This window comes from Oncorhynchus clarkii, chromosome 23 (genome assembly GCF_045791955.1).
Source record: "Oncorhynchus clarkii lewisi isolate Uvic-CL-2024 chromosome 23, UVic_Ocla_1.0, whole genome shotgun sequence".
Lineage (NCBI taxonomy): Eukaryota > Metazoa > Chordata > Actinopteri > Salmoniformes > Salmonidae > Oncorhynchus > Oncorhynchus clarkii.
The window spans coordinates 16,779,691-16,923,869 of NC_092169.1; the positions used below are offsets into that span (position 1 = coordinate 16,779,691).

General features: G+C 42.5%; 4 protein-coding genes and 1 pseudogene across 26 annotated transcripts; 3 read left to right on the plus strand and 2 right to left on the minus strand.

The window, feature by feature from the left end:
- Positions 1–4,588: 4,588 nt before the first annotated feature.
- On the minus strand, positions 4,589–18,267 carry LOC139381179 (protein FAM149B1-like). 8 transcript variants are annotated; one of them, XR_011628532.1, is made up of 17 exons: positions 17,765–18,223; positions 17,195–17,311; positions 16,819–16,966; positions 14,555–14,697; positions 14,017–14,175; positions 11,741–11,899; positions 11,334–11,515; positions 11,005–11,147; positions 10,463–10,585; positions 9,927–10,054; positions 9,437–9,664; positions 8,923–9,046; positions 8,695–8,820; positions 8,478–8,559; positions 8,246–8,383; positions 6,340–7,429; positions 4,599–5,960 (listed from the first exon to the last, which is right to left on the minus strand). XR_011628532.1 is itself a non-coding variant. In XM_071124593.1 (16 exons), exons 1-16 carry the CDS (start codon positions 17,866–17,868, stop codon positions 7,347–7,349), a joined length of 2,172 nt encoding a protein of 723 aa, XP_070980694.1. In that variant the 5' UTR covers positions 17,869–18,223; the 3' UTR covers positions 4,589–7,346. The 8 variants fall into 8 exon arrangements, 6 of the variants coding, with proteins under 6 accessions (XP_070980694.1, XP_070980693.1, XP_070980697.1 ...); XM_071124593.1 differs by having other exon boundaries at positions 4,589–7,429; positions 9,942–10,054; XM_071124592.1 differs by having other exon boundaries at positions 4,589–7,429.
- Positions 18,268–18,559: 292 nt separating this feature from the next.
- Positions 18,560–29,485, plus strand: LOC139381466 (ecdysoneless homolog (Drosophila)). 6 transcript variants are annotated; one of them, XM_071125030.1, is made up of 14 exons: positions 18,560–18,700; positions 21,766–21,991; positions 22,108–22,225; positions 22,327–22,414; positions 22,593–22,771; positions 22,928–23,120; positions 23,457–23,585; positions 23,689–23,814; positions 24,310–24,395; positions 24,881–24,990; positions 25,303–25,531; positions 25,707–25,774; positions 28,614–28,807; positions 28,948–29,485. In XM_071125030.1, the coding sequence occupies exons 2-14, from the start codon at positions 21,787–21,789 to the stop codon at positions 29,143–29,145; spliced, it is 1,923 nt and encodes a 640-aa protein (XP_070981131.1). In that variant the 5' UTR covers positions 18,560–18,700; positions 21,766–21,786; the 3' UTR covers positions 29,146–29,485. The 6 variants fall into 6 exon arrangements, with proteins under 6 accessions (XP_070981131.1, XP_070981128.1, XP_070981127.1 ...); XM_071125027.1 differs by having other exon boundaries at positions 18,569–18,700; positions 28,945–29,485; XM_071125026.1 differs by having other exon boundaries at positions 18,582–19,561.
- A 3,542-nt stretch (positions 29,486–33,027) lies between these two features.
- LOC139381467 (solute carrier family 35 member D3) lies at positions 33,028–36,173 on the minus strand. The gene is made up of 5 exons (XM_071125032.1): positions 35,899–36,173; positions 35,301–35,432; positions 34,913–35,123; positions 33,803–34,100; positions 33,028–33,658 (listed from the first exon to the last, which is right to left on the minus strand). The coding sequence occupies exons 2-5, from the start codon at positions 35,357–35,359 to the stop codon at positions 33,255–33,257; spliced, it is 972 nt and encodes a 323-aa protein (XP_070981133.1). The 5' UTR covers positions 35,360–35,432; positions 35,899–36,173; the 3' UTR covers positions 33,028–33,254.
- Positions 36,174–56,442: 20,269 nt separating this feature from the next.
- On the plus strand, positions 56,443–62,967 carry LOC139381521 (prolyl 4-hydroxylase subunit alpha-1-like; annotated as a pseudogene).
- Positions 62,968–64,782: 1,815 nt separating this feature from the next.
- LOC139382021 (alpha-actinin-2) lies at positions 64,783–81,809 on the plus strand. Of its 11 annotated transcripts, XM_071125941.1 has the most exons (22): positions 64,861–65,153; positions 65,361–65,586; positions 68,330–68,444; positions 68,531–68,650; positions 68,859–68,945; positions 69,138–69,225; positions 69,562–69,640; positions 73,797–73,878; positions 74,414–74,499; positions 74,942–75,034; positions 75,223–75,453; positions 75,681–75,828; positions 76,174–76,324; positions 77,106–77,214; positions 77,897–78,037; positions 78,161–78,343; positions 78,470–78,604; positions 78,699–78,878; positions 79,074–79,220; positions 80,063–80,128; positions 80,279–80,437; positions 80,623–81,210. In XM_071125941.1, the coding sequence occupies exons 2-22, from the start codon at positions 65,521–65,523 to the stop codon at positions 80,779–80,781; spliced, it is 2,625 nt and encodes an 874-aa protein (XP_070982042.1). In that variant the 5' UTR covers positions 64,861–65,153; positions 65,361–65,520; the 3' UTR covers positions 80,782–81,210. The 11 variants fall into 11 exon arrangements, 7 of the variants coding, with proteins under 7 accessions (XP_070982040.1, XP_070982042.1, XP_070982043.1 ...); XM_071125939.1 differs by lacking the exon at positions 65,361–65,586 and having other exon boundaries at positions 64,783–65,153; positions 80,623–81,809; XR_011628609.1 differs by lacking the exons at positions 65,361–65,586; positions 80,063–80,128; positions 80,623–81,210 and adding exons at positions 79,355–79,375; positions 79,618–79,690 and having other exon boundaries at positions 64,839–65,153; positions 80,279–80,358.
- The last annotated feature ends 62,370 nt before the right edge of the window (positions 81,810–144,179 follow it).

A 144,179-nucleotide genomic window follows, 5' to 3' on the forward strand; every position in this document is an offset into this window, starting at 1 on the left:
AAGAGGGAAGCACTGACTGTCAATATTTTACCTTTATTTAACTAGACAAGTTAGCTAAGAACAAATTCTTATTTTCAATGACAGCCTAGGAACTGAGCTAATCAGTGGGTTAACTGCTTTGTTCAGGGGCAGAACAACAGATTTAACCTTGTTGGCTCGGAGATTCGATCCTGCAACCTTTCGGTTACTTGTCCAACGCTCTAACCACTAGGCTACCATCACCAGGACCACAGACATTACTTCCACTCACTTGCCATCAACGGAAATGTCACTATAGCTTGATTAGCTCAGACTCGCTAACCATAATAGTTGTTGCCAATGTAGGCCTATTTGATACTTTTAAATCATTATTTATTGACATTCTTGTCTCTCATTATCATTAAATCTATACTAGGTAGCTAAATGGAAATGATTTGTTTAGCATAGCAATGAAGAAAATGATTAGGATTAACGACTTGGTCAAAACATGAGAAAATAACTAATGACCAGCGGCTTGGGTAGCATTTTAAGAATGCAAAAACGTATATTTACTCATTAAAATAATGTTTTTATAAATATTTTGGCAACCATTATATAAAAGCAGCAAGGCCCTCGATCCCAGGGATTATTGTGTGATAACTCCCTCCTAAGGACTGTTCCGCTTAACTATTTAACTAGTTTCAGGAAGTCTTATGGCTATGTTGTTGCTACGGTAGCGCAAGAAGGAAAGCAAACAGTAATATTGCCGCTTTTAAAAAAAATGTTAGGGAGTATGCAAGCGCAGAAGTTTGCTTCTCCTAGCTGATTTCTGCTATGAACAAACCAAACCTATGTATGCTGACCCTTAACCTACACTCTGTGGACAGGACAGAGCACCACATTTTGTAAACAAAGCAAGTGAAGTTCTTAGCCAGCTAGCTACTTCGACAGTTTTGATAAAGAAGACTAGTAGGTTTTGATACGTTATTGTAATTAACTTTTACAGCCAATATCTGTTTTGAATTACTTTGAACTACTTTGTGGCGCCCAACAACTAAGAAAATAGTACTTCTGTAGTACTCAACTATGTGTTAGCTAGCAAGTATGGTAACTTTACTTATCAATTTGTTGGCCACTGTCAGCTATCAACCTAACTAGCTAGATAGGTGAGTTGTGTGCTTACTTTTATACCTCAGTCAATGAATGGTTGTGTGCTGTATGCGAGGTAGGAGACAATTTAAGGTTAAAGGGGTAATCTGCAGTTCAAACAAATATTCCAAAAAGAATCTCAAATATAAAATATATTTGTTGAACACTTTTTTTGTTACTACATGATTCCATATGTGTTATTTCATATTTTTGATGTATTCACTATTATACTACAACATACAAAAATATTAAAATAAAGAAAAACCCATGAATTAGTAGGTGTGTCCAAACTTTTGACTGGTACTGTATATATATATATATGCATCCACACGTTGGAGGTGGCTTATGGTAGAGAAATGATCATTCAATTCTCTGGCAACAGCTCTGGTGGACATTCCTGCAGTCAGAATGCCAATTGCACACTCCCTCATACTTGAGACGTGTGGCATTGTGTTGTGTGACAAAACTGCACATTTTAGAGTGGCCTTTTATTGTCCCCAGCAAAGGTGACCTATGTAATGAGCATGCTGTTTAATCAGTTTATTGATATGCCACACCTGTCAGGTGGATGGATTATCTTGGCAAAGGAGAAATACTCACTAACAGGTAGGTAAACAAATTTGTGCACAAAATTGGAGAGCAATAAGCTTTTTGTGCTTATAGAACATTTCTGGGAACTTTTATTTCAGCTCATGAAATATGGGACAAACACTTTACATGTTGTGTTTATATTTTTGTTTAGTGTTGCAAGTAATTTTAGATTGATGTTGGCAGCAACTTGTGTATTCCATATGCATCCACACCAAATGTTACTTAGTTGTTAGTTAGTGCAATTTTATCCTGTTATAATTTAAGTCGAATTTATAGTATCTTTATACACTAGTACTTTATAACTATCACATGTCAAACATAGCATTTTGTATTTGAGGTGTTTTATGTTACGGTGAATAATCCAAGAGCCTTGAGAGGCAATTCAATAATTATATTTATTTGAATACACATCTTTATTATTCTATATAAGATTCTGGGATAAACTTCAAAAGGAATCCATACAGAACTATGATGCATTTCAAGCTTTATTAATGTGAAGTTCTTAGCCAGCTAGCTACTTCGACAGTTTTGATAAAGAAGACTAGTAGGTTTTGATACGTTATTGTAATTAACTTTTACAGCCAATATCTGTTTTGAATTACTTTGAACTACTTTGTGGCGCCCAACAACTAAGAAAATAGTACTTCTGTAGTACTCAACTATGTGTTAGCTAGCAAGTATGGTAACTTTACTTATCAATTTGTTGGCCACTGTCAGCTATCAACCTAACTAGCTAGCTAGGTGAGCTATTTCTGCAGTTCAAACAAATATTCCAAAAAGGGAGGAATGCCCAAACAGGAGGGAAAGGAAAAAAGTGAAGTCTTCAAACCCTTTAAAATAAAGGACACTATATATATATACAGTACCAGTCAAAAGTTTGGACACACCTACTAATTCATGGGTTTTTCTTTATTTTAATATTTTTGTATGTTGTAGTATAATAGTGAATACATCAAAAATATGAAATAACACATATGGAATCATGTAGTAACAAAAAAAGTGTTCAACAAATATATTTTATATTTGAGATTCTTCAAAGAAGCCACTTTGCCTTGATGACAGCTTTGCACACTCTTGGCATCCTCTAAACCAGCTTCATGTAGTCGTCACCTGAAATGCATTTCAATTAACAGGTGTGCCTTGTTAAAAGTTAATTTGTGGAATTTCTTTCCTTCTTAATGCATTTGAGCCAATCAGTTGTGTTGTGACGAGGTAGGGGTGGTATACAGAAGATAACCTTATTTGATAAATACCAAGTCTATATTATGGCAAGATGAGCTCAAATAAGCAAAGAGAAACAACATTCCATCATTACTTTGAGACATGAAGGTCAGTCAATTCAGAAAATGTCAAGAACTTTGAACGTATCTTCAAGTGCAGTCGCAAAAACCATCAAGGACTATGATGAAACTGGCTCTCATGAGGACCACCACAGGAAAGTAAGACTCAGAGTTACCTCTGCTGCAGAGGTTAAGTTCATTAGAGTTAACTGCACCTCAGAAATTGCAGCCCAAATAGCTTAAGTAACAGACACATCTCTACATCAACTGTTCAGAGGAGACTGCATGAATCAGGCCTTCATGGTCTAATTGCTGCAAAGAAACCAGTACTAAAGGACGCCAACAAGAAAAAAAGAATTGCTTGGGCCAAGAAACACGAGAAATAGACATTAGACCGGTGGAAAGCTGTCCTTTGGACTGATGAGTCCAAATTTTGGTTCCAACCGTGTCTTTGAGAGACACAAAGTAGGTGAACGGATGATCTCCGCACCTGTGGTGTGAACTGGAACACGCTGTCGTAGGCATCGATCAAGAGAATCCCAAACATCCTCCGTGGATGACATGTCTGGTGAGTATGCAGGCCATGGAAGAACTGAGACATTTTCAGCATCCAAGAATTGCGTACAGATCCTTGCAACATGGGGACGAGCATTATCATGCTGAAAGATGAGGTGATGTATGGCGGATGAATGGCACGACAAAGGACTTCAGGATCTCGTCACATTATCTCTGTGCATGCCATCGATAAAATGCAATTGTGTTTGTTGTCCGTAGCTTATGCCTGCTTCCCTGAGATAACTTCTGTACAAACTGTCAGAAACTCTTTGATTGTACAAACCCACACATTCATCAGCTGTTCAGGGTCTGGTCTCAGACGATCCCGCAGGTCAAGAAGCCGGATGTGGGCTGGCGTGGTTACACGTGGTCCGTGGTTGTGAGGCCGGTTGGACGTACTGCCAAATTCTCCAAAATGACGTTGGAGGTGGCTTATGGTAGAGAAATGATCATTCAATTCTCTGGCAACAGCTCTGGTGGACATTCCTGCAGTCAGAATGCCAATTGCACACTCCCTCATACTTGAGACGTGTGGCATTGTGTTGTGTGACAAAACTGCACATTTTAGAGTGGCCTTTTATTGTCCCCAGCAAAGGTGACCTATGTAATGAGCATGCTGTTTAATCAGTTTATTGATATGCCACACCTGTCAGGTGGATGGATTATCTTGGCAAAGGAGAAATGCTCACTAACAGGTAGGTAAACAAATTTGTGCACAAAATTGGAGAGCAATAAGCTTTTTGTGCTTATAGAACATTTCTGGGAACTTTTATTTCAGCTCATGAAATACGGGACAAACACTTTACATGTTGTGTTTATATTTTTGTTTAGTGTTGCAAGTAATTTTAGATTGATGTTGGCAGCAACTTGTGTATTCCATATGCATCCACACCAAATGTTACTTAGTTGTTAGTTAGTGCAATTTTATCCTGTTATAATGTAAGTCGAATTTATAGTTATAAAGTACTAGTGTATAAAGATACTATCACATGTCAAACATAGCATTTTGTATTTGAGGTGTTTTATGTTACGGTGAATAATCCAAGAGCCTTGAGAGGCAATTCAATAATTATATTTATTTGAATACACATCTTTATTATTCTATATAAGATTCTGGGATAAACTTCAAAAGGAATCCATACAGAACTATGCTGCATTTCAAGCTTTATTAATGCCATCTACAAGGGAGACCATCCAGTGCAACCTAACTCTATAAAGAAGTCAAATACCTCCATGTTAGTTGGTGCTCCTGACTGTTGTTGAAGCCATAGAAATAGAAGGGGACCTGCAGTTCTGTTTTGGAAAATATACATAAAAACCTTCCATCTCAGTCATAATTAGGAAATGCAAAGGAGCGCCAATATATCTTGTGTTAAGCACAAGGGACTAGAAACATAAATGTGCTTATAAAACCCTATTACATTTAGCAGAAATCTTACACGTTTCCCTGCACAAAACCTTGAAGTTAAGACAAGGTAGAAGGTCAAATTAGGATTAAAACTTGTTACCTGCATGCCCTCTAGTCACACATCTTTCACGTATTTATATAAAAATTGCCTGACTGATCTAGGCTCAGCTAGTCCCTCTGCTGAAAACAACATATGGCTTCTACTGCAGTGAGGTCCCAGTACTAATACAGCCCCTCTATTCCCTCACATGTCTCCTGTGGCTTACACTAAGCCCTCATCACAAAAAGGCTTGTGAGGAAAACACCAAATACCTACCCATTTAGTTAGCGTCTAAAGCTTGTCTTGTCTCCTCCTGTTAAGGTATGCTATGTGAAACCCAGAGGTTTTGTGCTCGTCTTTTTATACATGGGAAAATAAAAAATCATGTCCTTAGAAAAGTACAAAGCAGCCTGACGAAGTGTGTCAGTGTGCAAAATGCTTTTGACTTCCCATTACCTGCATAGAATCACTTAAGAGTATAGAGATAGATCAGAGAAAAGAACAGACAATATACATTCACACATATACATCCAAACCATAGGTACAGTACACAGTACACACAATACCGTTCAAAAGTTTGGGGTCACTTAGAAATGTCCTTGTTTTCCATTAAAACATACATGAATAGGAAATAGTCAAGACGATGACAAGTTATAAATAATGATTTCTAATTGAAATAGTAATTGTGTCCTTCAAACTTTGCTTTCGTCATAGAATCCTCCATTTTCAGCAATTACAGTCTTGTAGACCTTTGGCATTCTTGTCAATTTGTTGAGGTAATCTGAAGAGATTTTACCCCATGCTTCCTGAAGCACCTCCCACAAATTGGATTGGCTTGATGGACACTTCTTACGTACGGTCAAGCTGCTCCCAGAACAGCTCAATAGGGTTGAGATCCGGTGACTGTGCTGGCCACTCCATTATAGACAGAATACCAGCTGACTGCTTCTTCCCTAAATCTTTTTTGCAAAGTTTGGAGCTGTGCTTCGGGTCATTGTCCTGTTGTAGGAGGAAATTGGCTCAAATTAAGAGCCGTCCACAGGGTATGGCATGGCATTGCAAAATGGAGTGATAGCCTTCCTTCTTCAAGATCCCTTTCACCCTGTACAAATCTCCAACTTTACCACCACAAAAGCACCCAGACCATCACATTGCATCCACCATGCTTGACAGATGGTGTCAAGCACTCCTCCAGCATCTTTCCATTTTTTTGTGCGTTTCACAAATGTTCTTCTTTGTGATCCGAACAGCTCAAACTTAGATTCGTTTGTCTATAACACTTTTATCCAATCTTCCTCTGTCCAGTGTCTGTGTTCTTTTGCCCATCTTCATCTTTTATTTTTATTGGCCAGTCTGACATATGGCTTTTTCTTTGCAACTCTGCCTAGAAGGCCAGCATCCCGGAGTCGCCACTTCACTGTTGACGTTGAGACTGGTGTTATGCGGGTACAATTTAATGAAGCTGCCAGTTGAAGACTTGAAGCATCTGTTTCTCAAACTAGACACTCTAATGTACTTGTCCTCTTGGTCAGTTGTGCACCGGGGCCTCCCACTCCTCTTTCTATTCTGGTTAGAGCCAGTTGGCGCTGTTCTGTGAAGGGAGTAGTACAGTTTCTTGGTAATTTCTTGCATGGAATAGCCTTCATTTCTCAGAACAAGAATAGACTAGTTTCAGAAGTTGGCCATTTTGGGCCTGTAATTGAACCCACAAATGCTGATGCTCCAGATACTCAACTAGTCTAAAGAAGGTCAGTTTTATTGCTTCTTTAATCAGAACAACAGTTTTCGGCTATGCTAGCATAATTGCAAAATGGTATTCTAATGTTCAATTAGCCTTTTAAAATTATAAACTTGGATTAGCTAACACAACGTGCCATTGGAACACAGGAGTGATGGTTGCTGATAATGGGCCTCTGTACACCTATGTAGATATTTCATAAAAATATCTGCAGTTTCCAATTACAATAGTTATTTACAACATTAACTATGTCTACACTGTATTTATGATCAATTCAATGTTATTTTAATGGACAAGAAATGTGCTTTTATTTAAAAAAACAAGGACATTTCTAAGTGACCCCAAACTTTTGAACGGTAGAGTACATACCGACATACAGGTGGTAAATGAGACAGTTTACTATCTTTGGCAGCCAGGTAAGCTGAGAGTTCCAAAATACAAAAATAAGGCTCTCGAAAAACAAAAAGCATCAATAAATAAAATCACCAAACAGTACATTGTACAAAAGATCTGCTTCTGTATAAAGTGTCGTTTGAGGGCACCGTTGGGATTGGAAGCAGGGCTTGCACCCTGCTGTGCTGAGGAGAGTGTGGTTAGAGAAGGTGGAGGTGGGTGAGGTCAAAGCAGCTACAACCCAGGTCTGCTACTGCGGGACATGAAGCCACCCCGGTTGTGGGAGCTTGCTGGGACTGAAACAGGCACCAGTAGAGCTGAGAAGAGAGGAGATCAGGACAAAGAAGACAAGTGTTAATGAGCATTGATAGTTAATACTCAAATTCGTCTCTATTTGAAGATAACTACTTTCCTCGTAACCGGAGGCTACGACCGAACTCTCTCATAAACATACTTAATTACCAAACACAACCCAGCGACATGTTTTATTAACGGAGTGGCCGCAGATCTTTTTTTCACGGATTAAAGGTCCCGAAGCGTCGGGGCATGTGCGGATCACCGTCCGTTCTGCGTATGTGCTTCTTTACCTCTACTTTATGAGCACATTTTTGAGGTCTCCTTCCCTTCACATTTCCCAATCAATCGTGAATGATCATTTCAAGTTTTACCAACCATTTTATCTCAATCAGTTTCATGGGGATATGCATTTAGATCATCTTGAGTTGTTCAGTGGTGTTTTGAATGATGTTCAGTGAGCACATTTTTGAGCAAATGGTGCAAACTGTAGCATAGCCTACCTGTGTATTTTGCCTAGTGGCGCACCCTGTTGAGTTTTGGCCACATGAAAGAAAAATGCAGTGGTGATTTTGTCTTACAGTAATGTTATACTATGACTTTTTATTATGTGATCTTGCAGACATTGATTCAGCTTTGATATAACTTTATTAAATGAGACCTGTTCGCCAGAGTAGACTGTTCTTTACAAGTAGAACAGAGAAAGCATAAAGTAGTGAATAAACACAAGCGTAGAAGCTTCGGGATCTGTAGTCTGGGTAAATAAAGGTCCGTGAGAAGTCAGATCCGCAGCCACAGCCTTTTAGAAATGATGAGGACCACTGGAGATGCCTACTGACCTGGGGGAGGGGCTTGTGTATCAGGCTCCTCCTCATCTTCAATGGGGGAGTGGCCCAGGGGGTGGTGGGCAAAGGAGTCCAGGAAGGAGGAGCTGCTGATTCCCAAACTGATGCCCGTCACTCCGATGCACAGAGAGTCTGCCAGGATACCAGACAGAGACTCAATCAGTCGGTCACAAAAATAAATGTGTAGAAACTGTGTACAGTATGCAATGTAAAACGAGGTGCCCACCTGTACCCACAGATGCCCTGCCAGGACGTCCCTGTCCAATGTTGTCCAGAACCGTGAAGGAGCGGCGGTAAGGGGTGTCTGACTGCAACAGAACCCAGAGTTAAATCTCACTGACTGGGATGCAGGCAAACATATTCCACATTCATCCTACAAAATATACCAAAATCATGCTGTAGTGGTAATAATGTGTGACTACCATGTGTGACTATAGCCATACCCTGTAGGTGTGGGTGGTGTTGGGACGGGAGAATACATCCAATTGATGAAGCCGATCCCGAGGAAACAAACTACCTGCTTCATCTGTAACAGCACTGTGGGCACGACTGGACGAGTCTCTATGCCGCTACACAAAATAAAATTGCGTTATTAGCAGGTGATAGTATTAAGTGTTTTATCAAGTCAGTTCAAGATGTACAACTAGTATGCAGTTTTACTCGTCCCATACCTGAGTAGGTCTGAAGTGCTGTCCAGAGTGCCTGGGCTCAGCGTCCCCAGTGCCGATGGGAGGAAGGAGTGTGTTCCTGCTCAGAGGCATCGGAGGAGAGGCCAGGCGGTCACTGGCTGTGGGTCTGGAGAGAGTAATAACTCTGTTCACCTTCCACGCTTTCTATAAAGTTACACAAGTCCCTTTAACATGGAGCAGACTGAAATCTCACTCCACACAAGGGTAAATTATATGCTCCACACAGATATTGTTCCACTCAAGGTTCATGACAAGTTCATCTGTTAGGGTGCTTAGCTAGTCACACACACACACAATTCCTCACATCCCTTCCCTCCATTCTGCTGAACAGAACGCCACAAGGCACAAGTTAAAAGGCAAACCGCTTTCAAAGTAATCTCTCTGCACAGACGGTTCTCCAGCTTCAGAGCGATAGAAGAAGAGCGAGGAAGGAGGGGTGTACATGGAGGAGGACAGGGACCAGATGGAGATTGGGTAACCCTCTAAGTTAACTCACAGGCGCGTTCCACGGATGACCTCATCCATGGAGCCAGCGGCACTGGACTGCGTCAGGCTGGGAACCAAGGGCAAAAGGGTGCGTGGAGGCGGTTTACGGCGTCTCGCCGACTGGGCAGGGCGGGACAGGGAGGAGGAGCTCTGCTCTAGCACCCGGCGAGGACGTAGCTTGCTAGACGGAATCACGGTGGACCCTGGCCTATGGGTCATCACCCTCTCCTCAGGGTCCCTAAGAAGGAAAAGGAAGCAATTAACCTTTACTCAAAGTAAGATATGCATACACACCTACATATCCATAGCTAATAACAGTCTCTTCAACTCTTATTTAATAAGGTAATCAGTAATAATAGTGGTTGACCCCTAGAGTTAGCTCCTAATGCTACACTCTACTAATAAAGATTCTTATTCTAAATAATAATACAAAAGATTCTTATACTAAATAATAATACTAATAAAGATTATTATAGTATCAGCAGGAGTATGATCAGTACTTATGGTCTCCATACTGGGCTCTCTCCATCACTCCCAGGTTCCTCTGCTGCAGGGGGATGCCGTGGATGACTATGAGTTCGTTGAGGTTGTGATGTGTCACCGCCGCCTCTACTGGGACCCGACTGAACTGTAGGAGGGAGGGTGGCAGAAGCCGATACAGAGTAAGAGTCATTCACCTAAAGTGGTCATTCACCTAAAAAAGACTACAGCCACCTCATTATCACTATGGACACTTGCACGTCACCTTAGCCCCAACTCAGCGTTTCTACATGCAACCAAGTGGAGAGGACCTACAACCACCCACTTGAGACCAAACAAACAATTAGACAAAAAAGTAAATTAAAGCAAGAATTAAGTAAGTAAAAGCATTCCAAAATTGTCATTGATACATTTTTAAAAATGACAGAGACGGGTGTACATTTTTTTTCAGACACTCAACAGTTGGTTAAGAAGTAAGAAAGTGACTAAAATTGGTATGGTTTGAGTTATTAAACAGGCACAAGCACATTCAGTCTAAGAATGAATAAAAACATGCCGCTGTGGATGGCGTCGATCGGCAACATTTTGCCTCTGGGTGAGAGTTGCATATGGTAGATGATTTTTTCTGCTTTTTGGATTTCCGTCTGGGCTTGTGCTTTGAGCCCCTTGATTTTGTGGTCTTTGGGGGGAAAAACGGATGACCAAATGAGAGAGTGAGAGAGAGAAAAGGAGGTAGTAAGGAAGGACAGATTGGTGGTTAAAAGGGTGTGGAACAGACCAAGGAACAAGAAAGAGTAGGGGGCAAAAAGAAGGAAAGAAAAAATGATTCAAGTTAATGAACTATCTGATAGCCTTAAAACAGAATGAGAAAAAGTCCTGACAGCAGGGGAAAAAATTCAGCATCAGTGTGTGACTGTGTTTCCAGTTTTGAAAACTAAGCCTAAACTCTCAAACTAATCTGAAAGTTATTATAGTCCATTCACAGTGCTTAGTAATATATCCTATTGATCTAAATCCTACATCCTAACAGTAGGATTTTCCACTCTGCGGAGAGGTAAACCCATTGGTGGTCCTTCTCGCCCCTCTCAGGGCACTGACCTGGGGTTGCGGTGTTCCTGTTAGCTGGGGCACCCTGCTCTGGCTCAGCCTGGGGAGCAGAGTGGGCAGTGTGGACAGGAGCAGGAAAGGGTTCTGAGCATCTGACTGGGATGGGCTGAAGTTCACTGCATTTTTCTCATCATCTGTCAAAAAGAGGATGCAAAATACTGTCAACACAGGCTCAAGCAACAGATTATGCTGTGGGTATGGCATCATTTGGCAATGATGGATTTCTTGGTTTAAAAGTAAATTGCAAGTCTCTTTGTTGAGTAACAGAACACTAATGTATGACCCAGCGTTGCCTATAAGACATTGCCCTGTGGTTCTACCTGACACACAGCCCTCCCAGTGCCTGCGGACCAGCTCCTCCATCCAGCCAAACAGCTCTCGCCACACATCGTCAAACAGCAGGTCGAGGACTGCCTGTCTGCGACAGCGGTAGGGAGACACCGGAGGCAGGCCGTACCACCGCCGACCAGCCCCCATGCACCCCCGCTCCCACTTGTCATCCCTGTAAAGGTCAAACCATAGATTAAACCATCAACACAACAGACCTGGGCAAAGTTATGTAAAATACTGTCAAATACAGAGCTTGGTTTAAGATTACTTGGTACCCTTAGGGTAATCCCAAAAGTAGGCAACAAGCTCAATCAACTGCACCATACTGTAAAGTGTTTGAAATGCCCCTATAGATATACTGGAGGGTACTAAACAGGAGAGCCGGGAGGTGACCCACAAATCCCTGCAGTCAAAGGCCAGGTACTCCTCCATCAGGCCTTCCGCCTCGATCACCCTGGGCCTGTCATGACCTCTGGATCCACTAGGAGTACCAGGGGGGTGGTCAACATCCTCACTGGGCCTGGACAGCACAGCCGTCCTACCTTGCACACACAGACTGGACACACAAACAACACGGTTCCTAAAAAGCATCAGTCCTAATTTGTTGGCTAGCCAAAGTAGCCTAGCCAGTACATGTACGCCTTGCAAAAAAAATTAAAAAATAATACATATTATTTTATATATTTTGGGGGGGATGCCTGTTTTGCATGTTATTTTGGCATTAATAAGTGTCACATGAGTTTGCAAGCAATGTAAAAATGTTTATTTTTTTTTATTTTTAATGAGTTAATAATCAAGCCACATACAAACTTCTCTTTTTCGGTTTCTTGAGTAAGGCCTGGCTCAATGCTTTCTGTGGTGGTGGGGCAGCCAGCGGAAAATATGGAGCGTAGGTGTTGGTAACGTTCTCTAGTTGAGCCGTGATTGGCTCAGTGTTCTGTCACTCATTGGGACACTACGTCACCGCCAAATCTAAGGGTAGAGCTCGAAAATGCAAGCCCTTTGGGTGCTGCAATTAGAGTTACATTAGAAGTGCCCATCCAAGAAGGCTCAAGGTCATTGCCCACAGATAAAATGATATCAAACCACATTATATCTACAGCAGCTTTGATTGGACTGATCATGTCAACATCATACTTTTAAAATATTGAATCAAGTCGACAATCTACTTAATCCAGTAGTTTTAATCCTTGTCATATGAAGAGAAATAATGAAGTGAAATTATAGATAAAATGTATTGGACATTGGACATAAACATTACATAACAAGTTGGACATTGCAAACTCAACAATGAGTGGTTTGGAAGGAATCAGTGGCTAACTGCAAGCATTTCAAAGCAATCACTAGCCTGCTAGTCAGTGGAGTGGGTGTGTGGTCCCAATTCTGGGTTTAAGGGTCTCTTTTCCAAGCTTAAAATGATAAACATTCAACATTGTCCATGCTGTCAATCCAGCATGATTTCTGCCTCGCTTTAAACAACTGTTAACTTGGAACTGGGAAATCTGACTTCAGTTAGTTCAAGACAACTGGGAACTCTGAAAAGAACTAGCTAAAAAAGATAAGTTTGGAATGTTCATCTAACTCGGAATTGCAAGTCTGGAATTCGGGCGTCTTTCTAGAGCTCCGACCTGAAGATCACTGATGTCATCATGATCCCCCCCCCCCCCCCGAGTTCCCAGTTGTCTTGAAGAAAGAACCATAAATCCAGAGAATGCCAGACTTCGATGTTTGATGACAGAATTTGCCCACGATGGACCGCTGCACCACCTTCTTGTTCAAGTGAGCACAACAAGGTGAGTCAAAAAATGTATTGTATGCTGCTGCATAAATTATGTAATATGCCTGGGAGATATGTATACTGTAGCTGAGAAAGTAATACTAAGTGTATGTTGTGTAATAAGCTGTTAGTAGCCCATGTGCCTCACCTTAATAATTTGGTCCTGACTCCCCTCCTAATTTCACCTACTTTTCTGACTTGGTGGTGCACATGTAGCCTGTAGCCGGTTTTAGAGGATGTAATCATTGAATATTGTAAGAGCTTTCATTGTCTGCTTATATGCCCCCTTTATTTAACCTACGGTTCTGACTTGGTGTACAGGGAGAACACTGTAAGAACGGCCGTGATCTCAATTCTGTCGCTGTACATTTCAAAAGTGCTGTCCTAGCTCGCTCATTAATGTCTTAATCGAAATGAAGGATTGCCTCTTATCCGCTCGCAAAACCCTTATGCCTTTGTTGGTACATCTCAATTGTTAGTAGAAACCACATTTGCTTAAGCAAGTCAGCCATATCAGCTGTGTTTTTTTAAGGCATTAAATGAGGCTGAATGAACTGTTTCGCTGCCAGACAAGCTCCACTGATAGCCAGGTGTAGCAGTGGTAAGGTGTTGGGACAGCTTTATGTAGGCCCTAAGTGTGTCAGTTATATTGCAATTAATATATTGATAAGTGTTGTGTTGTGGGTTTGCTGGCATGCATCTAAAAAAACGTGGGGGGATTTGTCCCACCAAGATTTACATGCTAAAATCGCAACTGACGCATTGTAACTTACACACGCTGACTTACTTAAGTTGACTTGCTGTTTGACAAGCCACACAGTATGTAGGTCACAAAACCACAAAGCAAACGGACATCCATAATTGATGGGTTAACAGCATCAGTAGTCAGTGCTCACTCTGTGCAGGGGCCAGGCTTGTCCTTGTCCTGGGGCTTGCTACTGATGCTGTCCTTTTGTCCAGCTCCACTGCTGCTGGCTGTCCCGGTCCCCTCCCCTGAAGTGGCGTACCACTGGAAGCCCTCGTCATTGGGACACACCAGCTGACTACCCAGAATCCTGTGGGTTCACATAGCAGGGTGGAGGGGGTCAAACAGTGATTACAACCTAAATGAATCAAACCGATAGGAAAATGTATTAACCCCCCCAAACACACACTGAGCCAATGGTTTATGATATCTTATTGGGAATGGGGCCCAAGGGCTTTGAGCCTATAATTATGTGGCAAGTAGTTTCTTCTCAGGTTTGAAAACAAATCTAAATCAGATTCATCTTAGGTACCTTCAAGTTGGACTGTTCTTTTAAGGGGTATACCTTTATTGAACCCTAAGTACTTTCAGTGATACATTTGCAGGCGAATAGTGTAGGAACAAGGCTAGAGTGGCAGTAATGTGTGACAGTGTGTGAGAGGTGAGGGGGGAGTAGGGTGAGTACCCACCGTAGGTGAGGGAACCTGAAGGCCCACTGATGGCACTCATCTTGCAGCCCCCGTAGATGTGCCCCACCCCGCCCCTCATAAAGCTCCTCGTCAATCTCCTCAAACATCTGCTGCACCTGTCGCGACGCCACCTTGTCAAATTCCTGAGGGATGGAGGGAGGGAGAGAGGTAGAGAGAGAGGAGGCCCTGCAGAGGAACACTATGACAGAAGGCAGTTGCTTTTCAAGCTAATCAAATATTAGCAGCACATCGCTGAGAGTCGTTTATGTCACAGCAGGCGATGGGCTCCTAGAGCTCCCAGGGAACTGTGTGTGTGGCAGTGTATGAGTGATCGTGCTGGAGTAATTGGTATCATGTGCATATGTTTGTGAGAGACAGAGAGTGTGTGCCTGCACAGGCAGGTTGTGTTTACTGTAGAATATAAATTAGGATTATAGAAGTATGACTCCTATGAGGAATTCTGAGGACATGGCTGTGTGTAAATACATAATGGAGTTTTTATAAAGTTTCTGAGGGCAAGCTCTAGAAAGCTAAAAATCACCATGAAGTGAAACCATGAGGGAACTGACCTCTGCAGACAGAGTAGACTGTAAGTCATTACAATACAATATGATAAGGCTAATTTAATTGAAAACTGTATAAAAGACTGTTGTAGCATTCAGCATGGCTAGGCCTAGCTAGTGCCTTCAGAAAGTATTCACACCCCTTGACTTTTTCCAAATTTTGTTGTGTTACAGCTTGAATTTAAAATGGATTAAACTGAGATCGTGTCACTGGCATACACACAATACCCCATAATGTAAAAGTTTGTTTTATTTTTTACAAATTAAATACAAATGTAAAGCTGAAATGTCTCGAGTCGATAAGTATTAAACCCCTTTGTTATGGTAAGCCTATAATTGTTCAACAGTAAAAATGTGTGCAATAATAGTGTTTAACATGATTTTTGAATGACTACCTCATCTCTGTATCCCACACAAGTCAGTTAAAAACAAATTCTTAATTACAATGACAGCCTACCGGGGAACAGTGTGTTAACTGCCTTGTTCAGGGGCAGAACAGATTTTTACCTTGTCAGCTCGGGATTCGATCCTTAGATATAAATATATGTAAGGTCCCTCAGTTGAGCAGCGAATTTCAAACACAGGTTCAACCACCAAGACCAGGGAGGTTTTCTAATGCCTCGCAAAGAAGGGCACCTTTTGGTAGATGGGTAAAAAAGCAGACACTGAACATTCCTTTGAGCATGGTGAAGTTATTAATACCACTTTGGATGGTGTATCAATACACCCAGTCACTACAAATATACAGGCGTCCTTCCTAACTCGGTTGCCGGAGAGGAAGGAAACTCTCAGGGATTTCACCATGAGGCCAACAGTGATTTTAAAACAGTTACAGGGTTTAGTGGCTGTGACAGGAGAAAACTAAGGATGGATCAACGACATTGTAGTTGCTCCACAATACTAACCTAAATGACAGAGTTAAAAGGAAGACTGTACAGAATAAAACTATTCCAAAACATGCACCCTGTTTGCAATAAGGCACTAAAGTAAAACTGCAAAACATGAGGCAAAGAAATTCACTTTATGCCCTGAATATAAAGCATTATGAATACACAACACACCATTGACTAGTACTCTTCATATTTTCAAGCATGGCGGTGGCTGCATCATGTTATGTTATGGGCAAGGATAAGGGAGTTTTTATGATAAAAATAAACTGAGAGCTAAGCACAGGCAAAATGCTACAGGAAAACCTGGTTCAGTCTGCTTTCCAACAGACACTGGGAGACAAATTCACCTTTTAGCAGGACAATAACCTAAAACACAAGGCCAAATATACACTGGAGATGCTTACCAAGATGATATTGAATGTCCCTGAGTGGCCTAGTTACAGTTTTGACTTCAATTGCCTTGAAAATCTATGGCAAGACCTGGCTGTCAAACAAAGGTCAACAACCAACTTGACATGAATAATGTGCAAATATTCTGCAATCCAGGTGTGCAAAGCTCTTAGAGACATACCCATAAAGACTCACAGCTGTAATCACAGCCTGTTTTCACTTTGTCATTATGGGGTATTGTGTGTAGATGGGTGAGAACAAACATATATATAATCCATTTTGAATTCAGGCTGTAACACAACAAAATGTGGAATAAATCAAGGGGTATGAATACGTTCTGAAGGCAACATAAGCGCTTGATACTCAGAACATAGGGCAATTGAATGGTAAGATCCAGCTGAGAAGGTGAGGCGAGACTCACATCATAGCCCCAGGAGAAGACAGAGCTCCTCTCTGTAGAGATACCCGTCTCTGTGTAGCTGTGGATCCCAGACCAGGACCGCGTCGTGTCTCCAGTAGTGGCCGTTGGACAGTCTGACCGGCGAGAGGCTGCAGATGTCATCTCCGAGCTGCAGAAGAGGACAGACATTGTTTACATGTTGCTGTACATTACAGTGTTGTGTGTTGTCGAGTGTGTGAGGGAATAATTTAGACCAGATTATGTAACTAACTGGCTACCTCCCTCTTTATTGTCTCCTTGCCTTCACGCATCTAAACGGGATATGTGAAAGCAAAATTGTTGCTCCCTACAAGTGTACTTGGTATCGCCCGGCCGATTCTTTGAGAACAGGTCATACCTGTTGTAAGTGGAGACAGCTTCCTGAAGGTCATGGAGGAGGCAATGGGGGAGGAAGTCATTGTCTACCTCCTCTGGGAGAGGGTGATGGTCAAGGCTACTTCGGGATATGCCCCGACTGCAGAGAAAGGAAAACACAGATTTATTAAACATGAGTAAGCAATAGCATCGATAGATACATAGATATTTCATTCTAATACTATAGTAGGTTGATATGTATTGTTGTAAAAAATACACTAATCCCAAACAAACAAGGAGTGAAGCATGAGGTGGGACTTTACATAATCAATTTAAAGCATTAAACATTATCCTATCCCATCCCTTTGTGGAGGCAACTGACCTTGGTGTGACAGATGGGCTGTCAAAAATGTGATCTGATCAATACATTCTCCTTTACATTGTCATACGATCATGGACTGTGCATTAGCTAACGTTAGCTATTACTTACCAACAATGTAGCGTTAGTCAATCTAGGTTAGCTAGCTACCAAATCAGAATCTCGTATGACAGAAATGACTGTTAGCAAAGAATGATACGCTTGGTCATTAGTAAACAAGCTTGCTTTACTTACACCTCAAGATTGTGCGATACTGTTCTCCTGCTGTATCGCGAAATCATTCTCCTTTTTCTGTTTATCGGCTCATGCCCTCCTGTGTGTCCTCTCTCGTCGTGCATCCCTCTGATTCCTGTCCCCACTTTGTCTTTTGGAAGAGGTTTGCCATTTTTCCCCGACCGCAGGTCAATACGTACACACTTGCAAGTTAGCTAGCTGCTGTAACGTTAGCTATCTGGCCTCGTTGCTACTGAACTTATTGAGGCTAACAGTAATTGCAGCTAACTTGCTAGCTAGCTAAAGTAGTTACTCTAGATAACTGAGAAAGAGATGTATTGATCTACAATATAATATTTCAAACAAACCGTGGCCTACAAATGTGTTTTTATGTTTCAGCGCAAGTGTAATAATATATAACAATATTACAGCATCCATTACTACTAAAGAGGATTATTGCCACAACAACAAGGATGTTATGGACACCCAATCCATAGGCCTGATGGGAAATACATTTCTATCTCGTCTCATATGAGCTTTCTCCTTAATATAAAAGACTACAAATCCATATGCTCTGTGCGATTTTCCTATCGCGCTCCTAAATTCTATCCGTCTCTCACGGGGGAATTTTGACCACACATATTTATTTTGATATTTTTGTTGTAATTCCACATTTTATGTACATTTTACAAATGTTCTATTGATTCATTATATGTTTGGTCAATATTTTAACATTTAAAGCACATTGTCATAGCAGTAAATCATTATTTCTGAGATAAATCCGTTTCATATAGGAACCATAGTAAAACTAGTTTTATAGCCGAGATGTATTAATGGTAGGACAAAAACTGTCTTAAAAACAGCATGAGAACGACAGAGCTTTACGACTAGTTGTAATTTTATTGGACTCCGTCTTGAAGACCAACGTTATATCAGATACACAATAAACAAGGCAAGGTAATACCGCTCTCAGAACTGTCACTAACGTGAATTTATCATGGTAAAGACACTTTGACTAGTATGGTATCGCGTTAGCTAGCTAGCTATCAGTCCAGTTTGCTTACTTTTATTGTCATGACTTCATTTCTAAATATCCTGTAATTTGTAGTTTAGGCCTATACATTGAAGACTTCGAGCGATCAAGATAGCATGTGCTTTTTGAGCGATCAAGATAGCATGTGCTCAATTGCAGTTACATAAACAAACATTTAGCTAGCTGGCCTAATTACATCATTCCACGATAGCAAGGTCCAAACATGTCCAAACTAGAACCCTAGAGTTTACTTTAACAGTTAGCTAACGTTAGCAAATCATTACATTAATCGATATAGGACGAGCTAAATAGTTTATTTTCCTATAATTCAATTAGTTATCATTCAAATGTCATTGTACATACAGTGCACTCAAAAGTATTCATACCACTTGACTTTTTCCACATGTTACGTTACAGCTTTATTCTAAAATGGATGCAATTGTTTTTTTCTTAATCTACACTACCTCATAATGAAAAAGCAAAACCTTTTTCTTAAAAAAAAATGTTTGCACAAAAATAATCTGCTCACGTTCACATAATTATTCAGACCCTTTACTCAGTACTTTGTTGAAGCACGTTTGGCAGCGATTACAGCCTTGAGTCTTCTTGGGAATTACGCTATAAACTTGGCACACCTGTATTCGGGGAGTTTCTTCGCTGAAGATTCTGTCAGGTTGGATGGGAAGCTTTGCTGCACAGGGGGTTCAAGTCGGTACTGGAGTGCCATGTCTAGGACAAAAAGGCCTCAACAGTTTTTACCCCCAAGCCATAAGACACCTGAACAGGTAATCAAATGGCTACCCAGACTATTTGCATTGTGTGCCACCCCAACCCCTCTCTTACGCTACTGCTACTCTGTTCATCATATGCATAGTCATTTTAACCATATGTACATACTACCTCAATCAGCCTGACTAACCGGTGTCTGTATGTAGCCTCACTACTGTTATTTTTCACTGTCTTTTTACTGTTGTATTCTTTACTTCCCTATTGTCCACCTAATACCTTTTTTTTCACTATTGGTTGGAGCCTATAAGTAAGCATTTCACTAACACCTGTTGTATTCGGTGCACGTGACAAACTTTGATTTGATTTGTGCTCTCGCTGGGCCAGGTCTTGAGTGCACTTTTCATCAAGGATCTCTCTTTACTTTGCATCCCCACAGCATGAGGCTGCCACAACCATGCTTCATGATGGTGCCAGGTCTCCTCAAGACTTGATTATGGCATTCTGGCGGATGAGTTAAATCTTGGTTTCATTAGACCATAATTTCTTGTTTTATGGTTTGAGAGTCTTATAGGTTCCTTTTTGCAAACTCCAAATGGGCTGTCGTGCCTTTTCCTGATGAGTGGCTTCTGTCTGGCCACTCTACCATCAGGCCTGATTGGTGGAGTGCTGTAGATGGGAGAACCTTCCAGAAGGACAAATCAAATCAAATGTATTTATATAGCCCTTCGTACATCAGCTGATATCTCAAAGTGCTGTACAGAAACCCAGCCTAAAACCCCAAACAGCAAGCAATGCAGGTGTAGAAGCACGGTGGCTAGGAAAAACTCCCTAGAAAGGCCAAAACCTAGGAAGAAACCTAGAGAGGAACCAGGCTATGTGGGGTGGCCAGTCCTCTTCTGGCTGTCCCGGGTGGAGATTATAACAGAACATGGTCAAGATGTTCAAATGTTCATAAATGACCAGCATGGTATTATTATTATTATTATTATTATTATTATTATTAATATTATTATTATAAGGCAGAACAGTTGAAACTGGAGCAGCAGCACGGTCAGGTGGACTGGGGACAGCAAGGAGTCATCATGTCAGGTAGTCCTGGGGCATGGTCCTAGGGCTCAGGTCCTCCGGGAGAAAGAAAGAGCGAAGGAGAGAATTAGAGAACACACTTAGATTCACACAGGACACCGATTTAGGACAGGAGAAGTACTCCAGATATAACAAACTGACCCTAGCCCCCCGACACACAAACTACTGCAGCATAAATACTGGAGGCTGAGACAGGAGGGGTCAGGAGACACAACTACTTCCACAGAGGAGCTCTGTCAGGTTCTTGGTCACCTACATGACCAAGACCCTTTTCCCCCTGATTGCTCAGTTTGGCCAAGGGTCTTGGTGGTTGTAAACTACTTCCATTTAAGAATGGATGCCACTGTGTTCTTGGGGACCTTAAATACTGTAGATATTTTTTGGAACCCTTCTCTAGATCTGTGCCTCGACACAATCTTATCTCGGAGCTCTACGGACAATTACTTCAACCTCATGGCTTGGTTTTTGCTGTGACATGCAGTGTCAACTGTGGGACCTTGTATAGACAGGTGTGTTTGTGCCTTTGCAAATCATGTCCAATCAACTAAATTTACCACAGGTAGACTCCCGAGTGACGCAGTGGTCTAAGGCACTTCGTCGCAGTGGTCTAAGGCACTGCGTCTCAGTGCGTCGCTGCAGTCCCTAGTTCGAATCCAGGCTGTATCTCATCTGGCTGTGATTGGGAGTCCCATAGGGCGGCGCACAATTTACCCAGCGCCGTCCGGGTTTGGCCGGGGTAGGCAGTCATTGTAAATAAGAATTTGTTCTTAATTGACTTGCCTACTTAAATAAAGGTTCATTATTGTCATTTTTTATTATGAAGTTGTATAGAACATCTCAAGGATGGTCAATGGAAAAATGATCCACCTAAAGCTAAATTTCAAGTCTCATAGCAAAGGGCCTGAATACTTATGCAAATAAGGTATTTCAGTTTTTTATACATTTGCAAAAATTGTAAACCTGTTTACTCTTTGTCATTATGGGATATTGTGTAGATGAGGGGAAAATGTATTTTATACATTTTAGAATAAGGCTAATGTAACAATGTGGAGAAAGTCAAGGGGTCTGATTACTTTCTGAATGCACTGTATGTCACAATGTCCTGACCTACAACAGTCTCTGCTGATATCAAAGTCAAGAAACATCACTTCTCTTGTTATTGCTCATATCATAGGTTCATCAAACCATCCCCACTATGGACCTACTTAGGAGAACAGCCATGCAAGAGGACATGGTCCAGTACGATCTTTTCTTGGTTCAGCCAAACCTCTCAGACACACAGGCTGACGAACTATGTCTGCAACACCTAGTGGAGGAGATTTTGGCCAAGGTTGCACCTCTCCTCATGCGGCATATCTGGCAACAGCAGCCATTCAACCTCAAGTACCACACTGAGAAAGGTACAGTACTTGTCCTGATCTGGATACAAATGTTCTTCAAGGTTTTAAGTATTTGTTATATAAATTAATTTCAACCTTTGACTGATTGAATGGTGGTGTCTTGATTGTACCTGCAGGGGGAGTTCCTGCACACATTGGAGGTAGCACTGTGTTTGGGGACAGTGTGGAGGATGAGTGGTTCATCGTATACCTCCTCCTCCAAATCACACAAGCCTTCCCTGAACTTGCTGCCAGGTAGAGTGGAACACAGTCTGCAAAGCCCTGTAATACTTCCAGTTGGTTTCAATTCTTCTTTTGTGTTCTTTCCTACTGATATTTACTTTAACTTGATACAGGTTAGAGGACAATGATGGGGAGTTCCTTCTGATTGAAGCAGCAGACTATCTTCCAAAGTGGTTGAATCCAGAGAGCAGTGAAAACAGAGTAAGATCTCTACGTGTGATGACTACGATCTGTTTATCACTCTCTGTACATCGCTTCACATACCTGACTATCCCTTTGTTTGTTGTCTCTGGAGGTGCATATCAGATCTCGCTCACTCTGCTCTCACTCTCTGTAGGTCTCTCTCAATCTGTGTGTTTCTCTGGTTCTGCTCTGCTAGGTGTTCCTCCACAGAGGTGAGCTGTACATCCTGCCTTGTCCCTCCCGCTCTGGTGATGTTGGCCTGCCCAGAGATGCAGTGCCCAGTGTGACCCAGGCTTTGGCACTGCTGTCATCCCACACACAGGCCTGTCTCGCAAGCCCCAAGATCCGCACTGCCCTGGGGAAAAGACTGGCGGGGTGAGTGAAGCAGCAGAAACAACGCTATGACTTGAAGGGATTGTAAGGTATCTGTTTGACGGTAGTTTTGGGCGTTATGATTACTCAGAAATGCATATTTAAGGGTATATAGATTTGTGTATGTCTAGCCACACATTCAAGTTTCTGGCTTCACAGATATCCAGAGAAGATCCAGGCAAACCTTCACCGTGCTCACTGCTTCCTGCCTGCGGGCATCGCTACAGTGTTGGCACAGCGACCAGACCTGGTTGCCTCGGCAGTGTCAGCTTTCTACCTGAGAGATCCAGTAGATCTACAGGCCTGTCGGACGTTCCGGACCTTTCCCGCCGACACACGAGTCCTAACCTCGGTACACATAAGTTGCCTTTTTACTTGTTGACGGGTGTATGCATTTTAGTGTTGTCACGATACCAATATTGAGATACCAGATTTTCCTTGGCAAAAAAAGACCACTACACAACCAAAACTCTATGGTCCTTTAAAACCTGCTTTTGTAAAATATGATGTGCCATTGCTTGCGAAATATACAAATGTGACTCTGGTTGGAAACACAAGGCTGTTTTTGTTCCTTTACTTCCTGGTATCGCGGTACTGGTATCATTACAACACGACTGCATTGTGTGTTATGCAGTGTAGTTTTGGTATATTAGTGCTGTATTTAGATGGTGCCTATGTGTCTTTCCAGGTGACATTCACCCGTTGCCTGTACGCCCAAATGCAGCAGCAGCATTTCACCCCCGACCGGAGGAGTGGGTTCACCCTGCCTGCCCGGTCCCACCCCCAGTACCGTGCCCACGAGCTGGGCATGAAACTGGTGAGTTCACCCCCACCCACTAACAATATTGACATTTCTTAGACTACTTGGGGAAATTATTTATTGTGTAGTTCTTAGTTATTCTTGTCTCTGACCTTCCCAGGCCCATGGCTTTGAAATCCTCTGCTCCAAATGCAGACAGCCATCATCGGTCCCTGATGCTCCCATCAGCTGTAACCCCTTGTGGAAAGGATTTCTGAACAGTCTGAAGAAGAAGGGTTATTTCAGAGTGAGTCATTACTCTGCCTCTGACAGAAAGGGTGATTGGCTCAAGGCTTGCATATAATTGGTGTATGTATGTGTCACATTTTTATGTAATATTTATTTTATATGATATAACATTTAGCAGACACTAGCTCATCGGTTTTGTATCAATGAACTTGAGTTACTGCTTCAACTGATAGTTAACCCAGCGAACTGATTACACATGTTCAAGAGTTTCGATTTTTCTATTATTGGTTAGTAAGAGACAAAAAAAGATTACCAATCTTGCAAACAAAAGTAAATCATTATTTCAGAATTGTTTAGATTGTGAGACTGCTAATCTCTGTTGCTAGTTAACCAGTAAGAGGGGTGGAGGGGTGGGGGGGGGGGGGGGGGGGGGGAGCTCTTGAATCCTCTATTTCGTGTTTCAGTGAGGATAGCAGTGTTGTACTGTTAGCATTGCAATTGTCAGTGATTCATAGTGTTATACCTTTTGGTGACATATTATTGTCTGTGGCAGGGGGAGCTGGAGGGCTCTGCACATTACAGAAAACTGATGACCTCAGCAGAGAACTTCTTTAAGCAGTCAATAACCCCAACACACAGGTGAGTGCTCTCAGCTTGTGTGTGTGTGTGTAGGTACACGTGTGGTATTTTCAATGCCGTGGTTTTATAGGCCCTCTTAGCTGCAGAGACAAATGTAACTGTTAAAGCTAATTTCCTGCAATTTTACCATGGGGCAGAGAGAAAAAAAGTTTGCGGTTTCAAACACAAATTCTTGCAATTCTACATTTCGTCATGGGGCTGAGAATTTTCAGTTGTAAAGCTAAGCATTTTGACATGGCATAAGCCATCTGAGTGACTCAAACATGACAAAATCAATATGGACTCCATGACATTTTGGGAATTTCATATTCTCCCTGACTGTCTAGTTTTTATTTTGGTGATTCATTCTTATAGAAAAGCTAATGGAGCAATATTTTTCAATCTGGTTTTAGTCATTTAAGTTTACACTGAAAATGCTTTAGCAGTGCATCACTGCTAAATGCATATAGGAAAAACACTGAATACACTATCCTGTGTGTTTGTAGCTCAGGTGGCAAGGCCCCAGCTGAGGAGGTTCTTCAGCTATTACAGAGCTGTGCTCCCTACAACCTGGATGAGCTGAGTAAACTGGAGGCCCATCTACCCCCAGAGGATAGTGAGTACAACACCTCACTTTACTATAGTACAACAGTCAGTCTTGTACCAGCTCAGGCGCATTGAGTGAAGTTACTTTTATTATATCTCACTCACTGAACTGTATGTATGTTCACACCACAAAGTAGCATGCTTCATGTTAGATAAAAATCAGTCATTGGGACTGCTGATTAGGGGAAGGGATCAGCCTGTAGTGAACATACCCCTGAACAAAGAAGCTGTTTCCATAAAGATAAGCTAGAATGAGCTCAAGGTTGATGACAACACAGATTTTTTTTCTCTTATTCCCCCCCCCCCCCCCCCCCATGTCCAGGTGAAGGTTGGCTGGATATTTCAGCCCAGGAGCTGGAGCATCTGTTGGAGGGAAGAGAGGGGAGTGGAGTGGGGTTGGGTGGCTCAGAGCCCAGCCTGACCAAACATACGCAGGGGGGAAGGAGTGAGAAAGGGGAGGAGGAGGGCAGCTACAGCCTGGTGGCTGTAACTCAGGGCATGAAGAACTTCATCAACGCCATGTCTTCACACGAGGGGGCCGAACTACCCTGGTTAGACTGACTGAGTGGCTGATTCACTGTCTGTCCACACTGTTCTACTTAGCAGTTAGCTTCCCACGTAAAGGGCTATGCAATAATACGGTATAGAACGTTAATGTACGCTAGCTGACTGTAATGGGTATTCAGGTGTGCGTGTATATGTGTAATTTGACTTTGTTTATTATAGGTCCCATTCAAATGAGCTGTTCAGGTTTGATCCAGAATCCATGGCTGGTGCACTGGACAGACTACTGGGTATGTAGTTGAATAAGGGCTACTTTTTTATGAACTCCCATATGTCACAGTAGAACTAGCTTGAAGATGGTGGCCTGCGTTAGAGTCCTGCGCAGGTATGAGCTGGCTTTAAACACCGATGTCTTGCTCCCGGACAAGCTTAACTCCTTCACCCGCTTTGAGGATAACAGTGCCACCAACGCGGCCCGCTCCCAAGGACTGTGGGCTCTTGTGCCCTGTGGCCAATGTGAGTAAGACTAGCGTGGTAAGTGCCACTGCAAGGCTACGGGCCCAGACGGCATCCCCAGCTGCGTCCTCGGCGCACACCAGCTGGCTGGAGTGTTTAAGGATCTCTCCCAATCTCTCCCTCTCCCTATCCCAGTCTGCTGTTCCCACTCGCTTCAAGCTGTCCAGCATTGTTCCTTTACACAAGAAAGCAAAGGTAACTGAACTAAATTACCCTGGGGTGGCAGGGTAGCCTAGTGGTTAGAGCGTTGGACTAGTAACCGGAAGGTTGCAAGTTCAAATCCCCTAGCTGACAAGGTACAAATCTGTCGTTCTGCCCCTGAACAGGCCGTCATTGAAAATAAGAATTAGTTCTTAATTGACTTGCCTAGTTAAAAGTCATTTTATTTATTTATTTTACCATCACCCTGTAGCACTCACTTCTGTGATCATGTAGTCCTTTGAGGCTAGTTAAGGATCATATCCCTTCCACCTTACCTGACACCCTAAACCCACTTCAATTTGCTTACCGCCCCTATAGATTCACAGACGATGCAATCACATTGCTCTCATCTGGACAAGAGGAATATCTACGTAAGAATGCTGTTCATTGACTATAGCTCAGCCTTCAACACCATAGTACCCTCCAAGATCACTATTAAGCTTGGAGCCCTGGGTCTGAATCCCGCACTGCAACTAGGTCCTGGACTTCCTGACGGGCCGCCCCCAGGTGTTGAAGGTAGGAAACGACACCTCCACTTCGCTGATCCTCAACACACAGGCCCCACAAGGGTGTGTGTGCTTAGCCCCCTTCTGTACTCCTTGTTCACCCGTTAACTGCATGGCCATGCACGCCTCCAACTCAATCAAGTTTGCAGACGACACAACAGTAGTAGGCCTGATTACCAGCAATGGACGAGGCCACCTCAATGTCAACAAAACGAAGGAGCTGATCGTGGACTTCAGGAAACAGCAGAGGGAGCAAGCCCCTATCCACGTCGCAGCAGCGCTTCTTCAATCTCAGGGGCCCAACCAATTTTCTATAGCCTCCTAAGACGCTCAACTTTTACAGATGCACAGTTGAGTGACTCCCTAGTGGCGCAGCAGTCTAAGGCACTGCATCAGTGCTTGAGGCGTCACTACAGATCCGGGGCTTTGTCGCAGCTGGCCGCTAAGCAGGGTTGGTCCTGGTCAGTCCCTGGATGGGAGACCAGATGCTGCTGGAAGTGGTGTTGGAGTGCCAGTAGGAGGCACTCTTTCCTCTGGTCTAAAAAAAATATCCCACTGCCCCAGGGTAGTGATTTGGGACACTGCCCTGTGTAGGGTGCTGTCTTTCGGATGGGATGTTAAACAGGTGTCCTGAGGTCCATTAAAGATCCCATGGCACTTATCGTAAGAGTAGGGGTGTTAACCTCGGTGTCCTGGCTAAATTCCCACTCTGAAATGGCCCTCAAAACATCATGGTCACCTAATAATTCCCAGTTTACGATTGGCTCATTCATCCCCCTCTACCCTGTAACTATTCCCCAGGTCGTTGCTGGAAATGAGAACATGTTCTCAGTCAACTTACCTGGTAAAATAACGGATAAATAAATAGACCCATGAGGCGGCGCACAATTGGCCCAACATCATCCGGGTTAGGGAAGGGTTTGTCCTTGTCCCATCATGCTCGATCCTGGGCTGTATTACAACCTGGTATGGCAACTGCACTTCCCGCAATCGTGTTGTCTACCAAACGCATCACCGTGGGCACACTTCATGCCCTCCAGGCCACGTACAGCACCCGATGTCACAGGAAGGTCAAAAAGATCAAGTACATCAACCATCCGAGCCACGGCCTGTTCACCTCGCAGTCAGTACAGTTTAAGATAAAATATATATATTAAACTTTAACTAGGTAAGTCGGTAAGGAAACAAATTCTTATTTACAATGACGGCCTAGGAACTGTTGGTTAACTGCCTTGTTCAGGGGCAGAACGACAGATTTTTACCTTGTCAGCTCGGTGATTCGATCCAGCAACCTTTCGGTTACTGGCTCTAACCACTAGGCTACCTGCCGCCCCAGATGCATCAAGCTGGGACCAAGAGACTGAGAAACAGCTTCTATCAAGGCCTTCAAACTGTTAAATTGGTGTCAGAAGCCGCTACTCAACCCTGCACTTTAGGGGTTGCTGCCATTTATACAAAGACATGGAATCACTGTCAATTTTAATAATGTTTACTTACTGCTTTACTCATCTCATATGTGTATGTACTGTATTTTAGTCAAAGCCACTCTGAAATTGCTCGTCCTAAAATTTGTTTCTTAATTCCATTATTTTATATTTGTGTGAATTGTTAGATGCTACTGCACTGTTGCAGCTAGGAACAGAAGCATTTCGCTACATCCTCAATAACGGCTAAATATGTGGTGACCAATAACATTTTATTTGATATGCTTATACTGCACAGCAGAGTATATGCGCAAATGGCTCCGCTTCAAAATGTTAGTGATACCCGAGCCCTGCCCTTACCCTAGTTATGGATTAAAAAAAGACAGGCCCGGCCCTTACCCTAGTTATTGATTAACCTGCTGCATAATGCCGGGACCTGTCTAGTCTGTACTTTTCAACTATATGCTATGTAAATATTTCAGGGGCTAAGGATGAGGAGTTGGACTCAGACGACCTAGATGATGACGATGATGATGATGATGATGATGATAGAGTGAAGGGTCCTACTGGACCGCTAGGAGTAGGACCAGAAGCTTTGGAAAATCTTAGGAAGTACATGGATGAGATGGACCATGAGCTTATGGGCACAAACATCGGACAGAGCTTCAACCAGCAGGCAAGTCCGAGTTGTGGATATTTATTACTTCTTGTGGCTGTGTGCAAATTCTGTAAAGAGTTATTTGAGAGAGGCTGCATAAGTTGAATTAGTTGCATAGAAATATGTTAAATAACAATTTTATTCTATGGTTCAAGCAGGACACCAGTAAAGCAGGCCCTGGCCAGGAGGATCTACTGGGTGAGGTTGAGGAGGAGATCCAGCCCCTGAACATAGACCTTAACCTGGTCACTAACCTCCTGGAGTCTCTGAGCTCCCAGGCTGGGCTGGCTGGGCCTGCCTCTAACCTGCTGCACAGTCTTGGCATCCATCTGCCTCCCAATACTGACCGTTCATGAACACCTGCCCCCCCCCCCCCCCTCCAAAAAAACTGACCTTTCATTATGACCTAGTGTCCATATCTTACTGTCTGCACAGGACTTTAAACTCCTGGCTCAGAGTACACTGGGCAGAATCAATATTTATCATCAGGATAGGGTTTTGACAATCATCATGTTTGCATTCAGAATGGCAGGATCTAAAAGTTAACTGTAACCCTAAAACTTTGATTCTAACAGACACTTGTATCCCTGTTGGATATATTAATCTGATTCTGACTATCTTAAATGTTTGTTTTTTTCCGCACTTATAATACATGAAATAGTCAAATAATAAAGCCACTACTTTTTTGGGACAAAATGTGTGTAACTATTTTCTAAGTTAAGTGTGGTTTCAAGGCAGTGAAAATATTTTTTCTTCACTTACCCTGTGCCTTTATTGGAATTACATTGTTATTAAATATGAACCAAAATGCACATGTCAGATAAAAAATGTCAGGACAGATCTGATGGAAAAAGCAAATTTGTCAGTAAACTTTCCAAATGTCAACAAAATATTCTAGACAAGGTGAGATTTGTCAGTAACATGAATTATGTGGAAAATGGTGATGGAAACACCTTTATGCACAAATAATGATTTAATAACGTAAACCTGGAGTCACACGAAGATATGTTGTGTGGTTGTCTCACTACGACTTGGGGAAACTTAGCATTTTATTAGGTTATAAAAATCACAGGGTGGTGAAAGTGCACGGTGATGAGTTTGCTGCGGCTTTCCAATAGATATTCTATTTGACAAATAAAAATTCTCGCTATTATCCATAATAACCCCCCCCCCCCCCCCCCCCCCCCCCCCCACTGTATATGTGAACTATTAGCAGGTGTATTATTATAACTGTTGCTATTTAATGCAACAGTTTTTGTGACCATGGGTAGAGTAGAAAATGCACATTGAACTGATTTTTATTCGGTACATCTACATGAATTTACAAAAGTCCTATCAACTGATTTCAGCCTGTGTATTGTATGTCTGTGGATTGACTTGAATATTGGTATTTGGAAAAATGCATGGAATCATTCCTCTACATTTGGATGGCTAGCTAACAAACACATTCTTCAAATGCATTATTTTACACTATCTTATAGCACTGGCGAACCATGGTTGACCAACTCCCAGACCAAAATGGCTGACATTTACCTTATAAAGTTGAAGATTATTCTAGTAATTTGATGGTCATGTGCTTGCTTTTTATCATTTGTCTTTTGTAGCTCAGTTGGTGGTGCTTGTAACGCCAGGGTAGTGAGTTCGATTCCCGCGACCATCCATATGTAAAACCTATACACGCATGACTAAGTTGCTTCGGATAAAAGTGTCTGCTAAATGGCGTATGTTACATTATCCCCAACAAGTTGTTTCTTTATGCATATATTCACATGATTGGATGGAAACCTAGCTACTGTTAACTTTTATTGTTGCATGTGGGGATTTGAAAAACCTTGAGGTAGACAGTATCTTTACACTTGAACTGTAATGCTTATTTCATTTATTAATTACACCACTCTAAAGTAGCAGCCTTATGACACATTCCCAGTCACATTCTGAGCATTTCTGTATGGTTGATAATCCAGTGCAAATATTTTATCCAGTCTCCCTACATATTGAGTGCCTTTTCAAACCATTTTGTATAGGTTCAGTAGTAAGTATGATATACAGGATAAGAAGGAACACAAGCGCTGGTAATTAAAGTGCTGCACCTAGGGAGGTGAAGACTTTGTACCACAGAGAGTGAATAATACTGCTCTGTAGTACAACTATCCTTCTACTGGTAGAAGTTGACCATATAGACAGATCTAGGAAAAGATTATCCTTACCATATCCTCCCTTTAACCATTAACTTTTACAGATCCACAATTTCACCGCCTGGTACAGCAACTGCTCCACCCTCAACTGCAAGGCTCTACAGAGGGTGGTGTGGTCTGCACAACGCATCACCGGGGGCAAACTACCTGCCCTCCATGACAACTATAGCACCCGATGTCACAGGAAGGCAAAAAAGGACAATAACCACCCGAGCCACTGTCTGTTCACACCACTACCATCCAGAAGGCGAGGTCAGTACAGGTGCATCAAAGCTGGGACTGAGAGACTGAAAAACAGCTTCTGTCTCAAGGCCATCAGACTGCTTAACAGCAATTACTAACTCTGAGAGGCTGCTGCCTACATGGAGACCCAATCACTGGCCACTTTTACAAATGGATCACTAGTCACGTTAATATACTGTATTTTATACCATCTATTGCACCTTGCCTATGCCGCTCGGCCATCGCTCATCCATATGTACAGTGCCTTGCGAAAGTATTCGGCCCCCTTGAACTTTGCGACCTTTTGCCACATTTTTTTGTGAAGAATCAACAACAAGTGGGACACAATCATGAAGTGGAAAGACATTTATTGGATATTTCAAACTTTTTTAACAAATCAAAAACTGAAAAATTGGGCGTGCAAAATTATTCAGCCCCCTTAAGTTAATACTTTGTAGCGCCACCTTTTGCTGCGATTACAGCTGTAAGTCGCTTGGGGTATGTCTCTCAGTTTTGCACATCGAGAGATGTGATGAGAACCTTGCAAAACAGCTCGAGCTCAGTGAGGTTGGATGGAGAGCATTTGTGAACAGCAGTTTTTAGTTCTTTCCACAGATTCTCAATTGGATTCAAGTCTGGACTTTGACTTGGCCATTCTAACACCTGGATATGTTTATTTTTGAACCATTCCATTGTAGATTTTGCTTTATGTTTTGGATCATTGTCTTGTTGGAAGACAAATCTCCGTCCCAGTCTCAGGTCTTTTGCAGACTCCATCAGGTTTTCTTCCAGAATGGTCCTGTATTTGGCTCCATCCATCTTCCCATCAATTTTAACCATCTTCCCTGTCCCTGCTGAAGAAAAGCAGGCCCAAACCATGATGCTGCCACCACCATGTTTGACAGTGGGGATGGTGTGTTCAGCTGTGTTGCTTTTACGCCAAACATAACGTTTTGCATTGTTGCCAAAAAGTTCAATTTTGGTTTCATCTGACCAGAGCACCTTCTTCCACATGTTTGGTGTGTCTCCCAGGTGGCTTGTGGCAAACTTTAAACGACACTTTTTATGGATATCTTTAAGAAATGGCTTTCTTCTTGCCACTCTTCCATAAAGGCCAGATTTGTGCAATATACGACTGATTGTTGTCCTATGGACAGAGTCTCCCACCTCAGCTGTAGATCTCTGCAGTTCATCCAGAGTGATCATGGGCCTCTTGGCTGCATCTCTGATCAGTCTTCTCCTTGTATGAGCTGAAAGTTTAGAGGGACGGCCAGGTCTTGGTAGATTTGCAGTGGTCTGATACTCCTTCCATTTCAATATTATCGCTTGCACAGTGCTCCTTGGGATGTTTAAAGCTTGGGAAATCTTTTTGTATCCAAATCCGGCTTTAAACTTCTTCACAACAGTATCTCGGACCTGCCTGGTGTGTTCCTTGTTCTTCATGATGCTCTCTGCGCTTTTAACGGACCTCTGAGACTATCACAGTGCAGGTGCATTTATGCGGAGACTTGATTACACACAGGTGGATTGTATTTATCATCATTAGTCATTTAGGTCAACATTGGATCCTCACTGAACTTCTGGAGAGAGTTTGCTGCACTGAAAGTAAAGGGGCTGAATAATTTTGCACGCCCAATTTTTCAGTTTTTGATTTGTTAAAGAGGTTTGAAATATTAATAAATGTCGTTCCACTTCATGATTGTGTCCCACTTGTTGTTGATTCTTCACAAAAAAAATACAGTTTTATATCTTTATGTTTGAAGTCTGAAATGTGGCAAAAGGTCGCAAAGTTCAAGGGGGCCGAATACTTTCGCAAGGCACTGTACATATTCTCATTCAACCCTTTTTAGATTTGTGTGTATTAGGTAGATGTTGGGGAATTGTTAGATATTACTGCGCTGTCGGAACCAGAAGCACAAGCATTTTGCTACACTCGCATTAACATCTGCTAACCATGTGTATGTGACAAATGCAATTTGATTTGAGGGAGGCAACTGACTTCTGACTAGTCTCTAGAGTCAACTTCATCCTCCTCCATGTTGGATCATCTACAACAGGCTGTACAACGGTCTTGTTAATCCGTGTGCCGTGTGGAGTAGCGCTGCAGCCAGCGGTGAGAAGGTCAGAGCGGCCATGTCCACCAAGAGGTGCTGTAGAGCTCCCAGCAGCAGTATCGCCAGCAGGTAGCCCATGAAGAGCAGGCTGTGCCAGCTACCCTCGCCCAGTGCCCGGGGGCCCTCTGGGTGCAGCAGGCACAGGAAGCCAAGCACCAGGCTCTGGTTCACCATCAGGGTGAAGTACAGGTCAAAAGGTGAGATGTGGGAGCTGCTGTGGTGCCGGTGCTCGGTCTCAGCCACCTTGGCCAGCCAGGTCAGAGAAAGGCTGTGTAGAAGGAGGGCCAGCGGGGCGTAGAGACACTCCAGAACCTCCACTGACGGGAGACCCTGAGACGCTGCAAGGAGAAGGGGTAAGTTAGTGTACTGACACAACTGATGATTGACACACCAACACATTCAATTTTATGAGACTATTAAGATTTCCCACAAACCTCCCCCACTGACTTTCCCCTCAATCTAATCACTGTAAATGCATTTACCTGTGATAGTGACGGAGGTAAAAGTGATGACCGTGATAAGGCCTGTTAGGTGGACTGATGGCGGTACTGCCAGCCGCAGGCCGTGACTCCAGCCCACACAGAGCAGGGGCAGCAGGCGCATGGTGAGGGCGTACATGCCGGAGTGGGCACTGGCCTCTGCCCACACACCCAGCACAGTTTGGGCGCTGCCACAGACAGAAGGCACCAGCAGGCGTTCACCCAGAGACAAAGAGTAGGGCTTCAGTGGTGCCAGGCCCATGGCATGGAGGAGCAGCAAGTATAGCAGAGTCACCAGCACCTGGGAAAGACATGCCATAAACACAGGCAAACTTTAGCCATTTTAAAGAGCAACTGCCCCTAAAAACCAACTTCTCCTTTTGAAAATGGCCTATTTGGCATCGATAAGTCAAACATTTATTCTAGTGTCAAAATTGACTATGAATTGTAAATAAGTGGTCATAGTCCGTCTCATCCAAAACTGAGATTTGCGAGATGATCATATGTCACATAATGAGGGTTCCATAACAGTTTTCCTTGGGTTGGGTTTATTTCAGTCATGCCCACAGCTGGCAGCACCCAAGCAATCCTCAATTGGGAACACAGCTGCATGCGACCAGATTGACAATGGGCATTACAATTTGGTTTGACATTTGATATCCCTATGTGGCTAGTTAGGGACCATCAGTAAATTACACAATGTATGTGGAACAATATCTTAAAATGTCAATAGCTCCCAACTTCATATATTAATCTCAAACCAACTACAGATTGTAGAAATTCCTTTACAAATATTGAAAGCATTTAATGAGACAACTAAAATGTCTGCAACATGAAAATATTTTCGCATTTACATTGTGTCATTTATTGACGGTCCCTAACTAGCCCCGTAGATAGGCTATCCAAAGTCAAACCAACTTTGTTACAGTCGCACACCAGCCGGCTGAAGATAATTTTACAATAATTCTGATCATTATTATTTCTAAAAGTTACCACTTAGCAAAGGCCTAATGATGATTAGAAACATTGATGGCTCATGCAAAATCCAAACACCACAACTCAAAGCCCGACACAGATTATTCTTATAGTAACCCTGAGCAAACCGTGCCCTACCTGGACAAATGTGATTGGTACAGAAAACTGGTAGTGGTACTGGGGAATGAAGATATCAGCAACAAAGCTGCGGAGCCGATCTGCCAGGGCATACAACACCATGACCAATATGGTGGCACCATAGCTGAGTAATGGCACTAGAGGCTTCCATACATCAGGCAAAAACCTCCTCAGTATACTAGCACTCCTCTTCCATCTCATCCACCAAGGACTGTTCAGGGAACACAATGGCACAGAGAGTAATACAGGAGGAGCGTACTTCAGGAGACTATTGATAGAAACATTTAAACGAATTGGAATACACTGCAATGAACTGCATATATCTCATGTGTCTACAATTTAAGTACTATTCATCTATTATCTACTATTATAGAAAACATGTGAATACCATTCTTTCCGGAGACAGTCCCTGGTAGTAGGGTAGGTATCCCTGGGGTCCATCCTCATATTCCAACTGCCTCTCCTCAACCCCTCTACTGCAGCAGGTAATGAAGGTAGAGAGCCATCGTTCCTCCACTCCCTAAAAAATGGGCGCCACCAATCACTTCCATGACATAAATCACATTAACATCTTTATTTCTTTATTAATTTACTTCACCATTATCTTGGGCTTTCTGTCTTTGTAACTGACAAAACACTGACAAAACGATAAATTCCAAAACGCCATAAATACATTTTCTGAAATTAGCATTAATTGTTTTAAAGAAATTATGAAAGAGCTTGGTGTTTAATGACATGGGGTTGTTATTTGTTATCATCTAATGACATGGGGTTGTTATTTGTTATCATCTAATGACATGGGGTTGTTATTTTTGCTATATCTGCCTCACTCTCAGATAAATAAGTAGTACTGCTAGGTTTTACACTGTCAACTGTAACACAACTACATGTTTAATAAAGAACTGCATAAATGATACATTTGTGACAAATATATAACAAATTATAATTCAATACAGTAATATGAGATCTGTATGTAAAACAATTACCTTTACATTTTAGTAATTTAAAACAGGGTTCCCAAACTCTTCAAGTGGACTATACCCTATATTTACTCAGACAAAACTCCATAAGAACAATGTATGTCCCTCGTCTCCTTCTCCTCTCCAACCAATATCCACGGATGAAACAGGTTGATGTGGTTATATTGACCACAGATGCATGTTCCTTATCAAACAGGTTTAAAAGAGTTCCCTTTCTATGTTCTCAGTATTGAGCGTCTGATGGCCAATGACCTGAGCGGAATGCATTTTCCATGTGAGCCTTCACGAACTCTAAGCACACAGTTATTGACATCTAGATGGACTTTAACCTCACCTGTTATAAACTCATTAGAAAAAGAAATGTCCTCTCACTGTCAACTGTGTTTATGTTCAGCAAATGTAACATGTGTAAATATTTGTATGACCATAAGTTTCAACAACTGAGACAGAAACTGAACAAGTTCCACGGACATGTGACTAACAGAAATGGAATAAAGTGTACCTGAACAAAGGGGGGTCAAAATCAAAGGTAACAGTAGTATCTAGTGTGGCCACCAGCTGCATTAAGTTCTGCAGTGCATCTCCTCCTCATGGACTGCACCAGATTTGCCAGTTCTTGCTTTGAGATGTTACCCCACACCTCCACCAAGGCACCTGCAAGTTCCCGGACATTTCTGGGGGGAATAGCCCTAGCCCTCACCCTCCGATCCAACAGGTCCCAGACGTGCTCAATGGGATTTAGATCCTGGCTCTTCGCTGGCCATGGCAGAACATTGACATTCCTGGTGGCATTGTCATGCTGGAGGGTCATGTCAGGATGAGCCTGCAGGAAGGGTACCACATGAGGGAGGAGGACGTCTTCCCTCTAACGCACAGCGTTGAGATTGCCTGCATTGACAACAAGCTCAGTCCAATGATGCTGTGACACACCGCTCCAGACCATGACGGACCCTCCACCTCCAATTCGATCCCTCTCCAGAGTACAGGCCTCGGTCTAACGCTCATTCCTTCGACGATAAACGCAAATCCGACCATCACCCCTGGTGAAACAAAACCACGACTCGTCAGTGAAGAGCACTTTTTGCCATTCCTGTCTGGTCCAGTGACGGTGGCTTTGTGCCCATAGGCGACATTGTTGCCGGTGGTGTCTGGTGAGGACCTGCCTTACAACAGGCCTACAAGCCCTCAGTCCTGCCTCTCTCAGCCTATTGAGGACAGTCTGAGCACTGATGGAGGGATTGTGCATTCCTGGTGTAACTCGGGCAGTTGTTGTTGCCATCGTGTACCTGTCCTGCAGGTGTGATGTTCAGATGTACCAATCTTGTGCAGGTGTTGTTACACGTGGTCTGCCACTGCGAGGATGATCAGCTGTCCGTCCTGTCTCCCTGTAGCGCTGTCTTAGGCGTCTCACAGTACGGACATTGCAATTTATTGACCTGACCACATCTGCAGTCCTCATGCCTCCTTGCAGCATGCCTAAGGCACATTCATGCAGATGAGCATGGACCCTGGGCATCTTTCTTTGTGTTTTTCAGAGTCAGTAGAAAGGCCTCTTTAGTGTCCTAAGTTTTCATTACTGTGACCTTAAATGCCTACTGTCTGTAAGCTGTTAGTGTCTTAAATGAGTGATCCATATGTAATTACAAACAGGGTGGTTTGAGCCCTGAATTGTGATGGGCTTAAAGCTGTGGTATATCAGACCGTATGCCAGAAGTATGACAACATTTTGTTTTGCTGCTCTAATTACGTTGGTAACCAGTTTATAATAACAATAAGGCTCCTTGGGGGTTTGTGATATATGGCCACTTTGCGTCGTGCCTAAGAACAGCCCTTAGCCGTGTTATATTGGCCATATACCACAAATTCCTCGGGCCTTATTGCTTAAATAGATCACCCAGAGGTGGTCATAGGAAGGAGTGATTTGATCCCTGAGAGGAGAGGCGGTTGTGGTTTCAGAAAATCAGAGGTTTTAACCCATACATGTCAGCTGGTCATCTATCCAGGATACAGTTGTATGCCTTGAAGCCATTTGGAAAATACCTGTGGGCCACATTGTAGATAGTTGTAAACATGTCATTGACACGTTATAAAAATAGCTTGGCTTGGTCATGGTTTTATGCTTATAGAGCTCACAGTATATGTAGCCTAGTGGTAAAAGCACATACAACTTTGTCATGAATGCTTTACATATTGTATGGAAGTACTGTTAGGTCTATCTTTGATTTTCATTTTTAAATAAACAATGCATTTGTCTGCTCCATCCTCTGCATTTGTATCCATCCTCTGCAAATGTGACATACCATACTGTTTAGTATGACTTCATATGTGCATGGAGGTGTATCTAGTCCTACAGTAACCCTAGTGGGAATCTCATCACTGATCCGTCATGCACAAAAAATGGTGCATTAAACGTTGGGTTGTTGGGATTATCCAAACATGGCTTAAATTTAACCATCAGTTGTCTTTTATCTTTTTTTTTTACTCATGCTGTATTGACCAAGCAGCTTGGTATTTATTTTCTGCAGGCGTGGCTTATTAGGGGCATGACTTTCAGAGCTCTTATTGGTCATCCGTGAGAGTAAATGTCTTTCCTGTTCATGTTAAGTTTACATACTAGAAATTAAAACTTTCCTTGATTATTTTTGTGCATTTTAAACATCTGTTGCTTACAAAGCATATGACAAATAAATACAATTTGCATTTAGTTATCACATTTTTACAATTAACAATGAAATGCTTGCTTGCTTACTTACTGATCCTTTTCCAACAATGCAGAGTTAAAGAGAAAGATAGCAAATGAGAAATAGTGATACGAGGAATAACAAGTGTGAATAACAAATACAATACAGCCTCCAGTATTTATGCTGCAGTAGTTTATGTGTCGGGGGACTAGGGTCAGTTTGTTATATCTGGAGTACTTCTCCTGTCCTATTCGGTGTCCTGTGTGAATCTAAGTGTGCGTTCTCTAATTCTCTCCTTCTCTCTTTCTTTCTCTCTCTCGGAGGACCTGAGCCCTAGGACCATGCCCCAGGACTACCTGACATGATTACTCCTTGCTGTCCCCAGTCCACCTGGCCGTGCTGCTGCTCCAGTTTAAACTGTTCTGCCTTATTATTATTCGACCATGCTGGTCATTTATGAACATTTGAACATTTTGGCCATGTTCTGTTATAATCTCCACCCGGCACAGCCAGAAGAGGACTGGCCATCCCACATATGCTCTCTCTAATTCTCTCTCTCGGAGGACCTGAGCCCTAGGACCATGCCCCAGGAATACCTGACATGATGACTCCTTGCTGTCCCCAGTCCACCTGACCGTGCTGCTGCTCCAGTTTCAACTGTTCTGCCTTATTATTATTCGACCATGCTGGTCATTTATGAACATTTGAACATCTTGGCCATGTTCTGTTATAATCTCCACCCGGCACAGCCAGAAGAGGACTGGCCACCCCACATAGCCTGGTTCCTCTCTAGGTTTCTTCCTAGGTTTTGGCCTTTCTAGGGAGTTTTTCCTAGCCACCGTGCTTCTACACCTGCATTGCTTGCTGTTTGGGCTTTTAGGCTGGGTTTCTGTACAGCACTTTGAGATATCAGCTGATGTGTGAAGGGCTATATAAATGAATTTGATTTGATTTTGATTTGAATACAAAATAACATGGCTATATACGGGGAGTACCAATACCGGGCTGATGTGCAGGGGTACGAGGTAATTGAGGTAGCTATGTACTGTACATTATAGTTGGGGTGAAGTGACTAGGCAACAGGATAGATAAGACAGTAGCAGCAGTGTGCGTGGATGTTGGGCTGCCAGTGTGAATGTGTGGGTAGAGTGAAGTTTGTGTTAATCAAATACATTTTTATTGGTCACATACACATGGTTAGCAGATGTTAATGTGAGTGTAGCAAAATGCTTGTGCTTCTAGTAATCTGACAATTTCACAACAACAACCTTATACACACAAGAATATATACATATAAATATATGGATGAGCAATGGCCGAACGGAATAGGCAAGATGGTATATGCAATAGATGGTATATGCAGTAGATGGCATAGAGTACAGTATATACATATGAGATGATAATGTAGGGTATGTAAACATGATATAAATTGGCATTGTTTAAAGTGACATGTGGTACATTTATTACATCCAATCTTTAATTATTAAAGTGGCTAGAGATTTGAGTCAGTATGTTGGCAGGGGCCACTCAATGTTAGTGATCGCTGTTTAACAGTCTGATGTCCTTGAGATATAAGCTGTTTTTCAGTCTCTCGGTCCGAGCTTTGATGCACCTGTACCGCCCTCACCTTCTGGATGGTAAACGGGCTGAACGGGCAGTGGCTCGGGTGGTTGTTGTCCTTGATGATCTTTTTGGCCTTCCTGCGACATCGGGTAGTGTAAGTGTCCTGGAGGGCAGGTAGTTTGCCCCTGATGATGCATTGTGCAGACCTCACTACCCTCTGGAGAGCCTTACGGTTGTTGGCGGAGCAGTTGCAGTACCAGGCGGCGATACAGCCTGACAGGATGCTTTCGATTGTGCATCTGTAGAAGTTTGAAAAAAAAAAAAATTGAGTGTTTTTGGTGACAAGCCACATTTCATCAGCCTCCTGAGGTTGAAGAGGCGCTGTTGGGCCTTCTTCACCATGCTGTCTGTGGGTGGACCATTTCAGTTTGTCTGGGATGTCTACACCGAGGAACTTCAAACTTTCCACCTTCTCCACTACTGTCCCGTCTGTGGATAGGGGGGTGCTCCCTCTGCTGTTTCCTGAAGTCCACGATCTTCTCCTTTTTGTTTTGTTGACTTTGAGTGTGAGGTTATTTTCCTGACACCACCTCCTCACTGTAGGCCGTCTCGTTGTTGGTAATCAAGCCTACCACTGTAAACTTTATGATTGAGTTGGAGGTGTGCATGGCCACGCAGTCATGGGTGAACAGGGAGTACAGGAGAGAGCTGAGAATGCACCCTTGTAGGGCCCCAGTGTTGAGGATCAGCGGGGTGGAGATGTTGTTTCCTACCCTTACCAACTGGGGCGGCCTGTCAGAAAGTCCAGGACCCAGTTGCACAGGGCGGGGTCGAGACCCAGGGTCTTGAGCTTAATGACGAGTTTGGAGGGTACTATGATGTTAAATGCTGAGCGATAGTCGATGAACAGCATTGTGCAGTGTGATTGCGTCGTCTGTGTACCTATTGGGGCGGTAAGCAAATTAGTGGGTCTAGGGTGTCAGGTAGAGTGGCGGTGATATGATCCCTGACTAGTTTCTCAAAGCACTTCATGATAACGGAAGTGAGTGCTACGGGGCGATAGTCGTTTAGCTCCGTTACCTTAGCTTTCTTGGAAACAGGAACAGTGGTGGCCCTCTTGAAGCATGTGGGAACAGCAGACTGGAATAGGGATTGATTGAATATGTCCGTAAACACACCAGCCAGCTGGTCTGGTCAATGCTCTGAGGACGCGACTAGGGATGCTGTCTGGGCCGGCAGCCTTACGAGGGTTAACATGTTTAAATGTTTTACTCATGTTGGCTGCGGTGAAGGAGAGTCCGCAGGTTTTGGTAGCGGGCCGTGTCGGGTGCACCGTATTGTCCTCAAAGCGAGCAAAGAAATTGTTTAGTTTGTCTGGGAGCAAGACACAGTGTTGGACAGCTGTTTGTTCACCTGCACCCGCCCACTATTGCTAATAACCAATCCGCAACCGCACAACTAGCCTATATGTGATAAAGTGAAAATCTGAAGCCCGCTCCCAACACTTACACGCTAATATAGAAAATGCGCTGTAGGCTACAGTCAGATGGCGGAACAATTTTTTGTTTCACTTATAATTTCTGACATTCTGTGAAAAAAGCTGTGAAAATGGCCCAACATGTTTCTGATAAGATTACAGTTCGGCTTGGATGCATAATTTCTGATTGAAATAATATCAGTTTGTATGATGCTGATAAAGATCGCACCTTTACAGATGGTTTCTAACTGCGTTTGCATTATCTCAAGATGCTGAAAGAAAGAAATCATATTTCTCCACTCCTGTTTCCGAGTCTAAATGTAGCTTCCATTTGGTGTATCATTTTACTGCAAGAAATGCTTAATTCTACAGGAGTTAATATTAAAGCTACGTGAGAGGTTATAGACCTGCAGTCAGTGTCTAGATTTCAATTTCCATTTAAATCAAATTGTATTTCTCCCATGCTCCGAATACAGTGAAATTCTTACTAACAAGCCCTTAATCAACAATGCAGTTTTATTCTTAACTGGAATAAACTGATTGGGTAGCCTAGTGGTTAGAGTGTTGGACTAGTAACCGGAAGGTTGCAAGTTCAAATCCCCGAGCTGACAAGGAACAAATATGTCGTTCTGCCCCTGAACAGGCAGTTAACCCACTGTTCCTAGGCCATCATTGAAAATAAGAATTAGAGCCAACAGGAAATGGAAATGCGCAACGCCAAATGCTAATAGTACTCGATAAAACTCAAACTTTCATTAAAACACACATGCAGGGTACTGAATTAAAGCTACACTCGTTGTGAATCTAGCCAACATGTCAGATTTTTAAAAGGCTTTTCGGAGAAAGCATGAGAAGCTATTATCTGATAGCATGCAACACCCCGAAATACCTGAAGGGGACGTAAACAAAATAATTAGCATAGCCGGCGCTACACAAAACGCAGAAATAAAATATAAAACATTCATTACCTTTGACGAGCTTCTTTGTTGGCACTCCTATATGTCCCATAAACATCACAATTGGGTCTTTTTTTCCGATTAAATCCGTCCATGTATACCCAAAATGTCCATTTATATAGCCCGTCTGATCCAGGAAAAAAATGCTTTCCAAAACGCGACGTCATTTTTTAAAATTAAAAAAGTTGCCTATAAACTTTGACAAATCACTTCAAACTACTTTTGTAACCCAACTTTAGGTATTTGTAAACGTTAATAACCGATCAAATTGATCACGGGGTGATCTGTATTCAATAGCAGCTACTTGAAATCATGGTCCATTGTGTCTCTCCCATAAGCCTCCTCCTGTGTACTCGACGAGAGGAAGTGCCTATTTCTCATTCCACCAAGGATTAAAACCAATGAAATTGCCAGTACTGGCGATATCGTGTGGAAGCTCCAGGAATCCCAGTTCCACAATAAATGTTTGATTTGTTCGATAAAGTTCATCATTTATGTCCAAATAGCTAATTTTGTTAGCACGTTTGGTAAACAAATCCAAACGCGCATTCAGGTCCAGCCGAACGTCGGACGAAAAGTTCAAAAAGTTATATTACAGCCCGTAGAAACTTGTCAAGCTAAGTATAGAATCAATCTTTAGGATGTTTTTATCATAAATGTTCAATAATGTTCCAACCAGAGAATTCCTATGTCTGTAGAAAAGCAATGGAGCGAGAGCTAACTCTCTTAGAGTCTGTGGCACTCTGCCAGACACCTGGCTCAATCCCCTCTCATTCTCCCCCACTTCACAGTAGAAGCCTGAAACCACGTTCTAAAGACTGTTGACATCTAGTGGAAGCCTTAGGAAGTGCAATATGACCCCATTTACACTGTATATTGAAATGGCAACGAGTTGAAAAACTACAAACCTCAGATTTCCCACTTCCTGGTTGGATTTGTCTCAGGTTTGTGCCTGCCATATGAGTTCTGTTATACTCACAGACATCATTCAAACAGTTTTAGAAACTTCAGAGTGGTGTATATCCAATACTACAAATAATATGCATATATTAGCATCTGGGACAGAGTAGCAGGCAGTTTACTCTGGGCACCTTATTCATCCAAGCTACTCAATACTGCCCCCCTGTCACCAAGAAGTTAAAAAACAAGTACAGAAACAGTTTCAAGGCTGAGCATGACCTCAGTATTGCACTGTCAAAAACGGAGCCCAGAATAGACATGCTTGTTGAAAACTTCAACCAGCTTACACACCTCTCATTAGGACTATGTGTGTGTGTTTTCTGGTCTACATCTTTGTGATGTGATCAATCAGTTTGTTTACTCCAGTTCAAAATGAAAAAATATGATTGTATTTTGACAGCAACAGTTCCAAGCTAGACTTTCTTTCAACAATAATTTCTACTATAAAATGTACAGTAGGCTTGATCATTTTTCATCTGTACTGTTACTTAGGGTTGCACTAATAAAAAGCCTGTGTGTGTGTGTTCTGTTATTAATCTGTGGGATGTGATCAATCAGTTTATTCCAGTTCAGAATTAAAATGCTTTATTGTATTTTAACAGCAACAGTTCCAACAGATATGTAAGAGTGTTTTTAATGGGGGAAAATAAACATGAATATATATATTTATATGGATATTTCATTGTTATTTGTTTTTGTCTATATTGCATTTGTTTTGGGCACCAGGGCGATGAAATGTACCGATATTTATGTATAAGCTTGGGTCCCAGGAAAACACAGAATTTCAAATTTGGGTCCCAGCCTGAAAAAAGTTTAAGAACCCCTTGCCTAGGGGTTTACATTTTTTTCAACCTACACTGTGAATGTTTAAATGATGTAGAAAAAAACTATTTGTGTGTTATTAGTTTAAGCACACTGTGTTTGTCTGTTGTGATTTAGATGAAGATCAGATCAAATTTTTTGACCAATTTATGCAGAAATCCAGGTAATTCCAAAGGGTTCACATACTTTTTCTTGCCACTGTATATACAGGGGGTACCGGTACCAAGTCAATGTGCGTGGGTACAGGTTAGTCAAGTTATTTTGCACATGTAGTGTGAGAGAAATTACAAGATTATGTTATAATACTGGTTTTGCATCAAATTGTTTTATGCAACAGAGTAGAGGGTTCTTGTAACTCTATTGTGTCTGTAAGAACTGAAAGTGGGCCTCTGGGCGACTTAATGCTGACAGAAGATTTACGATACCATGGGTGATAAAACTAACAAGAACACATTCCATATCATGAGTTGGTGTTTCTGTTCTATAAGGTACCAGGTAGAGATGGCTCGGGCCAGACCCTGGTTTCTACACAATGAGAAGAGTTTTTATAGCAGATACTGTCTGCTGTGAATTCTAAGTATCTTTCATACAAATCTTAACCTTGTGACCCATTCCATACATCTGTTTGTCATGTAGACTGAAGGGAGTGTATCTTGGCTTTAAAAGACCTTTGTACCTTTGTCTCGGGGCTCTCAACGAATCACCTATTAGTGATTCGTCGACCAGCCATCATTATCGTAGAGCACTCAATCGATTCACTTTATATGTGTGTGTTGTATTGACCTGCTCCTTTATTAACTTCTTAAGGCATAGGGGACGCTAGTGTCCCACTTGGCCAAAAGCCAGGGAAAATGCAGCGCGACAAATTCAAATAAAATGATATAAAAATCTAACTTTCATTAAATCACACGTCAGATACTAAATTAAAGCTACACTCGTTGTGAATCCAGCCAACATGTCAGATTTTAAAAAGGCTTTTCGGCAAAAGCATAAGAAGCTATTATCTGATGATAGCACAACAGTAAACAACGAGAGTAGCATATTTCAACCCTGCAGGCGCTACACAAAATGCAGAAATCCAATATAAAACATGCCTTACCTTTGACGAGCTTCTTTTGTTGGCACTCAAATATGTCCCATAAACATCACAATTGGTCCTTTTGTTCGATTAATTCCGTCCATATATATCCAAAATGTCTATTTATTTGGCGCGTTTGATTCAGAATAAAACAGCTTCCAATTTGCGTAACGTCACTACAAAATATCTAAAAAGTTGCCAAAACATTTCAAACTACTTTTGTAATACAACTTTAGGTATTTTTAAACGTTAATAATCGATCAAATTGAAGACGGGTCTATCTGTGTTCAATACAGGAAGACAACAAACCAAGCTACTTTTCAAGTCTTGCGCAACTCTCAACAGTGTTACGCAGTTCCTAGATGGCTGTACTTCTTCATTGCACAAAGGAATAACCTCAACCAAATTCCACAGACTGGTGACATCCAGTGGAAGCGGTAGAAAACGAGTGCCTAAGAAATATCGTTTCCCAATGATATTTCACTGAACAGACAGAGACCTCAAATATAATTTCTAAACGGTTAGTCCTCTGGGTTTTTCCTGATACATAAGTTCTGTTATACTCACAGACATGATTCAAACAGTTTTAGAAACTTCAGAGTGTTTTCTATCCACATCTACTAATAATATGCATGCATACCTTATAGTCTTGGCATGAGTAGCAGGAAGTTGAAATTGGGCACGCTATTTATACAAAAGTGAAAATGCTGCCCCCTATACCTTAAGTGTGTAAGGGAATACCCCCCTGAATTGGACAAAAATGAATGGCAACATATTGGCATTGGACAAACCATATACACGATGTCCAATACCACCCAAAGCGGCGTTGATTCGTGCAAAGTATATTGCAAATGCCATATGGCAATTGCCAGTTGTAACACTTCAAAAATCCAACAGGGGGCGAGTGCGCTCCACCGGGGTTTTTCATATTGGAAATGCAACCCAAGTCAACATCCAAAAGCAAAATTTTGAAAAATTGATTTTTTTTTCAAAAACTTATCACCCCTTAAAAAAAGTGCTTTCTGGGCCGTTTTTCGAAATTCTTTCGATTTTTTGTCAATTACACATGTGTAAGAACTGTATGAATATACTTTTGTCCAATTTTGTTATCATATTTTTTTTTTTAATTACATGCGCATAAGGCATATGTTTTGTCCATTTGCAATATGATTTCATAGGAAGTCAAAAGTCAAAAATGTCAAAATTTGGTAAAAAACTTCACACATCCTTAAAAAAGTGCTTTCTGGACCGTTTTTCAAAATTCTTTCGATTTTTGTGTCAATTACACATGTATAAGAACTTTATCAACATACTTTAGTCATACTTTATTATCATTTTTTTTTTTTTTTACTTGTGCATAAGGAATATGATTTGTCCATTTGCAATATGATTTCATAGGAAGTCAAAGTCAAAAGTCAATTTTTTTTGGGCCAAAATTGACTGAACTGATGAACTCGGGACGGCCGGGCAGTGATAGTTGTTCATTTCCATCACTCGTTGTGTTGATTTCATCATGTCCATTTGGTGATGTTTTTTCACTATAGAATCATATTGCAAATGCACGTGCATTTGCAATATGTTTCAATGGGCATTTACCATCACGAATTTGTCATGCTATAAAAATCCTGCAGGAATGTGAAATTGACTGGCCCGATGAACTCGGGATGGCTTTGCAGTGATTCTGGGTCATCTCAATCGCTCGTTTGGGTTGATTTCAGAATGTCACTTTGGTGATGTTTTTTCACTATAGAATCATATTGCAAATGCACATGCATTGTTGTGCAACTGGTAACCGAAAAAAAAAATTATGATTTCATTATGTCCATTTGTTTATGTTTCCTTACTTTTTCAAAGTCACTGTGCATTTGCAATATGTTTTAATGGGCAGGTACCATCACAAATTTGTCATGCTCAAAATTCAAACTATACTTTGCTCAAACTATACCTTTGTCAACTTGTATTATCATAATTTTTGTTTTGTTTCACATGTGCATAAGGCATATGTTTTGTCCATTTGCAATATGATGTCATAGGAAGTCAAAGTCAAAAGTCTATTTTTGGGGGGGCCAAAATTGACTGTACTGATGAACTCGGGATGGCCGGGCAGTGATAGTTGTTCATTTCCATCACTCGTTGTGTTGATTTCATCATGTCCATTTGGTGATGTTTTTTCACTATAGAATCATATTGCAAATGCACGTGCAACTGGTTACCCAAAAATAAAAAAATGGTGATTTCATTATGTCCATTTGTTTATGTTTCCTTACTTTTTCAAAGTCACTGTGCATTTGCAATATGTTTTAATGGGCAGGTACCATCACGAATTTGTCATGCTATAAAAATCCTGCAGGAATGTGAAATTGACTGGCCCGATGAACTCGGGATGGCTTTGCAGTGATTCTGGTTCATCTCAATCGTTCGTTAGGGTTGATTTCAGAATGTGACTTTGGTGATGTTTTTTCACTATAGAATCATATTGCAAATGCATGTGCAACTGGTGATCTGAAATGTGCAACTGGTAACCCCCCCAAAAAAATGGTGATTTTTTTTGTTTATGTTTCCCAATATGTTTTAATGGGCAGGTACCATCACGAATTTGTCATGCTCAAAATTCAAACTATACTTTGCTCAAACTATACTTTTGTCAACTTGTATTATCATAATTTTTTGTTTTGTTTTACTTGTGCATAAGGCACATGTTTTGTCCATTTGCAATATGATTTCATAGGAAGTCAAAGTTTTTTGGGAAAAATGACTGATTTACAGTTCATGGGGGTTGCCTAATCACATATATGAAGTTTTGGACAGATCTGACTTTTTTAACCCTTCGAAACAGCCCCTGAGACACCATTTAAGGCACTTCCGGTTGGCACAGGAAGCTATAAATAAACTCATATCCTGATTGGGGTATGCCTTTACATAATCCTGAGTTTTAAGTCTTTACGTTAAGAACTGAGTTATTTACGGAGGGTTTAGTATGTGTGTGTTATTTCAGAAAATCATAGAAAATCACAGAAATCTCGCAGAGCTCCGCAGCACACTTTAAAAAGATTCGTATGAACACCCTGCAACTGGATCTGTAACCGTTGAAAAAAAAACGCCTATTTGTGAACATCACCAAGTTGTCATTGTTCCGTTTCTCTTAAATGACGATAGATAAATGGCTGGTTCTTTTTTTATTGACACCGGAGGCTCCTTGACTTTGACCTGAAGTGGAAAAATAATTTCTCTATTTCCATTTTGGACCTTTAATCCCAGAAAAATGGCCATAACTCAAAAACCATTGCCCAACTGCCCATTATGCCAAACCTACGCTCACCAAGTTTCGGCTTCGAAATATTTTCAGTTTTCGAGATAAGGCCCCATCGTGATTCGTGATGTTTTGCCAAATTGCCATATGATTCCGTATGCCCTCTTGTGGGAATTTCCGGGATAGCGGAAAAATGGTCCAAAACTTGTTTATTTTATAAAACGGAAACCGAATGTCCGACAAAGTTCATTTGATGACTTCCCGGTAGGTCCGGCCCTAGCGCACGGCCCGACACCGACCGCGAATTTTACAAACGATTTCGGACGTCTAGTAAGGGACCATACATTTTCAATATGGACTTTTTCACTAATCATACACGAAATGCCAAAATGTTCCCTTAAGGTATGTTTGGGAACAGTAGTGTGTGAAAATAATACGAGAGTTGTGTGAGTGTGGAAATAAGATATAGACATTTGCATAATAAGATGATATAATGTTATTTTGGTGTTCCGTCCATCACTGCCCATCATAGAATATTAACGGGTGGAATTGGGAGAGTGATGTTATTTTATACCCGAAGAGCATTATTCCTACAGTGTCCAGCAACCTTCAGGTTTTTTTTTCCTGCTGGGAATTTGCTGAGCCAATGAATTGGTTGATGTGAGTACCTAAGAACTTCTAACATTCATTATGATTCTGTGAAGAAATGAAAAAATGATAAATTGTATGTGTGTATAATCGAGTAATAGAGATTTGATAAAGTAATATTGGGAATATAATGAGATGCAATGGAAAAAAACCCATACGTAGGTTTAAGTTGGTCCCTTTATTAAAAATCTTCAGGATTGGTGTCCCATCCACGAGACGGTTGAGCTAACACGATTAGCATGAGGTTGTAAGTAACAAGAACATTTCCCAGGACATAGATATATCTGATATTGGCAGAAAGCTTAAATTCTTGTTAATCTAACTGCACTATCCAATTTACAGTAGCTATTGCAGTGAAATAATACCAAGCTATTGTTTGAGGAGAGTGCACAACTTTGAACATGAAAAGTTATTAATAAACAAATTAAATTATTTGATTTGAGAGTGCACAATTTTGAACATGAAAAGTTATTAATAATCAAGTTATGCACATTTGGGCGGTCTTGATACAACATTTGCATTTCTGTTAATGGTTCATTGGATCAGTCTAAAACTTTGCACATACACTGCTGCCACCTAGTTGCCAACATCTAAATTTCACCATGGCTGGAATAATACATTATGGCCTTTCTCTTGCATTTCAAAGATGGTACAAAAAAAAATACAAAATAACGTTTTTTTTTTCTTTGTAGTGTTTCCTTTCAAATGGTACCAAGAATATGCATATCCACGCTTCAGGGCTTGAGCTACAGGCAGTTATATTTGGGTATGTAATTTTAAGCAAGATCCTTAAGAGCTCATATTTGAAATACAATAGAAAGGCCATCATGTATTATTCCAGCCTAGGTGCAATTTCGATTTTGGCCACTAGATGGCAGCAGTGTTTGTGCAATGTTTTAGACTGATCCAATGAACCATTGCATTTTTGTTCAAACTGTTGTATCAAGATGGCCCAAATGTGCCTAATTTGTTTATTACTAACTTTTTATGTTAAAAATTGTGCACTCTCCTCAAACAATAGCATGTTGTTATTTCACTGTAATAGCTACTGTAAATTGGACAGTGCAGTTAGATGAAAAATAATTGAAGCTTTCTGACAATATCAGATAAGAAAATGTCCCAGTACATTGACATGTTACTTACAACCTTATGCTATTCGCGTTAGCATACATTAGCTCAAACATCCCCGATAAATCTTCTTAGGGATAGCCCCCTTTTTGTCAATTTTCTCCTCAGGCCCTGAAGCAAGGATATGCATATTCTTGGTACCATGTGAAAGGAAGCAGTTTGTGGAAATGTTAATTGAATGTAGGAGAATATAACACAATAGATATGGTAGAAGAAAATACAAAGGAAAAAAACAACTGTTTAAAAAAAAACAATTCTACCACGATCTTTGAAATGCAACAGAAAGGTTCCAAATCTAGCCATCACTCTGGTTGTAATTCCGATGGTGTCCACAAGAGGACAGCAGTGTATGTGCAAAGTTTCAGACTGGTAACTTGAAGTATGAGCAAGCTAAATGACATTTGGTGTGAAGTCACCCAGGTACATTTGGGCAAATCGTGAAGGACACAATTACATTTATATTAAATTTTTCTGCAAGAATATTGTCATCATCTGTATACTTAGACATTGATTTAGCTTTTCCAGTATTAGTAGTAGCCATAATGTAAGTTCAACACTATCAAAACACCCAGTTTTCATAACTAAATAACTCTCCATATTCTTGCAGTTTTTGCACAAAAGCAAAAGGCTTGAAGTCGCACAAGGTTAGCAGCAAAAAAGTGTGAGAGATAGAGGGTTTCTGCATACTCCCGTAAAGCCCAGCTCATTGGCAATCTAGCTAGCTGTTTGACCCCGATTGGTGCTTATTTGACAAAATTGGAGTCGATCAAGTGAAGACCACCCACGTCATTGGCGCACCTGACCAAATATGGTGTCCTACAGTGCCTTGCGAAAGTATTCGGCCCCCTTGAACTTTGCAACCTTTTGCCACATTTCAGGCTTCAAACATAAAGATATAAAACTGTATTTTTTTGTGAAGAATCAACAACAAGTGGGACACAATCATGAAGTGGAACGACATTTATTGGATATTTCAAACTTTTTTAACAAATCAAAAACTGAAAAATTGGGCGTGCAAAATTATTCAGCCCCTTCACTTTCAGTGCAGCAAACTCTCTCCAGAAGTTCAGTGAGGATCTCTGAATGATCCAATGTTGACCTAAAATGACTAATGATGTTAAGTACAATCCACCTGTGTGTAATCAAGTCTCCGTATAAATGCACCTGCACTGTGATAGTCTCAGAGGTCCGTTAAAAGCGCAGAGAGTATCATGAAGAACAAGGAACACACCAGGCAGGTCCGAGATACTGTTGTGAAGAAGTTTAAAGCCGGATTTGGATACAAAAAGATTTCCCAAGCTTTAAACATCCCAAGGAGCACTGTGCAAGAGATAATATTGAAATGGAAGGAGTATCAGACCACTGCAACTTTCAGCTCTAAACTTTCAGCTCATACAAGGAGAAGACTGATCAGAGATGCAGCCAAGAGGCCCATGATCACTCTGGATGAACTGCAGAGATCTACAGCTGAGGTGGGAGACTCTGTCCATAGGACAACAATCAGTCGTATATTGCACAAATCTGGCCTTTATGGAAGAGTGGCAAGAAGAAAGCCATTTCTTAAAGATATCCATAAAAAGTGTTGTTTAAAGTTTGCCACAAGCCACCTGGGAGACACACCAAACATGTGGAAGAAGGTGCTCTGGTCAGATGAAACCAAAATTGAACTTTTTGGCAACAATGCAAAACGTTATGTTTGGCGTAAAAGCAACACAGCTCATCACCCTGAACACACCTTCCCCACTGTCAAACATGGTGGTGGCAGCATCATGGTTTGGGCCTGCTTTTCTTCAGCAGGGACAGGGAAGATGGTTAAAATTGATGGGAAGATGGATGTAGCCAAATACAGGACCATTCTGGAAGAAAACCTGATGGAGTCTGCAAAAGACCTGAGACTGGGACGGAGATTTGTCTTCCAACAAGACAATGATCCAAAACATAAAGCAAAATCTACAATGGAATGGTTCAAAAATAAACATATCCAGGTGTTAGAATGGCCAAGTCAAAGTCCAGACCTGAATCCAATCGAGAATCTGTGGAAAGAACTGAAAACTGCTGTTCACAAATGCTCTCCATCCAACCTCACTGAGCTCGAGCTGTTTTGCAAGGAGGAATGGGAAAAAATGTCAGTCTCTCGATGTGCAAAACTGATAGAGACATACCCCAAGCGACTTACAGCTGTAATCGCAGCAAAAGGTGGCGCTACAAAGTATTAACTTAAGGGGGCTGAATAATTTTGCACGCCCAATTTTTCAGTTTTTGATTTGTTAAAAAAGTTTGAAATATCCAATAAATGTCGTTCCACTTCATGATTGTGTCCCACTTGTTGTTGATTCTTCACAAAAAAATACAGTTTTATATCTTTATGTTTGAAGCCTGAAATGTGGCAAAAGGTCGCAAAGTTCAAGGGGGCCGAATACTTTCGCAAGGCACTGTATCTAGAACCTAAAAGGGTTATTCGGCTGCCCCCATACAAAAACCTGTTGAATAACCATTTTGGGTTCCACGTAGAACTCTTTCCACAGAGGCATGTAACCCCAAATAATTCTAAATTCTAAATGGATCCAAAAAGGGTTTTACCTGCAACCACAAAGGTGTTTCCTATGGGGACAGCTGAAGGAACCCTTTTGGAACCCTTTTTCTTAGTGTAGTCTGAATTGAAATAATAACATCATACAAGTTAAGTGCTAAAACGTGTGTATCAGAAGGCTCACTTTGGTCAGACACAGGAAGGTATAATTCTATTGGCATAGGATGTTGACACTTAGTATGGTTATCCAAGGTCAGTCATGACTAGGGCTGTGGCAGTCACGAAATTTTGTCAGCGAGCCACTGGTGCTTCCTGTTTAGTTTTTGCTTGTAAGCACGAATCAGGAGGATAGAATTATGGTCCGATTTGCCAAATGGAGGGTGAGGGAGAGCTTTGTATGCATCTCCGTGTGTGGATTAAATGTGGTCTAGAGGTTTTTTTTTCTCCTCTAGTTGCACATGTGACAAGGTGGGAGAAATGATGCAAAAAGGATTTAAGTTTGCCTGCGTTAAAGTCCCTGGCCACTAGGAGCATTTCTAAATGCGCATTTTCTTATTTACTTATTGCCTTATACAGCTCGTTGAGTGTGGTCTTAGTGCCAGCATTGGTTTGTGGTGGTAAATAGATGGCTACAAATAATTTAGATGAGAACTCTCTTAGTAGATAGTGTGGTCTTCAGCTTATCATGAGGTATTCTACCTCAGGCGAGCAATACCTTGAGACTTCTTTAATATTAGACATCGTGCACTAGCAGTTATTGACAAATAGACACACACCCCGCCCCTCGTCTTACCAGACATAGCTGCTCTGTCCTGCCGATACACAGAGATGCCAACCAGCTCTATATTATACGTGTCGTCGTTCAGCCACGTCTCGGTGAAACATAATATATTACTGTTTTTAATGTCCTGTTGGTAGGATAGTCTTAATCGTAGATCGTCCAGTTTGTTTTCTAATGATTGCACATTGGCCAATAATACCAAGGGTGTAAACCAACAAACCACTTGAACTACAATAACATTATCAGTAACAGTTACATAATTGTTTAATTCCTGCTTTGACTGTGATATGTGGTTGTTTATCTACCTTAGTTGAATGCACTGACTGTAATTTGCTCTGGATGAGTGTCTGCTGAATGACCAAAATGTAAAGTAAAAACAAACAATTGCAAAGCATGCTGGGTATTATTTAATGACCTCCACCCCAAACAAGTACAAATGTGACCGACCTGTTCGATTCGGTCTTATGTAGCAAAATTTGAAATATATATATGTTTTTTACATTGTATAAAAGTAAAGAAATGGCATATCATACACTATTGTAGAGGAACAATGGAAAAGTAATTCTGCTTTGAATGTTCAAATGTGTAATCACATGCTCCACTAAGTCAGTTATTTATCTTATAACTTGTCCTTGTGGTAAAAATGATGTGGGTAAAACAAAGCGCGAATTAAAAGTATGATTTTCAGAGCATCATAGCACCATTAAGTGCAAAAACTTGACTTACCCAGTTGCTGCCCACTTTTTGGAAGAAAACCACTCGATTTCGTCCCTACGTTATATTGGCATCGCACATGTCACCCTCCCTAGGAGAGGGGGTGACCTCGACAATTTATTGATAAAACGAGAGGCTGCCTGGATCTTTAATTTAAAAACTCTTGCTCCCTTCGGGCTCAACGTAGACTTTGATCTGAAGCCATTCTTGTGATTATTGTGATTCTGCTATTCATTGTAAATGTTTGTAGGCCTATGTAGCAAAATTGTATCTATGATCGTATGCTATCCATTCATGTTTTAAGTATGTTCTTTTTATATCTGAGAATGAACCAATGATATCAGGCCACACCCAGCCATGACTAAAGACACCTGTGTGTCCTTTGACACTATATACTGTAAACTCGTCACCCCGCAGTGTTTGCCATTATACCCTGATGAAGACAGTTGGTTATTAGGTTATTCAATTATTGCCTCTGAGCTCCTAGAGTGTGCTGCTCTCCTTTAATTTTTCAAACCATAGCTTGTTAACAGTACACGTTAACTTGCAATGAAAACGACTTTCTGACAGTATAGAAACGTAAAATAACTGAAAATGTAGCTACCTAGACTCTCTTACCCATATACATGGATGAACGCTTCTCCCTCTGTCATGGATGCCATGGTTGCCCTTAATTTGAAGATGTATAAAACACCCCATCTCCGGATTACAACAGCCTTCTGTGTGTCCTCTTTTCTACTTTCTCCACATATTTGCAATCAAACGCCTGAATTTTCTCCACCTCCTTAGCTATCATACTCTGCTTACATTCCAACCCATCCATTATCTCAGCCAATCATGACTGGCGGGAAGGTTCATGTCTTTTTCTGTGGCTAAACCAACTAGGCTCATATTTTAACAATTGTATTCATATTTACAGATGGCATACACGTTTGTTATTAAGGAACATGAAAGTTTACATGTTCCAGAAAGCATTTCTGCCAAAAACGCATTTTGATTAAAAAATATATATATTTACGTTCCAATGCCTCTCCTGTGAAGTAGTGACACGCGACATTCACCTAGTGTCCTGAAACCAGTCACAAATGTTCATCGGTCCGGACGAGACGAAATCTAGACTAATCATAGACATCTAGGCTATGTTTCAGAAGTTTGAACAGAACAGTACATTACCGCACAGTTTAGTACAGTAGAGCACAGTAGAGTACAGTATGGTACGGTACAGGACAGTAGAGTTTTATTTAGCAGAGTACAGTACAATACGGTACAGTACAGTACAGTTTAATTCAGTAGAGTACAGTAGAGTTTAATTCAGTAGAGCAGAGTACATTAGAGTAAAGTAGGGTACAATACAGTTCATTATTCTGTTCCATACTCTCCTGTGCTGTACTGTACTCTACTGTACTGAACTATACTTTACTGTATTCTATTGTGCTCTACTGTATCATACTGTACTATACTGTACTATACTATACTCTACTCTCCTTTACTTTTCTGTTCTGTTCTGTTCTCTACTCTACTGTGCTCTACTGTACTGCGCTGTACTGTGCTGTCCGAACTTAGACGTCTATGTTTGTGACTAATCAAGGCCAGACCACACCGGACCTAATCTGAACCAATTATAGACGTCTATGTTTGGGCCAAATATAGGCTAGTCCAGACTGGACGTCTGTGGACCGCACAAAATAAATAGCTTAAAAAAAGACTTCCAAAAGACGTCGACATTGGTCCGTGCTTAGTGCATTCTGTCATAAGGGAACTACCCTGCAAATCAAGACTTTTTCTAGTACATTAGCTGATAGATTATTTGAGTGAAAAAACACCATACATGCACTGTCCTTCTTTCACTAACCCTCATTCTCACCTCCTCTTTCTTCCTCTCTCTGCCTCCCCTCCCCTCTCTCTATATCTCTTTCTCTCTCCTTCACCTCTCTCTGTTTCTGTCTCTCTCTCTCTCGCAGTATGTCCAGGATGGAGCGACGGTGTTGGTCGTGTTTACCGGTATTGAGCAGCCTGCTCCAGACTTTCTCAGCCCATAGTGACTTTTACACATCCATCGGTGATGCTCCTCCCTCTCCTATGAAATAGAAACCGGTTTGGTCTGCCCTTAATGCCCCAGTTTGGTCTGCCCTCACTGCCCCAATGAAATAAATTCTCTGGCTGTCTGAAATGTCAAGCACATACTGTGATTGTTATCTACCCGGAAGTTGAATTATACAGTACACAATGTAATCCTTATCTCTATGTGTATTATTGGTTTAGATAAACTTAAAATAAAGTTTGATAATGTGTGTGTGTATTTTCCTTCCTTAGGTCACATGACAGATCTGTTGTACACAGAGAAAGACTTCACTGAAGGATTATATCACGGCAGAGGAGAAGAAGCTGAAACAGGTCAAACTGTGAGTGTCCAGACACACATGCACGCACGCACGCATGCTCGCGCACACACACACACACAAACAGAGTTGCTGAATTGCATCTCTTCTCCCAAACCCTCTCCTAGGTGGGCAGAGAAGCTGGATGTGTTGTCAGCCACAGCCATGCAGGATCCCGAGGGCTTCCTGGGACACCCGGTCAACGCCTTCAAATTGATGAAGAGGCTGAACACAGAATGGGGAGACCTGGAGAGCCTGGTGCTGAAGGACACCACAGACGGTTAGACATTATTACACAATGAGGGTCACATTAGAAGGGATGAAAAGGATGTTGAAAGTAGTCACAAAGCAGGAACGACAGATAAGTGTTAATCTTAGAGATTTGCTGCAATGTTTGTTTGTCTTTTGTATACTCACAGTGAGCATGAGAATCTCTATCTTTCTATCAGGCTTCATCTCTAACCTGACCCTCCAGAGGAAACACTTGCCTACAGACGAGGACCAGACAGGCGCAGCCAAGGCCCTTCTCAGACTGCAGGACACTTACAGGCTAGATACCAACATCATCTCTAGAGGAGACCTGCCAGGTAAGGGGTTAGGGAGTGCTAGAGAGAGAACTTGAGGCCTTTTATAATTTGTAAGTTTGTAACCACTGACTCATCCACAGGAGTGACGCACAAGAGCCCTATGACGGTGGAGGACTGCTTTGAGCTGGGGAAGATTGCCTACAGCGAGGTGGACTACTACCACACTGAGCTATGGATGGAACAGGCCCTGAAGCAACTGGATGAAGGAGAGGAGTCCACCATGGACAAGGTTACCGTGCTGGACTACCTCAGCTATGCCATCTACCAGCAGGGAGAGCTAGGCAGGGCCCTGGAGCTCACCAAGAGGCTGCTCATACTGGGTGAGATACCCTAACATGGCTCAGTATTAAAGGAGTTAAACTAGGCACACTGGGGGTGGGGTCAAACTTAGGACACACAAAGAAAGTTAAAGGAGTGAAAATGAGAGCACACTGAAGGACCTGAACTGTTAACAAGTGCTGAGGGAATATGATGCCCTCCAGGTGAATCATTGAAGAACAGATATGTATGCCCTGCATAAACTGGGATAGAGGATTACTCATAAAATGTCCCAGGTGGCAGTAGGATCTGAAGTTAGTCATCCAGATAGTCAGTAGCGCTGAGCATGAATCTTAAAAATGAGGTGAAGTTTTCCTTGTCTTGTTACTGTATGAGCATCAGCATTTCATCTCACTGTCCCCTCTCTCTCTCTCCTCACTCCAGACCCGGAACACCAGCTGGCCAACGGCAACCTGAAGTACTTTGATTTTCAACTGACAAAGCAGAGGAAGGCCCAGGCCGAGGAGGCCCAGAAGGCCCAGAATGAGGGCAAGGGGCGAACGAATAGACAGACGAGTGATGCCTCCAAGGAGAAGATGCGCTTCCGGGAGCCTGTCCCAGAGAGGAAGATTTATGAGATGCTGTGTCGAGGGGAGGGCATAAAGCTGGTGAGGAGGAGTTACTCACACACACAGTGAAAGGTTGAGCTCATATAAATGGGTTTAGAGTGTCTTAATGTGGTTGTGCATATGTGTGTGTGTTAGTTAAACACAAGTTGTAGTCATCAAAGAGTAACGTCCAGTTTCTAGCTTCATCTCTTCTTGTGTCTTTATCTCTATGTCAATCTATCTGTCTTCTTACCTCCACCCTCCCCATCTCTGCCTTGTAGACCCCCCGCAGACAGAGCCGGCTTTTCTGCCGTTACTATGACAACCACAGTCACCCCAAGTACCTGTTGAGCCCGGTGAAGCAGGAGGACGAGTGGGACCGGCCCTACATCGTCCGTTACCATGACATCATCTCTCACAGCGAGATCGAGAAGGTCAAAGAGCTGGCCAAGCCCAGGGTAAATTCCACTCTCTGTCTGGTATGTGTGTGTGTGTTACATTGAGGTAATAAGGGTTCAGAAGGGTGTCATGGCCACACAGAAGTGTGTGATGGAAGGGTTTCATGGTCCTACAGAAGTGTAATTTCTGTGTCGTTGCTCTGGGGTAATCAAGATACTCATACTAGTAACTGTCTGACCAGCTGCAGCTGTGTATCTGCAGCTTCGAGGCCATTGGAAGGCAGAACGAATGGGCAATGTTAATGCTAAACATAAACACTCTTGACACAGTATGCATTGATCGAGTCAATGAGAATTGACTTATATCAAAGAGCCATGAAAGTGTAGGTAGGTTGAGCCCTTTAAGCCCTCCTCCACTCTCGCTCTGACAAATTTTAACCATAAGTCAGATTCTAGAAGATTCCAAGGGCGTTCTAGAGGTTCAGAGTATAAACTAATAAAAAGGAGAGAAGAGTGTAGGGCCTGAAAGTGGTGAAAATGTGCTTCTGCTCAGGAGTTACAGCTGCTCTAGGATTTTAATCCAGTGGAGGGGTGAGGGGGGGGGGGGGGGGGGGATAAAACATATGGGTGTAAAGATGTAGTTGTTTATATTAACATAGTTGCTTTCGGCCAACTAAGGGTGTGTCAGGAGCAGTCCTTTCACAAATCCTCTGTTCCTTTTATCACTAATGTAATCACTAGTTTAGCATTCTCCTAATCTACAGCATAAACCATTAAGTGATACTAACGTTGGGTGAAAGGACTGGCCCTGAAACAACCCCTGGCATAATGTCGGAATAACATTGACCAGATCTGCTTATCTTTCTCCTCTTTCTGTTTCTTTCACTTCCCGTTTCCCTCTACTTCCTATATTGTTGTGTTGTGTATGTGTTGTGTACCTCTCTCCCTTTATTTTGTTTCCTTCCTTGTTTTTTCTTGTGCCCGTGGAACTAGCTAAGGCGCGCCACAGTACATGACCCTCTAACTGGGAAACTCACCACGGCCCTGTACAGAGTCTCCAATAGGTAAGGGGTCAAAGGGCATAATACATTAGGGGCTCCAGAGACTCCCCATCGCCTCTGGTCTCTATCCATCTCATACCACCCTGACCTGCATCCCCAGGATGTCCTATCCATGTTTCGGCAGGTCTTTGAGTATATAGGGCCACCTCACCACCTTTTCTTGCAGTGAATCTCTCTCTCTCTCCCTCTCTCTCTCTCTCTCTCTCTCTCTCGCATATATATATATATATATATATATGTGTGTATATATATGATCCTGTTGAACAGTGAGTGCCCCCTTGTGGAGATCTAATACACACACAACCAAATCTATGGTCAGACTACTGATTGTACGGGAACATGCCAGTCTTAAGTCAAAGATACTTAAAAAAAAAACGTTCCTCTTTTTAATAATAGAACCAACCATTACACCACCCCACATCACTTTGTTTTTTCTGTCCCTGCCTATTACTGCAAGTTAGTGCTAATTTGTGTGTGTGTTTTCTAGAGTGTGTGCATGTGTGTGTCTGTCTGTGTCTGCTTCTGTGTGTTCATGTGGAAGTATGTGCAACTGTGTGTGTGGTGAACTGAGCGTGAACCTCATTTGAATTGACAACGAGGTCAAAGTGGGAGAGCAGTCATAGCAGGGGAGAGAATTTGTAGGAAGAGAGCCTTTTTGACCTAACCAGCACAGCATGTCCAATTAATTGTTTTACTGTCTTCACTCCCCCAAAAGCAACTTCTAATAAATCACTTTACTAACACTCATCTTAGTTTTGATTTTCAGTATTAAGTAATACAGACAGTATATTGCACTGGGGAGGATGAGTCATTTTATTGGCTGAGAGATTCAATAATGTATCTAATAAAAATGCATGGTGTGTGGAGAACAGATGTCTGAACCCAAGCCTTTGTCCTGGACCTCATCCCGATGCCGTAAACTCAAACTCCAGCCCCCTGGCCTTGAAAACATTGCGACCACAACTGCTACAACTCTCACTTCACGCAGTGTATGGCAAATCTATTAAGCAGAGAATCCACCATTTGAATGCTATTGTCTGTGGTTTTACCATTTTTATTTGCACACTGAGGCTTGTGGTGCATGACCCAGAAAAATGAAAATAATGTTGTTGACCATAAAATGAGAGATCTAAGAAATTGTGATGTCTTCATATGATACATGAAAGAAGTCATTGCCATGACACCCAGTCAGAATGGCTCTCTCCCTATTGGAGTGGGCAGTTTAGACTACTGGGCCTGGGTGGATGGTGAAAGACTCTCCTCTGGTGCCCCTTAAGTCATCAACCAAGCCTGTGACCTCCAGAATTGTCCCAGGAATTGTCCCAGGCCACATTTATTTTTTTATTTTTTCTTTAACCTTTATTTAACTAGGCAAGACAGTTAAGAACAAATTCTTATTGACAATGACGGCCTACCAAACGGCAAAAGGCCTGCTGTGGGGGACGGGGGCTAGGATTCAAAATAAAAAATACTATAAAAATATAGGACAAAACACACATCACGACAAGAGAGACACCACGACACTACATAAAGAGAGATCTAAGACAACAACATAGCAAGGCAGCAACACATGACAACATGGTAGCTACACAACATGGCAGCAGCACATCATGGTAGCAGCACAAAACATGGTACACACATTATTGGGTACAGACAGCAGCACAAAGGGCAAGAAGGTAGAGACAACAATACATCACACGAAGCAGCCACAACTGTCAGTAAGAGTGTCCATGATTAAGTCTTTGAATGAAAGAATGGCTTACATTATGACTGCAAACTGAAAGCTTTGACCTATAGAAGGCATACGTTCTTGAACAGTAGATAATGAAACACATGACTTTATTGAGTTACTCCTAAACTTCAGACACTCCCACCACTGTATGCTGAGCTGATTGGAGACTGTCGGGCCGCTTTCTCAAGTCCTTCCTCTTCCTCTCTCAACGCTCCTCCCACCGCTCATCTATCGAATGCAAGTAACGCATTAACCTACTGTAGTTTATATATTTCATATTCAGCAGCAGCTTGCAGCATGGTTTGTCTAGTTTCTCTCTCTTCTATACTGTTCATCAGTAATAACTACTGTCCTATAGTGACTCTACTGCCCCCCTGTGACAATTTATATACCCTGTATTTGACCTGTTTTCCATGAACCCCTGTGTCCTTCCCCTGTCCCAGTGCATGGCTGACAGCGTATGAACACCCATTGATTGACCAGATCAACCAGCGGATTGAGGACCTCACAGGACTGGCGATGGACACTGCAGAAGAGTTGCAGGTAATATGTGTTTGTTTGTGTCATTGTTTGGGATTGTTGACGGTTACTTTTCCAATATTAATGATCTCACGATTCAAATTGTTGTTGCTTTTCAGGTTGCAAACTACGGTGTGGGAGGGCAGTATGAGCCACACTTTGACTTTGGACGGGTTAGTATTGCCCTGCAGCCCTGATTTATAACTGGACACATTATTGCTGTAAGACGTTTTTGGATTACACATAGGATGTGCCATTTTTGCTCATATTGATCATGTCATGATAACCTAGTCTCTCTCTCTCTACAGAAAGATGAGCCTGATGCCTTTAAAGAGCTAGGAACTGGAAACCGCATAGCAACCTGGCACTTCTATGTGAGTATCTCTATATGCATGGGACTGCTTCTGTCTTTACCCCCACCCACCTAAAATAAATACATTAGGGAAGATTCCAATAAGATAGTAGTGGATGACTTGTTCTTGTTTTCTCGATTCTAGATGAGTGATGTGGCAGCAGGAGGAGCTACAGTTTTCCCAGATGTGGGTGCTGTAGTATGGCCGAAAAAGGTGACTAAATGCTTATGAGTGTGTATATTTGCGGCCAATGTGTATGAGCATAGTTACATCATTCCCTGTAACCTCTCTCTGCTGTGTGTGATGTATTACAGGGGACTGCAGTGTTCTGGTACAACCTGTTTCCCAGTGGAGAGGGAGATTACAGTACTAGAAACGCAGCCCGCAGCCAGTACTGGTGGGCAACAAGTGGGGTGAGTTTGTGTATTGAAACCACCTAAATGAATCTCTGTAAGTACTGTAGACATTTTACCAAACCAGGCTATGGCAGCTAACATCTTTCTTTTTTTTTTTCAACCTCAGTATCAAACAAATGGATCCATGAACGAGGGCAGGAGTTCAGACGACCCTGTGGCCTGAATGAGACTGCATGATGAAGGGTGAAGGCTTTCCTTCCACACCCCTCCTCCTCTTTCCCGCTGTTCCTCTTGAACCCCGGGACCTGAGAACACTTCTGCTAACACCAGTCTATGAAAAGGGGGCCATGGACATCCCTCCTCCTCCTCTTCCTCCCTCCCTCATTTGCTCCTTACCCCCACTCTGTTCCCCTCTGAGCCCAGGGTGTTTCGGGGCTTGCAGGTTGGACAGTATTAGTGGTGTTCTGACTGACATGGTGCCCTCAAGGCTGTTGGATATGTCTCAAATGAACACGTTGTGCGTTCATCCTTATGACTTTGTTTGCACTCTTTATGGACTCTGTGTGAACACAGCTCAAATGGTTATTTCAGAGTGAAGGTTCTGGAGATGACTGCAAGTCTAGCTCTGTTCTAGTGTAAATCATATATAGTCTCTGCTCCTCTCTACGTGAATTAGTCCATAGTAAGCCATGGACTTTTTTGTCAATTCAGGTCAATGTTCACTCAACGTCTTATGTCAAGTCACTCCAGTTTGTACTAACATAACTCTTTCACAAACACAGCACACACACAGACATACACTCCAACACTCCCACGTACTGCACAGACAATCTTATCTGATGTTTATCTGTTTATAGCTTGGGGTGTAATTTGTTTATTGTTTTTCTTTATGCAATACTATCTGGGGGCCTCAAGGAAGAAAGATTATATTTATATTTGATCAAATTCACCCATTTTGTGTTTGTATGTCCTTTCAAATGTGCAGGAATCTTGTTGGAAGTGTGAAATTAATGTTTTCTACAGAAATCAAGTATATTGCTGCCCACCTGAGTGATGTTTTTATTTTTTATTCTAATTTGTTGACCTGGGTATTTTGTAGGCCATTTTCACTCAAATACCCGAAAGAAGTAGGTTTTGATGATTTATAAAAGCATCTCTGAATGTGAGAGATGCTATGTACTCTCTCATGCAAAGAAAGTGTGTGTTTAGGGCCTCGCTAAGGCACTGCATCGCAGTGTCCCGGCTGCAGGGATATCCTTGTGTCATTGCGCACTAGCGACTCCTGTGGCGGGCCGGGCGCAGTGCACGCTGACACGGTCACCAGGTGTACAGTGTTTCCTCCGACACATTGGTGAGGCTGGCTTCTGGGTTGGATGGGCATTGTGTCAAGAAGCAGTGCGGCTTGGTTGAGTTGTGTTTCGGAGGACGCATGGCTCACGACCTTCGCCTCTCCCGAGTCCGTACAGGAGTTGCAGCGATGAGACAAGACTAACTACTATCAATTGGATACCACGAAATTGAGGCCTCGCTGTGCGTTTGCGAATGATAGTGTGTTTGGTTTCATCAGAAATACATTATTGTGTGTGTGCATACGCATGTGTGTTAAGTCACTGCTAGGACCTGCTTGCAGAATCACCAGAATCATATTCCTTAGGTCTCCAATGTTGGAAGTAACAGTGTCCAAACCTGGGAATCAAATTCCAAGAGCAATGTCTTCTCATCCTAATGACTTCAGTTATGCTGTGGTGTCCTAGAGCACCTCTGTGTGTACTCAGATGTGAAAGCACTTATTGTTCCAGAATGTATTTTCACGGATGATAGCATTTGAAACTCTGAGTTATCATTACAACAATATAACTATCCATCTTACAATCATACTGATATTATATTAATGAAACAAATGCTTATCCTCGTGCGTGTGTGTGTGTGTGTGTGTGTGTGTGTGTGTGTGTGTGTGTGTGTGTGTGTGTGTGTGTGTGTGGGTGTGGGTGTGGGTGTGGGGGTGTGTGTGCGTGCGAACAGTAGAGCAGTGATACAGAAGAGCCCTGATACACAACGCGCCTGTCACATGACCTGTCAGTACTAATTGATATCAGCACTTGTCTGGCTGTGGCAACTGCGGCCAGACAGAACACAGGCAAGCGTGAGTGAGAGAGAGGGAGTGAGCTAGAGAGGGAGAGTGGAAGTTACCCATCTCAGGTCAAGAATTCAATTATCAGAGTCAAAACACATGAGGATATTGGAAGACAAAAACGCAGTGAATTTGGGGAAATAGAAATACTTAGGATGCAATGATGACCCAAATAGAGACAACGATGCATTATGATAACGGATTCGGAGATGAGGAGGACTACATGATACAGGAGGATGAGTGGGACAGGGACATGTTGCTGGACCCTGCCTGGGAAAAACAGCAAAGAAAGGTAAATCGAGAGAAGATGACGACATGCACATAACCAATTCAACAAATGAACTTTATGCACTGCAGTACTTTACGCACCGGTTTGGGAGTTTACATGACAGCAAATTAACATTTGTTTGCATTTCCAAATGGTTTGATAATTAAATGTTAAGTTATTCACGTTGAGCTCAGACTTCAAATCTTCTCTGGTTCCTGGTATTGGGTTCAGATGGAGCCAGGGGTCTGTCTTGGCTCCAGTTGACGGGAATATTGATGGACAGATGCGATGGGTACCAGCTAACAATAGCTCAATGAGCGGCTCTCGAACTGCTGCCATTCCACTGATACGCGAGGAATGTGAAGTGTCAACAGATGCTTCTTAACACACGATGACGTGCTTGGGATTAGAATGGATGCTATATCTAATTTTAACCTCGAGACCAAAAGGCATTATAGTGGGTTAATCAAGTGTCCTTGGTGTGGAATTAATTTGTTTATAGAAACCACAAAATACTGTACCAAGCATCTGAATATAGGACCCCAACTCAGTAGCCTATCTGTCAACTTGTTTAATACAGAAGGAGGTTACAGTATGTCTTCCTTCAGAAATGCTCACACTTTGTCATGGAAGAGGTTGAACAGTGTCTCAACTATCTTCATTTAACAAGGCAAAGCAAATATTTTTTTTGTGGGTATTTTAGGTACATGCTAATTAAGACCTATAGGCCTACTGGGTGCCTTCTGCATGGTATAAGCATGGTATAGTTGGATAGCAGTGTTGACCACGTGAGATTTGTTTGGAGATCTCAGTAACTTATTTGGCATCTTAATTAAGGCTCTTTATTAGCTTTCCCTCCACTTTAATCCTATTACCCAGTAAGAGCCACCAGGGATGACAGGGCTGCCCTTGAATGAGACCTGCTGGCACACTGAACTGTCCTTACCTTTGTACACTAACTTGCCAATTAGGCTACCATGTTCTAGCACAGGCTAGGTGTACCAGGTGCCAACTGATTCAGCCGGGTTTGGTGAACGGAGGCAAATTAGGCATGATTCTTGGAACCAAGAGTGAAAATAATGAATAAACAGCCTTCAACCAGTTCATAGGTTTGAACAAATCCTTCAATAACAAGGTTGGTCCCTATTGGACATGGTTCATGAATACATTTATCTCTGAGCGTTAGGGCTGTTGGAGGGAGGAATGAGGTTGGCGGGGTTAGGTCTGGAGGACTAGCCATGTTTAACGAGGGGGCAGCAGTCCAATGTCACATACACTTTGGTCTGTTTTGTCATGCTGCGCCCTTTGTTCCAAAGCCTCTAATATTCCTAATTTAGACAGGCATTCCACCGGGCAACCTCTCCAGGCAGGTGGCGTTAACCCACAGCCATCTGGGGGACCAGGCTATGTACTATAAGAACTTAAGGTTCTTAAGGGCCAGAGGATGCTGTGTGGACTGGAATGGCTTGAAAATACATGTCTCTGTAGCATACAAACATTCTCTGTGTTTATGCACAGTACTGCTGGAAGCAGATTGACAGATCACATTCCTGATTGGATGTAAGGAGTCTAATTGAGGCTGATCCAGTAAGGCATTTTGAGAAGGGATGTTCAATGTATCCCATTCAATAAACTGTAGATCGCTCTCAGTTTGTAACACGTGCAAGAATTGACACATTTGAGTATTTCAATAAAGGCCCATAGCCCGTTTTAGCCTTTGCCCTTTCGGTATTCACATACAGTATCTGGAAAGACTGGATAGATAGTGAAAGCAATATGGCTATAGTTCCACTCATCCTTTTTGATTATCATATATTTGTATTCATTTTAGTAAAAGTGTGGCTTTTTTCTTTTCAAAGAGAAACACATAAGAGAAGAATGCACTGTATGCATGTGACATTTTCCTATCATTTTGAAATTCAGTTAAAATGTTTTCTTCCTGTCTCTTATCACTAGAGCCACCAGAGCAGGCTACATTTAACACCTTATATCATCAGCAGTGGTGTAAAGTAAAATACTTTTAAGTACTACTTAAGTAGTTTTTGGGGGATGTGTACTTTACTCTACTATTTATTTTTTGCCAACTTCTACTTCACTACATTCTGAAATAAAATAATGTACTTTTTACTCCATACATTTTCTGTACTACCCAAAAGTACTCTTTACATTTTGACAGGAAAATGGTCCAATTCACACATTTATCAAGAGAACGTCCCTGCTCATCCCTACTGCATCTGATCTGGCGGACTCACGAAACACAAATGCTTCGTCTGTACTTTAATACTGAGTTTGACCTTGGCAATTCGTAAATGAAAAAACAACAAGAAAATGTTGCCGTCTGGTTTTTAAATAAGGAATTTGAAATGATTTATACTTTTACTTTTGATACTTAAGTACATTTAAAGCCAAATACTTTTAGACTTTTACTGAAGTAGTATTTTACTCAGTGACATTCACTTTTACTTTAATCATTTTCTATTAAGGCATCTTTACTTTTACTCAAGTATGACAGTTGAGTGCTTTTTCCACCACTGATCATCAGGAATGTGAACTGGGATCTTCTCAAAGCTTTTATCTATACAGTGTTGATTGCCTCTGGGCTCTGTTTGCTATTGTGAGATCGAGTGACTTAATATAAACACAGCAGGAGAGAGTTGTAATATTTAAGTCATGCATAAGGATATAGTAGAAAGCATGAGCGTTATCGGAGAACAAATGATTTTATCCTTTATCCTTTATAGGCAGTAGGTTGGTTGGAGGGAAGGTGAAATTTGAAACCTAGGGGTTTGCTGACCCTCGACAAATAGGTTCATCTCAATATGTGGCACTTGCCATAGGGACCACAGTCAGCACAATTGATGGCCTCCGTCTAAGTCATGCTAAGCTGTTATCTTATACTGTAGTATGTTACAACCAAGCGATACACTTACAGTAGCTACCTTCATAAAGTATAGATGGCAAACACTTTCAACTGGGAAGGGTAAATTGGAAAATTATGTAAAACGGACTGTAAAGTTTTAAAACATTGTGGAACATTCTACATTTGATGAATAAGACCCTTGATGGAAAACTCACTCAAGGTTCTCTGATTAGCTCACAGAAAGTCTCTCTACCATCAATGCTCAAACCCATCCTAAGTTATGTGAAATTTACATTGTCCTATTTGTATTTTACTCACCAAAATATCATTTAATTTGTAGACCTTCACAGCTTGGTGTAATTCCCACCTGCGGAAAGCAGAAACACAGATTGAGAACATTGAGGACGACTTCAGGAATGGCCTCAAACTCATGCTTCTCTTGGAAATTATTTCAGGTACTGTTTGTTGACTAAATAGTTGATAGTTGAAAACATTGATTGGTACTCACAGAGAGTTTAATGCTGTTTGCTCCTTCCCTCAGGTGAGAGGTTACCTAAGCCCGACAGAGGGAAGATGCGTTTTCACAAGATTGCCAATGTCAACAAAGCCCTAGACTTCATCACCAGCAAGGGAGTGAAACTCGTCTCTATTGGAGCTGAAGGTGATATTTCATTTGGCCTGTACTTTACCTGTTGGCAGCTCAGTATCTTTTGATTCATTTGAATAATCAATTATCTAATTCACTGAAGCAGGTCTTATTCATCAAAGGTAGAGTGTTCCACAATGTTTTAAAACTTGACAGTCCATTTTGCATGAACTTTTACAATTATGTGATGAATCTGATGGTAGTTGGATTTTTTTCTCTTCAGAAATTGTGGATGGTAACATTAAGATGACTCTGGGAATGATATGGACCATCATCCTCCGCTTTGCCATCCAGGACATCTCTGTAGAAGGTAATATAGGAAAATTCTAACAAAATAGCGTACTTGAGGAAAAAAACCTGCCTTTGTTATTATTGTATAATAAGTTATGTCCTGCATATGGATTCCCAGTGTTTTTATACTGCAGCTACCTTCCTGGTTTAATGAAATAGAGATCTCACTGGGGAATATTGCTGTTGAACATATATTTCTCTCTCCTTTCAGAAACCTCTGCAAAGGAAGGCCTTCTCTTGTGGTGTCAGAGAAAGACTGCCCCCTACAGAAATGTCAATGTCCAGAACTTCCACATTAGGTGAGAACACTCTTGATTCTTTTCCTAACCCTTTAGAGTCCAAGCACTGTCTACCCCGGGCTGATGGTGTTCTACTTAGCTATATGGAATTGTTTTAAGAAGGTCATACCAAGGATCATTTTGTTATTTCGATTTTGAATTTTAAGACTCCTTGAAGTTGCCTAATATGTATTTTTCTATTTTATTATTTTCTATACTAATGTGTTAGTACTAAGTAATAAGAGATGCAAAGCCTGCACACACTACAGTTCTCTAGGACCAGTGTTGGGGACCTTTACTCAGTTATCATGCCAATCTGACCTCTGACCTGGTTCTCTCTGCTGCCTGCTGGTGAAGCTGGAAGGACGGACTGGCCTTCTGCGCCCTGATTCACAGACACAGACCTGACCTTATCGACTATGCTAAGCTCAACAAGGTCTCTCGTGTGTCCCAATCACTAACCATGATGGTGTCTGGTGCCTCCCACATACTAACAGAGAACAGTCCATAATATTAACTCCAGTCTTTCCCACAGCGTGGATTAATAGAAAGTTATGATGTGGGTGGGTTGACTTTTGAGAAGCAGAAATAAGAGAGTGTTTCATTATGTGTAACTCAGGGGTTCTCAAACTTTTTGGGGCCAGGGACACCTTTTGTGTTAGCAAATTCATCAGGGACTCCCTCATTATCAGAACACAACTCGAGTCTGTTTAAAATGGCCAACAAGGAATTTTACACTACATGGCTGGGGCAGTCTAAGGCAGAGATATTTTTTGTTGTTGTAGCTTTAAAGCTAATATCCTTAAATTCTACACATTTTGCCATGAGGCAGAGAGAAAACTGTGCATTTTTAAAAATTCAATTACAGTACATTTATGTCCCCCCAAAAATTGCGGGGGTGATAGTATTGAGTCAAAAAAATTGATAATGGTGTGGTACTGTGGATACCAATATCTTATTATCTTAACTTATTCCATGGATCCCTTTGCCCCCAAAAATGAAATGAACCCCTGATTTAACTCACCCAATCTATTCCTTACTGATTTCTGCATTCACTGTCTTACTGACATGCTCACCTGAATGACCCACTATTGTATAAAGCTGGAAGGAAGGTTTAGCCTTTTGTGCCCTGATACACAAACACAGGCCAGATCTAATCAACTATCAACATCTGAAGGTATCATATGTGTAGGTACAGCAGTGTTTGAAATCTCATAAAAGTAGACTTTGTTGTGTGTAGAATTGTGTGTGCAGTGTGTAGTAGTAAGGCTCTGGAGCAGCATGTGTGCATACTGTGTCTGTGTGGAGTCTGGCGTCGCTAGGGCAATGGGCCTGCCTGCTCTGCTTGGAGGAGAGGGCGGAGGAGCAGACTAAGGGACCGAGAACAGAGAGAATAACAAACGCAAGGAAATCAAGATAGCAGTCGCAGCTGTACAGATAACTAATCCAAAGCACTCTATGATGTCATGTCTCTTTGTTAATTCAGCCACTTAGCTAACTAGCAAGTCAAACCAAATACACAGCTGGACTCACCATTTTCCACATTCTCCCTTTGTGCTATTTACAAACAAACACGTGACTGGCTCGACTGTTCTGAGAAACTATGGTAATCTTCATAATGTAAAATAATGTTACAGGTGAAGTTCCTAAGTGGCCACATCACTGAGAACCTGACATGGTCCCTCAACAACACCACTCTGGTGAAGAAGGTGAAACAGTCCCTCTACTTCCTCAGGTGTTTGAAGAAATGTGGCATGTCCCTCCGGACACTCTCCAATTTCTACCATTGCACCATTGAGAGCATCCTGACTGGCTACCTCACGGCCTGGTACGGAAACTGCTCCGCTTTTGACTGCAAAGCCCTTCAGCGGGTGGTGAAGATGGTCTAGTCCATCACTGGGGCCAGGCTCCCACCCATACATTACATTTAGTCCAAGGCTCGTAACATCATCAAGGACCCCACACATCCCAGCCACGGACGTTTCTCTCCTTTACCGCTGAACTCCTGAACCGGGACCGACCACCTCCACACCTTGCACTGACTCTTAGCACACATGCACTCGCTCACACATTCACTCACACACACTTGTACATATGCATAAACATATGCATAAACACATATACACACACACACACACACACACACACACACACACACACACACACACACACACACACACACACACACACACACACACACACACACACACACACATACACACACACACACACACACACACACACACACACTAACAAGATCTCACGGTCTTACTTCAATATTCAATGTTTGTCCAGGGGGATAAATAACTAGGATAAGCATCCTGCAGGATCATACTCTAAAACATCATGAGAGTACGACCCTACTGCACACAGGAAGTAGCGCAGGTCCTAATCCAGGCACTTGTCATCTCCCGTCTGGAGTACTGCAACTCGCTGTTGGCTGGGCTGCCGGCTTGTGCCATCAAACCCCTGCAACTTATCCAGAATGCTGCAGCCCGCCTGGTTTTAAATCTTCCTAAGTTCTCACGTCACCCTTCTCCTACGTACACTCCACTGGCTTCCAGTCAAAGCTCGCATCCACTACAAGACCATGATGCTTGCCTACGGATCAGCAACCTACCTTCAGACTATGCTCAAACCCTACACCCAACCCCGAGCACTGCGTTTTGCAACCCCGGACTCTTGGCCCTCCTACCCCTACAGGAGAGTAGCTCCCGCTAAGCCTGCAAGCTCTTCAAGCTCTTCTCTGTCCTGGCACCCCAATGGTGGAACCAGCTTCCCCCGGAAGCTAGGACAGTATCTTAAATAATTGAGTATCTTAAATAATCCCCTCCTCATCTCGGCTATTTCCAAATACCTTGGTATATGGTATACACAGTATACCGCCCAAGCCTAGTACACACTGGGGAATTACATATATTTATTTATTTCATTTATTAGTGTGCTTAATTTGCTCTTATGCAAGCTTTTATAGAACTGGTAGCAGATCTGCTCAAAGTTTAATTAGAATAACCATAGACCACTTAAACTGGTACAAAACTTCCACTCACGGGTGGCCAAAAATAACTTACTGAAAGCCACACCCTCATTAAACCACGCCTCTTATTTAACGAGGCCCACCATTACAATGCATAAATCCTGTCAATAAGATGGCACAGGTGGATTCGATTCATCATTGTATCTAATGGTGGGTACACATATCTACCTTTCTTCAATACATTTTAAATGTGTACCTTTTCTGCTCAGCAAATGTACAGATCAGTACCATCACCACCAGCGACTCCTGTGGCGGGCAGTGCATGCTAACCAAGGTTGCCAGGTGAACGGTGTTTCCTCTGACACATTGGTGCAGCTGGCTTCCGGGTTGGATGCGCGCTGTGTTAATTAAGAAGCAGTGCGGCTTGGTTGGATTATGTATCGAAGGGCGCATGACTTTCAACCTTCGTCTCTCCCGAGCCCGTACGGGAGTTGTAGCAATGAGACAAGATAGTAGCTACTAAAACAATTGGATACCATGAAATTGGGGAGAAAAATAATGTATTTTTTGAAGAATATGTGATGATTGTAACTTTAAAGAGTAGACTACTACAGTGTGAAATATACAGATTAGTGTCCTTCCACCGTGTAACCTGTGGCCTTTATAACACCGAATTACATTTACAGTACATATCCATCCTTGTTAATCTAAAAAAAAGTTACATAGTCCATTATGGTTTTCCCAGGAGGCGGAACTGACTTAGCCCTGACTGTGAATAGATGAAGAAATATGAGCCATATCCCAATAGAGCCCAGGGTTTACCTCAGCTGTGGTGGGCAGATACCTCTAAATGAGGCAGCTCTTTATAGGGCAATCACTATATCCACTGTTGTTTGGGAATACACATACAAATGGATAGATCTGGGCAACCCAAACCATTCAGAATGTTGTTAAATACAGAAAAGAGCCAGTTTTAGTAGAGGTGTCCCCCCTCTCTCTCATACATATGCACGTGGACACACACACACATACACACACACCCACCTCTGCCCCCCCCCCCAAACACTCCCATGCATGCATTGGACCCAGACAGGCCCTGTCAGCTGTCATGTCTGGCTCCAGGTGAGTGGGCTCAGTAAGCCATGAGTGTTAGCTTGCTGAAATGGCTCCATGTGGGTAACAGGCCCATGGGTATCTCCCCCCCCCCCTGTATCCCCCCCTGTATCCCCCCCTGTATCCCTGCAGCTGCCACTGTCCTGTAACAGGCTTTCCCCCCTCAGCCGGCATCAGTGGAACAGACTTAGGACAATAGTAGCAGCATGAGCCCTCTCCTCCCACTAAACAAACTGACTCACCCTACCCCATTAGTGAGGAGACACTTACTGACTGTCTGTCACCTGTTTGGTTAATACATCACTGGGTGCAGGACAGTTTGTAATCTGGTTTCAAATACTGTACATGTGCACGTTTTTTTCATGTTAAATGTAAATGAAAACATGACTGTATCTTAGTTTTAAAAAGTGTAATGGTGTGGCGTTGAAAGACAGCTATATGCTAACTGCTAAGTAACAATATAATTGGAACGTATGTTTCTATAATACTGATTATTTTCTAGGATGATCCTATGGGGAACCTGAACCTGGCCTTTGAAATAGCAGAGAAGCACCTGGATATTCCTAAGATGCTGGACGCAGAAGGTAATGTCTTCTAAGGAAACAACGTTTGAATTCGGCATTAGCTATAGGCATCTTGTTTTGCTCAATATGAAAACATAACCCATCTTATTTGGTACTGTAATGGTGGGAGTCAGACTATGGGCTTTGTTGCAGGATTGTCTGGAGGAGATTGCCAGGAGGATTGTCTGTACTTGTATGAACATTGTAACGATAAAGTCCTATGTGCATGGTATCCCACAGATTTGATAAGTGCAGCAAGGCCAGACAACAGGACTGTTATGACCTATATGTCCAGTTTGTATCACACAATTGCAATGGTACAGAAGGTGAGGGCACATTTGTCAAGCTTTAGGTCCTTGTTTAGACCCCTTGGCCATAGACCAACCCACTTTCCTTCCAGGATAGCCCTGGGCTAAGACGTTCAGGTGTGGAGTCTCGATCTGTGTTCCTTTTCCTCTGTCGGTGCTCTTGTGTTTCCTGTCTCCCACCTTGAGTGTCTTCCTCATTCTCTACTTGTTGTCCGTCACCCTCTTCTGTCCCTCCGTCCACACTGTAGACATCATCAACACTCCTAAGCCTGATGAGAGAGCTATCATGACCTATGTTTCCTGCTTCTATCATGCTTTTGCTGGAGCTGAGCAGGTATACAGCTTGCACCATGAACAATTTGAATCGAGTTTGTGAAAGCAATATGTTTTATGTACAATATCCCCAAATCATTTGATGATGGTTACCATGTGTCAATCATTCCACTTAAAATAAGCACATGATAATCCAATCATTCAAATTTTCTAAGGTCTTATTTCCCCGTCACTACCAAAAACACATATCCTGGTCTGTTCTCTTCACTAGCCTGAAAGTTGTTTGACATCATACTAAGTTGGTCAATTGTGAGTTTGACATTGAAATGCATGTTTTTGAAACAACACACACAGATTGCTTTAAATGTATGACTTAGATGGTGTGCATGTTGGTGGGGTGGGGGGTAATTGTATGAGGAATTGCATTAGATATGCGACAACACCCTCACCTCACCTCTCTTTCCTCCCTGACCTAATTTCTCCATCCTCCCTCCCCTTGGTAGGCTGAGACAGCAGCCAACAGGATCTGTAAAGTGCTGGATGTGAACCAGGAGAATGAGAAACTTATGGAGGAATACGAGAGGCTGGCCAGCGAGGTAAAGCATACTTTTGGATATATCCTTTCATATTGGTGAACTCTCTTGGGGACATACTTCTACCCCACTTGGAAATGCCCAAGTATTCAAATTAAATTCAAAGTCCAATTCAACTGAATTGATTTGAGAGGAATAACAACACACAAACCCCATAGCTCCACTCCATCATTACCTTCTGTATTCCGTAGCTACTGGAGTGGATCCGCCGGACCACCCCATGGCTAGAGAACAGGGCCGCAGAGAAGACCATGGTTGAGATGCAGAGGAAGCTGGAGGATTTCAGGGACTACCGCCGCATGCACAAGCCCCCCAAGGTGCAGGAGAAGTGTCAGCTGGAGATCAGCTTCAATACCTTGCAGACCAAGCTGCGCATAAGCAACCGGCCTGCTTTTATGCCTTCTGAAGGAAAGATGGTATCTGTAAGTGTTAACACCCAACATTCAATGATGAATCATATAAAACTGATGAAACACAAGCCACCAGTCAAAGTACAGTAGCTATAGATAGCTATGGATATAGGTAATCCAAAAGACCAAGGTAAAGACCAAGGCACTCTTACCAGAATGTTGATAAAGTTAAAAAGTTATTTTAATAGCATATCAACTGAGCGTGATGAGCGTGTCTTTGTGTCTCCATGTTGCTGTAGGACATAGCCAGTGCATGGCAGGGGCTGGAGGGGGCTGAGAAAGGTTATGAGGAGTGGATTCTGACCGAGATCCGCAGGCTGGAGAGACTGGACCACTTGGCTGAAAAGTTTTGCCAGAAAGCCACCACCCATGAGACCTGGGCTAGTGGTCAGTCTGGGCTATTATTGTCTGTCTGTGCAGTGTTTACTTATGTCTCTGGTATGTCTAGAGTTTGACCTTTGAATGTAAGTGATTGGCTCCTAATCCTTTGAGATTTTTCAATGGGAAAATGTCAGAGTGAATCTTCAGCATTTGTTTTGACTAACGGGAGATTCATGGCCATTGCTCTCGCTTTCTCTGTCTCTGTCTCTGTCTCTCTCTCTTTCTCTCTCAATTCAATTCAAGGGGCTTTATTGGCATGGGAAACATGTTAACATTGCCAAAGCAAGTGAAGTAGATACTATCCAAAGTGAAATTAACAATAATCTCTCTATCTCGCTACCTGTGACCAAGGTAAAGAGCTAATTCTATCTCAGAAGGACTACGAGACTGCCACCCTGACGGAGGTGCGGGCATTGCTAAGGAAACATGAGGCATTTGAGAGTGACCTGGCTGCTCACCAGGACAGGGTGGAGCAGATCGCTGCCATCGCACAGGAGCTCAAGTGCGGACTTTTCCTCTAACCCTCACTCCTAACCATCATCCCTAACAAATCCTATTCCTAAAATCATGGCTTTGACAAGGAATACAATCTGCATTCTACTTAAAGGAAAATTCCACCCAAAAACCAGTCCATTATTGATATAGTCCCCAAATGTTTAAGTTTTTAAGATATAGAACTTTCAAAATACATAAATATGGTATGATGCACTTTATCTGTGATTAGGTGTGGCAACACATACATTTTAAGTTATGTTATTGGGCTTTCTCCATTCTGTTCATTTTCATCAATTTTGTACATTTCTACATTTCCTGAACTAATTTCCACACTGTACCACATTTGTTTTGTCTTTGTGTGCCTCTATTTTGTCAATAAGTCACTTTTCCTTCATAAGAATACTTATTCTCCTCTGTGACCATGTTTTTTCAATGGATTCACATGCAGTTTTTATTTCAGTGGAGTATATTGCAGTCGGATGATTTCCGGGGGTCTCTAATTGGCAAGCTTGTTCTCTCTAAGTTGTTGACTTGGTCTGCTAGCAAGTTAGCTAGCAGTTGTCAGCTGTTTACAGTTTCTTACTGGCAATAAAAATGTATGATTGACATATTTTTTCAGAGTCATTGCTAAATTATTTAATGTAACAAATAAAAAATAAAAATACTGTTAGAGAAGGTACAGTAAAAATCCAAACTGGTCCATGCATCAATACCAGTATTATGTTAGTAAAACACAGTACACTTTCCAGCCCTAGATTGACCTGTATGTTTCCTGTGGTGTTGTGCAGTGAGCTGGACTATCATGGTGTGGCTTCTGTCAACAAGAGGTGTCAGAGCATCTGTGATCTGTGGGATCAACTTGGTACATTGACCCAGAAGAGGAGAGAGGCTTTGGAGGTGAGTGGAGGAGGTTGAGGTTAAGGACATGACGTGCTATGTTCTCAGCTAAACTGCGCTAAACCCAGTGAAAAGCAAGCCGGCACAGTACATCTCGGTAGTGTGAAAAGAGAACCAGTTCCATCAATCCAGTTGAGAACTGAGGAGGTAAAGCAGTGAATGACGTAACCTTGGGTTGGGGTGGAGTGTTCACAGGTCAGCTTAATCCATGATAAAGTTACATCTCATGTATTTTCTATTGCGATAGTTTGGGATTGGGTCTTGGGAATGAAGACAGAGCTGATTATTGGTTGCCCACTAAGTCTTCTGACCGAGATAAGGGGATGAACTAAAGGCACAATCATGTAGATATGGCTGTCTGTACATTATCCGGCTGGCAGGATGCCCACAGTCCCCTTCCTCTGAGCCCCTCTGATCCATACTGTACGCTCATGACCTGCAAATGTGTCAAGACCTTTATCCAGGCCTGGGATTAGGGTGACTGACATGGGCTGCTGTCTGCCACCTGCCCCTGATCAAAGGGAGTGGTCTAATCCATGCAGACCATCTTGTCAAACTCAGGGGTCAATTGGGTCACGTCAATGTGATGCATCCTGGGATTAGCATCCCAAACAGGTGAAGCAATATTAATGAATTGTCAATGAGATGAATGGCAAAGTTCTTTCTCGCTCCTGTTTTCCAGAGGACAGAGAAGCTGCTGGAAACCATTGATCAGTTGTTCCTGGAGTTTGCCAAGAGATCAGCACCTTTCAACAACTGGATGGAAGGGGCTATGGAGGATCTGCAGGATATGTTTATTGTACACACGATCGATGAGGTCCAGGTACGTAATACTCGCTGTTACAATTTAATCATCCTACCGTTGTTACAAATGTTGCAGCCATGTAATTTTGGTACTTGTACTTGCTACGTACACTGCAACCTCTCCTCTCCTTCTCCACTGCAGAGCCTGATCTCTGCCCATGAGCAGTTCAAGGCCACCCTCCCAGAGGCAGACGGAGAGAGACAGGCCATCCTGGGGATCCACAACGAGGTGCAGAAGATCTCCCAGAGCTACGGCATCAAAGCCAACCTCCTCAACCTCTACAGTACCATCACCACAGAGGAGCTCCTCGCCAAGTGGGACAAGGTACAACCTTGAAAATGTACATACATAAACTTGAGACACACATGCACACATATGCATTCACACATGCACATACACAGCCAATTTCTGTCAGATTGATGTATGCGTTGTTGCCATGTTGCTGACCAGGTGAAGAAGCTCGTTCCCCAGAGAGAAGGCTCCCTCCAGGAGGAGCTAGCCCGACAGCATACTAATGAAAGGTTGAGACGGCTATTTGCTACCCAGGCTAACCTCATAGGACCCTGGATACAGACAAGGATGGAGGTCAGAGCAGAGAGTCAGCCATCAGTTTAGTGTCTAAGGGTACCATTGGATCCGGAACAAAAACCTGGTTTGCTAATTTGTTTGGTTCTGACAGGAGATTGGGCACTGCTCCCTGGAGGTAGGCGGTACATTGGAGGACCAGATGACCCAGCTGAAGCAGTTTGAGCACATCATCGTTACCTACAAGCCCAACATCGACAAGCTGGAGGGAGACCACCAGCACATCCAGGAGTCCCTGGTGTTTGACAACAAGCATACCAACTACACCATGGAGGTACTGCAGAGCAGTACAGAGAGCACAGAGAGACGGTCTCTACATGCGGTCTATATAGATTAGATGCGGTCATGGGGATAATGATGATGGATGTCATCGAGATCCCAAAGTGCATTGTTGGAATACATTGTTGACAGCTGATTAATTTGTCTGTCTGTGTCTATCTGTCGGTGTGTTTAATCGTCATGGTAAAAGCACATCCGTGTGGGCTGGGAGCTCCTCCTCACCACCATCGCCCGCACCATCAACGAGATCGAGACCCAGATCCTGACCCGCGACGCCAAGGGCATCAGCCAGGAACAGATGCACGAGTTCCGCTCCTCCTTCAACCATTTTGACCGGGTATAGTACTCTATCCACACCCTGGACTCCCGGTTCTCAGTCTCATATAATAACACTTAACCTGAATGGCATGTTAAGTAGCATAATACCACTGACAATTGTTTTTTTTTTACTGTCATGCCTATCTTATTCAGAAGCTGCGTAAGGAAACTGGGGTAATATGTTGTTGTTGATACTGTAATAGAATGGTCACTGCTCTGTGGCCTTGGTTGTTTAGACAGTTAAAAAATAATACCATTCCAATTTTTCTGTATAATGTATAGATGTATACCATTTGTATTTTTTATATTGGTTCTATATTGTTGTAATGCTGCATGTTATGGACAGTGGACACTTGCATGTGTGTGTTTGTGTGTGTGTGTGACACCTCTGAATGAACTCTAACACCTGGTCCCAGGAGAACACAGGAAAACTGTGAGGAGATCAAGACCTGTCTGATCAGCCTTGGTCATGTGGGCAATGAACATCAGGTACTCAACCCTACTGACCTCTAACCTTTCATGATTCCTGACTGACTCTCATTGAAGACTTAGGCTTCTTCCATCCTTCTAGAACAGACCAAATCTGCTGCTACCTCACATATTTCCCAGTTCTATTTTTCAATAGTGGGCTCTAAATAATACACTACATTATGGCTATGTTGGCGGTAGCAGCTTTCGTCTGTGGTTGTGTGTATGTGTCCATGTTTCTGATGTTAGCTTTGGTCTTCTCCCCCTACCGGATCTCCACTGCTCTACCATCCACCTTCTCTTGGTCTCCCTCCCTCCTCTCTATCCCATCCCCTCCCTGTGAGGTGACCTACTCCCAACCTCCACCCTATGACCCTTGACCTCCGACTACAGAAGAAACACGGGGCGATGGACACTGATGACTTTAGGGCCTGTCTGATCTCCATGGGTTATGATTTGGTAGGGGTCTCAATGTTCTCATGCAGAATTACGGTATGCAAATAATGCATACTAACACCAAGAGGTATTGATTCTATGTGTAATAACGAACAAAGATATCAGTGCTCTTGTCTCTGATCTCGCACTAAAATCTCTCTCTCTCTCTGTCAGGGTGAAGTGGAATTTGCGCGTATCATGATGCTGGTTGACCCCAGTGCCACTGGCATGGTCTCTTTTCAATCATTTATCGATTTTATGACCAGAGAAACCGCTGACACGGACACCGCCGAGCAGGTTGTGGCATCCTTCAGGATCCTGGCAGCCGATAAGGTGTGTGTGTGTGAGAGAAAGTGAACAGGAGTGTGACAATTGAGTGGAACATGTCAATCACACAGATGGGGCAGATTCAGTACAATGGTCAACACGCATATTATTCTGTCAGATTATTAATATTTGCTCAAGCGGATTTACCTCCATGAGCCCGTGTTCTCTCTGTTTTTCTCCCGACTCCACAGCCCTACATCCTGGTTGAGGAGCTGAGGAGAGAGCTCCCCCCTGACCAGGCAGAGTACTGCATCTTGAGGATGCCCCGCTACAGTGGCCCAGGGGGATCCGCAGGGGCGCTAGACTACACCGCCTTCTCCACTGCCCTCTATGGAGAGAGTGACCTCTAACCCTGCAAGATGATGCCCAAAAGTGACCTCTTGACCCCACCTAATACGTCTGGATGAAATTCCCTTTAACCAAACACACAAATGAGTGGCGGTTACCTATGTTAGAGTCACAATAGGTAGATACAGTACATTTAGCTACTTATTGTAACACAATAGTTTCCCTCACATGAGTTCTGCAGTGAAGTGAAGACAGAATAACAGTTTTTCTTATCGGCTTTAAGGAGTAACATGATCATATAAGCTACAATAGTTCGATATAATATGTTTATTGACCAGGGTAATAGCGGCAGTTGGATATGTAGCTAGAACAGAAAAATAGCAGGCTAATAGTCAGCATTTTCTCCTCATCTTCTTTCAGTGCCTTATTAGGAACTACTGTATGAGTTCTAACTGGGAATAAGACAAAAACATTGAAGTAAGATGTTGAACTGATGCTGGTTTCCAGTGGGATGTTGTTTATGTAACCAAAATGTACTTGTGGTAAAATCATAGCTCATGTTTCCTGCTCCATGCAAACTTTTCTCACATCACATTTGACCCTATATATATATATATATATATATATATATATATATATATATATATATATATATATATATATATATATAAAGAACAGTTATAGGCTATGATTGATTGATAAAATAATAGGTTGAACAGTTAACAAACAATGTACAGTATATTTCTCACACCCAAAGCTAAGAGAAATCATTGTTACATTTTCTTATTTGAGAACATAAGGAGTTTGGAACAACGTTGCCTCTTTGATGATATTGCTTATTTCCTTAAATCCTATGAGATTCCAACATACTTTGAATCAAACCTCAAAGAGGGTCAAGCCTGTCTCTCAGCCTGCCCCCTGTTAAGCAGTTGGGATTTCCCATTTGAAGACAGGGAGGGAGAAGAGAATCCATGTACTATTCAATCCAAAGCAACAAAAATAAACATTTGACCGTTTGCGAGACTGTTGACAGTAAACTTTGTAGTTTCAAGTGATTTGATTATTCAATAAACCCTCTTCCTGATCATCACTGATGTTTATTTTTCTTTACATAATAAAAAAGTGCAGTTAAATACAACATTGTGTTTTTCTATTCTTTAGGCCTAATCTGTAAAAGCCATATTTCCTTTCATTGAAGTTGATTAAAGTTGGCTATATGAAAGTTAAAATGACAGTCACAAATCAAACATGGATATAATCAAATAAAAATGATCTGCAAAATCTGATGTGAATATCCTACATTTGATAAGATTGGCAGGGCAAGGGCTCTCAATGGTAGCATTCCTGCAGTCAAAGGCTACTGTATGAGTGTGATTATGAGCCCAGAGAAGCTATATTGAGCTGTTTTGTGCCAAAATGTAGGACAAAAGTGGGGATAACGTAGCCTAGTTACCTGACACCACCTCTTTAAATGTGAGGATAGTAGGCATATATTCCACAAGCATAAACTTCCTGACAAAGAGGGGTATTTATTAAGTCAGTTCCCACTAATCACTGACAAATGCTGATGTCTTTTGGATGTTTGAGCAAGTTCGAATCCAGCAAAAGAAAGTTGTTTTTGAGATTTTTGTTTTAAGCCTATCCAAAACCTTAACCCTTACCTTAACCATTCGGAGTTAATTCCTACCCTTAAGATTTCTGAGTTAATGCCTAAACTTAACCCTATCCTTAAAAATGTGTAGTTAACGCCAAAACTTAATCTTAAACAAATTGAAATTTGACATTAGCAACAACTTCGAAATGTAACATTTCAGAAACATGGATGAACCTCTATTCTGGCGTGAGACTGAAAGCTAGTTGAACTTGAAAGCCCTGATCGCTAAGTTCATTTTAAGATGTCAGGCTCACTACCCAAACCAGACACAATATGTTTCAAGTGCCCAAGAGATGTCATGTGATCTCCTACTGCTCTCTAGTGGATGAACTAGGAATCAGACAGAGGATATACATCAACAGTTGAGTAGAGACTTCAGCTTTCTCCTCATACAGTGAATTCGGAAAGTATTCAGACACCTTGACTTTTTCCAAATTTTGTTACGTTACAGCCTTATTCTAAAGTTGCTTAAAATGTTTATTCCCCTCATCAATATGCAAACAATACCGCACAATGACAAAGCAAAAACAGGTTTTAAGAAATGTTTTCAAATTTATCACAAATAAAAAACTGAAATATCACATTTACATAAGAATTCAAACCCTTTACTCAGAACTTTGTTCAAGCACCTTTAGCAGTGATTACAGCATTGAGTCTTCTTGGGTATGATGCTACAAGCTTGGCACACCTGTACAGTGCCTTGCGAAAGTATTCGGCCCCCTTGAACTTTGCGACCTTTTGCCACATTTCAGGCTTCAAACATAAAGATATAAAACTGTATTTTTTTGTGAAGAATCAACAACAAGTGGGACACAATCATGAAGTGGAACGACATTTATTGGACATTTCAAACTTTTTTAACAAATCAAAAACTGAAAAATTGGGCGTGCTAAATTATTCAGCCCCTTTACTTTCTGTGCAGCAAACTCTCTCCAGAAGTTCAGTGAGGATCTCTGAATGATCCAATGTTGACCTAAATGACTATTGATGATAAATACAATCCACCTGTGTGTAATCAAGTCTCCGTATAAATACACCTGCACTGTGATAGTCTCAGAGGTCTGTTAAAAGCGCAGAGAGCATCATGAAGAACAAGGAACACACCAGGCAGGTCCGAGATACTGTTGTGAAGAAGTTTAAAGCCGGATTTGGATACAAAAATATTTCCCAAGCGTTAAACATCCCAAGGAGCACTGTGCAAGCGATAATATTGAAATAGAAGGAGTATCAGACCACTGCAAATCTACCAAGACCTGGCCGTCCCTCTAAACTTTCAGCTCATACAAGGAGAAGACTGATCAGAGATGCAGCCAAGAGGCCCATGATCACTCTAGATGAACTGCAGAGATCTACAGCTGAGGTGGGAGACTCTGTCCATAGGACAACAATCAGTCGTATATTGCACAAATCTGGCCTTTATGGAAGAGTGGCAAGAAGAAAGCCATTTCTTAAAGATATCCATAAGAAGTGTTGTTTAAAGTTTGCCACAAGCCACCTGGGAGACACACCAAACATGTGGAAGAAGGTGCTCTGGTCAGATGAAATCAAAATTGAACTTTTTGGCAACAATGCAAAACGTTATGTTTGGCGTAAAAGCAACACAGCTGAACACACCATCCCCACTGTCAAACATGGTGGTGGCAGCATCATGGTTTGGGCCTGCTTTTCTTCAGCAGTGACAGGGAAGATGGTTAAAATTGATGGGAAGATGGATGGAGCCAAATACAGGACCATTCTGGAAGAAAACCTGATGGAGTCTGCAAAAGACCTGAGACTGGGACGGAGATTTGTCTTCCAACAAGACAATGATCCAAAACATAAAGCAAAATCTACAATGGAATGGTTCAAAAATAAACATATCCAGGTGTTAGAATGGCCAAGTCAAAGTCCAGACCTGAATCCAATCGAGAATCTGTGGAAAGAACTGAAAACTGCTGTTCACAAATGCTCTCCATCCAACCTCACTGAGCTCGAGCTGTTTTGCAAGGAGGAATGGGAAAAAATTTCAGTCTCTCGATGTGCAAAACTGATAGAGACATACCCCAAGCGACTTACAGCTGTAATCGGAGCAAAAAGTGGCGCTACAAAGTATTAACTTAAGGGGGCTGAATAATTTTGCACGCCCAATTTTTCAGTTTTTGATTTGTTAAAAAAGTTTTAAATATCCAATAAATGTCATTCCACTTCATGATTGTGCCCCACTTGTTGTTGATTCTTCACCAAAACATACAGCTTTATATCTTTATGTTTGAAGCCTGAAATGTGGTAAAAGGTCGCAAAGTTCAAGGGGGCCGAATACTTTCGCAAGGCACTGTATTTGGGCAGTTTCTCCCATTCTTCTCTGCAGACCATCTCAAGCTCTGTCAGGTTGGATGGGGAGCGTATTTTCTGCTCTTTCCAGAGATATTCGATCAGGTTCAAGTCCGGGCTCTGGCTGGGCCACTCAAGGACATTCAGAGACTTGTCTTGAAGCCACTCCTCCATTGTCTTGGCTGGGTGCTTAGGGCCGTTGTACTGTTGGTAGTTGAACCATTGCATCTGTCTGAGGTCTTGAGCGCTCTGGAGCAGGTTTTCATCAAATATATGTCTGTACTTTGCTCTGTTCATCTTTCCCTTGATCCTGACTAGTCTCCCAGTCCCTGCTACTGAAAAACATCCCCACAGCATGATGCTGCTACCACCATGCTTCACTGTAGGAATGGTGCCAGGTTTCCTCCAGACATGATGCTTGGCATTCAGGCCAAAGAGTTCAATCTTGGTTTCATCAGACCAGTTTAATCTTGTTTCTCTGAGAGTCATTTAGGGGCCTTTTGGCAAACTCCAAGTGGTCTGCCATGTACCTTTTACTGAGGAGTGGCTTCCATCTGGCCACTCTACCATAAATGCCTGATTGGTGGAGTGCTGCAGAGATGGTTGTCCTTCTGGAAGGTTCTCTCATCTCCACAGATGAACTCTGGAGCTATGTCAGAGTGAACATCGGGTTCTTGGTCACCTCCCTGACCAAGGCACTTCTGCCCCGATTGCTCAGTTTGGCTGAGTGGCCAGCTCTAGGAAGAGTCTTGGTGGTTCCAATCTTCTTCCATTTAAGAATGATGGAGGCCACTGTGTTCTTGGAGACCTTCAATGCTGCAGACATTTTTTAGTACCCTTCCCCAGATCTGTGCCTCCACACAATCCTGTCTCTGAGCTCTACAGACAATTTATTCATCCTCATTTCTTGGTTTTTGCTCTGACATGTACTTTCAATTGTGGGACCTTATGAAGACAGGTTCCTTTCCAAATCATGTCCAATCAATTGAATTTGCCACAAGTGGACTCCAATTAAGTTTAAGAAACATCTCAAGGATGTTCAATGGAAACAGGATGTACCTGAGCTCAATGTCGAGTCTCATAGCAAAGGGTCTGAATTCTTATGTAAGTAAGGTATTTCTGTTTTTAATATTTTATACATTTCCCAAAATTCTAAAACAAATGATATTTTTGTCATTATGGGGTATTGTGTGTAGATTGATTTTTCAAGGGTTCTGCATACTTTTGAGCTATTTCTCAGGTTGTTTTTTGGGTCATGTAGAGTATATTCTACCAATCAAATTATAGCACTGAAGGAGCACATCCAGCTGATTATGCCACACAGCTTACCCCAACCCCTACATTCACTAACCAAACAACAATAGCGACCCCATTTACTATAGCTAACCCATGGCCTACCTAACTAAAACATTCACTGTTACTACGGCAATGTACTGCTACTAGTAATTCTGGGCTACTTACTACTGCTACTACATTACTACTAATAATAATAATAATACCTAGTCTCCCACTGAAGGCAACTATTAACCTGTTGAACTTTGACCACCTCTGGTGGAATTTTCGAAACAACACATAATATTGTATACTACCCTCCATAAGGAAAATGTTGGTTTCAGAACTACAAGGCCTACAAACACATGCTTAGTATAGGAACAATATACAGTTGAAGTCAGAAAGTTTCATACACCTTAGCAAAATACATTTTAACTTCTCTAGGGTAGGGGGCAGCATTCGGAATTTTGGATGAAAAGCATGCCCAAATTAAACGGCCTGCTACTCGTGCCCAGAAGATAAGATATGCATTTAACTGGTAGATTTGGATAGAAAACACTCTAAAGTTTCCAGGACTGTTCAAATAGTGTCTGTGAGTATAACATAACTGATTTAGCAGGCGAAAACCTGAGAAAAATCCATTCAGGAAGTAGTTTTTTTTGTTGGTTTTGTAGTTTTCTATTCAATGCCATTACATTATCCATTGACTTAGGACTCCATTTGCAGTTCCTATGCCTTCCACTAGATGTCAACAGTCTTTAGAAAGCATGATTCATCAGTGTTATCTAAAAGCTGTATAAAGTGCACTATTCCAAACCGGTCTGCACATTTTTAAGTTTGAATAGAATTTCTAGCATTAACAGTCGTAACAAGAGAGTAGCAGAATTGCCCAGGTTGGTTGATTCATGTGCGTGGTTCTGGACAAATGGTGGACTGTAGCCTGCCAAGCGCACGCTGGGTCAGAATGATAAGGAGCCACCCAATGAGAGTCGGTCCATCTCACTGATTATTTTTCAACTATGCTTTCTACAGACAGTGAACTGTTTTACATTTTCAGACATGGCTGAATCGGGAGAAAGCGAGGTAGGTTAATGCTAATGAGAATTTAACACATGTGGCTGCATTGGCGGGAGAGTAAGGTTGTGTGCCGCATACACTATGTTGGGTATCGATACGGTAGCCAAAAAAATAACCATTTACAGTAGGCTACCGTAAAATAATCACTGGTACTTTCGGCCACAATGGTCAGGGGTATGATAATACTTTTACTTCTTCACCTTTTCCCACTGTCACACACTCTTTTGAAAGTTACTTATAAAAAATTACAAATGCCAAACCTTCGTTTTCATGATAGAGAGTTGAGTACACTATGAAACTGTTTAATTGTTTGTCTATTTGAAAGTTACTAGACTGTGTTGAATGGCTATTACTTGTTTTTAAAGGTCCAATGCAGCCATTGTTTCTCTCAAAATCACAACATTTTTGGGTAACAATTAAGTACCTTACTGTGATTGTTTTAAATTAAAATGGTCACAAATCTACTAAAAAAGTTTCTTAACAAAGAGCAATTCCTCAATAAATTATTTTGCTAGGACTGTCTGGGAGTGGTTTGAGTGGGGAAACAAAAAACTAACTGTTATTAGCAGAAAGGTTTGAAACTCTATTTGTTATTGTTTTATTAACTAATTTAATGCCCGTTTATGTCATCCCATCAATACAGGATGACATTTTAGGCGGTTTTTCAAACAGCTCTCCCTTCAAACAGTTCTCCTAACCTCCTAGTGTGGAAATATATATTAAACACAGTGAATCATGTTTTTGACTGCACTGAGCCTTTAAAACTTACTATTTTTAGGATACCATGACATGTTTTTATTTTGCTAAGAAAAGACAGTAAATTACAGAATGTCACTCTCTCTATTGCTCTCCTCTCATTTGAGTGAATAACAGCCATTTATCCCTTTTCTTTAGTCACTCTTGCAAATTACTTGCTGACTTTTCTTACAAACTCTAAATAAACATTAGCCTACTACTGTAGAAATGTTAGTTTTTTTTCTGTGTTTAAATATATTATCTCTACTGAGATAACGGAGGCCTATCATTCCTTATGGTTGTGAGTCATCCTCTCACTGTAACGGGTGTCGTCGTCGGATGAAGAAGAATCGGACCGAAGCGCAGCGTGGTAAGTATTCATTACTTTTTATTTAAACTGAACACTAAACAAAAATAACAACGTGAATAACCGAAACACTCCAGTCAGGTGCAAAACACTAAACAGAAAACAACTACCCACAAACACCATGTGGGAAAAAGCTACTTAAGTAGGGTTCCCAATCAGAGACAACGATAGACAGCTGTCCCTGATTGAGAACCATACCCGGCCAAAACAAAGAAATACAAAACCATAGAAAAAAGAACATAGAATGCCCACCCAAATCACACCCTGACCAAACCAAAATAGAGACATAAAAAGCTCTAAGGTCAGGGCGTGACACTCACGGCTTGGTATCTCAGCCATTTGATGAAGACATGTCACTGGTGGAGTGTTGGCTGATGCTGTGTGAGACAGTCACGTGCTTAGAGGGACTATTTAGGGCCGTGGTGACAGGTACTGCTTCAGGCATTTTGGTCTCTCGGCCCAAGCTAGAAATCTCTGAAACTAAGTTTGCAGTTAATTTTGCTGTGGCCCTTATCTCTGCTCGCAAAGAACTTTAGATGGGCCAAGTCAATCCCCCTGCTCTGACCTGACTCTACAATGCAAGATCAAGCTCAGTAACAATTCAAAACCTTTCAAATCTCATGGGATATTGACCATTTTAAATGTATGGCCTGAGTGGAAATTACATTCTTCACCCCAGCCAGCTCTTCACCCCAGCCAGCCCTATTCCTTACTCAGTTAGGTCCCTAAGTGGTTCTACTGTGCAGTGTGACTCATAAAGTCCAGAGGCTGCTCATAGTAGGGTGGAATGGAGGTTGAGGCAGGGATCAGACACCACAGTGGCATCATGCCCTGGGCACTGAGAGGAGTTCCAGCCTGGCTGCTTTCCTTATATGGCTGTGACCTGACTCTCTTGGTGTGCACTTTTTAAAGGAATCTTTGCTACAATGTTGAAGTAGTATCTAAGCAGTGCTAATTTTGGCATTCTTTTTTAAATTGAGTCTAGACTTAGTCATTTTGATTAAAATGTAATAGAGTCTTAGTCACATTTTTGCCATTTGAATAATGATTTTGTGTAGTTATTGTCGAAATTATGAAAACAGTTGGTCTTTTAGTCAACCAAATGCCCTTTCATTTTAGTCACATCACATTTGTATTGCCTCATTAACTTATACTGAACAAAAATATAAACGCAACATGTAACAATTTCAAACTTACAGTTCACATAAGGAAATTAGTAAATTTGAAAATAAAAAGTTAGGCCCTAATCTATGGATTTCAAATGACTGGGAATACAGATATGCATCTGTTGGTGACAGATATTATACATACATTTTTTGAGGCGTGGATCAGAAAACCAGTCAGTATCTGGTGTGACCACCATTTGCCTCATGCAACGTGACATATCTCCTTCGCATAGTTGATCAGGCTGTTGATTGTGGCTTGTGCAATGTGGACATTTTCAGCTTCCAGGAATTGTGAAACATAAGGTGATAGTGACGGATGAATGGCACAAAAATGGGCCTGTAAGGGTCCTATGTGTAGCTGGTATAGGGAGTCAGGCGCAGGACAGCAGATATGAGTAATCAAAGTACTTTACTCAAAAAATATAAATATACAAGGCAACAATGATAGCCCACAAACACGGACCGAATTACAAATAAACAACCACTCACGAACACAACATGGGGAACAGAGGGTTACATAATAAACAAGTAATTGCTTGAGTGAAGCCAGGTGAGAAAAGACAAAGACAGAACAAATGGAAAATGAAAAGTGTATCGGCGGTGGCTAGAAAGCCGGTGACGTCGACCGCCGAACACTGCCCAAACGGCGAAAGTTGTGACAGGGCCTCAGGATCTCGTCACGATATCTATGTCATGACTGTCCTGTGAGGATCCAAAGATTAGGACAGTGGATCAGCGGGAGAGGGGGGACACAAACAATATATTTCAACATCCAAATGTTAGAAATGATGAGAGATGGAGTATGGAAATTGTATGTCTATTTTGTGATGTCATTAATATTAGTATAAAGATGATATAATGAAAATATTGTAACTTGAAGAGCTTTTACACTGGGTATATCAGGTTTACATCCTTTATGTTGTGTAGAAAATATCAAGGATAAACAGAATGTTTTTGTGACAATAGGATTGTGATTTTAATTACTTAACGAGATCATAGTAATTATGATACCTCGCCTCATAACTAGCCACACCCCATGGAGCCCAGAGAGCATGACAGCATGACATTTTTACCAGAGGGTATAAAAGATTGAGTTAAAAGTGAACGTATCAGACTAAAAGGACCACAAGCTGCAGCTAGGTCTACATTAGTCACGATCCTGAAACGCCACACGAGGTCGGTGAAGACAAACACGAGGTCGGTGAAGCCCAGCCATGCCCGCACTCTCTAGAGGCTGGAGATACTGCGTGTCGCGTAAGTCTGTCACATCTCTTTCTCATACCCCTCATACACGCCCCATAAGATGCAGCCATGTGCAGTCATGTGTATCTGTGTTTGTAAAAGATGCGCTCACTTGTATTTGGTCCAGTGGAGTGGTAGCGGTAAGAGGAGAGGTAAAACTGTTTGCAAACTGCAAAAATATTCATAGGATCTAAGTGCAGACAGCATTCCTCCCTCCTCTTACTGCTATTACCATAGCTCCATGCACTTATTGCATGCTGACTGAACTCTAGCTGATTGAGCAGTAGCCATACACGCTGAGGTCAGCCATTCCGGCTCTACCATGTCACCACAGGGAGGTACCTGAGTCTGACCGTGGAGAGAGGCCTTCACCTGATGGACAGGGGGAGGGCCGACGTCAGGTCCATATCCTGCTGCCGACCCTCCAAGGTCAGAGGTCAAATTACAAATGATCTGTTCTTTGTCTCCCCCGAAATACATAGGCAAAATCTGATACCCAGTGGTATTGATTGGTAAAATGTTGTTGTTGATTAGAATCACATTTCCGCATTAGTCTTTAGGAGAAGCTGAAGTATGGACCAAAGAAGCACATAGATGGTATGGCTGCCACGGTGATCAAGTATGAAGACTCCATGTGCTACGTCCAGCATGTGGACTCTGGTCTGTAGCTCACCTACTAAGCCATCAATGCCAAGTTTGTCTGCCTGGGAGGGGTGCAACACAAGGTAATATAATGTATTTTTCCAGCACTGATTTCTGCTGAACTTCATTACACCGTAGGCTTACTCAGTATTTGAGTCATTACTTTGACATGTGCTTATTTTCCCATCTTTAATTTGTTGACTTTTGTGTGTACCTTGTACTGTATTGTGTTTTGTTGTCACATTGTCCCATGACCTTTTCTCTTGGTTATTATGCACAGTGAGTGTCACATGGATGACGGTCTGAGCCTGTCCCTTTATCATAGAGAGGAGTCCCACTCAACCAGACTCATCCTCAGCACAGTCCTCTTCTTCACACACTTCATCAAACAGGCCACCACACAGCCCTCTAGGGAACCTGGCTAACTGGGTTCCCCCAGAGGGATTTAGCTGAGGTAACAGTGTGATTGGTTTAGTAAAGAGTGTACATGATGGAGCCATTGTGTAGTTTGTGAACATTTGGGCTCATTTAGCAAGGCATGGACAAAAAATTTATACATTTGGAAATGCAGAAATGGTTGATTGAATGTTGTCAATTTTCTCTCAATCTTCTCTCCTGTTTTTAGGAGACTTGGTCTTTTTCAGCAGGGGAACGTTCCCTCTTTCAACCTGCCACTAGAGACAGTGGGCCTGAGTCTGCAGGATTTGATTGGCTACTTCCAGACACCTGAGGAGGGGCTAAGACCTGAGGCTAGGCAGAAAAAGTGTGCGAGCACTGAAGAACAGTGTAGGTAATGGTGATGTATTTAGCCTTGAATCTAATGTCCCCAGAATAGCCACAACAAAATACATGTTCTGTAGTTGTGTGTTTTTGTTTGAAAATTTGCTATTTTAACACTTTATATTTCTTTCTCTCTCAGGGGGTCATCAGGTTTGGTCCTTGACTGCATTGACCATTTACACCTGTACAGCAAAACAACTCATTTTGCTAAGCTTCTGGGAAAAGGGAGCAGATGAGTGGGAGAACATCCTCAACTACTTCTATGAGCTACCAGGTGAGAATGACCCACTCAGCATAAAATACATTTACTGTAGAGGACAGTAATATGTGTACCGTAACTTCTGGACTATTAAGCGCACCTGAATATAAACCGCACCCACTGAATAAAAAAAAAAGATGTATTTTGTACATAAATAAGCCGCACATGTCTATAAGCCGCAGGTGCCTACCGGTACATTGAAACAAATTAACTTTACACAGCCTTTAAAGGAAAATAAACAACAAAAATAAATAGGCTTTTAAACGAAACACGGCTTGTAACAAAAATAAATAGGCTTTTAAACGAAACACGGCTTGTAACAAAAATAAATAGGCTTTAACGAAACACGGCTTGTAACAACATTTTTAAAAATAGTAGTAAACAGTAGCCTACCAAGAAAGTCATTGGTCACTGTCTTCCTCCTCCTGTGCACTGAAACCACTGAAGTCATCTCCTTCGGTGTCGGAGTTGAATAGCCTCAGAATTGCTTCATCCGATGTTGGATCGCTGCCCTCTTCAACACGCAGTCCAGCCTTTCGAAACCCGTTGATGATAGTGTCTTTTTTGATAATGCTCCACGCTGTCAGCAGCTCTATTTCCTTTTCCAACAGCCATATCGATCGCCTTCAACTTGAAAGCTGCATCATATGCATTTCTCCGTGTCTTTGCCATGATGAGGGTGACAAAATGACTACCGTAATCAGAATGATGGGAAGTTTGAGCGCGCTCGATTTACGTCACATTATGTGACGGTGCTCAGTTTTTTGGCGGCATGAATCTTGTGAAAGCGGGAAAAATCCATAAATTAGCCACGTCATTGTATAAACAAACAAAAAAAAGTAGCGGCTTATAGTCCGGAAATTACGGTATATAAACTCAGCAAAAAAAGAAATGTCCTCTCACTGTGAACTGCGCTTATTTAAAAAAAAATGTGTATGAACATAACAAGATTCAACAACTGAGACATAAAGTTCTACAGACATGTGACTGACAGAAATGGAATAATGTGTCCCTGAACCAAGGGGGGGTCAAAATCTTTTGATTAACAGTAAGAATCTGGTGTCTGTTAACCAGCTGCATTAAGTACTGAGGTGCATCTCCTCCTCATGGACTGCACCATATTTGCCAGTTCTTGCTGTGAGATGTTACGACACTCTTTCACCAAGGCACCTGCAAGTTCCGTGACATTTCTGGGGGGAATGGCCCTAGCCCTCACCCTCCAATTCAACAGGTCCCAGACGTGCTCAATGGGATTGAGATCCAGGCTCTTCGATGGGTCATGGCATAATACTGACATTCCTGTCTTGCAGGAAATCACGCACAGAACGAGCAGTATGGCTGGTGGCATTGTCATGCTGGAGGGTCATGTCAGGGTGAGCCTGCAGGAAGGAGGATGTCTTCCCTGTAACGCACAGCGTTGAGATTGCCTGCAATGACAACAAGCTCAATCCGATGATGGTGTGACACACCGCTCCAGACCATGACGGACCCTTCACCTCCAAATTGATCCCGCTCCAGAGTACAGGCTCGGTATAACGCTCATTCCTTCGACGATAAACACGAATCCAACCATCACCCCCGGTGAGACACAACTGCGACCTCAGTGAAGAGCATTTTTTTGCCAGTCCTGTCTGGTACAGCAACGGTTTGTTTGTGCCCATAGGCAACATTGTTGCCGGTGATGTCTGGTGAGGACCTGCCTTACAACAGGCCTACAAGCCCTCAGTCCAGCCTCTCTCAGTCTATTGTGGACAGTCTGAACACTGATGTAGGGATTGTGCGTTCCTGGTGTAACTTGGGCAGTTGTTGTTGCCATCCTGTACCTGTCCCACAGGTGTGATGTTCGGATGTACCGATCTTGTGCAGGTGTTGTTACACGTGGTCTACCACTGTGAGGTACATCCAAACATCACACCTGTGGGACAGGTACAGGATGGCAACAACAAATACACCTTTGCTGTCTTCAACCAAGATCTCAGCGATCATTTCAAGGGCAGGATGGTTAGGATGATATCTATGAGGGTGCCTGTGTTTATGGTTTTGGGGTTGTACCTGGTAGGTTCATTGGTCATTTGTGTGAGATTGAGGGCATCTAGCTTAGATTGTATAATGGCTGGGGTGTTAAGCATGTCCCAGTTTAGGTCACCTAACAGTACGAGCTCTGACGATAGATGGGGGGGCAATCAATTCGCATATGGTGTCCAGGGCACAGCTGTGGGCAGAAGGTGGTCTACAGCTAGCGGCAACGGTGAGAGACTTGTTTCTGGAAAGGTGGATTTTTAAAAATAGAAGCTCAAATTGTTTGGGCACAGACCTGGACAGTAAGACAGAACTCTGCAGGCTATCTGCAGTAGATTGCAACTCCACCCCCTTCGGCTGTTTTATCTTGTCGGAAAATGCTATAGTTAGGGATGGAAATATCAGGGGGTTTGGTGGCCTTCCTAAGACAGGATTCAGACACGGCTCGGACATCTGGTTTGGCAGAGTGTGCTAAAGCAGTGAATAAAACAAACTTAGGTAGAAGGCTTTTAATGTTAACATGCCTGAAACCAAGGCTTTTACGATTACAGAAGTCAACAAATGAGAACGCCTGGGAAATGGGAATGGAGCTTGGCACTGCAGGGCCTGGATTAACCTTTACATCACCACAGGAACAGACGAGGAGTAGGATAAGGGTACAGATAAAGGCTATAAGAACTGGTCGTCTAGTACGTTCGGAACAGAGAATTAAAAGGAGCAGGTTTTTGGGCGCTGTAGGATAGATTCAAGGCATAATGTACAGATAAAGGTATGGTAGGATGTGAATACAGTGGAGGTAAACCTAGCCATTGAGTGACGATGAGAGAGGTATTGTCTCTAGAGACACCATTTAAACCAGGTGAGGTCACTGCATGTGTGGGAGGTGGAAAAAAAGGGTTAGCTAAGGCATATTGAGCAGGGCTGGAGGCTCTACAGTGAAATAAAACAATAATCACTAACCAAAACAGCAATGGACAAGGCATATTGACATTAGGAAGAGGCATGCGTAGTCGTGTCATCATGGGGTCTAGTGAATAGCGAGGCGGGCTGGAGAGACGGCGATTCAGACAGCTAGTGGGCCGGGACTAGCAGGCTGGCAGAAGGGCAGTCAGGGGACGTCACGACGGAGGAGCCTGTTGAAAACCCCTTCGTACAGATTACGCCCAGTATCGGCGGGGCTCTGTATTGGAAGTAAAAGCGGTCCAGGCCTATTGGCATATAGATATTGTAGCCCAACGAGTGGCTGATGGACCTCTTCAGCTAGCCGGTAGATGGGCCTAGCATATGCTAGCTCCAGGCCAATTGGTGCTTGCTTCGGGACAGAAACGTTTGCCAGGAGTAGCCACTCGGATAGCAACTTGCTAGCTGCAATGATCCACTTGAAAAGGTTCAGAGCTTGCGGTAGAAATCCGGAGATGTGGAGAAAAAGAAGTCCGATATGCTCTGGGATGAATCGCGCTGTGCAGACAGGCAGGAGTTGTCCAGGCTAAAGGTTAGCTGATGACCGCTAGCAGTGGCTAGCTGACAACTATCTAGCATCTAGTTAGCTGGCTAGCTTCTGTTGGGGGTTCCGGTTCTAAAGTAAAGAAAATAGCAGATCCATACCACATTGGGTGAGGAGGGTTGCAGGAGAGTATGTTGAAGTTGAGATTCAAAAAAATATAAATATATGCGAAAAAATATATATATATACACGGGACATGACAAGATGAAGACGCCTGACTGCTACGCCATCTTTTATCATTTTAAGTTGAATGTATTTGAAAATATCTACATACATTGGTCAATCCAAAATAAAAATAAATAAATGTGATGCAAATAAATGTACCAAGTCATTTACGGTTTCTATGCATTTAGTTTTCCATGTGTGAAAATTTTACGAAGAATTCTGAAAAGCTATCCAAGGATTGTTCCGTTAGGTTCTGTTTCTAGGGAGTGATATTGGTTCTTGTAAAAGCCTTGGGTAGCGAGTTGATACAGTTCCAAGTCTGGAAGGTTAAAACCACCCTCAGACTTAGGAAGATGTAAAACTTTCCTATTTATTAGATGAAATGCATTTGCCCATATGATGTCTGTTATGACCAATTATATATTGTTTAAAGAATGTCTTCGCTGGGGTAATTGTTATTACCGAAAATAATTACAAAAACGTTGGGAGCCATCAAATCAAACTTTAATTGTCACATGCGCCGAATACAACAAGTGTAGACCTTACCGTGAAATGCTTACTTACAAGCCCTTAACCAACAGTGGAGTTCAAGAAGTGTTAAGAACATATTTAAAAAATAATAAAAAGTAACACAATAGCATAACACTAACGAGGCTATAAACAGGGGGTACCGGTACCGAGGCAGGTGAAGGGACTATGAATAGATAATTAACAGCGAGAAGCAGCAGTGTACAAAACATATGGGGGGGGGGGGGGTCAATGTAATAGTCCGGTGGCCATTTGATTCATTGTTCAGCAGTCTTATGGCTAGGGGGTAGAAGCTGTTAAGAAGCCTTTTGGTTCTAGACTTGGCACTCCGGTACCGCTTGCTGTGTGTTAGCAAAGAAAACAGACTATGGTTTGGGTGACTGGAGTCTCTGACAATTTTATAGGCTTTCCTCTGACACCGCCTATTATATAGGTTCTGTATTGCAGGAAGCTTGGCCCCAGGGATGTACTGGGCTGTATGCACTACCCTCTGTAGCGCCTTACGGTCAGATGCCGAGCAGTTTCCATACCAGGCAGTGATGCAACTGGTCAGGACGCTCTCGATGGTGCAGCTGTAGAGGTTTTTGAGGATCTAGGGACCCATGCCAAATCTTTTCAGTCTCCTGAGGGGGAAAATATTTTGTTGTGCCCTCTTCACGACTGTCTTAGTGTGTTTGGAACATGAAAGATCGTTGGTAGATTGACTCCAAAACAGCCCCATTGATGTTAATAGGGGCCTGTTCGGCCCGGCTTTTCCTGTAGTCCACAATCAGTTCCTTTGTCTTGTCACATTGAGAGAGGAGAGGTTGTTGTCCTGGCACCACACGGCCAGTCCTCTGACCTCCTCGCTATAGGCTGTCTCGTCATTGTCGGTGATCAGGCCTACCACTGTTGTGTTGTCAGCAAACTTAATGATAGTGTTGGAGTCGTTTTTGGCCACGCAGTTGTGGGTGATCAGAGAGTACAGGAGGGGACTAAGTACACACCCCTGAGGGTGAAAGATCGTTGGTAGATTGACCCGCCCCAGTGTTGAGGATCAGAGTGGTAGATGTGTTGTTGCCTACCCTTACTACCTGGGGGCGGCCCGTCAGGAAGTCCAGGATCCAGTTGCAGATGGAGTTGTTTAGTCCCAGGGTCCTTAGCTTAGTGATGAGCTTCATCGGCACTATGGTGTTGAACGCTGAGCTGTAGTCAATGAACAGCATTCTCATATAGCTGTTCCTTTTGTCCAGGTGAGAATGAGCAGTGTAGAGTGCGATTGAGATTACGTCATCTGTGGATCTGTTGGGACGGTATGCGAATTGGAGTGGGTCTTGGGTGTCCGGGAGTATGCTGTTGATGTGAGCCATGACCACCTTTCAAAGCACTTCAAGGCTACCGATGTGAGTGCTACGGAGCGGTAATCATTTAGGCAGGTTACCTTCGCTTCCTTGTGCACAGGGACTATGATGGTCTGCTTGAAACATGTAGGTATTACAGACTCAGTAAGGGAGAGGTTGAACATTTCAGTGAAGACACTTGTCAGTTGGTCCGCGCATGCTTTGAGTACACTTCCTGGCAATCCATCTGGCCCTGTGGCTTTATGACTGTTGACCTGTTTAACCTCTTGAAGCTAGGGGGCACTATTTTAATGTTTGGAAAAATAACGTTCCCAGATGCTAGAATATGCATATAATTGACAGATTAGGATAGAAAACACTCTAAAGTCAAAACTGTCAAAATATTGTCTGTGAGTATAACAGAACTGATATTGCAGGCGAAACAATGAGATAAATCAAACCAGGTAGTGGCTTATATTTAGAAAACTCCATGTTCCATAGCCTCCCATTGCTCCATTTAAAGGGATATCAACCAGATTCCTTTTTCCTATCGCTTCCTCAAGGTGTCAACAGTCTTCAGACATAGTTTCAGTCTTTTATTTTGAAAAATGAGCCAGAACGATAACATCGGGTCAAGTGGTCACATGAGTTTTGCTCGCGCAACAGCTTGGATAGGTACTGCTTTTCCCTCTCCTACGGTGAAAGACATTTGTGGTTGATATATTATTGATTATATATTTTAAAAACAACCTGAGGATTGATTATAAAAAACATTTGACATGTTTCTGTGGACATTACGGATATTATTTGGAATTGTTCTGCGTTGTCATGATCGCTCTTTCCTGTGGATTTCTGAACATAATGCGCCAAACAAACGGAGGTATTTTGGATATAAAAATAATATTTATGAAACAAAAGGAACATTTGTTGTGTGACTGGGAGTCTCGTGAGTGTACACATACGAAGATCATCAAAGGTAAACGATTAATTTGATTGCTCTTCTGATTTTCGTGACCAAGCTACCTGATGCTAAGTGTACTTAATGTTTTGTCATGCGATCGATAAACTTACACAAACGCTTGGATTGCTTTCGCTGTAAAGCATAATTTCAAAATCTGAGATGACAAGTGGATTAACAAAAGGCTAAACTGTGTTTTGCAATATTGCACTTGTGATTTCATGAATATGAATATTTTTTGTAATATTATTTGACTGAGGCGCTATCCTATTCAGCGGTTGCTGATGACAATTACCCCGCTTAAGGCATGGGTCAAGAAGTTAAAGATCTTGCTCACATCGGCACCCGAGAGCGTTGTCACACAGTCATCCAGAACAGCTGGTGCTCTCGTGCATGCTTCAGTTTTGCTTCCCTCGAAGTGAGCATAAAAGGCATTTATCTCATCTGGTAGGCTCGCGTCACTCGGTTACTCGTGTCTGGGTTTCCCTTTGTAGTCGATAAGAGTTTTCAAGCCCAGCCACATCCGACGAGCCGGTGTAGTAGGATTCAAACTTAATCCTGGACTGACACTTTGCTTATTTGATGGATCATTCTAAGAGGTTTGTTTTACCTGTAAGATTTTTATGGGAAGATTATTCCATTTAAAGTTATCTTTCCACACTACCGGTCAAATGTTTTAGAACACCTACTCATTCAAGGGTTTTCTTTACTCTTACTGTTCTGCATTGTAGAATGCTAGTGATGTCATCAAAACTATTAAATAACTCATATGGAATCATGTAGTAACCAAAAAAGTTTTAAATGAATCAAAATATATTTTATATTTGAGATTCTTCCAATAACCACCATTTTCCTTGATGACAGCTTTGCACACTTGGCATTCTCTCAACCAGTTTCATGAGGCAGTTACCTGGAATTAATTTAAATTAACAGGTGTGTTTTGTTAAAAGTACATTTGTGGAATTTCTCTTTGCTTAGTTCCCTCCTGTACTCCTTGTTCACCCACGACTGTGTGGTTACACATGACTCCAACAACATCATTAAGTTTGCCTACGAAACAACGGTGGTAGGCATGATCACTGATGATGATGAGACAGCGTACAAGGAGGTCAGAGACCTGGCAGTGTTGTGCCAGGACAACAACCTCTCCCTCAACCTCAGCAAGACAACCTCAGCAAGACAAAGGAGTTGTTTTATATTTTAAACTTTTTAACACAGCATTGTCTGGAAAATGCTCGTAAGCAAGCAATTTACTATAAACATAGTCTACACCTGTTGTATTCAGCGAATGTGACACTTCAATTTTATTTATAGTATACTGTTTGCACTGTAATTCTGACTGTCCCCTCTTCAGCTTGATTCAATTAGGCATCCAGTAATGTCAACTGACCTTTAAACATGAATAAAATCTGTCATGCCCTGATCTGTTTCACCTGTTCCTATGATTGTCTCCACCCCCTCCAGGTGTCGCATATTTTCCCCAGTGTATTTATCCCTGTGTTCCCTGTCTCTCTGTGCCAGTTTGTCTTGTATGTTTAGTCTTGTAAGTCAAACAGCGTGTTTTTCCCTGTACTCCTCTTTTCTATTCTCCTTTTTCTAGTCCTCCCGGTCTCTTGCCTGTTTCTGGACTTTCTGGACTGTACCAGCCTGCCTTGACTACGAGCCTGTCTGCCACTCTACCTCCTTGACTCGGATCTGGTTTTGACCTTTTGCCTGTCCACGACCAATCTCTTGCCTACCCCTTTGGATTATTAAACAGGACCATAAGGACCTTCTACTCCGCCCTCATCAACCTGCTGGGCCGCTGTGCTCCTGAGATGCATGTGAGTCTGTTTAACCTCCTGATGGGACACTGTCAATAGACTAGTGCTGTTTTGTAGGACCACAAATAGCTCCCCTGGGTTTACACTGATTGGCCATACAAGGGTGCGTTCTGAGCCCTCCCCTGTACTCAGTGTTCACCCACGACTGTGTGGCCATGCAAGCCTCCAACTCAATCATCAAGTTTGCAGACGACACTACAGCGGTAGGCTTGATTACCAACAACGACGAGATGGCCTACAGGGAGGAGGTGAGGGCCCACGGAGTGTGGTGTCAGGAAAATAGCCTCTCACTCAACGTCACCAAAACAAAGGAGATGATTGTGGACTTCAGGAAACAGCAGAGGGAGCACCTCCCTATCCACATCAACGGGACAGTAGTGGAGAGGGTATTAAGTTTGAAGTTCCTCGGCATATACATCACGGACAAACTGAATTGGTCCACCCACACAGACAGCGTGGTGAAGAAGACGCAGCAGCGCCTCTTCAACCTCAGGAGGCTGAAGAAATTTGGCTTGTCACCAAAAACACTCACAAACTTTTATAGATGCACAATCGAGAGCATCCTATCGGGCTATATCACCACCTGGTACGGCAACTGCACTGCCCTCAACCACAAGGCTCTCCAGAGGGTGTTGCGGTCTGCACAACACATCACCGGGGGCAAACGACCTGCCCTCCAGGACACCTACACCACCCGATGTCACAGGAAGGCCATAAAGATCATCAAGGACAATAACCAGCCACTGCCTGTTCACCCTGATATCATCCAGAAGGCGAGGTCAGTACAGGTGCATCAAAGCAGGGACCGAGAGACTGAAAAACAGCTTCTATCTCAAGGCCATCAGACTGTTAAACAGCCACCACTAACATTGAGTGGCTGCTGCCAACATACTGACTCAACTCCAGCCACTTTAATAATGGAAACATTTTTTACATCAATTTATCACTAGCCACTTTAAACAATGCCACTTACCCTACTGTTGTGTCTTTCGCTATGCCGGATTAAGTGATATGCTATTCTATAAAATCCTTTCTCCTTTATGAATATTACCTGATGGAGCTAATCATGTAAATGTAATTAACTAGAGTCGGGGCACCATTAAATAATTTTATAGAGCTGTTATCTTCCGAATAAACTCTTGATGCTACCCATCCCTTAATAAGCGGGATAATTGTCATCAGCAACCGCTGAATAGCATAGCGCCTCAGTCAAATAATATTACAAAAAATATTCATATTCATGAAATCACAAGTGCAATATTTCAAAACACAGCGTAGCCTTTTGTTAATCCACCTGTCGTCTCAGATTTCGAAATTATGCTTTACAGCGAAAGCAATCCAAGCGTTTTTAAGTTTATCGATCGCATGACAAACATTAAGTACACTTAGCATCAGGTAGCTTGGTCACAAATCAGAAGAGCAATCAAATTAATCGTTTACCTTTGATGATCTTCGAATGTTTTCACTCACAAGACTCTCAGTTTCACAACAAATGTTCCTTTTGTTCCATAAATATTATTTTTATATCCAAAATACCTCCGTTTGTTTGTTGCATTATGTTCAGAAATCCACAGGAAAGAGCGGTCACGACAACGCAGACAAATTCCAAATAATATCCGTATAGTCCACAGAAACATGTCAAACATTTTTTATAATCAATCATCAGGTTGTTTTTAAAATATATCATCAATAATATATCAACCGCAAATGTCTTTCACAGTAGGAGAGGGAAAAGCAATACCTATCCAAACTCTTGTGTGAGCAAAACTTATGTGACCACTTGACGCGATGTTATCATTCTGGCTCATTTTTCATAATAAAAGCCTGAAACTGTCTGAAGACTGACACCTTGAGGAAGCGATAGGAAAATCTGGTTGATATCCCTTTAAATGGAGCAATGGGAGGATATGGAACATGGAGTTTTCAAAATAAAAGCCATTTCCTGGTTTGATTTTTCTCACGGTTTCGCCTGCAATATCAGTTCTGTTATACTCACAAACAATATTTTGACAGTTTTGAAAACTTTAGTGTTTTCTATCCTAATCTGTCAATTATATGCATATTCTAGCATCTGGTCCTGAGAAATAGGCTGTTTACTTTGGGAACGTTATTTATCCAAACATAAAAATAGTGCCCCCTAGCTTCAAGAGGTTAAAGACGTAGTAATATTTTATATCAATAGCAGTCAATATTAATCGTCACCTTAATTCAGTCTCATCTGAAAGTTGTAAATTCTTGGTTATCTTCACGAACCCTGGATAACAAGTTGAATCAGCAATACAAAATTGGGTTTAATTATTTATTTACTATATACCTAACTAATCACACAGAATTACATATACAAAGAATGAATCATACCTTGATTACGTCACAAAGGAAAACGTCCCTGGCGGAGGGAACATGTGACAGCTGGTTACACAAAAGAAAAGGGGCTGGGTTTGAGTGAAAGAGCGGGAAGACTGAGGGACAAAGGGAGAAGCTGTGCTATCGTAAATACAGTATCTTATGCATTCTAAATTACCGCCCGTTTGGAAAAGGAAAATGCAGTAAATATTTACTCTGAGCTGCGCTTCGGTAGGTTGGTGGTAGATGGAAGGCCGTGTTGCCAAACCGAGTCCTTTGTCCTTTGAAGAATGTCTCTGGCGGTCAATTGGATACGTTGTAGTAACGTCGTTGTGTGATAGACGGGATACTCTGTCTGTTCCTTCCTAATCCTCGTTTGCAGCTGCTGTTGCTAACTCAACGGCTAGGAGGTATCACTTCTGTAGTGAATAAGAGTTCAAAGTTCATACCATTCGCAACCAAAGCTCACACTGATGGTTGGTTTAGTTCTGTAGTTGACATGTTAGTCCTTTTAACGCAGAGGCTGCAGACCTCATGTACCTGGAACAGGGCTTATATAGTGGATGGAGAAGGGCGTGTTTCACAGTCTACAGCCCATGTCTCTTTACAGGGGCGGGTCACTGATTGAGCAGAGCCCCAACCTTATGAAAACCCAAATCTCTAATTTGGAAGCTAAAATTACATTTAATCTTTTCACCAATAATTTTATATTCAAACATTTAAATTGAACAACCATTCCATGTGAATCTGATAAAGTCTACAGAGTTATGTCCTCCTATCATTAAGGAGAATGTCTTAGATGACAACCGAACAGACATCATATTCATTAAGTACCACCGCATATGTTCAATTGGTCGGATTACCAGAATATAGTTCATTTCCCCCCACCTTCTGATGTTCCCAGAATCTCTATCCTACCCCCTCCTTTTTCGAACGTTCTGTTAAAAATCGCGCAACATTTCAGCGTCCTGCTACTCATGCCAGGAATATAGTATATGCATATGATTAGTATGTGTGGATAGAAAACACTCTGAAGTTTCTAAAACTGGTTAAATCACGGCTGTGACTATAACAGAGCGTGTGTTTCATCGAAAAGCGTCTCAAGTAGGAGCAAGAAGTTAATCAAGGGGTTTTTGAATTTCACATCAGTAGGGTAGAGAGGAAAAAGGGGGGGAAGAGGTATTTATGACTGTCATAAACCTACCCCAGGCCAACGTCATGACACTACATTCTCATCTCATTTGTATACTGTACTCTGTACCATCTACTGCATCTTGCCTATGCCGTTCTGTACCATCACTCATTCATATACAGTGGGGCAAAAAAGTATCCAGACTAAATAATTTATGTTTGTAAATGATATGACAATGGTGGTAACTGTTTGGTTTGTTATCAAAAATCACAATGTTTTGTTTGGAGTGATTTCAATTGGTTTCAGAATAGTAGATCCTGCTTGTGACCAGCATGTGAGGCAATATGTGAGAAGATAACAGCATGCATATATAGTTTGGCGGCCTCCAGAGAAAGGAAAGGTCTTATAAACAAAGTTGTATAATCCAAACTTGACTGTTAACAACAACAGTGCTTTGCAAAAGTATTCATCCCCCTTGGTGTTTTTCCGATTTTGTTGCATTACTACCAGTAATTTTAAATTCGATTTTTATTTGGATTTCATGTAATGGACATACACGAAATAGGTGAAATGAAGAAAAAGAACCACCACTTTTCCCCAAAAATTTAAAAGTGGTGCGTGCATATGTGTTCACCCCTTTGCTACGAAGCCCCTAAATAAGATCTGGTGCAATCAACTACCTTCAAAAGTCACATAAGTAGTTAGATTGCACACAGATGGACTTTATTTAAGTGTCACATGATCTGATCTCAGTGTATATACACCTGTTCTGAAAGGCCCCAGAGTCTGCAACACCACTAAATAAGGGGCACCACCAAGCAAGTGGCACCATGAAGACCAAGGAGCTCCCCAAACAGGTCAGGATAAAGTTTTGGAAAAGTACAGATCACCATTAAATTCATTATTAAAAAATGGAAAGAATATGGAACCACAACAAACCTGCCAGGAGAGGGCTGCCCACCAAAACTCATGGACCAGGCAAGGAGGACATTAATCAGAGAGGCAACAAAGAGACCAAAGATAACCCTGAAGGAGCTGCAATGCTCCACTGTGGAGATTGGAGTATCTGTCCATAGAATCACTAAGCTGTACACTCCACAGAGCTGGGCGTTACGGAAGAAAAAAAAAAAAGCCATTGCTTCAAGAAAAGAATAAGAAAACATGTTTGGTGCTTGCCTTAAGTCATGTGGGAGACTCCCCAAACATATGGAAGAAGGTACTCTGGTCAGATGAGACTAAAAGTGAGCTTTTTGGCTATCAAGGAAAATGTCTGCCGCAAACCCAACACCTCTCATCACCCGAGAAAACCATCTCCACAGTGATGGCAGCATCATGCTGTGGTATGTTTTCATCGGCAGGGACTGGGAAACTTGTCAGAATGGAAGGAATGATGGATGGCGTTAAATACAGGGTAATTCTTGAGGGAAACCTTACTGGGATGGAGGTTCACCTTCCAGCAGGACAATGACCCCCAAGCATACTGCTAAAGCAACACTCAAGTGCTTTAAGGTGAAACATTTAAATGTATTGGAATGGCCTAGTCAAAGCCCAAACCTCAATCCAAATGAGATTCTGTGGTACTGTATGACTTGATGGAGCTGGAGCAGTTTTGCATTGAAGAATGGGCAAACAACTCAGTGGCTAGATGTGCCAAGCTTACATAGACACCCCAAGAGACATGCAGCTGTAATTGTTGCAAAAGGTGGCACTATAAAGTATTGACTCAGAGGTAAATCAAATGATACAAACCCCCAAAAAAATCAATTTTAATTCCAGGTTATAAGGCAAAAAAAAGGAAAAATGCCATGGGGGGTGAATACTTTTGCAAGCCACTGTACTCTTTGCCAGAATTCTGCCAACCTTCACAAGATCATAATATGTGCAAATATGTTCCCCTTTGTTTTACACCTTCAGCAGAGGAATTACATTTCTGAGTGCATGCCATTCAGTTTCACTAGCATATAGTACGTTCTATGGATGGTCTAAAACTGCAATAATTTGAACATGACTGGGCGTTCAAGCATCTCTTCATCCATTTATCGTCATCAATAGTTTCTACCAGGTCTTTCTCAAATTTTTGTTTTACATGTTTTGTGTCATCGGGAAAAGCCTCTATTAACCAACCCTTGATACAGTTTGGAAATCAACTTTGAGCTTTGTCAGACTGCCATTAAATGGCATCTAGTTTGTCCAGTGTTTTCTGCACAGAGGAATAAAGTGTTGTTTTTGCAAAAATGCACTTCAACTCTGTCACAGACTGGTCTTTCCTGGTTGCCTGACTCCTTGAAATGACCATTACTCCTAGATCCCAGACTGTAGCATTAAGCTTAAGGTTACGAAATCCAACTTTTTGGATATAATGTTAACGTGTTAGAGAACCCCCACTGAATGATTCAGAACGTGAATAACCATATTTGTCTTTGTAAATGGTATTTTATAACATAAGGAAGTTAAATTTCACACACTGAGCAGAGTGGGTGGACATCCTAGAATGTGTGGTGATTTTCCTCAGAGGTCATTCAGGCAAAAGGTCAGATGACAAAAGTAAAGGCTGATTCACTTTTTCAGCAAGGTTTGTAAATGTAAACCCCCTTTGTATTCTCCAGTCCAACAACTGAGATGGGCATGTACTGTAGGAGGATATGAATGAACAGTTTGCAATCTATTGTCCTGCTTGATTTTGCCCTGGCTATTATTCATTTCTTTACGACCACACACTGATGTAGGCTAATCGTTTTGTTGGGAGGTTGCCATGGGCAACCCCAGTAAGTGAAAGCTACTGTGGCACCAGAATTGATTTAGCCATTTTGGAAATCCATGTGGGTGTGTCGATTTCCATCAGACCATTAATTAAGCCTCCCACGCTCCCTCTATGTAGACGGAGAATAAAAGAGCACAAGGCCCTCTGACGGGACCACTAATTCAGACAGCAGCCAGTCTCTCTGCACTCTCTATGCACAGATATATAAACTGAGACATGGCAACAAATACAGCACAACTATCATTGTTCCTTTGGAAATGACTCAAAACAGACAACGAGGGAAAACAGGATACATTTACCAAAACACAGTGATAAAGTGATATGAATAGCCCGTATTGGTGTGCTGACAAAAATAAATAGTGTGTTAGGTCTATTGGGTTAGATTTGCCTAAAAGCATTGTGATTCAGTCATTTCTATCATACCCTCTGGTGGAACAGTACCTACAGTAAAGAACCATCGCCTCTACTATCTGTCCACCGCAGCCAGCTCCCACGGCAATGGGTGTCATGGCTCCAATAAGGAGAAGGAGATAGGGACCAGGTGTTGGTTATTAATATATTACAATAATAACATGTTAGCAGATTTTTTTGTCTTAACTGTTTATGCATTTTAAAAAGGGCATTTAACCCAACTTGACTTCAAATATGCCCCTGTGCCCTTTACATTCTCATCATATTTCATTTTATATTCCTCTTTTTCCCTCCATCCCTCTCTCGTCCTCCTTCCATTTTCAGCCTGTTCTGCATACTGGGAACTCTTGTCAGACAGGATATCTCTGTTTGGTAAGGATGGTGTTAAGTTAACATAGAGCTTATTGACTCAAGATTTGTTTAAATCTTGTTACTCTGCTTATATTTTCATTACTACTGTTTATGTTCATCTGTCTGCATACATAGATACATAGCCTATGTGTCTCCACATGCCTAAGCCACAGATCCTATCAGCTGTCTGTGAGATTATGATTATGATCCTTATGATTGTGATTTCCTCTGTTTCCCCAGCGGTCTTCTCATACTAGTCCAGTCTCTGGATGCCAGGTAGATAACACGGTCTAACCGTTACCCAGATTGGCAGAGCTGTTGTAACTCCGGAACTGATACCTTAATGTTCTGATTTCTTTTGGTATCACTTTTGTTCCCATGGCTCACAAGATTGCCATCTCAATGGAAATTAATTAACTTGTTGAGTGTAGGGGGCAGTATTTTCGTTTTTGGCTAAAAAACGTACCCATTTGAAACTCCCTATTTCTCAAGCCCAGAAACTAGAATATGCATGTAATTGTCAGATTAGGATAGAAAACACTATAAAGTTTCCAAAACTGTCAAAATATTGTCTGTGAACTGATATTGCTGGCGAAAACCTGAGAAATCCAATAAGGAGGTGCTGTTTTTCCTGAAAGCTCTCTGTTCCATTGGATGCCCTGCCTCCATTTAAAGGGATATCAACCAGATTCCTTTTCCTATGGCTTCCTCAAGGTGTGACCAGTCTTTAGACATAGTTTCAGGCTTAATTTTGCAAAATGAGCGAGAACGAACCGATCGCGTCAGTGGATGGCAGAGTTTTTCATGAGCAAAAGCCATTTTCTCTCTCTCTCCTATGGAAGGAGCTACATTCCGGTTGATCGATCATATATTGTAAAAACAACCTGAGGATTGATTATAAAAAACATTTGACATGTTTCTACGACCATTACGGATACTATTTGGAATTTGTCTGTGATGTCGTGACCGCTCGAGCCTGTGGATTTCTGAACATAACGTGCCAAAACCAATTTTGGGATATAAAAATCATCTTTATGGAACATTTATTGTGTAACTGGGAGTCTCGTGAGTACAAACATCTGAAGATCATCAAAGGTAAGCGATTTAATTTATTGCTTTTCTGACTTTCGTGACCAATCTACTTGACTGCTAGCTGTTTGTAATATTTTGTCTACTGAGAGAGATGTTCTTACATAAACTCTTGGTATGCTTTCGCCGAAAAGCTTTATTGAAATCTGACACGCCAGGTGGATTAACAACAAGCTAAGCTGTGTTTTGCTATATTGCACTTGTGATTTCATGAATATGAATATTTTCTTGTAATATTTTTTGACCGTTGCGCTATGCTAATTAGTGTAGTTCTTACTTCAATTCTCCCGGATCCGGGATGGGTAGTTCTAAGAGGTCACAGTGTCCAAAGAAGGGACAGAAGTATACAGAATGGTGTTGTCTGCGTAGAGGTGGATTAGAGAATCATCAGCAGCAAAAGCGACATAATTGATGTATACAGAGAAGAGAGTCGGCCCGAGAACTGAACCCTGTGTCACCCCCATAGAGACTGCCAGAGGTCCGGACAACAGGCCCTCCGATTTGACACACTGAGCTCTATCAGAGAAGTAGTTGGTGAACCAGGTGAGGCAATCATCAGAAACCAAGGCTGTTGAGTCTGCCAATAAGAATGTGGTGATTGACAGAGTCGAAAGCCTTGGCCAGGTCGATGAATACAGCTGCACAGTAATGTCTCTTATCGATGGCGGTTATGATATCGTTAAGGACCTTGAGCGTGGCTGAGGTGCACCCATGACCAGCTCGGAAACCAGATTGCATAGCGGAGAAGGTACGATGTGATTCAAAATGGTCAGTAATCTGTTTGTTAACTTGGCTTTCGAAGACCTTAAAGATGCAGGGTAGAATAGATATTGGTCTGTACCAGTTTGGATCTGGAGTGTCTCCCCCTTTGAAGAGGGGGATGACCGCGGCAGCTTTCCAATCTTTGGGAACGAAAGTGAGGTTGAACAGGCTAGTAATAGGGGTTGCAACAATTTTGGCAGATCATTTTAGAAAGAGAGGGTCCTGATTGTCAAGCCCGGCTGATTTGTAGGGGTCCAGATTTTGCAGCTCTTACAGAACATCAGCTCTCTGGATATGGGTGAAGGAAAAATGGTGGGGGCTTGGGCAGGTTGCTGTGGAGGGTGCCGGGCAGTTGACCGGGGTAGGGGTAGCCAGGTCGAAAGCATGGTCAGCCGTAGAGAAATGCATTTTGAAATTCTCAATTATAGTGGATTTGTCGGTTGTAACAGTGTTACCTAGCCTCAGAGCATTTGGTAGCAGGGAGGAGGTGCTCTTATTCTCCATGGACTTTACAGTGTCCCAGAACTTTTTTGAGTTTGTACTGCAGGATGCAAATTCATGTTTAAAAAAGCTAGCCTTAGTTTTCCTAACTGCCTGTGTATATTGGTTCCTAACTTCCCTGAAAAGTTGCATATCACGGGGGCTATTCGATGCTAATGCAGAACTCCACAGGATGTTTTTGTGCTGGTCAAGGGCAGACAGGTCTGGAGTGAACCAAGGGCTATATTTTTTCCTGGTTCTACATTTTTTGAATGGGGCATGCCTATTTAAGATGGTGAGGAAGGCACTTTTAAAGAATAACCAGGCATCCTCTACTGTCGGGATTAGGTCAATGTCATTCCAGGATACCCCGGCAAGGTCGATTAGAAAGGCCTGCTCGCAGAAGTGTTTTAGGGAGCGTTTGACAGTGAAGGGTGGTCGTTTGCTCGCAGACCCATTACGGAGGCAGTGATCGCTGTCATCTTGGTTGAAAACATCAGAGGTGTATTTGGAGGGTGAGTTAGTTAGGATGAAATCTATGAGGGTGCCCGTGTTTACAGATTTGGGGTTATATCTGGTAGGTTCATTGATAAATTGTGTGAGATTGAGGGCATCAAGCTTAGATTGTAGGATGGCCGGGGTGTTAACCAGTTGGATTTAGGGGGCGCTATTTTAATTTTTGGATGAAAAACGTTCCCATTTTAAACAAGATATGTTGTCACGAAAAGATGCTCGACTATGCATATAATTGACAGCTTTGGAAAGAAGACACTCTGACGTTTCCAGAACTGCAAAGATATTGTCTGTGAGTGTCACATAACTGATGTTACAGGCGAAATCCAGATAAAAATCCAATCAGGAAGTGCCGCATTTTTTGAAACCGCCTCATGGCAATGACTCCTTATATGGCTGTGGAGGAGCTAGGAGTCAGCTTACGTTTTCCACGTTTTCCCCAAGGTGTCTGCAGCATTGTGACGTATTTGTTGTCATATCATTGGAAGATTGACTATAAGAGACTACATCTACCAGGTGGTCACTTGGTGTCCTCCGTCGCAATTATTGCGTAATCTCCAGCTGCAGTATTTTTCCGTTTGCCTTTAATGAGAAACCGACTGCCAGGAATTATTTTTCATCGAATAGAATTGTGAAAAACACCTTGAGGAATGATTTTAAACAACGTTTGCCATGTTTCTGTCGATATTATGGAGCTAATTTGGAAAAAGTTTGGCGTTGTGTTGACTGCATTCTCGTTTTTTTTTCTTAGCGAACCGTGATGAACAAAACGGAGCTATTTATCTTACACAAATAATCTTTTTGGAAAAAATGAACATTTGCTATCTAACTGAGTCTCGTCATTGAAAACATCCGAAGTTCTTCAAAGGTAAATTATTTTATTTGAATGCTTTTCTTGTTTTTGTGAAAATGTTGCCTGCTGAATGCTAGGCTTAATGCTATGCTAGGCTATCAATACTCTTACACAAATGCTTGTGTAGCTTTGGTTAAAGCATATTTTGAAAATCTGAGATGACAGTGTTGTTAACAAAAGGCTAAGCTTGTGTTTCAATATATTTATTTCATTTCATTTGAAATTTTCATGAATAGGAAACGTTGCGTTATGGTAATGAGCTTGAGGCTATGATTACGTTCCCGGATACGGGTTTGGAGTCGCAAGAAGTTAAGCATGTCCCAGTTTAGGTCACCTAGCAGCACGAGCTCAGACGATAGATGGGGGGCAATCAAATCACATGTGGTGTCGGGCACAGCTGAGGGCAGAGGGTGGTTGTTACTGTAATTGAGTTATTCCAATATGTTTTCATTAATTGAATTCCCTTAATCTATAAAATAGACGGAGACCAGTCTTATCAATAATAGGTAACAGAATAATTATTAAACGTTTATAATCTATCAAAATGATTACAGGGCGCGCTCCTCGTTTGCCAACGTTACCACGAGCAACAGTTTATATACAATAACATGACGTCATTTCATTGCTTCTAGAGCATTAATCCCGATCTGTTATAGTCCGTGATTTAACCCCAGAGTGTTTTCTATCCACACATACCTATGAATTAAGTGAGTTTGAAACAGTTCGAAAAAGGAGGGGGTAGAAGTAAGAGGTTTTAATTGAATTCCAACTCACTAACACACTCAACAGTCACACAACATAACTGAACTTAATTCACACAACATAACTGACTCCTCACCATTATCGATCACCACTTAGCTGACCATTCTAATTAACAGAAAACCTAGGAATGCACACGCTGCCTTATCTAAAACACCCCAGAGCTAAGTTTCGTCGGTTCAACCATAGGTTAACTACTCTATCTGCTTACTTAATTCACAAACCCATTCCTCCCTGCTTAGTTGGAATGGTGTTCATTAACTTTAATTACTCCTTGTCCTTGTCACATAATCCCTTCTTATGAACTCATATTGTTAAACAGATATAATAAAACAGAGTATAAGTTTACTTAGTTGCAGTTCTATTTAAAATTAGGATATTGTTTAGTCATTTATTCATAATATTCCTAACAGTGGTCTATAGCAAGCGGCAACGGTGAGAGACTTGTTTCTCAAAAGGTTAATTTTTAGAAGTAGAAGCTCAAATTGTTTAGGTACAGACCTGGATAGTAAGACAGAACTCTGCAGGTTATCTTTGCAGTAAATTGCAACACCGCCCCCTTTGGCAGTTCTATCTTGTCGGAAAATGTTATAGTTAGGAATGGGAATTTCAAGGTTTTTGGTGGTCTTCCTAAGCCAGGATTCAGACACGGCTAGGACATCCGGATTGGTGGAGTGTGCTAGGGTAGTGAATAAAACAAACTTAGGGAGGAGGCTTCTAATGTTAACATGCATGAAACCAAGGCTTTTACGGTTGCAGAAGTCAACAAATGAGAGAACCTGGGGGATGGGAGTGGAGGTAGACACTGCAGGGCCTGGATTAACCTCTACATCGCCAGAGGAGGAGTAGAATAAGGGTACGGCTAAAGACTAACAGAACTGGACGCCTAGTACGTTCAGAACAGAGAGTAAAAGTAGCAGATTTTTGGGCACGGTAGAATACATTCAAGGCATAATGTACAGACAAAGGTATAGTAGGATATGAATACAGTAGGGGTAAACCTGTACATATAGTGATAATGAAAGCGATATTGTCTCTAGAAATAGCATTTAAACCAGGTGATGTCACTGCGTGTGTGGGAGGTGGAACTAAATTGTTAGCCGAGGCGTGTTGAGCAGTGCTAGAGGCTCTACAGTGAAATAAAACAATAGTTACAAACCAGAACAGCAATCGACACGGCATGGTGACGTTAGGGAAAGGCATGTGTAGCCGGGTGATCATACAAGTCCAGTTTGAGTCTTCAGGTAGCTAGGGGCACGGGGCTAGCAGGCTAACAGAAAGGCCTTAGAGGGATGACGCGATGGAGGGAAGTCTGTTGTGGCCCCCTCGTGCAGTTACATCAGCGGACGGATCAGCAGGGCTCGTGTGGTAAACCAGGCCAATTGGCAAAATATGCATAGTGGCCGAAGAAATATGTCCGAAGGGCCTCTTAAGCCAGCAGTCCAATGTGCTTTAGATAGCTAGCAGGCCGCAGATTAACGGCTGTGCGTTCAGGGATCGTTAGCTGCTATAATTCCAGTTGAAAAAAAAAATAATAATCATAATATTATATATTTTTTTATTAAAATAAAAAATAAAAAAATAGGTTCAGAGCTTGCGGTAGGAATCCGGAGATATCGAGAAGAATAAGTCCGACTAGTTCTGGTTTGAGTCGCGCTGTACAGACTGGCAAGAGTTGTCCGGGATAAAGGTGGCTGATGACCGCTAGCAAAGGATACCTGACTGCTAGCTAGTGGCTTCGGAATGTATTCGATGGGCCTCGTAAGCCAACAGTCCGTTGTGCTCTAGACAGCTAGCATTCAGCGGATGTTAGCTGCGCAGGTCGGAAGGTGAGAAGGTTCAGAGCTTGCGATAGGAATCTGAGGATATGGAGAGAAAAATAGGTCCGATATGCTCTGGTTGAATCGCGTTGTACAAACTGGCGAGAGCTTTCCGAGCTAGAGGTTAGCTGATAACCGTTAGCTGGCTAGTTAGCTGGCTAGTTTATGTTGGAGAGGTTCCAGTAATAGAGGCAAAGACAAATACGTTAGAGAAAAAGCAGGTCCACACCACATTGGTTGAGGCGGGTTGCAGCAGAGTATTTTGAAGTAAGGGTTTAGAAAAATATAAAAAGACATGCGAAGAAAAATATATAAAAATATATATACATGGGACACAAGACGAAGGACAAATACGTCTGACAGCTACGCCATCTTGGATCATGTATAGCTGTATATTAGACAACTGCTGGGTCTGCCCAGGGAGAGCTCCTGATTGATGTGTCCTATGTGTATTAAGTTGGTTGGAACCTCTCCAGTGCCCTGACAATTAACATAGATTAATTTAAGATGTAAGAATTTCCACAACAGATCCTTAATGAAAACCTGCTCCAGAGCGCTCAGGACCTCAGAGTGGGACGGCGGTTCACCTTCCAACAGGACAACGACTCTAAGCACACAGCCAAGACAATGCAGGAGTGGCTACAGGACAAGTCTCTAACTAAATGTCCTTGAGTGGCCCAGCCAGAGCCTGGACTTGAACCCGATTGAACATCCCTGGAGAGACCTGAAAATAGCTGTGTAGCAACGCTCCCCATCCAACCTGACAGAGCTTGAGAGGATCTGCAGAGAAGAATGGGAGAAACTCCCCAAATACAGGTGTGCCAAGCTTGTAGCGTCATACCCAAGAAGACTCAAGGCTGTAATCGCTGCCCAAGGTGCTTTAACAAAGTACTAAGTAAAGGGTCTGAATACTTATGTAAACGTTTTATTTCAGTTTATTTTTAATACATTTGTAAACATTTCTAAAAAAACTTTTTTTGCTTTGTCATTATGGGGTATTGTGTGTAGATTCATGGGGGGGAAATGATTTAATACATTTTAGAATAAGGCTGTAACGTAACAAAATGTGGAACAAATCAAAGGGGCTGAATACTTTCCGAAGGCACTGTAGGCATATATCTTTTCTTGCATTTTTTTCCTCCAGTAAAACTATGAAGGAGTGTATGATCAAGTAGTATGTTGCTAACATACAAAAGCTGGCCTCAATATTCAGAATATTCAGTACAGAATTAAGAGGGATTATTTGTATTTAGAATTCAAAATCAGGATAGATATAAAATAATTAATGAAGTAACAATAATACTGCTATAAAATAATTAATTTCATTGACAAAATCACAATTATGAATGATATAAGAAAAATTAAGAAACAGTAACTGAAGAGTGCCACAAGGGCTCTACAAGAGGGTAGGGCAGGGCAGAGTTTTGCCTAACAGGCCAAATGAATACACAGGCCATGGTCATGATAAGGCCGGGGCAGCCTCAAATGATACAACACAAGCTAATACATCTGTGAAGCCATTGACATTGTTTTACAGAGCAAATAGAAGAATGTAGTTAGTTACGTAAGCATAATTCAGTATAACGCCATAACCGCTGTCTGCGTTTATAAAGGAATACACACAGAATGCATTATGCTCCATACATCCATGCATACGGTGTGCTACAGTAGAAATGACAAAACACGATACACAGAAACTAGTATGATAATGTAATAAGGTAATTACTTTGATAGGAACGCACACATGTCCAAAGTTATTATTAGTAAGGAAAACAACAATGATGGCAATGCGGGCACCAGATGGAAAATGCACCAGTGGGAAAAAGTTGGTGCAGGTTCTGTTCTGACTGGAGATGCGCAAATGTCTGCATACCTGACCTAGGGAAACACTGGGGGAGTGCTTGGGCTCGCAACAAAGAGAAACGTTTGTCTGGCTCATCTGGCTAATTCTTGCCTTAAATTTGTATAGCATGCCTCAAACATAAATTGTCCGCTAGAGTGAAATTGGCTACTCTATGTGACAGAGCACACCCAGTTTCAGACTGTTTTTCTTTATAAACTATTGAAACAAATTTTACACACATACTAATAGCTGTAAAGACAAGTTTACATTGAAAATAGTCTGATGGGTGAGAATATTATCAATTGTCAAATTGTGAATAAAGAGACAGATGAACAGCATGTGTAATTTGCACTAATGCAGGGAACGGAGTATATGCTCTGTTACCAAAATGTGACTTTTTCAAGTCATCATATAGAGTGGCATTCAATTTCTGTAGACTATCAAAAATCAAATATTCTTACGTTGGAAACGCACCTGAAGTTGCCAAACATCTCTCGGAAATGAGCACAGGGGGCCCCGTTTCAGAATATCTCCTTTTTTTATTACGGTGGTTCCACACATGCTCACCCGCGACACTCACAACATTATATTCTTACTATAAAATATGTGTGTTGATTGTAATTAGGACACTGGAATATAAGTTTATTTTGTTTGCTAAATTCATTTATAGAATAGCCAATGCCATTAGTATGGCATAGAGTAAACCGTAAATATGCTATTATGATCTTTTGAAATATATACCCTGCTCAAAAAAATAAAGGGGACACTAAAATAACACATCCTAGATCTGAATGAATGAAATATTCTTATTAAATACTTTTTTCTTTACATAGTTGAATGTGCTGACAACAAAATCACACAAAAATCATCAATGGAAATCAAATTTTACCCATGGAGGTCTGGTTTTGGAGTCACACTCAAAAATAAAGTGGCCTACATGCTCAAAAATAAACCACAATACATGCTGATCCAACTTTGATGTAATGTCCTTAAAACAAGTCAAAATGAGGCTCAGTAGTGTGTGTGGCCTCCACGTTCCTGTATGATCTCCCTACAATAACTGGGCATGCTCCTGATGAGGTGGCGGATGGTCTCTGAGGGATCTCCTCCCAGACCTGGACTAAAGCATCCACCAACTCCTGGACAGTCTGTGGTGCAACGTGGCGTTGGTGGATGGAGCGAGACATGATGTCCCAGATGTGCTCAATTGGATTCAGGTCTGGGGAACAGGCAGGCCAGTCCATAGCATCAATGCCTTCCTCTTGCAGGAACTGCTGACACACTCCAGCCACATGAGGTCTAGCATTGTCTTGTATTAGGAGGAACCCAGGGTCAACCGCACCAGCATATGGTCTCACAAGGGGTCTGAGGATCTCATCTCGGTACCTAATGGCAGTCAGGCTACCTCTGGCGAGCACATGGAGGGCTGTGCGGCCCCCCAAAGAAATGCCACCCCACACCATGACTGACCCACCGCCAAACCGGTCATGCTGGAGGATGTTGCAGGCAGCAGAACGTTCTCCACGGCGTCTCCAGACTGTCACGTCTGTCACGTGCTCAGTGTAAGCACAACCCCCACCTGTGGACGTCGGGCCCTCATTCCACCCTCATGGAGTCTGTTTCTGACTGTTTGAGCAGACTAATGCACATTTGTGACCTGCTGGAGGTCATTTTGCAGGGCTCTGGCAGTGCTCCTCCTGCTCCTCCTTGCACAAAGGCGGAGGTAGCGGTCCTGTTGCTGGGTTGTTGCCCTCCTACGGCCTCCTCCACGTCTCCTGATATACTGGCCTGTCTCCGGGTAGCGCCTCCATGATCTGGACACTACGCTGACAGACACAGCAAACCTTCTTGCCACAGCTCGAATTGATGTGCCATCCTGGATGAGCTGCACTACCTGAGCCACTTGTGTGGGTTGTAGACTCCGTATCATGCTACCACTAGAGTGAAAGCACCGGCAGCATTCAAAAGTGACCAAAACACCAGCCAGGAAGCATAGGAACTGAGAAGTGGTCTGTGGTTATCACCTGCAGAACCACTCCTTTATTGGGGGTGTATTGCAAATTGCCTATAATTTCCTCCTGTTGTCTATTCCATTTGCACAACAGCATGTGAAATTTATTGTCAATCAGTGTTGCTTCCTAAGTGGACAGTTTGATTTCACAGAAGTGTGATTGACTTGGAGTTACATTGTGTTGTTTAAGTGTTCCCTTTATTTTTTTTGAGCAGTGTATTTTATCATATTATTTCTGATTTATTACTGTTTAAAATGTAGACATTCCAAAGGCGCGCATTGGCGTATAATATAAATGCGCTATGTCTCTGTGAAGCTTATGCTAACAGCCGGTTCTCTGTGTTGTACCAGCAAGAGCCCCAGGGGCCCTGGTAGGATGTCTTGTACAGGTACCTCCCATGCCTGACCCCATGAGGACAGTAGACAGGGTGGACTTGCCTCGTGTGCTCTACCACCTGGACAAGGTGGGCTTAGTGAAGGCTGCTCTCTCACCCAAGTATTGCTATTAGAAAAACTTTTAGTAGAGCATTGAATCATAGAATTAAGATATTACCTGGCTCCCAAAGCTAAACTCAACAAAAAAAAGAAATATCCCTTTTTCAGGACCCTGTCTTTCAAAGATAATTCGAAAAAATCAAAATAACTTCACAGACCTTAATTGTAAATGGTTTAAACACTTTTGCCCATGCTTGTTCAATGAACCATAAACAATTAATGAACATGCACCTGTGGAACAGTCGTTAAGAAACTAACAGATTACAGACGGAAGGCAATTAAGGTCACAGTTATGAAAACGGAGGACACTAAAGAGGCCTTTCTACTGACTCCAAAAGAAAGATGCCGAGGGTCCCTGCTCATCTGCGTGAACGTGCCTTAGGCATGCTGCAATGAGGACTGCAGATGTGGCCAGTGCAATAAATTGCAATGTCCGTACTGTGAGACGCCTAGGACAACGCTACAAGGAGACTGGACAGAAAGCTGATCATCCTTGCAGTGGCAGACCACGTGTAACAACACCTGCACAGGATCGGTACAGCCGAATATCACACCTGCGGAACAGGTACAGGATGGCAATAACAATTGCCCGAGTTACACCAGGAACTTACAATCCTCCATCAGTGCTCAGACTGCCCGCAATAGGCTGAGAGAGGCTGGACTGAGGGCTTGTAGGACTATTGTAAGGCAGGTGCTCACCATACATCATCGGCAACAACGTCACCTATGGGCACAAACCCAACCCACCGTCACTGGACTAGACAGGACTGGCAAAAAGTGTTCTTCACTGACGAGTTTCGGTCTTGTCTCACCAGGGGTGATGGTCTGATATGTGTTTATCGTCGAAGGAATGAGCGTTACACCAAGGCCTGTACTCTGGAGCGGGACTGATTTGGAGGTGGAGGGCCGTCATGATCTGGGACATTGTGTCACAGCATCATCAGACTGAGCTTGTTGTCACTGCAGGCAATCTCAACGCTGTTGTTAGAGGGAAGACATCCCCCTCCCTCATGTGGTACCCTTCCTGCAGGCTCATCCTGACATGACCCTCCAGCATGACAATGCCACCAGCAATACTGCTCATTCTGTGCGTGATTTCCTGCAAGACAGGAATGTCAGTGTTCCGCAATGGCCAGCGAAGTGTTGGATCTGATGGTTTGGGCTTGGGCCTTTCCCCCCAGAAATGTCCTGGAACTTGCAGATGCCTTGGTGGAAGAGTGGGGTAACATCTCACAAGAACTGGAAAATCTGGTGGAGTCCATGAGGAGGAGATGCACTGCAGTACTTAATGCAGGTGGTGGCCACAACAGATACTGACTGTTACTTTAGGTTTTAACCCCCGCCCCTTTTATTCAGGGACACATTATTCAATTTCTGTTAGTCACATGTCTGTTGAACTTGTTCAGTTTATGTCTCAGTTGTTGATATTTGTTATGTTCATAAAAATATTTACACATGTTAAGTTTGCTGAAAATAAACCCAGTTAAAAGTGAGAGGACGTTTCTTTTTTTGCTGAATTTATTTAGCCTTGGGGTATTGTTGTGCAAAAAAATATCTGTTAAAAAGTAGCTAAAACACATTTTGATTGTCATCTGAACATTTGCCTTTGCCCATAAGTAGAGTATCCCAAGTGGAAGGCAGTGTGGCTCAAGGAGTTATCCAAACAGAGGAAGAGAGCTGTTGTGGCGTGCGTTAGAATGGCTCCTCCCTACCCAGGTATCCCAGAAACCTCAACTAGTGGATGATTGGTGTAAGGTTTAATAGAAAATATATGGCTGTTGATCCCATGTTCCGATGCGTACAAGAACTGAACACAGTTTAATTTACTGTACCAATAGACCATAGTAAACAGTGGTCCACTTGGTAAGTACAGAGAGAATATGAAACGGCAGAGCAGTGTTACATGGTGATTTGAATGCACCTTAAAACCCCGAGATGATTCCATTTATCATAGCCCTGTCAGGCAGGTTATACAGTATGAACATAGCAACATTAGCATAGGAAAGGCTCATGGGTTTGTACAGTGATATGACTTCTAGGTTTACATACAGCTAGTTGTATAAGCTAGCAGCCCCAAGGCAATTCTCCAACTATCTGGCCAATATAAAGGGTGCCTGAGTTAAATGAAATAAGAAGCCTGGAGTCTCATGAGCCTAATCATAACTCATTCCTTCCCTCTATCCTTCTCTGTCTCTCTCTCTCTGGTATGCTTCCCTTACCTCCTCTGTACCTCTTCTATAGGCACTGGGCCGTCAACCTCTTTCTACAGGGCTATGCCAAGACCTGGATCTCTGCTGATGGTCACTCCTTTGAGGAACAGTTAGTCGAAGATTTGGCTGTGTGAGCATTCAACATTCAACCTTTGTATGACTCTTTCACACAGTCAAATTATGGCTTTACATTCATGTTATCCGTTCTGTGGTGAATCATTAGTCTTTTTATTCACTGTTTGATTGGACACATTTCTGATTGAGTTTTACCCAGTGATTATTTTTGAGGGGCCTATTATTTGGGTTGTCATTGTCACTTTGGGTTCAATTATACCTTTCTTACTCTCCATGGAGGTATGATTGGGGTGAAATAACATGACAAAGAATAAATCCCAGACACTTCCGGCACCTACTGTAACAACTAATCAGAGTGGCTTTTAAGGGATGGTTGGCTGAATTGACATGTAGGGTATGGTATCTTAAATAAACCTCCACCTAACGCACTTGTCTTTTCCTACTATCACTGACTTTGCTGATATCTACTTTGCTGAAAGAAAATGTACTTGCTACGATTGTGATACGTTGTTGTCTCACCTAGCTATCTTAAGATGAACGCACTAATGTACAGAATATATACTGTACAAAAGTGTGTGGACACCCCTTCAAATTTGTGGATTTGGCTATTTCAGCAACACCAGGTGTATAAAATCAAGCACATAGCCATGCAATCTCCATAGACAAACATTGGCAGTAAAATGGCCTTACTGAAGAGCTCAGTGACTTTCAACGGGGCACTGTCATAGGATGCCACCGTTCCAACAAGTCAGTTGGTCTTATCACCCAACATCCATGCCCGACCTCACTAATGCTCTTGTGGCTGAATGGAAGCAAGTCCCCGCAGCAATGTTCCAGCATCTAGTGGAAAGCCTTCCCAGAAGAGTGGAGGCTGTTATAGCAAAGGGGGAACCAACTCCATGTTAATGCCCATGATTTTGGAATGAGATGTTCAACAAGCAGGTGTCCACATACTTTTTGTCATGTAGTGAGAGTCACTCTGGATAACAGCGTCTGCTAGATGACTAGAATATAAATATAAAATGTCTTTAAAAATGTCTATGGATAGTCAGTGTGACGCACATGTACAGAGTGAGTGTTGGGATGAGTGGTGTGTTTACATTGCAGACTGCCAGAGCATTCTGAGAGAGAAGAGAAAGGAGAGGAAGAGGACGGTGACAAGCAGATTGATCCGCTCCTGCCACTCATCACAATGTTCAGAAATGCTTTCTTATTGGTCATTTTCCAACAATGAGGTAAAGATGAAAAAAATATATATAAAATAGAAATAGTGTCATGGGGAATAAATACACAGTGAATAACGAATAACAATAATGAGTAGAAATAATAGTTCCGAGTTGATGTGCAGGAACATGAGGTAATTTGCAGTAGCTATGTACATATAACTAGCGGTAAAGTGACAAGGCAACAAGATAATAGACAGTAGCAACAGTGTATGTGGTGAGTGTGAAACTGTGTATGTGTGAGTGTGTGTGTGGCGCCCGTATGCATGTGTGTGTGTGGGCGTATGTACAGTGGCTGGCAAAGTATTCACCCCCCTTGGCATTTTTCCTATGTTGTTGCCTTACAACCTGGAATTAAAATATTTTGGGGGGGCTTTGTATCATTTGATTTACACAACATGCCTAACACTTTGAAGATACAAAATATTTTTTATTTTGAAACAAACAAGAAGTAAGACAAAAAAATAACTGAAAACTTCAGCATGCATAATTATTCACCCCCAAAAGTCAATACTTTGAAGAGCCACCTTTTGCAGCAATTACAGCTGCAAGTCGCTTGGGGTATGTCTCTATAAGCTTGGCACGTCTAGCCACTGTGATTTTTGACTATTCTTCAAGGCAAAACTGCTCAAGCTCCTTCAAGTTGGATGGGTTCCGCTGGTGTACAGCAATATTTAAGTCATACCACAGAGTTTCAATTCAATTGAGGTCTGGGCTTTTACTAGGCCATTCCAAGACCTTTAAATGTTTCCCCTTAAAGCACTCGAATGTTGCTTTAGCAGTATGCTTAGGGTCATTGTCCTGATGGAAGGTGAACCTCCATCCCAGTCTCAAATCTCTGGAAGACTGAAACAGGTTTCCCTCAAGAATTACCCTGTATTTAGCACCATCCATCATTCATTCGTTCTGACCAGTTTCCCAGTCCATGGCAATGGAAAACATACCACAGCATGATGCTGCCACCATCATGCTTCACTGTGGGGATAGTGTTCTCGGGTGATGAGAGGTGTTGGGTTTGCGCCAGACAAACTCAATTTTAGTCTCATCTGACCAGAATACCTTATTCTATATGTTTGGGGAGTCACATGCCTTTTTGCGAAAACAAAATGGCTTTTTTCTGGCCACTCTTCCGTAAAGCCCAGCTCTGTGGAGTGTACAGCTTAAAGTGGTCCTATGGACAGATACTCCAATCTCCACTGTGGAGCTTTGCAGCTCTTTCAGGGTTATCTTTGGTGTCTTTGTTTCCTCTCTGATTAATGCCCTCCTTTCCTGGTCTGTGAGTTTTGGTGGGTGGCCCTCTCTTGGCAGGTTTGTTCTGGTTCCATATTCCTTCCATTTTTGAATAATGGATTTAATGGTGCTCCGTGGGATGTTCAAAGTTGGATATTTTTTTTATAACCCAACCCTGATCTGTACTTCTCCACAACTTTCAGAACAGTTGATATATATACTGAGATCATATGACAGTTCATGTGACACACAGAATGCACAGAGGTGGACTAATTATGTGACTTCTGAAGGTAATTTGTTGCACCAGATCACATAGCAAAATGCACAGCAGGTGAATTTTTTGTAACAAGTTATTTTTAATAATAGTCCATTTAAATTACAGATTGTAATGCAACAAAATAGGATAAACGCCAAGGGGTATGAATACTTTTGCAAGGCACTATAGTTTTTGTGTGTTTGTCTGTTGGGGGTGCTCTCAATAGTGCAGCTGTATAACTTTTAGGTTCTACGGGGCCCATGCCATGCCAATATTTTCAGCCTCCTGAGGGGGAAGAGGCACTGTTGTGCTTTGTTCACAACTGTGTGGGTGTGTGTAGATCATGTTAAACCCCTAAGGTCAATCTCCGTGCCCCCTCGTAAATCTAGCGTTTTTATTTAAACCCCATTAAAAAACTGTCAGTTTAAGCCAGAGATATCCACCCCATCCGCCTATGTTGCACTTCCGCATATCAAATCAAATTGTATTTGTCACATGCGCCAAATACAACCTTAACGTGAAATGCTTACTTATAAGCCCTTAACCAACATTGCAGTTCAATAAATAGAGTTAATACAATATTTACTAAATAAACAAAAGTTTTAAAAAATCTAATCAATCAAAAAGTAAAATAAATATTTATATCACAATAACAAGGCTATATAAAGGGGGTATCGTAACGAGTCAATGTGCAGAGGTACAGGTTAGTCGAGGTAATTTGTAAAGTTATTATACATAAACTCAGCAAAAAGAAACGTCCTCTCACTGTAAACTGCATTTATTTTCAGCAAACTTAACAAATGATTCATGTAATGCCGGGAGAGTGATTGGTGTGGAGTCAGACGCAGAGAGCAGAAGGTAAACGGGAAAAAAAATGGACTATTATTAATGTCCTCCGTAACAGGAACAGGTACAAAATAGGGTGAAGCCCAAAACACAGGTGCAAACAACAACCCAATACCACTGTTACAAACACCGGACAGCGAAAACCCAAAATCAACAATACACCACTAACGTACAATAACAACAAGCCCGCACAAACACCAGTGGGCTAAACAAACTTAAATAACACCCATTCCAAAACCCCAACAAGGAACAGGTGAAAACAATTAGACCAAAACAAACGAAAAGGAAAAAGGGATCGGTGGCAGCTAGTAGACCGGCGACGACGACCGCCGAACGCTGCCTGAATAAGGAGCCGGCCTCGGGGTCGACCCGGAGGCACAGGACGATCCAGGTGGAGACAGTGAAAATCCTGCAGTAAGGAAGGGTCCAGGATGTCCTCCACCGGCACCCAGCAACTCTCCTCCGGACCGTACCCCTCCCAATTCACAAGGTACTGAAGGCCCCTCGCCCGACGCCTTGAGTCAATGGCGGCTCGCACAGTATACGCCGGGGCACCCTCGATTTCCAGAGGGAACGAAGGAACCTCCCGCACCTCAGACTGCTGGAGCGGACCAGCCACCACCGGCCTGAGGAGAGACACATGGAACGAGGGGTTAGTACGGTAATCAGGGGGGAGCTGTAACCTATAACAAACCTCGTTCAGTCTCCTCAGGACTTTAAATGGCCCCACAAACCGTGGACCCATCTTCCGGCAGGGCAGGAGAAGGGGTAGGTTTCGGGTTGGGAGCCAGACCCGGTCCCCTGGTGCATACACCGGGCCTCACTGCGGTGGTGGTTGGCGCTCGCATTCTGCCGCCTGATGGCCCGTTGCAGGTGCACATGGGCAGTGTCCCATGTCTCCTCCGAGCGCAGAAACCATTCGTCCATCGCAGGAGCCTCGATTTGGCTCTGAAGCCATGGTGCCAGGACCTGCTGATAACCTAGTACATATTGAGATAGGTTAGGTTAGTGGAGGATGGATAGGTTAGTAGAGGAGTGGAGGAGGGAGTTTTGGGCCATCAATGCCCAGGAGGTGAAAGCTGCCCACTCCCCTGGCCGATCCTGGCAATAGGACCGCAGACACCTACCCACATCCTGGTTAACTCTCTCCACCTGCCCATTTCTCTCTGGGTGAAAACCTGAGATGAGGCTTACCGAGACCCCCAGGTGTTCCATAAACGCCCTCCAGACCCTAGACGTGAACTGGGGACCCCAATCAGAAACTATATCCTCAGGCACCCCGTAGTGCCGGAAGAAGTGGGTGAACAGGGCCTCCGCAGTCTGTAGAGCCGTAGGGAGACCGGGCAAAGGAAGGAGACGGTACTAAACAATATCATAACTGCCATCGATAAAAGAGAGTACTGTGCAGCCGTCTTCATCGACCTGGCCATGGCTTTCGACTCTGTCAATCACCATATTCTTATCGGCAGACTCAGTAGCCTCGGTTTTTCTAATGACTGCCTTGCCTGGTTCACCAACTACTTTGCAGACAGAGTTCAGTGTGTCAAATCGGAGGGCATGTTGTCCGATCCTCTGGCAGTCTCTATGGGGGTGCCACAGGGTTAAATTCTCGGGCGGACTCTTTTCTCTGTATATATCAATGATGTTGCTCTTGCTGCGGGCGATTCCCTGATCCACCTCTACGCAGACGACGCCATTCTGTATACTTCTGGCCCTTCCTTAGACACTGTGCTATCTAGCCTCCAAACAAGCTTCAATGCCATACAACACTCCTTCCGTGGCCTCCAACTGCTCTTAAACGCTAGGAAAACCAAATGCATGCTTTTCAACCGTTCGCTGCCTGCACCCGCACACCCGACTTGCATCACCACCCTGGATGGTTCCGACCTAGAATATGTGGACATCTATAAGTACCTAGGTGTCTGGCTAGACTGTAAACTCTCCTTCCAGACTCATATCAAACATCGCCAATCCAAAATCAAATCTAGAATTGGCTTTCTATTTCGCAACAAAGCCTCCTTCACTCACGACGCCAAACTTACCCTAGTAAAACTGACTATCCTAACGATCCTCGACTTCGGCGATGTCATCTACAAAATAGCTTCCAATAATCTACCCAGCAAACTAGATGCAGTTTATCACAGCGCCATCCGTTTTGTTAATAAAGCACCTTATACCACCCACCACTGCGACCTGTATGCTCTAGTCGGCTGGCCCTCGCTACATATTCATAGCCAGATCCACTGGCTCCAGGTCATCTACAAGTCCATGCTAGGTAAAGCTCCGCCTTATCTCAGTTCACTGGTCACGATGGCAACACCCACCCGTAGCACACGCTCCAGCAGGTGTATCTCACTGATCATCCCTAAAGCCAACACCCCATTTGGCCGCCTTTCCTTCCAGTTCTCTGCTGCCTGTGACTGGAACGAATTGCAAAAATCATTGAAGTTGGAGACTTTTATCTCCCTCACCAACTTTAAACATATGCTATCTGAGCAGCTAACCGATCGCTGCAGCTGTACATAGTCCATCGGTAAATAGCCCACCCAATTTACCTACCTCATCCCCATACTGTTTTTATTTATTTACTTTTCTGCTCTTTTGCACACCAGTATCTCTACCTGCACATGACCATCTGATCATTTATCACTCCAGTGCTAAATTGTAATTATTTGCCTACCTCCTCATGCCTTTTGCCACAATGTATATAGACTCTTTTTTTCTTCTTTTTTTTCTACTGTGTTATTGACTTGTTTATTGTTTACTCCATGTGTAACTCTGTGTTGTTTTCTGTTCACACTGCCATGCTTTATCTTGGCCAGGTCGCAGTTGTAAATGAGAACTTGTTCTCAACTAGCCTACCTAGTTAAATAAAGGTGAAATAAAAAAATAAAAAAAATGGCAGGACTTAGATAACCTAGAAGCCGGAAGTATGGGAGTGGGATCCGTGGACCGCTCCTCCGTGTCATACATCCGGGACAGTGCATCTCCCTTAGCGTTCTGGGAACGTGGTCTGTAGTATAGGGTGAAAACAAAACGGGTGAAAAACATGGCCCACCTTGCCTGGCGAGGGTTCAGTCTCCTCGCTGCCCGGATGTACTCCAGATTGCGGTGGTCAGTCCAAATGAGGAAAGGGTAGCCCCCTCAAGCGAATGCCTCCACGCCTTCAGAGCCTTGACAACAGCAAACAACTCCCGGTCCCCCACATCATAGTTTCGCTCCGCCGGGCTGAGCTTCTTCGAGAAGAAAGCACAGGGGCAGAGCTTTGGTGGCGTACCCGATTGCTGAGACAGCACAGCTCCTATCCCACCTCTACTATAAATGCCAAGGAGGCATTAGGATGAGCCAGCACGGGGGCAGAGGTAAACAGAGCCTTCGGGTGACCAAAAGCCCTGTTCGCCCCAGCTGACCACCGCAGTCGCACCGGTCCCCCCTTCAGCAAGGAGGTAATGGGAGCCGCTACCTGACCAAAGCCCCGGATAAACCTCCGGTAGTAGTTGGCAAACCCTAAGAATCTCCGCACCTCCTTTACTGTGGTTGGAGTAGGCCAATTACGCACATTTTCCATCTCCACCCCTGATGCAGACAGGTGGTACCCTAGGAAGGAGACGGACTGTTGGAAGAACAGACATTTCTCAGCCTTGACATACAGGTTATGCTCCAACAGTCGACCAAGTACCTTACGCACCAGGGACACATGCTCGGCGCATGTAGCGGAGTATATTAGAATGTCATCTATATGCACCACTACATCCTGACTGTGCAAGTTCCTTAAAATCTCATCTACAAAGGATTGCAAGACTGATGGAGCATTCATCAACCCGTACGGCATGACGAGGTACTCATAGTGCCCAGAGGTGGTACTAAATGCTGTCTTCCACTCATCCCCCTCCCGGATACGCACCAGGTTGTAAGCCCTCCTGAGATCCAATTTTGTGAAGAAGCGCCCCGTGCAATGACTCCGTCACACTGGATATGAGAGGCAGCCGGTAACTGTACTTCAACGTGATCTGATTTATACCTCGATAGTCAAAACATGGGTGTAAACCTCCATCCTTCTTCTTCACAAAAAAAGAAACTTGAGGAGGCAGGTGAAGTGGAAGGCCGAATGTATCCCTGTCCCAGAGATTCGGAGACATGTTTCCATAGCCACTGTCTCCTCCTGTGACAGAGGATACACGTGACTCCTGGGAAGTGCTGCGTCTACCAGGAGATTTATCGCACAATCCTCCCATCAATGGGGTGGTAGTTGAATTGCCTTCTTCTTACAGAAGGCGAGAGCCAAATCGGCATATTCAGGGGGGGATGTGCATGGTGGAGACCTGGTTTGGACTCTCCACCGTAGTTGCACCTATGGAAACAAATACACACCTACCTGAGCACTGACGTGACCATCCCTTGAGAGCCTTCTGTTGCCACGAAATAGTGGGGTCATGATAGGCCAACCAGGGAAGACCAAAAACCACAGGAAACGTAGGAGAATCGATCAGAAAGAGACTAATTCTCTCCTCATGACCCTCCTGCGTTACCATACATATTGGAGCTGTGACCTCCCTAATCAGCCCTGACCCTAAAGGACGACTATCTAAGGCATGTACAGGGAAGGGCACATCAACAGGAACATAATCTAATCTAATTGCGAATGAACGGTCAATAAAGTTCCCAGCTGCGCCTGAATCCACTAGAGCCTTATGCTGGGAATGCAGGGAAACCCAGGAAATTCTATACATACACACATGTGCGCAACAGGACGCTCTGGGTGAGTCGGATGCCGACTCACCTGGGATGATCCACCAGTGTCCTGCCTGCTGCCTCGACTTCCTGGGGAACCTCCCCAGCACCGACCAGCAGTGTGCCCTCTGCGGCCACATGTGGTGCAGGAAACGACCCCCCCTCCGGTCACCCTCAGAGCAGCACCTCCGAGCTCCATAGGTGTAGAGTCGTAGGTGCTGTGGGATGGAATGGACGGGCCCCGATCCGGACGTCCGCAGGTGGCCAACAGGTTATCCAGATGGATGGATAAATCCACCAGCTGATCGAGGTTATGGGTGTTGTCCCTGCATGCCAGCTCCTGATGAACATCCTCACGTAGACTGCACTGGTAATGGTCGATCAGGGTCCTTTCATTCCTTCCCACGCTGGCTGCCAGGGTCCTGAAGTCCAGTGCAATGTCCTGTGCACTCCTCATCCCCTGTCGAAGATGGAACAACCGTTTCCCCGCCGCTCTCCCCTCAGGTGGATGATCGAATACCACCCGGAAACGGCGGGTGAAATCATCATAGTGGACCAATAGTGGACCTTCTCTCCCCCATACGGCGTTGGCCCACTCAAGTGCTCTCCCCGACAAACAGGAGATGAGGGTGGACACATTCTCGTGTCCCGAGGGAGCCAGGTGGACAGTCGCCAGGTAGAGCTCCAACTGGAGCAGGAACCCCTGGCACCCGGCAGTCATCCCATCATATGCCCTAGGGAGCGAGAGCCGATCTCCACTGGGTTCTGGTGACGGAGGAGTGGACAGCGGCGTGGGTTGTGGTGAAGTGGATGGGGGTGTGGGAAAACCCCCTCTCTCCCATCGCTCCATGGTGTGCAGCACATGATCCATGGCTGTGCCAAGATTTTGTAGCATGGTCGCGTGCTGCTGGACGCGCTCCTCCACTGGTAACGGAGGACTGGGTGTACCAGCTGACTCCATATCGAGGTGCGTGTTTCTGTCAAGTGTCAGTCTGCAGCAGGTAGGATGGAGTCAGGCGCAGGACACAGAACTGAGTAAAAATGTACTTTACTCGAATAAATCACAAACTGATTCCATACAGGGAAAAATATTCCAGCTCGACACAAAAGAGCGACCACTTAACAAAGAACAAACACGCACAAACCATGTGGGAACCAGAGGGTTAAATAGGGAATAAATATATACGTAATGGAAACCAGGTGTGTACAATCAAGACAAAACAAATGGAAAAATAAACATAGATCGGTGGCGGCTAGAAAGCCAGTGACGTCGACCGCTGAACGCCGCCCGAACAAGGAGAGGCACCAACTTCGGCGGAAGTCGTGACAGTCATCATATAGGATGACATATAGCCTTTGGAATGATTCACAAACTCAACTTACTGTTTATATGGTATGCACTGTAGTCAACTACTGAATATTATATACATTTTATGGTGCACTCAATTTCTATTTTCATTTTTCTCCTGTATAATCCGGAGTGATGAATGTGGACTGTCAAATGGAAAAGGATGATATGCACTTTTATCAATGGTCTGGAAAAGTACTGTGTGTGCTTTGTGTGGAGAGAATTAGTCACTTGAATACACCAGCTTTCACTCTAGTGGTTCTGATATGATGTATGTGTTAAATTGTGGCAATAAGATATAATTTGTCATTCATTCTAAATAAAGAATTTGAAACGAAAACCCAATGGGATTCAAGTGCGTTACTGTTCAGTAGTTTTGCTTCCATTCAAATAAGTATTTGGATGGTACTATCTGGGTATTACCAAGAAGTAGCACACAACATGTGTGTGAATATCAGTGTTGAGGCCTGTTTTCACAGTCCAGTTTTCAGTCAGTCTCCGATCTGTCTGTTCAGAGCCATGTCCTCTTTTGTGTGCCTTTCTTACACAGACAAACACTCTGACATCTGTTCCTCTCATCCTTCTAGTTTCAGGCTGACTCACCAGTCTGAACCATGTTCAGAGTACTGAGGGGCAAAACCTTTACCAGACGGCCCTAAACCGTTTTTTGAGGCTCTGAGCGCAACACATTGATTACATGGCCGCTGCGAGGATCATTAAACCATTTAATGTTGTGTGTAGGAGATTGGCGGGAGGGAGACCGGGCCCTGCATGCCACCTGCAGATATTGTCCTTATTATGCTGAGATCGAGGTGCAGGCAAGGTATTACTATGGCTTTGTTATGATGTGCAGTGTGGATTGTTTTGATTCACCTCATAGGACCTACAGTAGCTGGGAATTAGAGCAAATACATTTTTAATACAACAGGTGTAGATTTTACCATGACATACCTACTTACAAGCCCTTTCCCAACAATGCACAGTTAAAGAAACATTTGCTAATAAAAATAGAAAATTGTAACACAATAGACAACAATAACAAGGCCATATACAAGGAGTATCGGTAGGAGTCAATGTGCAGGGCTACAAGGTAGCTGAGGTAATATGTACTGTACATATACAATAAAAGTAACTAAACAATCAAGGTGTTTGTGGGTGGGTGCATGCATGCATTGGAGTGTCAGTGTAAGTCCTGTATGTGTGAGTGTGTGGGTAGTTTCAGTGAGTCTGCATAGAGTCAGTGCAATAACATGGGTCAATGCAAATAGTCCAGGTAGCCATTTGATTACCTGTTCAGCAATCTTATGACTGGGGGTAGAAGCTGTTCAGGAGCCTTCAGGTTCCAGACTCTGCTACCCCACGGCAATTGGTACTGGAGCATTCAGTCTGGAACCTGAAGGCTCCTGAACAGCTTCTACCCCCCCAGTCATAAGATTGCTGAATTTTCCGGGCCTTCCTCTGACCCTCTGGTATAGAGGCCCTGGATGGCAGGGAGCTCAGCCCCAGTGATGCACTGGGCCATCCGTACTACCCTCTGTACTGCCTTGAGGTTGGATGCCAAGCCGTTGCCATACCATACCAAGCCCATACCAAATCTGTTCAGCCTCCTGAGGGGAAAGAGGCATTGTCATGCCTTATTCACGACTGTGTGTGGACCATTCCTTAGTGATGTAGACACCGACGAACTTGAAGCTCCGACCCGCTCCACTACAGCCCCGTTGATGTGGATGGGGGCTTGCTCCGCCCTCCATTTGTCTTCCTGACATTGAGGGAGAGGTTGTTGTCCTGGTACCACACTGACAGATCACTTGTCTCCTCCCTATAGGCTTTCACATCGTTGTCGGTGATCAGGCCTACCACCATCGTGTCATCAGCAAACTTAATGATGGTGTTAGAATCCTACAGTTTGTCAGCCTGAAAAAGAGGTTTTCATCCTATACAGCAAGTCAAATTTCTAATATTTAGGTGTAGCCTAGGCAGCTGTTTATGTCATACATTTTTTGCTTGTGTCTATCCGGAGTGATGTGTTCTTTGATAAATAAATACCAGAGGAAAGTGGTAAGCTAACATGAGCACAGGCAAAAAATGCGCTTCGTCAACCTCTAATATTTTAATGGATGATGCGATGGGAAGCTATCAAATCATTCGGAGTCGTTCCAGAAAAGACAGTCGAAAGTTCGATGTGTTCAGCAAGTAAACCATTGTATTGTGCAATTGCCTCTGCAAGCTCCCTGTAATTGTACTTGTTGGAACTTTCCCTCTCATCGTGTCCTCTAAAAGCAAATTCTTGCATGTCCAAAAATGCAGTGTTGATAAGCCACACAGAACATCCCTGTTTTTTCTTACTTTCTCGTTGTGTTGCGCAGTTTGAATACGCAGACCTTCGTCATAATAGATGCAGCATTTTCCCAGAAGCTTGAATCTGATGTGGGCATTTATATGCTCCCGGCTTTTGTTTTGCCGTTTAGCTGAAAGATCAACGTTCTTCGGGTCACTGTACCCACCTTTCGACCAAGGCTCAGACTTTCCAAAAAGCAGGCAAGGCCAGCAATACAAGCGGCTTGATGAAAGACTCCCTGTTATTAACCAGCTATACTTTGATACCAGTTGGTATTGAACACCCTCACCTTTCCTTCGTCTTCTTGAAAATGACCTCAGGCAGAGGTCGACCCTCGCTTTTAATTTGCAGCTTTTCCATATACACCAGAGAATGAAAGAGGTTATTCAACAAAAAGTCCAAAATTTCCAGCAGCATTGGCCATTCTACCATTCTGGTTGAGAAAGATTTCTGGTTGAGAAAGCTGCACACTGGTAGCTAGATAACTTCAGTAGCTAACAAGGCAAATTTAAATAAATTGCACTAACTGAACACAAAAATGTTGTTCTAAAACAAAGAAAACAATTTATAATAAACCTTCTTAGTCTCCTGTAATTTGAAAAAACTCATTTGAATTGAATAATATCCCAAAAATGCTCAACTATCACTTTTCAATCTTAATCTCTATCCAACAGTGTTACCAAGCTTTTCAACACATAGAACCCCCATATTGCTCAGTGGCACAATCCCAATACAAGTCACTAGGTCAATTCTCTGATTGGATGGGCAACATGTCAGTTCAAACTGCAAAAGCGTTGATTGGTTGGAGGACATCCTCCAGAAGTGGTCATAGTTACCATGTTTGTCTATGGAAGGGGGTGAGGCCTACAAGCCTCCTAGGTTCTGTATTGAAGTCAATGTAGCCAGAGGAGGACGGAAGCTAGCTGTCCTCCGGCTACACCATGGTGCTACCCCAGACAGTGCTGTTGAAGTTACTGTATACCTTCACTGCACAAGTGTATTTTAATCAATTATTTGGTGACATTAATATATTTAATATAGTTTTACTAAAAATAACTAAATAAATGTTATGTTCCACTATTTTATTTTTATCAAATTTCACTGAGGATGGTCCTCCCCTTCCTCCTCTGAGGAGCCACCACTGCAACAGATGTGAATGCTATGGGGCAATAGTCATTAGGTTACCTTGGTATTCTTGGGCACAGGGCCTATGGTGGTATGCTTGAAACATGTAGGTATTGCAGACTGGGTCAGGGAGGGGTTGAAAATGTCAGTGAAGACACTTGCCAGCTGGTCAGCGCATGCTCCAAGTACGCGTCCTGGTAATCCATCTGGCCCCGCGGCCTTGTGAATGTTAACCTGTTTAAAGGTCTTATTCACGTCGGCTATGGAGAGCGAGATCACACAGTCGTCCGGAACAGCTGGTGCTGTGGTTCATGCATGGTTTAGTGTTACTTGCCTCGAAGCGAGCATAGAAGGCATTTACCGTAGGTCATCTGGTAGGCTCAAGTTACTGGACAGTTTGTGGCTTGGTTTCCCTTTGAAATCCGTGATAGTCTGCAAGCTCTTTCACATTGGACGGGCATAAGCGCCGGCGTAGCAGGATTTGATCTTAATCCTGTATTGAAGCTTTGCCTGTCGGTTCTAGCAGGAATTTCTCAAAAGCATCCAGATCAGTATTGCTTTGTTTTACTGCAGCTAATCGAATAAACATACATTCCCTGTTCCTCATTGTGATTGCAGTTAACCCATTCCAGGGTATTTTCATACGCTCATGAATGAGCCTGGATTATGTTCATTGTAACAAAAACTCCATTGCTGGCTCCATTGCACATAATGAGGCAATTTTTTTATTGAAAATGTGATACTTGAATATGAATATGTCTCTACCATACTGAACATGGAGGCCATCCAGATTGACCTACAGTCACACAGACTATCCCAGGTTGAGATTTCCAGATGTCCATATATCAGTTCTATGTCTATGGTTGTAACATCCATCCTCGTCCAGAGCAAAGATATGAAACCCCTCTCTCATCAAAACGCTGTCCCCCTTGGAAATGAACCCCATTCCAATGTGAATGAAAATCCATCATACCAACATAGAACAGATACCCAAATCGCCTTGTGGTTTCCTCATCGAACAGAAGCTAGCTGTTGAACAAGCTGAGAAGCTCTCAACACTATCGTGTTACAGGAACATGGTGTACTGGACCTTAGACACTTGAACATGTTGTATTTAGTGGCTACCGGCCTACTAGCCTTGATCAAAGGCACCCAGGGCAAGATGGATGACAGCACAGCAGACAGCAATGCTATTTCCCGGTAGCAGAGCAGGCGGCGCCATTTCCCAACGTCCTAAAACAACAGTTGAGTAATGTCGAGGACAGCTGGCCTTGGTTATGCAGTCTGCAGCATGTCTGTGTCTGGCTGCTGCGGTGGAGTCTGGACAAGAGGGCCACGTGATCAGTCTCATTACTGGGGCTAATGAAGAAGTGTGGATAGCCATACAGCAAGGGCTATCTGATAGCACAGTCCGACAAGGCTCAGTTAGTAGAGAGCAGCAGCTACAGGTGTGGGATCTTAAATTTGATCACTATTGTTGCTGAACAATTTCCTTCACCGCAGGAAATACAGATGAACTTAGTGCAGGTTTTCAATTAAATTGTTTAAATCACTAACAGAGTTATATGAACACTTCTACTTTTCATGTACCCTCATTTTGAGTACCGATCAAGCAACATTATAGACTAAACATTCAAATCCTGTTGCTGCAGGATCATTTAGCTGCGACAATACAGGTCAAATTAAGATGTAGCAGCTTAGATGTTCAGACCACACAGAGTGACATATACAGACATGTACCGTATGCAAGCCATATGAAATATTGTGTTAGGCAGGCACATTGTGCTCCATACAAAGATGATCACAAGTGAATACTGGAGAAAATAAATAGAGCTTAGAAAATATCTCATGTCCTGGGATGAAATCCCCACTGGGTTTCTGTCAATGATGGAAACCAATAATTTAGACTGTGATAACGGAAGGTGTAATTAATAGAACCAGTCATCAGAATCTTCAATTTCAATGGGAAATCAATTAAGTAATGGATCCATCAACTCTACCCAGAGGACCAATTTCCTCCCATGAACATACAAATGCATTCATATGGACAGATGGCTGTAGAACATCTGCATATGCATTGAGGGCAAGGTGGATCCTGTTGGATCACCCAGAAAAGCATCCTAATATTTCTTTCTTCCTTCTGAAGACACAACATCAGAATACATGAAAATATAATATCAGCCATGAATCAATAAAATATGACAAAAGGAAATAATTGTGTGTAAACAGCTCTGAGTTTGCTCATAGTTCAGGCAGAAATGTGTTCTGTATGAACATGGAGAGGGATGCCAATGCCACATCTAACATTTCTATTATAGTTCAGTTGACTATTTGACTATTTACCATAGTCTATGCCTGTCTTTCAATCTTCATGACTCATGACTTCATGACAAAAATATGTATGACAGACTCCTTTCCCTTCAGACAAACTTGGAAACAAATATCCTGTCGTATTTCGATGTTTGGCAATTGTTGACGGACATGTCATTTTAAAAGCCCATTTATGTCAAAAAGTTTCAGTCAAAGTATTATATATATTTGGGCTTGAAGTGGGAAAAAGTCTTCTATATTTGGGCTTGAAGTGGGAAAAGTCTTCTATATTTGGGCTTGAAGTGGGAAAAAGTCTTCTATATTTGGGCTTGAAGTGGGAAAAAGTCTTCTATATTTGGGCTTGAAGTGGGAAAAAGTCTTCTATATTTGGGCTTGAAGTAGGAAAAAGTCTTCTATATTTGGGATTGAAGTGGGAAAAAGTCTTCTATATTTGGGCTTGAAGTGGGAAAAAGTCTTCTATATTTGGGCTTGAAGTGGGAAAAAGTCTTCTATATTTGGGCTTGAAGTGGGAAAAAGTCTTCTATATTTGGGCTTGAAGTGGGAAAAAGTCTTCTATATTTGGGCTTGAAGTGGGAAAAAGTCTTCTATATTTGGGCTTGAAGTGGAAAAAAGTCTTCTATATTTGGGCTTGAAGTGGGAAAACGTCTTCTATATTTGGGCTTGAAGTGGGAAAACGTCTTCTATATTTGGGCTTGAAGTGGGAAAAAGTCTTCTATATTTGGGCTTGAAGTGGGAAAACGTCTTCTATATTTGGGCTTGAAGTGGGAAAAAGTCTTCTATATTTGGGCTTGAAGTGGGAAAAAGTCTTCTATATTTGGGCTTGAAGTGGAAAATCCGAAGTGGTAACTTCGTCAAAGCCTGTGTTTCCCCTATGAGATGTGCTAATACTTTAAGTTTACGTTTCTTTTCAGGGCTGGGTTTTATTTCAATGTTACCACCCACCAGCATGACATTGGCTACATTAAAATGGAAAAAAAATTGTCAGGATGTCACGTCCTACTTATAACCATTGTACAAGAACCTAAGAATTACGGACTTCATTCTATCAAATAAGCCACAATTAGAAAATAAGCCATTATTTTTTATGTTGACAAAATTCAAGACTCATATTGACTTCACATTGTGTTTTGAGAAGGTGATGAAAAGAAAGGATGTGAGGACTATACAATTGAGATACTCGCAAGGAGTGTTTCCTTTCTCAAACCTATCAGAATCACTTTAGGTGTGCTTACTGGGCTAAAGTGGCGATTAAGCAGTAGCAATGCGTGGGTAAAATCACTGAGGAACCAATGCCAGAAAAGAAAGCCATTTTACAACCTGTGTTGTGATAATTGCATTGTTTGCTCTATAACCTGTTTGTTTATATGCCTTGCGACCATGATACATAGGCCTAAGGCCGAGACAATCAGATTGTGACAACAGAACAAATTCAACCATACCTTTCTTTCATCACAAAACTGGAGCGCATTCTCTGTCTGGTGAAGCCAACAAACCATATTGCATGTAAAAAACAGTTACATGACATACAGCATGGTCAAGCAAGATGACGCCGACAGAGATGGTCGCCTCGCTTCAGGTCCTTAGGAAACTATGACGTTTTTAATGTATTATTTCTTACGTTGTTAGCCCAGAAAATCTCAAGAAATATTGAATATAAAAGCAATGTCAATTTACCAACATTAAGACCAGGAATAGTCTTTCTCGAAGTGGATCCCTTGTTCGCACCTCGGACCCTGTTCGTACCCGACCCAAAACAATGCAGTCGCCGCAGGAGAGGCAGGAGAGGCAGCCAGAGAGGCCTACTGGTCAGACTCTGAAGGCGAGCACACCATCCACCTCTTCCGAGCAGATTACTCACCAATGTCCAATCTCTAGATAACAAGGTGGACAAAATTAGGGCACGAGTTGCCTTCCAGTGAGACAGAGATTGTAACATCCTCTGTTTCACAGAAACATGGCTCACTGGTGTTGATGTGAGCCATGTGACCAGCCTTTCAAAGCACTTCATGGCTACCGACGTGAGTGCTATGGGGCGGTAATCATTTAGGCTGGTTCTCTTCACTTTCTTGGGCACAGGGACTATGGTGGTCTGCTTGAAACATATAGGTATTACAGACTCGGACAGGTAGAGGTTGAAAATGACAGTCAAGACACTTGCCAGTTGGTCCGCACATGCTTTGAGCTTTGTTAATGTTGACCTGTTTAAAAAGGTCTTGCTCACGTCGGCTACGGAGAGAGTGATCACACAGTTGTCTGGAACAGCTGGTCCTCTCATGCATACTTCAATGCTGCTTGCCTCAATGCGAGCATAAAAAGGCATTTAGCTCGTCTGGTAGGCTTGCGTCACTGGGTAACTCACGTCTGGTTTTCCCTTTGTAGTCTAGTTTTTAAGCCCTGCCACATCAGACCAGCGTCAGAGCTTGTGTAGTAGAATTCAATTTTAGTCCTGTATTGACGCTTTGCCTGTTTGATGGTTAGTCTGCTTTTCTGTTGGTTATGTCTGTATTGGTTTCACCTATTTCTCGTTTGGGGTTTTGTTCAGGGCTATTTAAGCCGTCTATGCCCGCCGGCTTTGGTGCGGGCTTCTGTCAGGTATTCTAGAGGTTCTCTAGATGCCGGGTGAGGGGCCTACAGTACCTCGTGGATTGGGAGGGGTACGGTCAGGAGGAGAGGTTCTGGGTACCGGTGGAGGACATCTTGGATCCATCACAGCTGAGAGATTTCCAACGCCTGCATCCGAATCACCCTGCACCTCGCACACCGGGTAGCCCTCGAGGCCAGTGGTGTGCATCGGGGGGGGGTACTGTCATGACTTCCACCGAGACGGTGGCTCCTCTTCCTGTTCGGGCAGTGCTCGGTGGTCGTCGTCACTCGTCAACTAGCTGCCACCCCTTTTCCTTTTCTGTTGGTTATGTCTATATTCGTTTCACCTGTTTCTCGTTTGGGGTTTTGATCAAGGCTATTTAAGTCATCTATGCACGTCTGCTTTTGTGCAGGCTTATTTTCTGTTCTGTTTGTGGATGGTTGCGTTTGTTTATTTGTTGGACTGTTTTGGTGTGCTGTTTTGGGTAGGTCTTATTTTGTTGCCTGTTGTTGTTGGCGTGACCTTGTTCTGTCCGGAATAAATACGGCAACCCAAAACCCTCTGCTCTCTGCGCCTGACTCCGTACCCACCACTCCGAGCTACGTGACAATGAAGCCGGTGACTGTTCTGGTATACTCCTCAATGTCATTGGATGAATCCCGGAACATTTTCCAGTCTGTGCTAGCAGAAGAGTCCTGGAGTGTAGCATCTTAATCATCTGAACACTTCCGTATTGAGCGAATCACTGGTTCTTCCTGCTTTAGTATTTCCTTGTAAGCAGGAATCAGAAGGATAAAATTATGATTTGATTTGCTGAATGGAGGACAATATTTGTATGCATCTCTGTGTGTGGAGAAAAGGTGGTCTAAAGTTGCTGTTTTTGTCCTCTGGTTGCACATGACACGCTGGTAGAAATTGGGTAACACGGATTTAAGTTTGCCTGCATTAACGTCCCGGCCACTGGGAGAGCCGCTTCTGGATGAGTATGTTACCCAATTTTTCCAAGTTTGTTTGGATTTTTGTTTTAGATTCCGTCTCTCACAGTTGAAGTGTACCTATGATAAAAAATTACAGACATCTACATGCTTTGTAAGTAGGAAAACCTGCAAAATCGGCAGGGGCGACAGTTGTTGCCTTCTCACCAAGCTGCTTGCCTATTGTCCTGTAGCCCATCCCTGCCTTGTGCAGGTCTACAATTTTATCCCTGACGTCCTTACACAGCTCTCTGGTCCTGGCCATTGTGGAGAGGTTGGAAAGAGAGAAACCATATTTCAACCCTGCAGGCGCGACACAAAACGCAGAAATAAAAATATAATTCATGCCTTACCTTTGACGAGCTTCTTTTGTTGGCACTCCAATATGTCCCATAAACATCACAAATGGTCCTTTTGTTCGACTAATTCCGTCAATATATATCCAAAATGTCCATTTATTTGGCGCGTTTGATCCAGAAAAACACTGGTTCCAACTTCCACAACGTGACTACAAAATATCTCAAAGGTTACATGTAAACTTTGCAAAAACATTTCAAACTACTTTTGTAATACAACTTTAGGTATTTTTTAACATAAATAATTGATCAAATTGAAGACGGGATGATCTGTGTTCAATATACAGGAGGAAAACAAACTGTAGCAAGCTTTCTGGTCACACGCCTCTATCTAACAGTACACTTCAAGTGACCCTCATTCAAGATGGCCGTACTTCTTCATTACACAAAGGAATAACCTCATCCAATTTCTAAAGACTGTTGACATCCAGTGGAAGCGATAGGAACTGCAAGAAGGTCCCTTTGAAATCTGGATTTGAAAAGGCCATTGAAAAGAGAGTGGTTTCACCTGCTAAATAAGTTCTGTTATACTCACAGACATGATTCAATGATTCACAGTTATACAAACTTCAAAGTGTTTTCTATCCAAATCTACTAATAGTATGCATATCGTATCTTCTGGGGATGAGTAGCAGGCAGTTGAATTTGGGCATGCATTTCATCTGGACGTGAAAATACTGCCCCGTCACCAAGAAGTTAAGAGCCCGTAAAACGTTTTTTTTTTGTCCAGACCACATAAGCTAGATGGGCTACACAGAGAAAGAGGGGGACTGTTTTTTTTTGTTGCTCAGATGCTTTCTCCGGTGAGATACATTTAACCTCTTGCAAATTGAAGGAACATTATCACAGAGAGACAAAATAAAAAAAAATGTTGATACATTTTTGAGGGGTAGCCTGGCTTCCCTTGGCATCCATGAATACACACCACTGGATGTAAGATCAGCCAGGTGAACTACATGACAAAAGTATTTGGACACCCGCTCTTCAAAAATCTAATTCCAAAATCATGGGTATCACTTAATGGACTTGGTTCCCACTTCTGGGAAGGCTTTCTACTAGATTTTTTAACATTGCTGCAGGGATTTGCTTCCATTCAGCCAAAAGAGCATTAGTGAGGTTTGGCACTGATGTTGGGCGATTAGGCTCGGCTCCCCTATACCAATTCATCCCAAAGGTGTTTGATGGGGTTGAGGTCAGGTCTCGTGCAGGACAGTCAAGTTCTTCCACACCGATTTTGACAAAAAAATTCTGTATGGACCTCACATTGTGCACAGGGGCATTGTCATACTGAAACAGGAAAGGGCTCAAAACTGTTGCCACAAAGGACAGAATCGTCTAGAATGTCATTGTATGGTGTAGCGTTAAGATTTCCCTTCACTAGATCTAAGTGGTCTTACCCGACCCATGAAAAACAGCCCCAGTCCATTATTTCTCCTCCACCAAACTTTAGTTGGAACTATGCAATCGGGCTGGTAGCATTTTCCTGTCACCCGCCATACACAGATTTGTTTGTCGGTCTGCCAGATGGTGAACTGCCAGCAGCTATTTTACTACTGCTTTTTAATTATTTGTTACTTTTATTTATTTTTTATTTTTTTGGGGGGGGGGGGGGTGGTTCTTAAAACTGAATAGTTGGTTAAGGGCTTGAAATAAATAATTTCACTGTATGGTCTACACCTGTTGTATTCGGCGCATGTGACAAATAAAATTTGATTTGAAGCTCGATTCATCACTCCAGAGAACTTGTTTCCACTGAGTCAAATGGCTTTACACCACTCCAGCCGACACTTGGCATTGTGCATGGTGACCTTAGGTTTGTCGGCGGCTGCTCAGCCATGGAAACCCATTTCATGAAGCTCCAGACGAACAGTATTGTGCTGCAGTTGCTTCCAGAGGATGTTTGGAACTAGGTAGTGAGTGTTGCAACCGCAGACAGACAGTTTTTACACGCTACGCGCTTCAGCAAATCCCATAAGGCATACGTTGTGCTCCACATTTTGGAGATGTCGAACAAATCTTATCACAATTTTGTATTTTATTTCACCTTCATTTAACAAGGTTCTCATTTACAACTGTGACCTGGCCAAGATTAAGCAAAGCAGTGCAAAAAAACTAAAGAGTTAAACAAACGTAGAGTCAATAACACAATAGAAAAATCTATGTACAGTGTGTGCAAATGTAGAAGATTAGGGAGGAAAGGCAATAAAGGTGAAATAATTACAATTTAGGATTAACACTGGAGTGATAGATGTGCATATGATGATGTGCAAGTAGAGATACTGGGGTGCAAAAGAGCAAGAAGATAACAATATGGGGATGATGTAGTTGGGTGTGAATTTACAGATTGGCTGTGTACAGGTACAGTGATCGGTAAGCTGCTCTAACAACTGATGCTTAAAGTTAGAGGGATATATAAGACTCCTGCTTCAGTGATTTTTGCAATTCGTTCCAGTCATTGGCAGCAGAGACCTGGAAGGAAAGGCGGCCAAAGTAAGTGTTGGCTTTGGGGATGACCAGTTGGAGTGTGCGCTACCTGCTGGAGTGTACGCTAAAGGTGGGTGTTGCTATGGTGACCAGTGAGGTGAGATAAGGCAGAGTTTGTGGCAAAATCTGCATGGAGCCTTCACCGTGCACTGCCACTTTAAGAGCGCATGAGCAGTAAGGAAGGAGGAAATGAAGAGAGCTCATTCAGCTCTTTGGGGAGGGGCTCTTTGGTGGCGCGACAGTTTGATTGTGTGTGCTGTGCTGCAGAAGTTTTGTTTGTTTTCAGCGTGTGTAGTTTATAGAGTATTTAACTCAATCATCGGTCTAATCGCTCTAGGTCGTGGTTGTTTTCGTTTGGGACCACGCCCGTTATGGATCGCATGGATTAGTAGCAACATTGTTGCGAAGCTTTAACATACAAACCAACAAACCATCGGACAGTCAGACAGTACACCTGCACGCCTGAAGACCACAGCTAAGATCTCTCTTGTTCTCTTTCTCTTTTTCTCTTCCCTCTCGTTCCAGTGCTTTACCCTGCAACAGACTCTCTATTTTTCCAATGCACTTCCCATTGAAGTTCATTAGAGCTGGACTATTATTGCCCCGCCAGAAGTATTTGGACATTTTAGTTAAAAGGGAGGTTGCTTGCAAGTTGTGTATTGTTATGTGAACTGTATTGAGGTGTACTAATGACATGTGGCCGAGAAGACTGTGGACATTTTTAAGGCCTTTGTTGTGTCGATGAACACCCCCCACATTCATACCCTCTGCACTCATCCACTAGAAAATAATACAGATTTTTGCAAATCCTATGTTGATGACCTGGTTCGTTCTTGTATGAAGTTGCTGTTGAATTGCTCTGCCATTATTAGTATTATTGTATGAGGTATTCTTGTTTGGGTTACCCCTGTGCTGTGATGTGGGTTTTATATGGTGTGTATTCTTTTTTCTCTCCACTGGCTATCTGGTAAACAGGCTACCCTCTAGGCAGTCTCTTCTGCTGATGTGTGTGGGTCTGGTAGTGGTACTCTCTCTATTCTACTCTTTTCCTTTCGGCATGGTTAATACCTGCCTGGCGCCCGAACAAAATCTTTCTTTACCCCTCTCTAATAAATGCTGCTACAAGTTTAACCTAGCAACACTTATAAATGATCTGGAGCCAGTGGGTTTGACAACAACTATGAAGTGAGGGCCAGCCAACGAGCATACAGGTCGCAGTGGATGGCAGTATATGGGGCTTTGGTGACAAAATGGATGGCACTGTGATAGCAAACTGGATGTAGTCTGAGTACCGTGTTTGAGGCAATTTTTTAAACCCGAAGTCAAGGATCTGCAGGATAGTCATTACGAGTCATTATGTTTGGCAGCATGAGTGAAGGAGGCTTTGTTGAGAAATAGGAAGCCAATTCTAGATTACATTTTGGATTGGAGATGCTTAATGTGAGTCTGTAAGGAGAGTTTACAGTCTAACCAGACACCTAGGTATTTGTAGTTGTCCACATATTCTAAGTCAGAACCATCCAGAGTAGTGATGCTACACGGGCGGGCTGGTGCGGCCAGCAATCGGTTGAAGAGCATGCATTTAGTTTTACTAGCATTTAAAAGAAGTTGGAGGCCACGGAAGGTGTGTTGTAGGGCATTGAAGCTCGTTTGGTAGTTTGTTAACACAGTGTCCAAAGAAGGGCCAGATGTATACATAATGGTGTCGTCTGTGTAGAGGAGAATCACCAGCAGAAAGAACAACATCGTTGATGTATACAGATAAAATAGTCGGCCCTAGAATTGAACCCTGTGGCACCCCCATAGAGACTGCCAGAGGTCCGGATAACAGGCCCTCCGATTTGACACACTGAACTCTGAGAAGTAGTTGGTGAATTTTCTTAAAAAAAACATTGACTATAGTAAG

Coding starts and splice junctions, on each gene's coding strand:
- LOC139382021 (XM_071125939.1), top strand. CDS start 65,022: ATGATGACCCAAATAGAGACAACGATGCATTATGATAACGGATTCGGA. Junction 69,641..73,796: donor ACTATGCTAAGCTCAACAAG/GTCTCTCGTGTG, acceptor ATTATTTTCTAG/GATGATCCTATGGGGAACCT. Junction 75,035..75,222: donor ACGAGAGGCTGGCCAGCGAG/GTAAAGCATACT, acceptor TGTATTCCGTAG/CTACTGGAGTGGATCCGCCG.
- LOC139381179 (XM_071124592.1), bottom strand. CDS start 17,868: ATGCACGACGAGAGAGGACACACAGGAGGGCATGAGCCGATAAACAGA. Junction 16,967..17,194: donor GCTGTCTCCACTTACAACAG/GTATGACCTGTT, acceptor CCTCTTCTGCAG/CTCGGAGATGACATCTGCAG. Junction 7,430..8,245: donor TACACAAGCCCCTCCCCCAG/GTCAGTAGGCAT, acceptor CTCTCTTCTCAG/CTCTACTGGTGCCTGTTTCA.
- LOC139381467 (XM_071125032.1), bottom strand. CDS start 35,359: ATGAGGATGGACCCCAGGGATACCTACCCTACTACCAGGGACTGTCTC. Junction 35,124..35,300: donor GACTGTCTCCGGAAAGAATG/GTATTCACATGT, acceptor TTCCCTGAACAG/TCCTTGGTGGATGAGATGGA. Junction 33,659..33,802: donor TACCTCCGTCACTATCACAG/GTAAATGCATTT, acceptor TTCTCCTTGCAG/CGTCTCAGGGTCTCCCGTCA.
- LOC139381466 (XM_071125025.1), top strand. CDS start 19,502: ATGTCTAGGACAAAAAGGCCTCAACAGTTTTTACCCCCAAGCCATAAG. Junction 23,815..24,309: donor AGAAGAAGGGTTATTTCAGA/GTGAGTCATTAC, acceptor TGTCTGTGGCAG/GGGGAGCTGGAGGGCTCTGC. Junction 25,532..25,706: donor GAGGGGGCCGAACTACCCTG/GTTAGACTGACT, acceptor TGTTTATTATAG/GTCCCATTCAAATGAGCTGT.